Raw genomic sequence first — 144,179 nt, 5'->3', positions numbered from 1 at the left:
CAACTTTAAATGGTGCTATTAGAAGGTTAAACAAAACAGGGTCTCAGTTTTTAATCTGGCATATGTGAAGACATCATTTGCCAGGTTTTCTAACATTAACAAATTACTTTGGGGTGTACTGTTCATACTGCACTTTCTTTTAGCATTTTTGGGTTTAATTTCACAGGCTCATGACAACCGTCACGTCTAATTACACATCCTAAGCTTGCTCAGTCCTTTGCTGTTAATGATCAGTTAAGAACATGAAATCTTTTAGTATTGCTCAAATTAATCCACAAGAAGTGCATGGTGTGTGAGTGCTTTGTGAGCGGGATTTACCTGGAGGAGCATTTATATTATGACCACAACACCAGTCGAGTCAAGAGTACATTCAGGTCAGAGGAATCCACCGCTCACTGACACCACATTGCATTGTTTCTGAATAATACAATATATAATAATACAGTTTTAAATTTTCATCAGCAGAGGTTACATGTTTATTGCACATAAATGTCAGGAGATGAAACTGGAGAATGAGGTCATCACCTTTAATACAAAATACATGGAAGTGATATAAATCTATGCCTGGATATTTGCAAGCAGGAACATGTTTTTTTTAAGAATGCAATCTTTTTTCTTTTCAATGTTTCATGCAGTAGCTGAAATCCAGCCAATGTATTGTTACGCTGTACTCTCACTTAAACAGCCAAGATTGTAAATCAAAGATTAGCAACAATTTTAGAAAACCTTTCCAGGGTGATATATCATTTAAGCAGTTCACAGTTGTATTAATGATGTTTAGAGATATGATGATTAGCGAGGGAGAACTCTGGCTCGCAAAAAGTTCCTCTGCTCATCGGGGACCTCAGATCTATTAGTTTACCAGCATTACTAAAAGCTGTCGCTTGCCTATTCATCCATTTCCATGTAGATCCAAATAAACATGGCATTGCTCGGTCTGCCAGGTGGATCTGGGGCTTGCCACATCCTGTCCTCTGTTCCCTTTCCTGTATTAATAGCTCCTCAGGAGAGTCAGAGAGGTCTGTATGTCAGGTTTTATCTCCAGAGAAGAACAGGGGGAAAACTAAATGAAGCCTGAACTTGAGAACAGCCCCATCTAAGCTTCTCAAGGGAATGCTCGGAGCACATTAAGGGAAACATCAGTAATGTGCAAAACAAATGGAGGGATGTAAAAACCCCCAAAGACTTCCCCCCCAGCTATGTTGAGCTGCTCCCATAAATCTCAGGACCTCTGTGCACATTGTTGTATCCAGTCTAGGGGAGTGAAAGAAAGGCAGAGCCAGGTTTCTTCAATATGGAGACAGTGTAAATGTCAGAAGGAGGCTTTTCATTTCAGTGCTTAGCTCTGAATGTGGGGTGCTTGTTGTCTCCTTGCCAAAGGCTTTTTCAAACTTGATGCGCTAAACAGTTAGTGGAAAAGTTAAAGCAATTATCCATCAATGATGTCCGGAGAGTATTTCTCCTGCCTTCAATGACAGTCTGTTTGTAACTACATGATTTGGATAAAGACTAATGGCGTGTGAGTAAAGCAGAGGAGCAATGGGATTATACTAATAAAGATGTATTATGGCTGAGAACAAAAGGCCTTGGCAAGGTATCCGACCACTGGGGCTTGTGGGCTGTTTGTGGATAGGCTAGGTGGGCGGAACCACTAAGCTGTACGTTTTCCCTGATGAAATGCAGGCATCCTTTGTAGTGATTGCAGATTATACTCTAAACACAGTGAATGATGAAAAGGCAACTGTGCGGAAGTTTTATTATCAGATCCTCTTAATTTCTACTACAACAACAGGGATCTTTTTGGCCATGGGGACTGAAAAAATTGGCTTGTTTTTCAGTCCACCAAAGCATTGGAACCACAGTTTAAATTACTTTTAGTGGTATTTTGTAGAGAATTTGAGGCATAACAAAGTTATAGCCAACTTATTTGTTGACTCCCCAACTTTCACATACTGTTTGTGGTCTTTTTATACACCTGGCTTATGGACCTGGACAAGAGGTAATCAAGCTTTTGAGGGTGTGGTGCCAGACCTGTGGAAGGCTCCTTCTGCACCTCTAAGTTTGCTGGTTGTTGACTAAAGTCCACTAAAGACATCTGTTTAGTTTAGCATTTGAGTAAGATGTTTCCCCCACTTCTGCTTTTATGCAATATACACTTTATTGTCTTAATTCATTTACTTCTTTAACACATTTACTGTCTCTGTTTTTGTTTCAAATGAAGAAAAAATATTTCTTTGTTTTGATGGTTTTTTTGTGTGTTTCTTTTTAAATTTGATATTGTTTTATCACTTACCGTCTTCATTAAAAATGTTTGCATTATCGAAATAACTTTTTGAGTCAAAGGGTGTGCAAAGGGCTAAGAGATAATGTGTTAACTGTTGGATGAATGGCCACCATCATAGTGTTTAAAGTTACCATAGACTTATAATCCAGCGCTATGAAGAAACCTTTTTACTGATTTAAGACATTTTAGTTCGGTAACAATAAAAAAAGGACACAGTGAGTAACCATACATAGCAAGGCAGGAAAGATATCAGTTTTGTAGGACCTAGTTTAACGGTCTACACCAGACATTTCCTGTTGCTACTTATGCGACTTGAACAATGACCATCACTGAACAATTAATCAATATTTGTAATATTTGACTGAATAACTTTTTTTGTCATATAGCAACATCTCATTTAGGAGTTAGAGAAACTCACCTGGCTGTTCTACTATATATATATTTTTTCTCACCGTCCTTTGTGATGTCATTTTGTTAACAGACACAGAGCTTTTAACTGTTTTAATCTTTTGAAGGTCAAAACCTTTCTAAACAATAGTATTCATAGCCTCTTCCATGACACCTGAGTTGACCTCGGGTACATCGTATTCCCAGAAATTATTTGTCAGATGTTTCTAAAACTTGATTGGAGTCCACATGTAGTAAAGTCGGTTAATTAGACACAATTTGGAAAGGCACACACCTGTCCAGACAAGGTGCCATACTTGAGGGCTTGGTTTGTGCTCTGACATGCACTGTCAAGTCCAAGGAAATGTCTGTAGACATCTGAGACACAATTGTCTTGAGACACAAATCTGGGGAAGGTTACAAAAAACTTTCTGCAGCACTAAATCTCCCAATAAGCACAACGGCCTCCCTCACTTGTAAATGTAATAAGTTTGGAACCAGCAAGACATTTTATAAAGCTGGCTGTCCAATCTCAGTTACCAGGGTAGAAGGGTCTTAGTCAGGGAGGTGACAATGAACTCGGTGGTCCCTCTGACAAAACTCAAGCATTACTGAGAGAGGAAAACTCTCACAATGTTCTGCAGCACTCCACTCCTCTCCTCTCCTCAGTAATATAGGCATGACTGCCCACGCTGAGTTTGCCAAAAGTCACCTGAAATATTTTCAGACTATGAGAAATAAAAATTCTCTGGTCTGATGGAACAAAGTTTGAACTCTTTGGCCTGAATACCAAGCGTCCTATCTGGAGGAAACCAGGAACTCCTCATCACCTGGCCAAGACCATTCCTGCATGGCGGTGGCAACATTGCTGTAGGGATGTTTTTCAACAACAGGAACTGAGAGAGTAGTCAGAGTTGAGGGAAAGATGAACACAGCAATGTACAGAGACATCCAGTGAACTCTTGACCTCTGACTGGTGAGAAGGGTCATCTGCCACAAGAGGACAAAAACCTGAGCCCAGGGATAGCTCAGTAGGTAAAGTGGTCGCCCCATGATCGGAAGGTCGCCGGTTCGAATCCACTTAACGGCTACCCTGAGCAAGGTACCGTCCCTACACACTGCTCCCCGGGCGCCTGCTTAGTGGGCTGCCCACTGAGTGAATGGGTCAAATGCAGAGAAAAACAAGTAATTTCCCCATGGGGATCAATAAAGTATCCATTATTATTATTATTAATATAACAAAGGAGTGTTTAGGGACCCCTTTGTGAATTTCCTTGAGTGCCCAAGCCAGAACCCAGGCTTGAACCTTACTGAAAATCTTTGGAGAGATCTGAGATCTCCCCCTCCAACCTAATGGAGCTTGTGAGGTTCTGTAAAGAAGAACTGCCAAAATTAGGTGTGCCAAGCTTATAGCATCATACCAAAAAAGACTTGAGGCTGTAATTGGCTCCAAGTGAGCTTCAGAAAGTATTGAGCAAAAGCTGTGAATATTTATGTACATGTTATAGTTTTGTTTTTTTATTTTTAAAACATTTGTAAGAATTTCAGGCAAACTTTCTTTCTCGTTGTCATTATGAGCATTCTGTGTAGAATTAAAAGGTGAGAAATGAATTTAATCCATTTTGAAATGAGGCTGTAACATGATGAAATTTGGAAAAATATACTTTGCATACTTTGCACTGTACTCCATTTGCAGATTGCCTGTCTTACTGCACATTACTTCAACACCTTCAACACCATCCTTCCAGACCATCTCCGAGACAAGCTTTCCCAGATGAATGTGCCTGATCCCATCTGCCGGTGGATCACTGACTTCCTGACGGACAGGAAGCAGCATGTGAGGCTGGGAAAGAATGTCTCGGACTCCCGGACCATCAGCACCGGCTCCCCTCAGGGCTGTGTTCTTTCTCCTCTGCTCTTCTCCCTGTACACCAACTGCTGCACCTCCACCCACCAGTCTGTCAAGCTAATCAAGTTTGCAGATGACACCACCGTTATTGGACTCATCTCGGACGGGGACGAGTCTGCCTACAGGAGGGAGGTTGAACGTCTGGTGTCCTGGTGCAGCCACAACAACCTGGTGCTGAATGCCCAGAAGACAGTGGAGATTATTGTGGACTTCAGGAAGCACACAGCCCCACTCCCCCCCATCATCCTGACTGACACCCCCATCACCTCTGTGGACTCATTCCGCTTCCTGGGTACCACCATCACCCAGGACCTGAAGTGGGAGCCCACCATCACCTCCGTCATCAAGAAAGCCCAGCAGAGGATGTACTTCCTGAGGCAGCTGAAGAAATTCAACCTGCCAACACGGACGATGATGCAGTTCTACACTGCAATCATCGAGTCCATCCTCACCTCCTCCATCACCGTGTGGTACGCTGGAGCCACTATCAGGGACAAACAGAGACTGCAGCGTGTTGTGCGCTCTGCTGAGAAGGTGATTGGCTGCAGACTCCCATCTTTGCAGGACCTGTACACCTCCAGGACACTGCGGCGTGCAGCTCGGATCTCAGCTGACCCTTCTCACCCTGGACACAGTCTGTTTGACCTGCTCCCCTCAGGCAGGAGGCTCCGGTCCATTCGCACCAGAACCTCTCGCCATAAGAACAGTTTCTTCCCCTCTGCTGTTGGACACATGAACAATAACCATATGACTGTCCCCGCCACTAACACATGACCCTACGCTGTGTTCACTGTATCATTCCATGTTTGGCACTGATCACCACCTGCACTCATGTATATATCTTTCCACGTAGCACTCTTAATTCTTATCCCCACTTTTATTTTTTCCATGTCTATTTAAGTGTTATTTATGACACCATGTTTGCACTGAAGCACCGCAGCAATTTCCTAATGTTGTAAACCTGCTCAACATTTGGCAATAAACCCCATTCTGATTCTGATTCTGATTATCACCCATGCATTTGGACTGACATCTCCTGTTTTGTGTATCTCTATAAAGCTTCTTCTAGGGCATTTTTCATACCAAGTAATTTTTCTTGAAAATAGCAGACTTTGCATGTGGAGGGATGCACCTGCCTTCTTAACTGGAACACCTGACCCCAAGTAAGTCTTTTTGGAGTTTCACTCACTTTTAATGATTGCTTTGTGCTTTTAGACAACAGTACAGCTCTTTTGTTTAGTTAAATCTTGTTCATGCACTTGGATAAAGATCTTGATAATTAATAGAAGCAGAAATCCTGTAAGTCGAAATGGCCTCAAAACCTTTTCTTGGAACTGTAATATACATTATGGAAAATTTGGTAAAATGTTTGCAGAGCCATTTGTAAGCATGGCAATATGTTGATTATATCATTCACCTCACGGCACCACTGAGTCTAATTAAAGTCTCAGAGGGATTTTACCCTATGCTGTCTTTCTCATCCTGCTCTTCAAAGACCATAAAATCTGACAGTTTGGTAATATAAGGTACCATATTTTATTTTTGCTCTTTAACTAAAACAGCTAGCCAGCTTCAGGCCTGAAATGTGTGTTACTTTATTTCATTTGAAGTTGGTATGGTAGTTTAGATCATTTAAATCCAAACTTAAAGTGACATTTTCAACAGATAGTAATCTAGCATTTTCTTTAACTGTGTATGTTTTGCTTTCCAAAGAGTTTTATTAAGTTCATCTTCTGAGACTTGTTTGCTGTTTTAAGGTTGTAAACCCCTCACTACACATTTTCTCTCTCGTTTAAATACCCTCAAAGGTCAAACCTTCGTAGAAAAATAAGTCCAGTATTATAGAATGAAACCAAAGGCAACCACAGGTGCCTTGCAAAACGTTTGCAAGGTGATGGTGCAAAACTGTTTCATTGACATTAATGTGTTTGTTGGGGTGAAAACTTACAAACATACAGTACAGCACTTCAGAGTCACACTGCTAGCGATCGAAGAATTATGTAAATTTGATAAGCTGGACACATCCTGTCCTGTACAGGAGACATGGCACGGGATTGATTGACAATGTTCTATCAGGGCGCAGAACACAATGAGCTTAAAAAAAAAATCTGCAAAACAGCGAGGCCGCTAAAGGTGAACCGCGTTATAGCGAGGGACCACTGTACTGAGCATTCGTAAGTGTGGTACTTTTACATTTTTATAGTTATATAGCATATTTGAAATGAATAACAAAACTCAAACACAAAATAATATTTGACTTACTCTTATATTTGAACCCAGGGCCCTTGCCTGACACAATAAGTACAGGTGGGTGATATCTATCTATACACACACACACACACACACACACACACACACACACACACACACACACACACACACACACACACACACACACGACAGGTTGATATTCTTAGCCAACTAGTTAGCAGATTTCAAAAAGACACTATCATCCAAGATTGCAAGCAAAGAGAAAGAAAATCTTGGGAATCATAATTAGGTACCTTTGAATATCCAAATCAGCAGCAGTTAAAATGTCAAATGCTATTTATCAACTCACTAAAGGTAGCAGAGCAGTTTGCAGATTGGGTATGAATTACCATTCTCCCCCTTCCCCTCTAGCTGTTGCTCATACCGAATGGTCAGAGTGGCTTGCCTGGCCTCATTTGCTGGTTAATTGCATTTTATAGTTGAGCTAAAGACCTGTCATCTGTTTCTCTGGTTTCATTTATCTTACAAATAACCCAGAGACGGTGGGTTAAAGTACCTGTGCAGGCCAAATAAGCTCTTTTCCTGAATTTTCCAAAAGCCCTTTATTGCAGAGATCACACTTTATTTCATGTCCGTAATGAGAAAGAAATGCATTTTGGGAATTAATGCACTTGAAAATATTAGGGGAAAAATATGAAGAAAGGTATCTTTTTGTGAATTTTGGCTGTCAATCAAGAACGGCTGCAATAAGATTCCTTACATGAATTTTGTTCCAGCTTTGGAACTGTAAAAACATTAATAAGTTCCCCACCTAAAAACATGAACAGTATAAAAATATCTATTCTGCTGTAGCACACAGCATTGTGTTGCATCTTTTTTTCTTCAAGGTAGTGTGTATTCCCACTGTGAACGGTGTCCCCATTCCTTGTAATTATGCAAATGACACATTAATGAGGTGTAATTGTGAATTCATGAAACAGCGGGGATAAACTGTATAAAGATGCCATGTCTTAATAGTGGTAGTGGGACGCTTCATCATCGAAGGGCTGAATACGCTAATTGTTTACCCACCACTGCTACTTTAAGTAGCACATATTCATTTTGGGGGCATGAAGTCTAGTTATGAGTGTTTATACTACTTAATGAATGGTGTTGAGTGTTTATAGTGGCAAGGAACATTTACTACACAAACTATACATTTTAAAAGACACAGAGCCAGTGTAAAACAGCCCGAAGCAAAGGCTCAGCTTAGCCTTCACATCATTTCTTCTATTCTGCATGTGAGAAAATTAGTGCACTGTATAACTGCTTATTGCTGTCAGTGGCCTTTTTCAGTTGAAGTGAGTCAGCAGTTTCCCCAACAGAACAATATTTAAATGCATTGTGAATCTGTAGAAAATCGCTCTGAGCATTTTGAATGTGAACAATTTAGAATTTAAAGACTTCGAGAGGAACTGATGAACTGACTGAACTGGAGTCAATTATGTTTTCTTTAGAGGGCATTTCATAGCCAGCTTCTTTACACATTAACTACTCGGTATGCAGTTTATTAACACACAAATGCCTTCACTGATGATGCAGTATGTAGATTTATTTATAAAAATAATCTTAATGTCTGACTCTAGATTGAAACATTTATTGGATGCTTACAGGTGTTAAACACTGCAAATCTTACAGCCTCCTCGCTTTAGCGTTTCTTCATGAGGTTGTTAAAGTTTCACTTTGTAAATAATGTATAAACAGAATTTGACATATAATTATCTCCTAAAGCTGGTAATTTTCTCTGCCACTTTAAAGCTTCATTTATTTCAAATAAGTGAGTGGGACATGCGAACTATAGGCAGTATTAAAAAGATTTACATATCCACCACAATGGAACCTTGAAAACAAGTTATAAGTTAACAACAGATAGTTTGTTAGCAAGCTGCGTAGATAAGCTGTAAAGGTGCAATGCACTGAGACAGATACCTGCTAATTAGTGCTAAGTAATTGCGCAATAAAATACTAGAATTTTACTCAACAAACCTGAAACACAGTACTTCTAAATGCTTTGCAGCATTGTTAATTACATTCCCCCCCCCCAGATAACTGTATTAAGATGCTCCAAAAGGTAGCAACAATGCAAACATAGTGAAGAATTCCAGTTTAGCAAGTAGAGTTATAGGAGATGAAGCTACAGCTTCTTTTGTCGGCACAGTCGTCAATCAAAGCAGCCATAATTTTAGCAGCTTTCAGCCCTAAAATTATCTGAATGCATAAGAAATCATAAAACAAAAAAAAACAAAACCCCAAAACATAGTTTAAATAAATTTGCTGCATTTGCTGTCAAGGGGAAAAATATCAATAGAGGCATAATTTATTTATTTATTTTTGGGCCGCAAACATGCTTTTTAAATTCTGTTAAAATCGGCATTTAAAGATAGTAGACACCAGATAGTCACCAGAGATCCCAAACTTGCATAAAGAAAAACTTTGAGCAGACAGAAGTTTATCAGAAGAAGAGTGTGCATTGCTCTGACCAGGAGCATGACTGGTATTTTTCTGCCTCATTCACCAGGTTACACGCTTTGAATTTGTTCTCCAGGTAGTCAAATGTGGCGTTCTACTCTAACATCCTGAGGTATTAAAGAAGAGGATTCATCTGAAACTGTGGTGGATGCTGTTGGGTTATGCAGGGCTGGAACAAATTATTTTCGGCCACACAAACACAAACACTTCACTCTCTTTTTGCTCTTTAACTCCACGTGACTTCATCTTCTCCCACAAAATGAGATAAACAAATTTAAAACTAATAATTTTATGGACAGAGTGGCAGAGTTATATACACACACAAATTTTACTTTTTGTAGTATGACACATAAGAGCGAAAATATAGATGTTATAAATATAGTGACATGGGATTTCTATATACTTAGCAGCTGGCAGCATGATCCACCATCCCCAAAAACTGTACAAATATAGTTCAACAGTAAAAGGTGGATTAAAAAAGAAAGGGACTTATTATTTTATTATTAAAACTTTATTAGCAACAGTATTGTTCTCACCTTAACTCCTAAAATCTGGAAATATAGCAGTAGTGCTACAATGGATGCCAGGGAATATAATTACCAATTATCTTGTTTAGTTAGTCTTTCTTTAAGAATCGACACAAAAGAAAAGTTTCAGAGGTGCTTGTTAGTATTCAGACAGAGTTTAAAAGTGCCAATGAATCTGCTGAAAAACAGAAACTGCATCGCTTCTCTTTAGTTTAAGTGGAGCAAGTTATACTGCGGATGTCAATGGCAGTGAGTTAGAGAGTGGCAGAGAGGGCGTGCTTTTGCATTCGTGACACATACAGATGTCTGGAATCAACTGCACATGTCAGGGCTTTAATTAGTTTCAACACTAAATCGATGGGGACTGATTAATAAGACAGGGGCCAGTGCGAAGGTTGAGGCAGGTTATCGAAACAAGAGAGCTTGCTTAAGGAGAAAAACTAATTGTATGAATTATTGAGCAAGCTGTCCATTGTGAGCAATAGTGCAATTGGACTTTTGGAGAAATAATAATAAATAAATAATAAAACAAAATGTACCCACTGGACTTAAAATTTTCTTTAACTTAATTTACTGTGGTGGATGATTAAAGATTTCTTTATGACTTCTTAATTACATAATGAGAGGCCATCGAAGGACTGATTGATAGCTAGATCTAACCTATTTCATTCTATGAAATCATTATGTTCCTTTTTGCCTTTTTTTTTTTTTTTTTTAAATATTCTCATCTGGGCAGTCCAGACTCTAATTTAGGGGAGTAACTACCATCGCGGTTGCCAACTCATCATATTCTTCAACACCCTAATCGTAAATTAACTTTTATTCAACCCCGAAAAACCTTTTAAAAACCAGAAATTGTACTGAAAAGGCATTAATACAGACAATAAACATACATAAAGATGAGACAGATGTTCAGGGAGATACGGGAGCTACAAAATGAAAACCATGTGGACGTAGAAAGGAAAATAAGTGGTGATTAGTGCTTTAGCTGTATAATATAGATTTTCCCTCTTGCATTTATGAATCCAATTAATGGTTTCAGATTTATAATGAAAAGACATGTAATTAAAGCTGATTACTCATCATAGAAAATCTATAAAAATGTAACCCCTATCCATGACACGTGATTGTAAGCTGACATAAATTAGTTACTGGCAACTTTACATTACTTTCTGACTGATGGGTATGCATGATGACTTTTTCATATTAAATATTTAACTCCAGTCCAACTAGTGCCTATTTACTATATAGGTTGACTGTGAAAGCCAATCTCCAGTTTAACACAGAACTAGTCACTGTGCTGCTGCATTATGGGAAAAGAGAGAGGGACAGAGAGAGAGAAAGACATCTGTATGCATACTTGACAACAGTTTGAACCAAGCAGATGGAAGAAAGGGCTGCAGGGTCAGAGAAACAATGCGCCTCCTTTACTTGTTCTCTTATCATCTGTAGTTCTTAATTATGCTGCAGGTCTTTGCTCATTAGGATTTCAGTGGGCAGAAAAAGAGTTAAAAGGTGATTGACCATACTACTGCAGTGATACATAACATTTCTAGACACTGGAAAAAAAAAGTAGTCAAAGTGGTTGACTGATTATCTGGACATTCAGTCAAAGTCTAGAATGGCTGGTGGACCAAACATGGTCAAGGGCCGTCACACACACCGAAGTTAGGCTGGCACCCCAGATTGACTGGCTGGCAGCTGCTGGCCTAAATACTAATCAGAGGCCATGTGTACAACGCTGTTTTCACTGCAGCTCTGAGCTTCCCTACGATTTATCCAGCAGAGCTGTTAGAACACACAAATCTCTTGCACATATGCAACAGACATTTGTGTTCAGATTGCTCAGTTCAGTCCAGTGGTTATTGCTGGCTTCTTTTCTTCATTTGTTTTTTCTGTATTTCGGATGTTACTGTGATATGTATGCTGTAGCAGTCAGGGATAACTTTCAGTCTGCAACATGTAGAAAATATGTGAAAAGTGCTGACGGAAATTTGTCTGATTATGCTCCCCCCAAAGAAATGCCAAGACAAGTCAAGTTTATGTGTGTTTATGTGAACCAGGTTTAGGGTTTTTATACTTTCTAAGCACTTCATGATTTGTCCACCCTTATATAGTTCAAAACAGCTTTACTAAAAATTGATCAACACAAATAAATCTGATTTAAAAAAATTACATATATGTGAGAGATGTTCTACTGCATTGCATTAGATTCAAAGACATTCCCAGAGTGATTGGTAAGTAAATATAGCGAGCATTACAATGAAGAAAACCTTATGATGAATAAATTATAATAGTTATTGTCAATAAATAAATAAACGAGTAGTTTCAAAGGACTTCATCTATTCCAATGGGTGTATTAAGTATGGTAATACATGCACAGCAGGCTAGTGAAGGAGTCGGTATTGTAGCTTGACTTGAAAGAACCAAGCATCCTTGAAATCACTGACTTTCTTACGTTTGTGATACAAGTAGAGTGGTTGGTAATAATACAGTTATCCTGTCACAGTGTTACAATGTATGGTTTGACATGCTTGATTTTTTAATTTTTTTAATACATTTTTTAATATTTGTTTTAATATCTAAATATCTGTTTATCAGACACAAAAGATATATAAATTGTACTTAAATGTACATGTACTGTAACTACATGATCAAAACACTTTCTAATCCATTAAAAGCATTAAATGCTGCAATCAGAAATAGAAATGTAGGTCATGGCCTGTGAAATTATCCAGACTTTTGATTCAGAGCATAAGGTGATCAGCGCTGTTTTTACTGAGGAGCCAGTGACTTGAATACAATGGACTGTCATGATCCACTTTTCACTGTGTGTTTAAGCCAGGATAATCAAACCTACAGCTCGCAATACAATTTCATACAATACCAGTCAAAAGCTTGGACACACCTTTTTACTTTATTTTTACTACACTGTGGATACATACTGAACAGGTCAAATAAATGAAACAAGATATATGGACTTATGTAGCAAAGAAAAAAAATGATAAATAACTCTAAATATCTCTTCCTGGACTGCAGAATGAAGGCAAAAGGGCCAACAGAGCTCAGCATCTCTGCGAAGAATAGAGAATACCAAGAGTGTGCAAAGCACTAATCTAAGCAAAGGGTGGCTACTTTGGAAAGTTTCAAATATAAAAATAGTTTGCGTTATTTCATACTTTTTTGTTTACTACATAATTCAATATGTGTTCATTCATAGTTTTGATGCCCTCAGTGAGACTCTACGATGTAAATAGTCATGTAAATAAAGAAAAAACATTAAATGAGAAGGTGTGTCCAAATCTTTGAGTGGGGGTGTATAACAGTTATTAATGGTCTGTCGGTATGTGGAAGCCAGAACTTCAGCCCTGCTGACATCCATACAGGCAGGGGTGGGACTTTATTTTGATGAGCACACCCTGCCTCACAGGCCTGAATGTGCACTTGTAGCCATTTGTAACTGTTAACATGTTTGATCTACTGCTCACCGCAAACAAGCACAAACATAAATGTTGGATTTTTAATTGCATTTTCATATGTTTTACAGCTTATGGATAGACAGATAGAATTTATTTTGAACATGCAAATATAATTGAAATAACAAGAGAAAAAAAAACACTTAAAAATCATCAGGTTTTCATGTATATGTCTATGTCTACAGAATTTGTGTGCTCGAAAATGAGTAGGATGAAGTTTACACTTTTCCTGTTCCTACCCCCTTATTTCAAATTTCATTGTTTACAAATCCAGATTCAGAATTCAACATTATTTGATCCATATATGTTTAACTATGTACAAGTCTAACACATTGAACATACACAAATAAAACCATTTTCTGCACGTAAACCAAAACAACAACAAACTACATTTTTACATAAACGAAGCACGCAGTGTTTAACACTCACTTAATCTCTGAGCTTATTTTATATCTCTGTGAAAAACACCTTAATGAACACTTAAGCCTGGGGTTCTCTGTCCTTGGTCTATAAAAATGAGGACACAACGAGACAACTCAGTCACTGAGAGGAAGATTTCCTATATTCATGCAATTTATTATTTTTGAAAAATCATGTGAATTTTTTTATTGATGTACTTTTCTTGATTTCATGTGTAGAAGTGTCGCACACACGAGCTCCTCTGACTGTAATGCTGTGATATTTTACATTTGTCCTTACTACTGGCTTGCTGAACACAAGGATTCCTCTCAGGTCATGAGTATTTGGTCTTATTTGGAACAAGTTCTGAATGTTGTGGGGCAAAGATTTATTTGCTGCTTTGTACATTATTTGTGCAGTTCTGAGGTCAACCAAATCTTTAAATTTGAGAATATTTAATTTGATAAAACGTGGATTTGATGGTTCTCTTGAAGTAGCTTTATTTTTTATCCTTATTGCTCTTTTTTGCAAATTGTATATTGGATGGGTGTGTGTTTTATACGTGTTTCCCCACACTTCCTCACAGCATGTCATGTACGGCAGTATAATAGAACAATAGAGAGTATGTAATGACGTTTGATTTATGAGATCCTTAACCTTGTAGAGAATTGCCAGAGACTTTGATATTTTGCCTTTGATATGAGTAATGTGAGGAATCCAGGATAGTTTGTGATGTATTATCACACCAGGAATTTTATTTCAGATACTCTGTCTAATTCAGTGTTATTTATTGTCAGTTTACTATTGGAAGAATTTGTGCAATTCCCAGCTTTTCCTAGTGATAAAAACCCCCCTTATAGCTATCCATACTACACACAGTAATTATGCAATAAACGATTAACCTGTTGAACCCCAGTGCTCCCGGTTACGGGGGCAAGAGAGAGAATATCTGGTTTAATGGGATGTTTCTTCACTCCAGCAGCAAAAGAAGACCAAAGCTATGCTTCACGTTTGAAACATTGTGATGTATTCCCTTTGACTTTTGTTGTTTTGCTTCCATGATAAAATTGTATTTCCTGTACAGCTCTCTCTTTGTGTGCTTCAAGACCAGTTTCCCATCAAAAATCTCTATTTTCTCCATTATTCGCTTGTTTATTACACACCAGTCTACTGTTGTGTACAGTGTTGTTAGCCGCTGGTTTTTGGGTTGTTTTTTTTTTTTCCAAAAAATGACTTTTGTGAAAGTTTAAATATTTTTGGTCTGGAATAGCAAAAATTTGGCTTTCTTGTCAAATTGTGCCGATGTCTGTCATAAAACCTCTGTGACTTTGTGAAAAACAGAAATGTTTGTGTTTTTCACTTTCTACTATAGAAATCTCTATTTTTTTTACAACTACAATAAAAAGCAAAAAATACCAAACACAAACAACAAATTAAAAAACACAGGACAGTCTGGGTAATGAGCTACCAGGACCTTTTCTGTAATTTCACAATTTCTATTATTTTCTTACAATTTAAGTCCAAGGAGTTGTCCTGACAGACTTCTTTTTTTTGTTACAGCAGCTTTTTATTTATCATGTAGAAAAACAGTTAAATATTTAACTTCTCTACAGTTACAAAAGAGGAGTTTCACTGGTCCGGCCAGCTTAAGCTCAAAGTGGGCTGGATGTGACCCGCAGTGTAAAATTACTTTTTTTTGTTCTATCACTACTGTGTCAGTTCCCCTTTAAGCTTATTCTTGGATCTACTTTTTGCTGTTTAGTTACTAACTGTCACTTCTTGTTTTAATTTAATAGTTGTCTCATGTGCTTTATGTGTAGTTTGACTTCCCCTCCTGTTTCATTATCTTCATCTGTGTCTCATTACCCTGCTGTGTCCTATTTCCTGATTGCCCTTTTGTGTAGAAATAGTGCTGTCATCCACTCAGTCTTTGTCTCAGTGTCTGTTATCAACCCTGTGTGCCCCTGCATTTCCATGTTGGTTTCGCGGTGCATGCCTATATTCAGTGTTCGGTAATATTTGCCTATATTCAGCCTCATATTCAGTCTTTGGTAAAGACATATGAGGGTTTGTTGCACCTTATTGCACAAATGGGTTATTAATTATTTGCTCCTGGATTTTAAAGTAAAACCAACCTGCTGCCTCATTTACAAACTGATTGTCGCATTATGAATTGAGTTTAGTGAAATGTGTTTCTTAAAACACTTGCCAGAAAGCATGAAAAATAAGTGAATGGAAAACATGGGATTGATGGATTCTGTAGACACATGCCACAAGTCTGTTTTTCTTTGTTGCCAGTACTTTAAATATCTTAATATTCTCAATATATGGCACACCTGTTCATCTCATGAGGGCACACAGGTAGCACCGTGAATTTGTTTTATTTATTCATAATTTAATGTTAGCTGGTGTGCTCAAATAATTAGTTAAATCTATGGTTAAAGTGTGTGTGTGTGTGTGTGTGTGTGTGTGTGTGTGTGTGTGTGTGTGTGTGTGTGTGTGTGTGTGTGTGTGTGTGTGTACAAATGAGATAAGACTAATTGAGTTTTGTTCAGATTTTAGGTAACAGAAATTGAATCAGATCTTTTTATGAGCATGACAGAAAGATGAGAAACAGGAGGAGAAAGCAAAGTTGCCAAGGATGTGACGGACAGACGAGAGAGCAAAAGAGCTACAGGAGAGGTGAAGCAAGGGAGCGCATCAGATGGACAGATAAGACCAGAGTTAACACAGTTTGTCACAGTTCAAAAGAAGACCTGGTCACACAATAGAAGAAAAGGCCATGAGATCAGAGTTGGCCAGTTTTCTAGACTGAACAAAGTACTGGCAGCACAGAATCTGCCACATAACTACATATTAATGTCAAGCATCTTATTTTTTTCTTAGGGTTTCATACAGAGGTTAGAACTGTTGCTTCAAAGCAAAACTAGACACATTAGGTTAATTGGTGGCGTGTGAATAGCTGTCTGTCTCTGTATGTCAGCCCTGCCTGTCACCTGTCTCGGCAAAATCTGTGTTGTAGGCTATAGCCACAACAGGATCCTGACTAGATAAGCAGAGTGGATGAATAGATGGAAGTTTGGAAAGTTTGTGCATTAGTGAGCGCAAAGAACCAGTGGAATGCTATTGTTTTAGAATATTTAATTTGATCATGTAATCATTATCTCTCAGTTGTTTTGAGAATTCTTGGTGACATTTAATGTCATTTTTATGTTTTCAAGAAATAAATGTCAGTAGGTAGAGATTAAGGCAATGTTCTAGTTCAGTTTTTTATTTTATTTTAAATATTAATAAAATTATGTTCCTGTAAATGTGTGGTGTATTGGAGAACAGAAAATTTAAAAGTGAGAACAAATATTTGTAGAATTACAAGTACAAGTACAAATAAAGCTACTTTAACATAATTTGATATTAAAGTAACTTTAATATAACAAGGGTGTAATACTAACTTATGAAATTTACAATTACAATGATTTGCCTATTTACATTGTATCATGTATATTCTACTAAATCAAACATAATTTTGTCTTTTGGTAAACATAAATGTTCCTTGTTTTTAGCTGTGGGACAGCAGTTCACATCATTTCACTAGAAAACTTTATTTCAGTGTATCTCCCTGTCTTAGCATGGGATTCTTAATTAGACAGGGTTAACAAAAGAAGAGCAGCCACCAGGATTCACCCCTCTCTGGCATGTGACACCTTTGAAAGGATGTTCTAACTTGCCAGCCTAGTGGCCATCTCCTGTGATTAATGTGTATGTGCCGAGAGCTTCTTTTGGCAGGGTCTTGTCTGACATGTCTTGAAAGTTCAATTGTATTCATGGTAATCAGTGCTTAATTCAAATGAGAGCATTAGAATTGCAAATGCTAGTAGATGGTTTATAAGTTCAAGTACAGTGGGGTTAAAAAATATCTAGTGGGATCACATGGGTGTAAATGGAATAGAAGAAAGGAGTAGCAGAAATGTATATTGCACAATGGGGACGCATCAGAAATAGAATAGCATGAACTGGGGGACTATATTGTATCTAGGCAGAACAGCTGGTCGATTTTTCTCCGATTAAGCATAAATATTCTTTGATCAAAATGAACTCCCAGTCATGTCATCACAGTTCACTTGAAATGCTTGTGCAGATCAACCTGTTAGTACTTAACCACTTTGCAATGTCTCATTTCAAGCACTCTAAACTGTGATAGATAGAAATAGACAATTCCACTTCAGAATTGCCTGTTAATCACTTTGGCATTTTTCTCTCAATGTGCCAAATATTTCTTGGTGTTCAGAGTTTTCATTTGCATGCTAATGAAGGTGAAGGGCAGAAGCCACTAATTACAATCCAGTAAAGGCCTGCCTAATGGTCCACTAAAGACATAGCATGGCTGAGCCCATAATTCCATTATGCAAATGCATAGTCAGGAGTGGAAAACCCACAGTCATTGCAAACTGGATCGACTGTTGCTGGACTTCTTTGCACTTGGTCAGGATGTAAAACAATATACTTGTCTTTGCAGCTTGTGTGAATAATGGCTAAGGACATGTTGCTACAAAAACAAACAAACCCAACAGCAACTAAAAAAAGCAAACAAAAAATAAACACAAACACAAAATCCCACTCCCCCAAATATAGCAGCAGTCGTTTTCTGAAATGCTGTATTTGGATCAATGACTGTGAGTATACAATTGGCACAACTGATGTAATATTGTCCTATTCCACTAACACAAATGTCACGGTCAAAACAAAGAAGTCAAATGTAGAATGAACAAAATTAAGTCTATATTGTTTGATGAAAACTAAAACAAAAAAGTCTAACAAAGACACCTAAAATGAGCACGAGAAGCATGAGAAGCATGCATCCTACAATTACACAGGATTAAATAACAGAGGGGGGAGTAAACAATAAAAACACTGGGCAAGGAATCACAAAGGACACAAGCCAAAGACAACAAGAAAAAAACAATGTACATATTCTTGTATCTTTGATAATGTTTTGCAACTGTTGTTGTGATTTGGCGCTATATAAATAAAAATGAATTGAATTTGATATTATTATCTAAGACCCCGACTCTGCCTCCAAACTAACCCTCACCTTTAAGGAAGCAATACTTTGTCTGCCCAAATACCTCTATGCTCCCTTCCACTGAACACAAAAAGACACAAGTCCATCCACAAAAATTAAAAATCATATCTGATGCCAATTTTGGCCATTTTACTGGATTTCCCTTTCTCACTGCAGTCTTGTTACGGACCTCAAATGCACACAAAGAACAAACATCAGCTTCTGTCTGTGAAACTGACACGACTTTCTAAATCTGTGTTAAGTGCCACTGTGTTCGTGTTTTAGTGCCCACACCAATACAATCCTTCCTTAGTTGCTGAAAATGAAATTTTGACAAATTTCGATGTATTTTCTATGATCATGCTGCACAACGCATTTAAAATGCAAGGAAACTAAACATGCACATGTCAACTCAAACACAATCACAGAGAAAAGGTTTGGTTTTAATTGTTGGCAACTTCATGATATTGATGATGATATCATATTGCCACTCGAAATGAAATAAGGACTAAGATAATATTGGTTAGATAAAATTTCATATTCTCTAGATAAACCCCCAGTATCACCATTATTAAAAGCTACTGATGAAGAGATAATCTTAAAATGTTGGAAAATACTGAAAGTAGGCGATAACTGCATTTTCATGAATATCAGGGAATAATTCAGTAAGATCACGAACCTGCCAATTCAGTGTGGAACCTTTTTTGGTTTTCACAGCAATGGTGTGTAAAGTGAATGCCATGTTGTCTAATATTTACATAAAAACATTATTATACATCCATGTCTACATGCCTGACTTGTTGCCATGTGATTGGCTGATTAGGTATTTTTTGGAAAATGAGCAGTTGAACAGGTGTACCTAACAAAGTAGCCCATAAGTGTATGTAGATTACATGTAAATCTCCTCATTTTTTCTGCTTAATAGTAATTTTAAATCAAGGTTTGGCAAATTCGGATTGTGTCTAATCCACTTACCACCCACACTTCTTAGACTTCTGACAGTGACTTTTTCCCCTTTCAGAAATGTTCCAACCATTGCTGCCAAGATGCTGTATTGTCACCAGCAAGTCAGGTAAGCATCAGAGCAGTTTTCCCATCCTAGGAATTCAGATAAGATCAGAGAATGCTTCATTTGTAAAGAGGCTTTGGGGTGCAAAGGTGTCAGCCTTGGTGGATTAATTTTAAAGCTGAGGCAATTTGCACTTGTAATTGGTAATGAAGGAGACATTTGCTTGCACTTTTCAGGGCTTGTTTGCACCACAACCTGATTTGCATAATTTTATTAGGGAAATAAGCAAAGAAGATGTGACTGAGTTGCCAACATGTGCACAACTTGTCCCTGTGAATCGCTGGTTAGACCAATGAAAAGAATCAATACTGATTTTTGTATAAGGCTTGACACTTTGTTGAACACTGTGCTATCAGCACAGTATACATGTGTTTATGCTGGACACCCAATAATCTTACTGTGATCCATGCAGAAAGACAGATACATAAAAAGACCAACGTCCCTTTAGCAGTTCTGTCATTGAGAAATAGTCAAGTGTCTCACTGATTTGCAGCAACCTGTCAATGATCACAGAATCCCTGGGGGAAATACAGCAGCACAGCAGGTGACAGTCATTTAAAATGCTGGCTTGGCTCTGAATCCCTACATCAAAGACGAAGAAATGGGACTAATCTCTATTCAGGTCTTGCTTGTGGCATTCTCTGAGCAGTTATAGAAGGATCACATGGGCCCTTCATACTCCCTTAATCTGTTTTACAAGCCAAAATTATAGTTAAAAACATTCAAAACAACAGTCTGCTGCATGGGCATTCTGCCCACAATGTAAAAATACCATGGAGTTCCAGCCTATATAAAAATATGTGGCAACAGTACTATAATAGAGTACTTATGTTTTCCTCAAGGAGGGATGCAGGGAGCCCTGGCAATTTGTGACCAGGTGCTGTGGTAATCCACAGGAAACAAAACAGCAAATTACATCATAACTAAAAATAGACTGCATCAGGGAGGTTTGTGGCCATACTGGTTGGGGGAATTAGTGCAGTTACAGTATGTCCTGGGTTACAGAAATTGTAGAAGCAACAAGAACTCTGACAGCTATATGTATATATATATAATGGGTAATGACTTGCCTTTAGAGCCAATCTCAAGTGGCCTTTTGGCACTTCTCTACTGGCATCTCTTGGAGCTTACCACCTGACTGGATTGGGCTGCTGCAGTAATGACTTACTGGTTTGTTATACAGGGATTCCACTGTACCAGATCAAACAGACAGCAAGAGAGACTGCAAGCCTAAATAAATGAGTAAAAACACGTTTTTGATGTCAAGTATCTGGTAATTGTTTAGTTGGCTGTGGTTAGAACCCTGACAACTCTAGCCCAAGCTACTGCCACATATTTAACATGGTATATATTTATATTGTGGGTAACTTTTGATTGACTTGAATACAAAGTGGTGAAAGGGCAGCAAGGATAGGTGGTGTCTGACATTTTAGTACATCACACTAACATCTGCGTACAGAATTCCTCTTCAGAGCAGCCTGTTGACAAGTAAATACACCTGGAAGCACCAATGGAAACTGTGACTGTACTTAACTTTCTAACCTTAGTATGGACTAAAATAGCATAATACGTGGAATAGTAATTATGGCTGGAATCACCAGGGGAGAGATGACTGAGTAGCTAAAGCCAAAAGTCTAAGACCCTGGACATCTGCTTTGAAAGACAAAAGAAAAAATTAAAACTTTTCTTTCCAGTCCATATGGCCAATTAGAAGAGAAATCCTTAGTGAATTTGGCCTTAATTATTTCTCTACCTCTTACAATGAATGGAATCATTTTACCGTAAAGGACTTCTAATCAAGGAAAAAATGTCATATTACAACTACTCGTGGAAATTGTGTAGGAAAGTTTTCAACCACAGATGTGCTTAAGAACACCTTGCTATAGGCAGGTTTAGGAAAAAAACACAAATCCACTTATTGTGAAAGCATCTGTTGGAATGTATTATGACTGAATAAACTCACTGTCAAATGCATCCCCTTTGGGTAGTTTACAAAGCAGCCTCTTGATGTGAATAAATGATTCTGGTTACCACGATTGAAATCTGTAGAAGAGAAAGGCCTGCAGCCAGCATGCATTTAGTTATTCCTCTATATAACAAGCCAGTGACTTGCTGTAGCTCCTCCGGGACTGTACCATATCAAACACTTCCAAACACTACACACAGGTATGCCTGCTCATAGGTTTATGAAGCCATAAGCCTGATATTCATAGATTACAAGCATTCTTTCTTATCCACACTAGCTCTTATGAATTTCATTTTGCTATGGTCTTTATTAGCTTATCAGCACTTATTTAGTGTGAAATGCAAAAGCGCCCAGAGAGCTGAGTTTTATGTTACCAACTGTGCAAACTGAAAGTCTCATACATTTGCCAATTGTTTTGAAGAATCTGAGTTAGAATTAAAATGACTTTTAAATGTATTGCTTTCCAAATCTTTTCTGTGAAGAACCCCAATAGGAACTACATTTCTTCAACCCATGAAGAAAACTGCTCCCCCTGTCCTGTTATTAGACTGTAATGAAGATTTTGTCTTTAATTAAATGCAATTTTACCAATACTGCCAGCTGTTTTCCGCTTTCTGTTAAGTCTTTCAATGCCTTCACGAGATTTCTATCCAAGTGTGCTCTTTTCTTTCACAAGTCCTGCTAGTGTCCTTGAATGAGAGCTGCTTGTATGAATGAGCCATGTCATTTAGGAGATAAAGACTGAGAGGAGAGACATTTAACCTCCCGCTCCTCTCGTCTTTTTGCAATCTAACCTCACGCGCTGTAGGTCTCAACTTGCTCAGTCTGAAATGTAATGCTCTGTGCATAGCAATGGCCCCGTCTTCAGATGCTTTTGGCCTATGCAATCCCTCTCAGTCATTCTTCATTACACAAGAGATGGAGAGGCTCATCCTATGCCATATTGCTCTGACTCCTTTACCAGCAACGGTATTTAGATGGTCTCATTTCTCTCGCTTTCACTCTGCCTTTCATCATGAAAAGGTGTTCTAGCTTGGAACACACATCTAAGCCCTTTTATTTTTGTTCTTGTAGTAATCAGCTGAAAAAAAAAAAAGAAGAACCTGTGTGTGCAAGTGTGTGGTTGCATGGGGTCAAACCATGGCAAGATGTTTATTCAAGGGATATGATACCATTCAATGTTTCCCTTTTGCTCAACAAATCACAGGAAAAGATCAGCAAAAATGTGTTTATCTCCCAAAACTCTCTGTTTTTACAGCTATTTACTGCAAGACGGGGTATGTGTTTTTGACTCAAATTAAACTACTGTGTCTATGTTTATAGTAATGCACTGGCACATCACACACTGTAATTGCATGGCTTATTTGTGTGTTTTTGAGTACAATGGCCAATATGAAAGACTGTATCAAAGACTATAGTTAAATGAATATTTAGGTCATTAGCTATGCTATCATATGCTATCACTCCACGCTTCACATTCATTGTTTCTCATGGCTGTTCACTCTGGTAGCACTATATTTCCAATGACAAAATGTTAAGTCATCCACTCCCCATTTGCATAAAGTGCAAAACTTGCAGATGTTGATCTAACCTAAAGCCAGATTCAGCAACAGCATGCCACATCTCATGCCTCAAATGTTCTCTAAAATACTGCAGTTACAAGAAAACATGGAATATTGGTTTTGATTTGAAATCAAGGAGCAAACAGTCTGTATGAGGTTTGTCCACACAGGTGCAGCTCATAGGAGACGGAGAGAACCTGTCACTCATTTATCTTTACTTTCTAATGGCTTGTCTATCAAGAGTCCAATACTGGGAAGTGAGGTCATATCTTCGAGGAAGAAGGAAAAAAAAAGCAGACTTTATATAAAAATGGACAAAGCCATCATGATTTATTTTATGTTTTCTGGTTAGTGTTAGCATTTTGGTCATGTAAACATTTTGGAGTCCATGTTTAGGCCAAAGAGTGAAGTGCTAAGTTTTAAGTTTTGAGCTTCAGGTCAGTGACTTGTATCTGGTACAGTAACCATCAAAACAACTACACGCACAACTTTAAGGCCCAGATTATAATCTGTTGTTGGACATGAATTATGGATGAGTTGTCATTCATAAAAGACTGCTTAATTAGATTTACATCACTCTAATCCATCCAGTAAAAATCTACCAAATCAAACATGCAGAAGTGTGGAGAAAGAAAGAGAACATGCAAACTTGAACCAGGATCTTCTTTCCTGTGAGGCAAGAGTGCTAACCCTTGTGCCACCATGTTTACTAGGTGCTGTTTTTCTCATACCCTAAGTGTACCTTAAAACGTGAGAAGAAGCAGCAGCTCCTTGAATAGCAAGTTAAGGGATCACCCAAGTAGCAATGATAATCCGAAAAAAAAAAATGCATTAAATTTCATGAGAATACAATAATGGGATATTTCAGTATACCAACCAACCTATACTGTCACCCGAAGAATAATGCTGCTATGGTGACAAAAAAGAAATTAAAAGGGCTGGCATTTACAATAAGAAAACAAGGACAATAACATTAGCTTTGTCATTTAACTATAGCTATTCATTGTAAACTGTACAAGCCTATTTTTAAAAGAGCAGGGATGCTGTGCAAAATATAAATAAAACGGAACGTGATAATTTGTAACTCATGTAACTGTCTTGGCTGTTTAATTTTACTCAGAAGATGGTGCTTTCTTTGAAAGACACTTGTTTGTACAGAAATTTAAACTGCTCATGCACTTTGATGTTTTTGTTGAGCAGGAGTCAGAAATGTTACAGAGAATCCATGACCACCCATGCTGATATAAAAACAGACATTTCTAATACCGTTTCAAACACCAAAGTGTTCTGTGCAACTTTAGTTTCTATGACTATGACAACTCCAAACAGAGACAACTTTAAATAGAAAAGCACCAATGAATGGAGCGATTCCATGTGAAAGGAAAAAGTGGGTGTTTTGCTGTGATTTGAGACAGCTGTCTTAGGACGTTTTCTGAGATTTCTGTTTTATTTCAGTTTCTCAGCCCCAAATTGTCACCTGAGGTGGAATTAGATGAATTCAAGTGTAATCGGCGATTCAATTTTCAACATAATCTTCTCACAAGCCCTTGAACAAAATGTGAAAATAAAATGCTGGTGACAACCCCTCATACATTTATGCAATAGATCAAATATTAGGGTATTACAACAAGTTGACACATGTGCCGCAACCTCCCTGAAGTCACAACACAATATTCATCTCTTACAGCTATAAATGGATCTGCAAAGTGTCTGTTATTGTTTGATAAGTCCCACCATGAAGAGATTTAGGTGCGCTGTCTGACACTGAAGTTGGATTAGGGTTGAACTTGTGCTGGAGTGACTAAATTGCATATCACTTTTTAGCCTGAAACAGTTGAAAAGCTGCAAAAACAAACAAACGAACACCAACGTCATGCTCCAGAGCTTTTCACTCAAAATTAACCGCACCTTTTCACATGACCGTCCTCCATCCATATGCATTTTTAAAGTGTGACAGCTGGATTGCAGTTGTTTTAGCTTGCTCAGTTGGACGACTGCTATTTGGAACAGCTTTTTTTTTTCTTTTTTTCTCGTTATTCTGGTGCTGGCAGTCAGTGCTGCCTGGTTTGATAAATAACCCTAAAGCGCTTTCCACCCACTACCCCAATCCAAGAATATGTGCATTTCTGCAGTCCCTTGCTTGCATTTGATAAGACAGTAAGTGGTGAATATTCCTCCCAGTGATGAAGACCATCAGCCCGCTGTGGCTGGTTTTAGGATCAGATACAAAGAGGCCAGTGGGAGTTCAGTGGCAGATGGTTTTAAACAAGAACTGGGTGGTAAGCTTTGATTGACAGCTCCTCAGTGCCACCCTCCCCTACAGCTTCTAGTTCTCAGTGATGGCTTAATGGTGTCAACAGGAGAGATAGGGTCCTGACTCTTTTATCTGGACAAAATCTTAGACCCATCACCTTCTCTGTTTGCAGTAATTGCAGGAGCAGTGTGGAATCTGTGGGGGGAAAAAGGCAAAGTAAAAGCCAAATCAAAAGGCTCAGCTTCAATCCACTTGACCGAGTGGGTCAACGGAAATAAATGACTTTCCTTTGACCGCCTGTACATCCATCTCTTCAGTGTCACCACTGTCAAGGACACTGGGGCCTGTCTCTGCTGCACTCCTGCGCTGATAAAATGAAAACAGACTGGTTGTTAAGAAAAATGCAGTTGGTATTTTGTGTCTGTCACCTCTCTTATCAATGAGGAAGAATCTATCTATAACACGCCGCACTCTCATCACCTCCAGCTGTTGATTACACCAGAGAATAATGCATAAAAGAATGTGCCAGATGTGTGAACACACAAACACACACCCCAAAAGAAAAAAAAAGTGGGATTCCTCCACATGTAGGATCTGTGTTGGCACATCTGTTACTTTCAAGTTCAAGGATCCTTTAGTGTGAACGTGTGTGTCCACAGACAGTGTGGATCCACTTCACTCCCCACCTGAGAAATAGAAGGAAGCAAGAGGTATTGGCATGGGCAGACATGGCAAGTGGCAAAGCAGATGGCTCTCTGCTTACGATCGTTTCCTCTCCCATAATGCTTCAGGAGCGCAGCGCACGGAGCACATATTACGCTCTGTCTCCCCATGGGAAGAAAGTAGCTAGAGGGTGCTCATTTTTAAGGAACGAACAAGCCCAAGCGCTGTGCAGAAGCCCTAATTGTTTTCTAGATACCCAGTTCCACTTGTATTTTTTTGAAGCATTTAAAAAAGACACATCAGAAAAAGCAACATTTGCATGTAGTGTTGATGCAGCAGATGATACCTTTCCTTCCTGTTAAGCCACCTACCTCGTTAGCCACCTTGCAGCCGGTGCCAATGAACTGGACGACAAATCCAATTGGAGCTTTTCATGATGTTCCCCTTCTTCCTGGCTCCCCCAGTACTCTATTCTTTTCATTGGCTGCCCAGGCACCAGATGGAGCCCGTCGTCTCTGCTCCACCCCGGGGCTCTTTCTCTCCGTTTGCGTAGGTAGAGCGAGACCTGTTTACACTGCTGCAGCCAACACACACACAGGGGTACTTTACCTCTTTCTTTTCATCTCTTTTAAATGCTCTCTTGGTCATATAGTGATCTGTTCTAATTGTTCTGAAATCATGGGAAGGTTATTACAGCCACTTACTTTAATAAAGGCGCATTTTTCTTTATTATTACTTGCTGTTTTATGACACTCTTCTTGAATGCAGCAAATACTCCCTTCTTGTTTGTGTTCATCATAATGCCTCAGAAATTTCCATCCAAGGTTACCTGGAGCTCGATGACAGAAAAGCTGCAAAACAGAACATTGTTCATTAAAACTGACAGAAAGCTGTGCATTTGCTTTGTGCTTCCTACAGCAACAACTCCACAAATAGCAGATGGTGGTCATCTGGTTTGAAAATGTGAAATCATTTGCTGCCCTACTTCTGCTGGATGCTACAGAATATCAGAGAAATTGCTTGTCTTGATTCATACCCACATTTAATATTAAATAACATAAAACAACATGCAATATATAGAGACTACTTGGATGTCAGATATGAACACGCAAAGGAGGCTAAAGTATTTAAAAAAAAATAAACCCACACAGTGCAATCTGGATCTTTTCAGATGCTCATCTGGCAGTCTGGCACTCCCTTTCACTGTCTGTAGATGGCAGAGAAGAACACTAATCTGAGTTTTGGCCATTATCACACAGCTTATAACTGAACGCAGCTGATTCAATCGCATTCAAAATGCTGGAAATTATAATAAAATGACGAAATTTCTTCAATCTAAGCAGGTACGATCTGAAAAAGATAAACCCCATAAGGATTTCCACCCTCATTTAAAGCTTCCATCATTCAGTGTAATAGGTAAAAGCCAAAGTACTGCTGAGGACAGCAACCTGCCATCCATCACTATTTTACCAACACTTGTATGATTACACAAGCTGTCATTGACTAACATAAATCAAGAACTAAACCCTCGAGGTTATAGAATAAATCAGCAAACATTAGCAAGGCCTCTCCATTTTTCAGATAATGAAGACAGGTTTATAATCATCTCACATTCAACCCAATATAAAACCCCATGGTAAATAAACCATCGTTTTTCATGCACTCACTCACTAACTTACTTCATGATGTGCCTGAGCTCTAAATAATCGTTCTATGTGTACACATCGATATATTTCACCACAGACAGGTCAAAAGGCATTATCCATGCCTTCTGCTGCAGCTAAGAAGAGTAGCTGCTGCAGGTGTTTGTCTGTGTGAGTGGGTGTGCACGGCACATCTGTGTAGGTGCAAGCCTACATGTGTCTGTGTGTGAAATGTAACAGCTTTGACTGGCACAGCACTGCAGCGTTGTAATTGGCTTTTGGAGAGAGGTAAACAGGACTGCAGCCACGTGGAGGGCAGCTGAAGATTGACCTTCAGAAAAGCGAACGAAAAGAACGGACCGGTGGCTGCCTTGGGCACTGTGTTGCTGTAGCTGTCATCTGACTGCAGCTTTGACACGGTTCCTGTTATTTTTATTTTTTTTTAGGCAGTGGGAACGCATAGAAGGGTTATGATAATCAGATCGAGCTTTCAATATCCCCATTACTCATACAGAACACCTTGTAAAGAGGACACCTTCCTCGAGGATGACTGAGTTCCTCGTGTGATCAGGGTCATCCATGTTTCTCCCTCTGATAAGGCTGGGCAGCGGTAGTGTCTCTTGGCTGCGGCGGTGCACTTTGGCGCTGGAAGTGTGATTACTACATATCTGCAGAGGTGAAAGCAAGACACCCACTGAGAGCTTCTAAAAGGTGTCGAAGGGAGGGTGATGGTGTTGTATGAGCTTTCAGCCAGGGAATTTTGCCTTCCTAACCAAGGGGAGAGACCTCACTCTCTGTGGCTGCTGGCACACGGATGATGACAGGCTATTTGTTGAACTAATTACTCAGTGCATATTATAATGTGGCTTTATGTGCATCTGTGTTATAAATCAAAATGTTTGGCTTTGCAAACTCTGGAATATTTAAACAGATATCGAGTTGGATTATGTAGTTTTACACCCTCTCTTGTTCTTTCTCATACAAATACACACGGTCCTCCCTCCTTCGCCATCTGCTTGTATATACAGTATTAATGGGAGCCAATAATGGCCCTATGCTTGGTTTACAGTGGCAGTTTGTGATGGATGGTAGAGAGTTTAATTGGGAATAACGAGGCTGTTATTGGGACATCATTCGCTTACCAGGTGGGTGAAATGGGCACACGCTCCAAGTGCACTCGCTATTGCAGTGGTTCTCATACAAAAGATAAAAGCACAGTATAAAGTGTTGTTACTGAAAAGGTGGCGTTATCACAGTTAAAAAATGTTGCCATCTACATCACCCCTTTTCATTCCTGTCCTGGACAGAAATTTGTGATAAATACAAAGAGCAGTGTAGTACGCTTGATTAGCTTCAGCTAAGATGGCCGGTCCTGTACACTGATGACTTTGTTCCACTCAATCTTAATTAGGAAGTGGAGATGCTTCCGCAGGTTTGATGAGGTCAAAGTCATTCATTTTCCAGCTCAGCGGGGACCTTTCTCACGTCTCCCTTTTGTATTGACACTAGGGGATAATCATATCGGTGACCTCTCTCTCGCTCAACTATACCTCTGCCTCTTGCCGAGCAACACAGCGGCTGGTCTCGCCTGAGCTGCGAGGGAATCAACGCCCTCCTCTACTTCTGCTGAAGAGAGACGGAGAGAATCAATCCACTTCAAGGCTTCTAATGAAAGAAAGGGGAGAGTCAGAGTAAGGGTGTGTTGCCTAATACCGCTGCTGGCAGATAAAGGTGTTGGTTACAGCAACAATTAACCTGCATCTGTTTTCGTTACCGACACATCAGCCATGACATGCTGATTTCCGGGGTAATAAATGGCGGCTGATCGAGCACAGGCAGACCCGTGAAGGAAGAGTTGCAGCCCAAAACACTGAGCCTACATATTATACAGTAGCTAACTTTTCCTTGTGGCTGAAATTGAAATACAGGCAAAGGGAAAAGAGAGTTCGTCTTAGCTAAAAGAAAAAGTGAATTAATAGCAGACCATATACACTTAGCATATAATTGTGTAGCATGTGATTTTCCACACTGTAGTGTCGTCTCATGAAATAATATTTGACTGTGCTAGCCATATGACACTGCCCATTATCAATATTGTAACTTGTATTAATGGTTTAATGGCATCTCACAGTATTACAGACACACTGACGTTATTCCTCTACATTCCCTAGATCGTACAATAATGCAAGCCCAATCATGTCTGAGAGCAAGAGCATCATGTCAGTCTCCTGCTACAATTTAGTACCTGATAAGGGAGCTACTTCAGTAACTTCCAACAAGGCAAAACAATTTCTGCTAATGGTGGAAACAGCAAATGTTTTTCACCCAAGGGATAAAAACAGAAAATAAAAGCAGCTGGTGATGAGAGACTCAAAACTAAACAAATGACTCAACTGAGCATTTTTGGAGTACTCACTACGTCATATGTCAGGAAGAGGAAACGGTGCAATGAAGTTACTGATGCTGTCACATGGCACTAAAAAGGACCTGTTGTTAGAAAGCTCAACCCAAGATACAACATTCCAGGTGGAAAACATTTTCAATTCCAGTTTGATTCTGTGATACTATTGTACAGCTTTTGTACGCAGCTGTTGTGCAGTTTACAAGGTGAAGTGACTAAAGCATTAAGCAGTTATGTTATACTTTTACTTAAAATGTTCAGAGAAAACACTACCAGGCTTACTGTTGTGATTACATTTGTCATATGCTTTGTCACCATATTGTACTGTGCATTGCTGGAGTTCCTGGCATCTTATTGCAGGTCAGATTTTGAATTAGGTAGTCTGTCATCAGTGACAGTAGCTAATATAAAAGAAGGATGGAAAATGTCCTTAGTTTACTTGCACTTATAAAAACATGCTGACTGAACTGACAGATATAATAGTTTTTGTTCTACATGGTCATAAATATCCATCCATTCTGTTCCGCTTATCTGGGTTGGAGGGGTGCTGGAGGCTGTCTCAGCTAACATACACCCTGGACGGGTCACTAGCCTGTGGCAGGGCTAACAGAGAGACAGACAGCCATTCGCTCTCACATTCATATCTATGGGCAATTTGGAATCACCAATTAATCTAACCCCAATAAGTGCATGTGTTTGGACTCTGGGAGGAAGAAACCTACACAAATACATTAAGAACGTGCAAATCCTACACAGAAAGACCCTGGCCAAACACCCCTGGAGTCAAACTCAGGATCTTTTTTCTGTGAGGCAACAGTGCTACCTCCCGTACTACCCATCAATATCACAAATTTCCTTAAAGTGATATATTTTAAGGCTATGTTGCCCACCCCTACTAGCTTTTGTGTTTTGTGAAGAAAATGATCTCTAACCAGACAATACACTGCATAAATTAACATAACAAGTAAACTCTAAACAATGTCACATCAGGTAATGTGTGATGCTGATGACGTGACCTTCTACTGTTGAAAATTGTTTGGCGGTCTTTCCCTTTTTGCAATGAAACCCAGATGGTGGCTATTGAAGGTGAGCCGCGTGCAGCATTCCACACTCAACTTTTTACTCTTGACAAGTACACTGACTTCTAATATAACACCAAATACCAACATGCAAATACCAAATGAGATTATGGTAGAAAGTGACTTGAGACACAGCATATGTGTTTGACATTTCTTTTAGTTAGTCATTTGTTCAGATGTTGCTGTTCTGTGTCAACTACTTACTGTCCTAAGATGAGTAGGAAATGATGGTTTTTGAGTCTCAATAACACAGCTGGATGTCTATGAAAGAGAAATATCTACAGAGAACTAAATGTACTGCATATTGAACCCCACAACACTGATTTGCCAGTTATTTAATCTTTGCATTGTATAGACCTAACCGTAAAAGACATTTTTAGACCATGGCATCGTTTTTTTTCTTGTTTTTCTTGTGAGTTTGCCTCTGCACACTGCTGCAGCTGATTTTAAATCAGCAATCAAGATGTGGATGAATTGCAGATTTTAGGCTTTAATTCATGGGTTTTAACAAAAATATTGCATTAAGTGTTTAGACAACAGAGGCTTAACGGTAACTGAACAACTGACAAGCATCTTGTTGGCTATGTGTGACCTGTCCTCTCATTATCAAGAAAACTCGACTTGTGACTGCAGGTAGTGAGCATGAACTTTGAGAATGATTTTTATTCAGTAGCATATGTATGATGTTTAGAACAAAACTGAGTACGTCAGTTTTTCTTCATAAACCAGAAGAATTTTTTGTGTGCATTCATGTTTTTGCACATAACAGTGAATGTGATGCAGTGACAACATTGTTTCATGTACACAGCTCTGTCTTTGAACAGAGAAGCCCACCTTCTGTCCAAGGGACAGCTAATCAGAAGAAGGTGTTTGTGAACTGAGGGGCTGCATTAAGTATGATATAAATAAGAGTTATTTTGATCAGATATTCATGCACATCTACTAGAGCCTGAAAATAAAAATATGGCATTAGAAGTGGGCATATTAGCCCCACTTTAAGGGTAAAATCACTGGTCCAGTGTGGAACTGGAAATGTAATCTATTAATTTAACCAGTAGCTTGTATGCAACCACATCCTTCCTCTTAACATGGATTTCTTGCTCTGTCAATTTGAAAACAGTACAGCTCCATCCATGAACATCAATGAATCAACATAATTTTGTGGCAAGATACAATTTTGTGGGTGTCTAATATTTTAGCAGCTGCATTTAGACTAGCTGGCAGACAATGAACACGGTCCAACAGCTTACATTCTATGTGTATTCTAAAATCTACAATGACACTTTATTTGGAGGCCAGTTTGGACATGCAGTGTCTGGTTAAATTTTGCGGTGTTTTACTTCCTTTAGCCTACAAATAAACTAACCTGTAAATTTTCTTTCAGCTTTTAACAATGTCTTATTGAACCTCTTTTTTCCTATTTCTTTAGCAATGTCTCAGCAAAATCTATACTGAAGTACACCATAGCTTTCTTTTATGATGACCTGTGTAGTTATGATCTTTCAAATCTTTACTGTGATGATACCATATAAGAGAAATTCATTTTGATAAGACTCCAATATGTAGTTTAGTCAGATGTGATAGGTAGGCTTTCAACAACTAATGCCACCATACCAGTTTCTATTTCTATCAAAGCTATAACCCCTTCTCTCAGTGGCAGGCACAGACCTGAAGACTATTTTGTCCCTTTAAGAACTGATGTGTACAGGCAACACTCAGGAGCTTACTCTTGATGCTTTTTGTCCAGTTTGGTGCAAGAACAGGCAAGTCTCCTGAAAAGCACTTCAAGCAACCTGTTGTCCAGGCTGTGTAGGTTGGAGAAACTTGCTGGAGCTTATCACAATAAAGGCATAACAAAGAGTGCATACTGAAAGTACACTGCAAACAACTGCAGGGTGTTTTGAGATAGCATTGTCTAAGGAACTAGATCTTGGCTGCAAGACGCTGCATTGCTTGATAGGCATATTCTCTCTTAGTTTTCCTCTTTTTTTTACTGTGTTGCTATTTTTGCCTTGTCTTTGTACAGGGATTTGTATTGGATCCAGCTAATAGGTGAACTGGAGATATTATAGGATTTGCTAATGTTTGTTGCAGGCTTATTGAGCCGTCTCGCACCTTTTTTTTATCTTGTATTCCTACCAGAAAACCTGGCGGTGTAATGGTGGCAGATCCACTTCTACTGAATGTAGTGGTGTGATGTGTTAATGGTGTGTACTTTTATGTCAGTTGCTAATGTTTGGTTTTGCTGTGGAAAGGTCACAGCACACGTGTAAGCAAATAGGTGAGTCCTTGTTTGTTACATATTGTGTATGTGTTTTTATTGTTTTTAAATTACCCTAAAACTGATTCAAATGATTTCAAAAACAAAAACAAAAATACAGCAGCATATGGTTTTGAATGTGAGTACTTACAATAATGACCTATTTGATTTGTCTCTTTCTTTTATTTGACAGTCAAAGTAACATGCTCTCTTGAAAAGAGAGCAATTTGTGGGAAGTGGTTTCTTTAACCACACAAACGCTTGCTGTACACACTATTAAGCCTCACAGTGGCTTTTCTCTCTCTCTTTTACACACACACACACACACACACACACACACACACACACACACACACACACACACACACACACACACACACCACTGCAGTTCTATATCTCTATCTTGCATTACCAAAAGACACTCCTGGGCAGACGTCTCCCCCAGAGGCTAGTCTGTGCAGAGGGACGACTTGATGGAGTGCTGCAAGTTGGCAGAAGGACAGGCCGCACGGCCAGGGGGACTTGGACTGTGACATATTACCTTTGGAGAGTAGCAGCAGGGCCACTCACAAGAAACCTATTAGCAGAAGTATCTGTAGCTAGTACATACACAGCTCAGGTGTATGTAAAAACTAACACTGTAGAACTTCTGGCAGCATCCTTAAACATAAACACACACTGAATATTCACAACCATCAATTACTTTGTACACAAAGACTGATATGAAATTGCGCACAATAATACCACCAAGCACTGTGTTAAAAATGTAACATTTCTCAGTTTTCCGAGAAATGACTACAAGCAAAATTGGGAATTTACACATATTTATTGAATGGGCTAATTCACTGAAGCAGTAGGTTAGCCCAGAGGCCATGTTTTATCATTGGGGATCGACTGCAGCTGCTCGGCGTAGCAGATCACCCTGACACCTTTGAGAGAGACAGAAAAAAAAGGGACGGCAGAGTGGAGCACAAAAACAAGAACAAATGGGTGTACAACAAGCAGGCACTTATAGACATACAGTCAGGTGAGCGTTTGGAGTGTGTACTTATATTATCACAAATGTTTCAAACAATGTTCGATGGCAGAGAAATCCACTATTTTTTTTTTTTATCTTCCACCTGTCAATGACATTATCGACTTAACTTGTAAGGTGATCTTACAAGTAAATTTATCCCATGTAAATACAGTAGCTTTACACTGCTGTGTACTACTGATCTGGATTCAGGTTGCAGAGGGAGCAGTCTGAGCAGAGAGAAGTACAGATTTCCCTCACCCTGGCAACATTTGGGGGGACAATAGCAGCTAGCAGAGCGATCTAATCTCTTAAGTCCTGCATCTGTCCCAGGGCCTCCTCTCTGTAGGACATGCCCAAACCACTTCGTCTAGGAGCTGTTCAGAAGGCATCCTACTCAGATGCTTAAACACCTCAACTGGCTCCTTTTGATGGGAAGGAGTAGCGGCTCTAATTTGAGTCTGTCTTGAATGACCAAGCTCCTCACCCGATCTCTAAGGAAGAACCCAGCCACCCTCTGAAGGTTACTCATTTCCACTGCTTGTATCTGCAGCCTCATTCTTTTCATCACTACTCAGATAAGGGCTGGACATAACTGGTTGACAGTTTTGGTGCAGTGTCTGCATCACTGCCAACACATCCGTCTGTGAAACTCATGCTGCACTTTCCCTCTTGGTGGGTTGTTGTCTTCACCTGGGGTAGTAACTTGGCAGTTTTCCAGCTGAAAACCATGGTCTTGGACTTGGAATTGTTGCAAGCTGGAGATCGCCATCTGATGAAGCCAAATGAACCACAAAGTAGAGCCCCTCTCTTCTGTCCACAAAAATTATGAAGAGAATCAGTGACAATGGGCTCCCCTGGCACAGTCCAACACACACTGCAGGTAATCTAAACTAAGCTAAGCTCTCAGTAGCTGTACATAAACCGAATGGCCCATAACAATGGGCCACACATACCATACACTCGAAGCACTCCCAACAGTGGTAGAATGCCTTGTCCAAGGCCACAAAACACATGTAGACTGGTTGGGCAAACTCCCACAAACAACAGTCGCTCCATTATTCTGAGACTAGATTCCTCCTGAACCTGAGGTTCGACTAACGGATGGACTCTCCTGTCCATTAGCATGGCATAGATTTTCCCAGCGAGGCTAAAGAATCCGATGCCCTTGTAGTTGTAGCACATCCTCTGGTCTGCCTTCTTAAACAGGGGAACCACCACCTCAGTCTGCCAGTCCAGAGACACCACCTCGGATCTCCCAGATTTCAATGTGTTTGTTCAAAGGGGGTCATTTCATGGTTGGGGCTTTCTCTGTATTACAGTAGAGTTACACCTTACAGTATAAAGCATTTTGAAGTGACTGCTGTTGTGATTTGGTCCTACGTCAATGGAACTGAATTGAACTGAAATTAACTGAACTGAATTGATAGTGAGTTGCACACCTCATACCCTCTGCTTCCATTACAGAAGTGGGATTGAGTGAGTTGGAAATGTTTTTTCCACTGCCTGATCCTCAGTTGTAGTAGGAGAAAAGGAAAAGGGCACCTTTTCCCCCTCCTGAATCATCTGACAGTTTGCCAGAATTGCTTTACAACCAGCTGAAAGACTTGTCCCATAGTCTCACGGAACTCCTCCCACACCCGAGTTTTTGCATCAGCCACTGCTAGAGCTGCGTTCCACTTGTGTGAGTATATGTCAGCTGCCTCTGGAATCTCACAAGCTAACCAAGCCAGATAAAACTCCTTCTTCACCTTGATTGATCATCTCTGGTATTCACCTTCTGGTTCTTGGATTACCGCCATGACAGTAGTTGATTTACTTGTAGTTTGAGTTGCCATTTTATGAGAGCTCAAAAGAACATAGGGACTACATTTGGGATTGGATCGTGCCATTTCTGTCCAACTCTGTTCTCCACTGCATTTAAGTATTCCAAAAAATTGTTTTTATAACTCTGCAGCTTTGAAGTTGTTTATGTGGATCTCACTGTCTGATGTGGCAGGTACATGAAAAACTCTGAAGAAAGACCGCTATCAGTAACAAAAAACAACACACAACACTTGTTTTTCTACCTACCTACTGATGTTCACTGTGAAGTTGTGTCTTTGTGGATGATCCAGTGATACAAATGTGAAATTACAGATAAAAACAGTCAAATTGCACCTTATATAAAAGGTACTTTTGTAATTTTGGAGAGGTTTGTGTGAACGCCATTTTAGGTTAGCTTAACTTAACCACCTTACAAGTGCTTCTTTAATCTTTGACAAAAGAATTATATACCGGTTTATTTCTTGGCTGGGTCCAGTAACTTCCTGGAGACTGTGCTACTGCATGCATTGACACATTTGGCTGCACATGGTTATCTGAGCTTATAACCACAATCTGCCAAGTCAACAACAGTATGGCTCCACTAATAATAGACAACAATCCTCGTATGTTGATTCCCCCAGTCTGCTAGTTTCTGGCTGTGACTAAGACCAGAGTCTGCTGTGTGAACTATACATATGTACATACATCTCTAGAACATCAAAGCAGATTAGCATGTGTTCATCTTACACTGTAAGGAATTAGACCCAGGGATTTTTGAATTATGTGAACTTCAAAATCACTGCAGTGATACGGTAATCCAAAATCCAAATAGGACTGCTTAGGAATGTGAATACAAATAGTGTGCTTGAAGTAATTATTACAGAGTCCAATGCTGTTGTGCTTCTATACTTATATAGAATAGAGAGAAAAAAACATGTTTGGCTGCCCTCATGTGGATTTGACAACAGCAATGGATTACCATAAATTTGTTTTATAGGAACATATTTAGAGTCGAAGAATGTAAAAAAGAGATTATTACAATCTCTGGGTGTTGGGATTTCTCATGTCACTGTTTCTTTCTTTTTTTCTAGAGAGATATGAAGAAGGAATGGAAGTGTCAGGGAGGGCAGAAAAAGGATTCTCTGCTGAAGCAGACATTCTCTTTCTTGAATAGCAGACAATTTCACACAGACCACAAATGTGCCAAACATGGACAAGGCCACTGTCATGACAGCTTGTCTTCTTTATGTACTCCTATCTTAATATCATTTCAGAGCAGGTTTGTTACATCACCTATAGATTTAATTTAAAAACAAACTGTGTTTTTGGTGCAATCAACATTTTTGATTTATTCCATTAATAGGACTTTACCTCTATAAAATATATGATTGATAATACAGTCAAAATGTCCATAAAAATGTAACACCATTAACTTCACCCTTGTGCACAATAATATATTTATGAAAAAATAGGAGTTGGTTTGGTAAGATAAACAGCTGGTGTCACTGACTCTGTACTTCAGAAGAGGATGGCATGGCAGGATGATGTAAAAAAGTAAAGTCAAGAAAAAAACAAGCTCAAACCATTTTTCATTTCACTGGCAGAGTGAAAGCTTCATTTACGGTGCATCATGCTGAAATTGAAAATGTGCATAAAGAGAGATGGATGAATACACATCATGTAAGACATTTCCAAGACCATTAACTTTGATGTTAAATTCATGGTAAACCTTTCAATTCAGCTGGAAGTTTAGATGAGAAATCAAGGGAGCACCAAAACAGAATTCAAAAATCTAAATGATTAAACTTCTGAACTTAGTAGCGGTTTTATTACAACATTAACTCAGTAGCTCTGAATAAAGTAACGTACATAAGTGTTTCAATCACAGACACATTGAGTTACTGGCAAACCACTGTTAATAAGTTAGACAGATTTATTGTGTGCATTTCTAAACTTGAAGGAGCAAAACCCCACCCAAAACTGTTGCACACACTGATATGTGACAGTTTCAGGAGCATCCCTGTTGTTGCAACTATTACTGCTGTTCTGACGCTGCTACAACATTTATTGCTGACCTTTGGCAGCGCTCGAAGATTGGTGACAATCAGTGTTACCTTAGCCATGTCGAGCAAGCAAACACTGAACTTAACCCTGGTTTTCTTCACTTGGATTTGTGGCTCACTTATAATCAGGTGCAGTTGCACAGTCACTAAGCCTACACTGCTTTACAGAGGATTATATTCAGGCTGTGGAATTTTATGTCTAAAACCCCATTATTTGTTCAAAAACATTGCAAATATATGTCTTATTAACAGAACATTACAGAAGCATGCTATTAAATTCTTATCAGACAGCAGAGGAATTCAGCAGGGCACTGATGTTATGACAGTTCACACTGGTGATCGGAAATAGAATAAATGTTTGTTGCATTTTCAAGCTTCATGCCCAGTCTGTAACTAAAAGCAGGCTTTCTGTTTCTGTTCTATTCAGGTAGCTTACATCAGATCACTGTAGTTATCAATAATGAATGCAATGTGATGCATATTTAGTGTGCTGGAATTAATTCACAGGATTCCCAAGGGTGATTGATGCAATATACTGCATTTTGATCAGTGCAGCCCTCACAGCAAATGAGATGGACTCTGTGAATAAAAATGTTTCCACTTTCTCAATGAGATGACTTATTATAGGAGCAGAGAAATGTGTTCCTTGTGTGTTTAAATTCTTTATACAGTTTAGACTTGACCCAGGACAATTATTCTTACTCACCTGCTCCCAGCTTTTTTATTATTTTACTTACAGTACACTGTGACATTGAAACATCTTTAGTCTTTTACTTATAGCATTATTTATGGATGCAGTTTTTACCAAAAAAGCTTAGCATCCCCGTTGTATGCTACCTGCAAATTGCCACATGACACAAATACAAGGTTAGTGTCTAGCTTGAGAATGAACTGAGAGGCCATATTGGTTCACTATTTTGCATGCCCTTGATGGATATATCTTTTGATTGATAAGTGAGATTATTCTCATGGGACAGCTGTTTGGTTTCAGTCAATAACGAAAATTCAGAGAGGAATTGTACCGCTAAGAAATCTGACTTACCCAGTGAATGCCTTTGTATATGTTGGACTTGTAAGCATGTCATAATACTATAATAGGACTTACAGTGGGTATTAGCACGACTTTACAAACTAATCAAAGAATTACCCTTGAGTAACACAAAGTGAACAGTGTGCTTTGGTTTCTTCTGTTTATTAGAAAGGTGTGTAATGCAGCATCAATCCACGTCTGTGCGCAAACGATATGTCATTTTTGTCTCCTTCCACATGCATTCATCGTTGAGCTTTGCAACGTGTTTTTTTTTCTTTCTTTCTTTTCTTTTTTTTCCTTGAGGAAGCGGCTTGAAGCTGTCAGGGCCCGCTTTCCGATAACAACCTGGGGTGGAGAATGACACCTTGAGAGTGACAGATGAAAAGGAATCAAATTCTCCCTGGAGCCAACTGTATGGAACTGATACAGCCTTCCCCCCGTTTCTCTACCCGTAAACATTCCACAGCATTAACTTATTTAAATAGGGGGTCAAGCCTTATTTTAGACACAAGACCTGTCCCAAGGAGCAGAGCAGGAAGGGGAAATTGAATGGAAGTTGAGGAAAGAAAATTGAGTAATTGTCCTTCTGAATTAATGCCTTTTAATCTCTTCCTTAGCCGCTGAGCGATAATGAAAAAGTACGAAAAGGGCGCTGAGACTTGGCAAGGCGAGGTTTTGATTGTGCCTTTGCAATAACACCGACTTACTGACTTAATATGAGGGCAACCAAACTGAGACATATTCTGATGAGAGCCCTTAAGAAACCCCATTCAAGTGTCCCTTCCCACTTTATACATGTAGTCAGGAATCAGACGTGTAGTCAAAGAAGTGCCCAAAAACCACGCCGCATACACCCAGCATCATTCTGACACTTACCCTGAAGAACACTCAGGATGAACTTCATCTGTGATCCTTCAATTAAGTGCAAGAAGCACGTTGGTCTGGCTTTTATGAAGGTAGCTGACATTATAAGCAATGCGTGTTTTACTCCTTAAGGTTGAGTCCATGGAAAAGGTAAAGGTTGGGTGACTCACACACAGCTGCAGAGATTAGAGATTGCTCCCCCGGCACAAGCGTTTTCTGGGCATTCTGGGCTTCTTCCTCTGTCTATCACTTACCCTCTTATTTCTTCTGAGAGCGAGATCCCATGCTGTGCTGCAGATTGAAGACACTGCGTCTGGAAATCAACTGCTTGGCTAGGTAATTTGGCTAATGGACTAATCTCAGCTAAACTTTTGTAAATGAGGGTTTTATGAGGTGACTCTGAGAAAGAAACATTTCACCAATGTCATGGATGATAAACATGCAATTGAGCAATCACATTGAGATGAAAGCTGTACTGGAGCTGTAGGAGAATGGAACTCGGTGTCCTTGTATCTCTCTATGGTAATAATGACTAGATCTGTTATACAGATATGCATCTCAATTTGATTTTGAGACCCAGTAAATCATAGAAATGACTGAATGTTGTTTTAGTTCTAGTGAAGAAGGGCACTTAAAACTTCCAAACTTTGTTACGACATCTTCATTGAGAAGAACATTTCATTTCCAGTTATAATAAATTCCATTACCATTTTCTTACTAATCCCCCCTGAAGGAAATAAATAATTTCACTTCATTTTAATGAATTTGCTTTAAAGTTTTTATTCTGTAGTTGCAAGTGGACTAAAAACATTTGTTATTTAGCAGTTTTTTTTGTGTTACTCATGCAACTTTAGTGCCTTGTACACTGGTACTGTGGGGATTTTTGGGAATAACATTCTGCACACTTTGTCACTCTCTGCACTGCAAAAAGCATCTGCATAATATAAAAAATACATAAAAATCAGTGAGTACCTTTGGTCATTAGTCCTTTCTCTGCCTATGGAAAGCTGCTTCATCATGCAGGAGCTTTATGAATGGCCCACATTTGCAGAAATGAAATGATTAGGTTTTTGAGAATTTAAATCAAAGATAAAAATGCAAATATCACAAAGCACAGAGCTCGGCTCTCATCTAATGATTTAAAAGCTCCAGCTTCGATAAAGCCTTTATTACATCTACAGAAAGGTTACTTTTCTTATTTACTGTGTTCTTAGTAATAGTCACTCATCTCTCTGAAAATGTATGGAAGGCATATTGCATTTGGATTTTTTTAATGAATCCCATCAACTAATCATGGCCAGACAAGTGAGACTGGAGAGATGCCTCCAATTTTAATTTAGCATGGGAACATTATTGAATTTAATGCAAATATCATTAAATTCAGAGCCTTTATGCAAGCTGTATTCTTCATATCTGTATTTTTAGCATTACGGCTTTTATGCCGCTTTACAAAACCTTAAAACACAACAGGCACAGGAAATTTATAGCTCTTCTGTCACATGCTGTAACTCTTTATTTTTGTCCTTCATCCCCTAGCTCAGAAAGCAATTTCTGGCAATAGTGCAAACTTTGAAGCCAACATGGCCACTGAATGAACTGACAGACAGACAATATGTCGGTTCTGATTAGGACTAAGAGGTGGTGTGATAGAGGAGGACGGGGCCAGTGAGGTCTGCCACGCCGTCTCCACTCATACTGCTTGAAGGAACTCCAAATTGTCTCACCCTGGAGGTCAAAAGCACTCTGGATGCAAAGCTCTCTCTCTGCACACACATGCGTGCACAAACACACACACATAGATGCACACACTTCTTGTTTGCCTGCTGACTGTGGATATTGCAGATCCGTGTCCGGTCCTTCAGCGATGGGTCGGTGATTGGCAGGTAAATGGCTGCTCTGTTTACAACATGGCCGTCAGATCCAAGCCCACACTGTCCTTGACCTAAAGCTCTACCTGAGCTGCATAAATTTGGATTAAACCTTCTTCCCATCAAAGGTACCCGGAGGACCTGACCCTTTTGATTTCCATTGCAACAATAACCCTGCACATGCACACTGGGACAAACAGCACAGTCCTAAATGAGAGTAAAACGTAATATATTTCCATCGTGGTGCTTGCTACAGTTTGTCCTCTTAAGGAATTTATTCAGTCGTTCCCTTTAATAACAATCAGTTATGGCCTTTACTTATAGCTATTTAAAGTTGTGATATTCTACCTATTCACAGTCTAATGTATATGTTTTATTTAAACTTAATTTTCTTTGTTGCTTATACAGGGAGTGCAGAATTATTAGGCAAATGAGTATTTTGTCCACATCATCCTCTTCATGCATGTTGTCTTGCTCCAAGCTTTATAGGCTCGAAAGCCTACTACCAATTAAGCATATTAGGTGATGTGCATCTCTGTAATGAGAAGGGGTGTGGTCTAATGACATCAACACCCTATATCAGGTGTGCATAATTATTAGGCAACGTCCTTTCCTTTGGCAAAATGGGTCAAAAGAAGGACTTGACAGGCTCAGAAAAGTCAAAAATAGTGAGATATCTTGCAGAGGGATGCAGCAGTCACAAAATTGCAAAGCTTCTGAAGCGTGATCATCGAACAATCAAGCGTTTCATTCAAAATAGTCAACAGGGTCGCAAGAAGCGTGTGGAAAAACCAAGGCGCAAAATAACTGCCCATGAACTGAGAAAAGTCAAGCGTGCAGCTGCCAAGATGCCACTTGCCACCAGTTTGGCCATATTTCAGAGCTGCAACATCACTGGAGTGCCCAAAAGCACAAGGTGTGCAATACTCAGAGACATGGCCAAGGTAAGAAAGGCTGAAAGACGACCACCACTGAACAAGACACACAAGCTGAAACGTCAAGACTGGGCCAAGAAATATCTCAAGACTGGTTTTTCTAAGGTTTTATGGACTGATGAAATGAGAGTGAGTCTTGATGGGCCAGATGGATGGGCCCGTGGCTGGATTGGTAAAGGGCAGAGAGCTCCAGTCCGACTCAGACGCCAGCAAGGTGGAGGTGGAGTACTGGTTTGGGCTGGTATCATCAAAGATGAGCTTGTGGGGCCTTTTCGGGTTGAGGATGGAGTCAAGCTCAACTCCCAGTCCTACTGCCAGTTTCTGGAAGACACCTTCTTCAAGCAGTGGTACAGGAAGAAGACTGCATCCTTCAAGAAAAACATGATTTTCATGCAGGACAATGCTCCATCACACGCGTCCAAGTACTCCACAGCGTGGCTGGCAAGAAAGGGTATAAAAGAAGAGAAACTAATGACATGGCCTCCTTGTTCACCTGATCTGAACCCCATTGAGAACCTGTGGTCCATCATCAAATGTGAGATTTACAAGGAGGGAAAACAGTACACCTCTCTGAACAGTGTCTGGGAGGCTGTGGTTGCTGCTGCACGCAATGTTGATGGTGAACAGATCAAAACACTGACAGAATCCATGGATGGCAGGCTTTTGAGTGTCCTTGCAAAGAAAGGTGGCTATTGGTCGCTGATTGGTTTTTGTTTTGTTTTTGAATGTCAGAAATGTATATTTGTGAATGTGGAGATGTTATATTGGTTTCACTGGTAAAAATAAATAATTGAAATGGGTATATATTTGTTTTTTGTTAAGTTGCCTAATAATTATGCACAGTAATAGTCACCTGCACACACAGATATCCCCCTAAAATAGCTCAAACTACAAACAAACTAAAAACTACTTCCAAAAACATTCAGCTTTGATATTAATGAGTTTTTGGGTTCATTGAGAACATGGTTGTTGTTCAATGATAAAATTATTCCTCAAAAATACAACTTGCCTAATAATTCTGCACTCCCTGTATATTTTGTCTGTGAGCACTACCTTAATACATATAATTCATTTGACAGCATGGCACAACAAGCTTGTGTTTGTATTAGATACTCCCTAGAGTTTGATTTGAGCTTTTAAGATTAGCCACAGGCTGTTTATGTTGGGAAATTTGCTTTTTTCAGACTTGATGCTGTGTATGTCCCATCTAGGTGCCTCCTGCAAGTTAAAATTCCTATGCCGTCCAATGGGCTGAAAAAGGGAGGGGGCCAATAGACTGACAGCCTGAAAAAAGGTGCCCAGAGGAGGCCTCAGCATGTATGTGTGTGTGTGTGTAAATCATTGTGCCAGTGGACACTGTGTATATGTGTGTTTGAGAAGTTTTTTTTAAAAGTTTTTTTCTCCTGCAGGTGGTGCTCTGATGGCAACTGGAATGAGGTCTACCCCTACTCACCTCCCTTCCCAGCACTATGTGGTTGCCTCCAGCGAAGGTCTATATGTTTTGTGCTGCCATTTTTACCCCTTGTGAAAACACATTTACACACATACGCATACAACATTTATAAGCACATGTCTCCACTGGCACATGGCTGGCTCCTACCTGGCTCAGCTCCTCCATTACCCCTACATCCTGCGCCCCGCCCTCCCCTCAGCAGGATAACACCTGCGGTTAAGGTCATTGCCCTGCCTGCCAGCCTCCTCTGCTGCATTAAAGCTTCACTCTGTCTTTTCTACTCAGCGTACTGCTTTTTGATCATTTGTTTGCATCACACAATGCATTTTTACAGCACAGGCAGATTATCTTATCTATATCAGTCCTGCCCTCAGGGAACCTCACCATGCTCTGATCTGTCAATGATGGAACCATCTGTAAAAAGTACATATTGTATGTCTCTCAACTCTGAAAAAGTAACTATAACATTACCATTGGTGCAGCCAGAATTGCTATATACAATAGAGTATATTCTAGGATGAGGGAAGTCTATCAAGAGAACTAACTAAGAGAAATAACTTTGCTTTTTTCCCCAATCGTGCTTACCTCCAAGCCACACTAACAGTGAACCAGTCGGATCCCTCAGATTTGATGTTTCAGAAAATCTTCATTGATGCATTTCCCTTTTTATTAGTCTGGCAGTCAGTGTGTGGTAGACGGTAGACACCAATAAGAAATAAGACTGAAATTGAGCCCTCCAGAATTCCCATATCTGAGCCTGTTGAATTCTCCCTATTTTAATTGTGACTATGCAAAGATACAGTGGAGCAGTCAAGTATTATATTAGACCCCCTTTTAGTATTTACATGTCATTCATGATTCCAGGCTCAGCTGAGCTATTATTAAAAAAACGTGGAGCAGATTTTAATTGACATGTTTCATTAATATGCTCCTTTGTAACTTGAGTAGAGGTAGCCAGCAAATGCAGAAGGAAAAGGGGTATGACATGAAGCAAGAGCCTGGGAGGTCAACTGTGAATGTTGCAATTACATATTATGCACCTTAGTCTTTAAGCTGCTGGACACAAAAAAGATTCAGTGAGAGATTAAGTGAGTTATGATCCCAATTTTCTTTACATTACTAAAATTATGTAAGCAGATACTCCTCGCTATGCACCACTAAATGCCCTGACAGCTATTTTTAATTGCTTTGATATTAACGAAAACTAAAATCAGGAGTTATATTCTTTGGTCTATGATTACCAACTACAGTTATTTGTTTTGGGCATCACTGATAATAAGATACCAGAAAAGTGCAAATTCCTATCTTGGTAAAAAACAAACAAACCCAAAAACCTGAGGTTCTCATACTCAGCTGTGCTAATATTACTACCCCAGTCTACCCCCTTACAGCTTGAAATGCTATTTCTTCTGAATGTAGTTCATTAAACTGCAGCAAAGTTAGATTTTGTTGTGTAGTAAAGGGAGAAAAATGACTATAGGGACTCAATAGTTTGCTTTACATACTGGATGCATCCTGTGTGGACTCTGTATGTTTTCTGTGTCTTTGTTCAGAGTTGTCTTTTTATGCCCTCGTCTCCTCTCGGCTTGACCACTGAAATACTTGTTTAACTGGGCTTCCTGAAAAATCAATAAACAGGCTTTAACTGGAACAAAATACAGCTGTCAGAGTTCTAACCAACACCAGCATACAGAGCACTTTACATTAGTATCTCCACACTGGTTCCCTGTATCTTTCAGAATAGAATTGAAAATATTATTACCAGGTTATACAGCACTCTCTGGAAAAATAGATCTTGACCACAATGAAATGACTTAAAAACAAAAGAAAGGTTTAACAAGAAGAAGAAGAATGACAACACAAAATAATAGATGAAAACATATCATGGCTCAAGACAGAGAAAGCATTGGGAGACAGTAGAGCTAAAGGGGCTGGTTCTCTTGCACTGTTCTACTCTACCTGAGCACTCAAAGCACTTTTTAAATTCAATTTATTTAAAAAGTACAATGCAATTTACCTTAGTTCCAGTATGGAGCATGAAACTGATGTGCTGCACCTAATTTCCAACCCATTGTTCCTTGTTTTGTTCTTGCATTTCATTCATAATAATAATATAAATGATTATTGTTGTAATTTCTTTATTAATATCCATGACAACATATAGGTGTACAATATTTTCCAGTTTTACAATGATATGGCATCGTCACCTTGAATCTATAGATGTATTTTCTTTTCAAAATGCTATCTCCTGCATCTCAGTCGGTGAACATTATCCCTTATCAAAATTTAAACTGCATTTCAGTTCTATGATCCCACTTTACTGCTCTCTTCATAACCTTCTCTTCTTTTCATCCATTGTTCTTTTGAATAGTTTGAATAGTTTGGTCTAAAAAAAAAAGATATTGCCAGAATGACAACATAATACTTCCAACAAGGTGACTAGAATAATAGAGACCTAAAGTTTTTTTGATCAAATTTGAACTTAGAGGAACTGCTCAAGCAAAATTCCCACAGCCATTATTAAATGGGCATCACTGGAAAAACAACTAATGATGTATAATACCATTTAAATGTGTCTAACATGCATTAAAAATTTAAACACAACTTGCAGTTCAAAGTGTCTCAAAAGAACTATATATAAATATTCCTTCTTCTTACAAGGTATATTGCAATGTTACCTCTAAAATAAAATGCTTCAGGATGAACAGATGTCCAGCTCAACAGAATACCACAATACGTTCTGAGAAACAGAGCACATATTTTAATATATTGCACTCTATTTATTTTTTTAGTATGCTAAATATAAGGAATTAAAAGGGAATAAAACAAGAATAGTCTTTTAATAGTTTCACCAACTGCAAACTGGAAGATGAACTTCTCCAAACACACACCAATTGATCAAATATGTAATTAAAGAAATACAAAAAGGGGCTGTCATGCAATTAAAAATAATTATAAGGCATGGTTTTGTGTTCTTTGCAATTAATCACAAATTTCTTTATTTTTTATTGTTTGAAATTTTATGTGTTGTGAGTATATATTAAGAAAAGTGTCCATTTTTCTGCACCTATAAAACATTCACCTTCAGGACTGGATCTCTTCTTCATTTGAACCATCAGCATTTAATTCTTCAGCAGCTAAGATTTCCATGTGATGTCAAGAGGTCCAGTTCTTTAGCTAGTTTTGCCAACATGTATCTTAGAGATTTTGGGTCTTGTGGGTAACTTAAAAGATTTTGAGCTGCTGGATGTGATCCAGATTATGTTGTGAAGCACTTTATAATCCACTGACCTGCATTCATAACATTTATTTTCTTGCATTGTTTTGAATACTAGTTAGCCTTCCTCATCACATATTACCAGTGATGTAGGTTTTCTTTTAAATGTTTACTATAGCTAATAAAAATAAAAAAAAAACACCCAGCACGCCCCTGCGGGCGGTTTATCCTTCAAGCTCGGGTCCTCTACCAGAGGCCTGGGAGCTTGAGGGTCCTGCGCAGTATCTTAGCTAAGATACAGCTAAGATAATATATATATATATATATATATATATATATATATATATATATATATATATATATTTATAATGCTGTCTTACCAGCTTGGGCTCGAATTCAGTATACATCAGTAACATTGAAATTTCATTATTTTGTTTATTTCAGCAAAATTATAAACTAAAGTCTTGCAAACCTCCAATTCTACTCTAATAAAAATGGACAGAAAGAGTTATTTTTTGAGATGCAGTGAAGATTCCAGTTTTAACTAAAACACCGGTGTGTTACAGGTGTTTATTCCTGCTGTGATCTGAAAATACCAGCAGTGAGCTTTTTTTTATCAGAGGACATTTTGAGAGTATGGGCTTGTTCTTAATGCATCTCTGTAGAGATGCATTTGTCAGAGTGTGTGGGTAGAAAACTTTGTGTCTGTTTAAGTACTGATGAATACCTTATTGTTTTCCCTTGCAGTAAAAAAAAAATCTCTCCACATGTCTGCATCTGAATCCTTACCTTTCTGTCTACCCATCGTGTGCTTCGTCTCTACACCGCATGCCTTCATATATGAAATTAATGTGTGATAGGAATTGCTGGACCTCCTGCTTGGTAAAAGCATTTTTCATTCTCGAGTCCAGACTAAAGGAGCACATTGTATTTTAGGCATGTTACCTGACCAGCACAGTCCTAAAACCCTCTAATTTACATTTAGAGTGAATGCCATACTGTCAGTGAGGCTCCATTCCACTTGGGCAAAGCCCCTCACAGGCTCTCGTCTGCTACTTTGTACAACACAGAGAGTAAAATAATAGTTGTAGCAATGGGGAGGAATGAGACACACTAATTTAGTGTTAAGGTAAAAGTCTTTACTAGAATAAGAAGCATAATTTGGAAAGCGGGATGGAAAAGAATAAATCTCACCGTGTCGAAAGTGGCAAAGTGGAATTTTTTCCTTATGAATTTTAAACAAGGAACTAGAAGAATTCATATACTTAACGTATTCGAGAACTTCTTTTCACTCAAGAACCCCTCGAATGGAGCCTCATAGAAAGTATTTGAGGACGTTTACTGCAGTTTCGCCATTTATCTGAAACTTGCTCACCTGTTCGACTGCATGTGCGTGAGTAAACCAAAGGAAAGGCAGACCCATCAAAGCGTGCTGTGTGAGGCTACAACTATACTTCAAGGCCAAGTATACTCAATCAGAAATAGTACCACCTGTTTAATTTTGGAATTTGTTGGTAAATGGCCTGCATTTGTATAGCGCTTTTCTAGTCCATAGGACCCCAAAGCGCTTTACACTACATTCAGTCATTCACCCGTTCACACACTGGCAATAGCAAGCTACATTGTAGCCACAGCTGCCCTGGGGCGCACTGACAGAGGCGAGGCTGCCGGACACAGGCGCCACCGGGCCCTCTGACCACCACCAGTAGGCAAACACGGGGTTAGTATCTTGCCCAAGGATATTTGGAGGCAGCCTGGGATCGAACCACCGACCTTCTGATTAGTGGCTGACCTGCTCTGCCACCTGAGCTACAGCCACCCTACTGGGCTATGTCTGACAAATCTTACAACTCTGTGATAACTCAACATTTACGCCTAACGGTTTATTGGATTCTTTGTTATGACAGCGTTGTCAAGTTAGGGTGAATGCTTACATTTCCTTTCAGTATTAGTATTAACCACTGAGAATAGCTGTCAAAGAAATGGAAATCAAGTTGCGGTAAAAACAAAGCAGTGGGCAATTCAAAATTGTGACCCAATAATAATCGAAGTGGAAGTTTAGGTTTTCATAGTTTATTGTAATGAGCCAAGACACACTACCCCAGATAATTCAATCAAAACCATAAGAGTTAACCTTACAGTGGTTTATAGCAGAAAACTGTAGAGGCCGCTACATGAAACACCTGACAAAATGAACAAAAGTATTACATCAATCTTGTGCTTTTGTGAATCTAATAAAAATGTGATTTTTAAAATGTATCTATTTATTAAATTTTTGCACCACTAAACATCCTAAAGTGGTCGTTCCTAAAGTGAGATTAGAGAGTTAACAAAACTATAAGAGTTAATGAGACTGTTACAGATTATTTGACTTCATAACTTTGGTGCCAACAGATAAAAAACAAATAAACAGTGTCTCAATTAAGATAGCCAGGATATGGCACAAGTCCATTAATGAGAATGCAGAGGCGCAGCAAAACAGTCTAACAACAGCATCTGAAACTTATTTTTCAGTATGTGCCCTCAGGTGAGTTTAATAACTCATCTTTAAATCACACCTCATAATTGGTTGAATATTACTGTTGATATTTTCCTACCTTCTGGGAAAGCTGCTGCTGCTGTTTGTGTGCCTGTTTCCCAAACCACCTGTGACCAATGACCTGGCGTCACCAGAAGCTGAAACGATATTATATTCTTTTTGTTTGTGGATCACTGAGTAATGTAACTTTTATTAGTTGTGTTTCTTGGGGTTGCAGTGATGCGACAGAGGACCAAGGGTGCTCTGTCTTTGCAGGAAGCACTAATTATCCCTCTAAGAGATAATAACTGTATTTATCGTCTGAGGTGTTCATTTTCTGAAGGGTTATTTATCAAATACCATGCGGGATTAGAAAATCAATTCCGAGTGTCACAAATTAATTTGCAGCCATCATCTCACTCGTTCCCATGAGACAGCAGGCAGCAGAAACACCTTACTAATGTCGAGAATGCTGTGGCATTGATTTATTTTTCCATATCTTCCATATCTAATGAAGAATGCTTGTGCGAGCAGTGACAGAAGAATCACCCTGTACCTGTGTGCAATCGGTGCTGCCGTAATAGTTTATCACTCAGTCAGCTTTAGGGGACACGCAGATGATTATTAACATGTTGTCTCCCATCAAGCACATTCCAAAGTTGAAGCAGGTTGAGCAATGAATTACAGCCAGAATGTTTATATGTTTGCAGCCAAGTACAGTGTGAATGTTTTCCCTCGTAATGCTCCTCATTAGATTAATCTGATGCGATATTCTGGCATTTTCCACTGAATCACAGCCAAATGAATTCTGACTCGCACCACAGCTTTTCTGTCATATGACTGAATCCTCCAAGGTTCAGTTAATGTCTTTGCAGTCATAAAATTCAGCAAGCTAGCAGTTGGTTCCTTTCTGTTGTGGCTTGTATGGTTTCCATAGATAATTTAATTAGAGGAATAAAAAACAATATATTAAATATACACATCCATCTAAACCAAAGCTTTAAAATTTGATGGCATATTAAATTATGTGTATACTAAAATTACTTGGCGAAAAACTTGATGTTTTACTATAATTAATAATAGTATAAACTCAGCTTTTTCCTGATGCATAATCATCATGAATACATTTTTCATCAGATGTGTCCCTTACTTATATGTGTGATTTTAAACGTGTATTGATCCCTATATAAAATAGCTTTGTCTTACTTACTTACCACTTTAACACAGTTAAACATGCTTCCATTTCCCTCGGATTGATATTATCTAGCCCTCAAACATTATTGAATTTGTTTGTGGTCGCATCTGTTTGTTGCCTGCAGAGCAAACATCAAAATGTGTTCTATGTGTTTGTCGTTTCTGATTCGTAGATAAAAGAGACCCCCCCCAGTCCAGAGTTGAATGGATAATCTGTTTATATTACTGCTCGAGGCAGTTTCTTTGAATTAGTGCTTTACTTAATAAACACAGCCAAGTTGGGGGGGGGGGGGTTTGAAGTGCTGCTTTCTTCCTTTACTATGTTAGTGAGTTGAAAAGACAACATCACTCAAATGATCGCTCGAAGAATGGATTCACAGAGGGAATGAGCCCCTTTAAATCAAAAGAAAATTTGAATTTAGCAGAGAATGTATGCTGGAAAACTAACGGCAATCACAGAACTGTACACAGCTGACAACTGAGCAACAAACAAAAACACTGCATTTATAAAACTAGTAGCATTTTGCTAGTTTTTCCACAAAGAATGGCTCTTTTGAGTGAGCGTTTGACAGATGCCCTCTTTTCTAAGCCACTGGCATAGCTACAGCTTGCAGGCTTCATCTATCCGATAGCACAGCCATGCCAAGACTCTGGCATATAGCCTCACACTGCATCTGAGATAGCCTTTGTGATTTTTCAGTTTATGTGACATGAATATGAAATATCATGTACACCCAACAGAGGACAGCTGAATAGGATGTAAGGTTGTCTTGCTTGTACAGGGATAACAACAGACCAGTGGGAAACTATGCGTATTTTTAAATTTGAGGTCCCACTGCTGGCTTTTCCTGTCAAAGCCAGAAGAGAAAAGTGCTATCCAACTACTCACCCCCCTCTAAAGCACACATACACACACGTGTGTGTCGGAGAAAGAGCTGTGCAGCTTTCAGAGCTCAGCATGAGAGCATTTGATATTCATAGAAGGGAAGAGGAGGAGAAAGTGAAACAACAGTGGGGGCACTGCCTTACGCGTGATATTACATTGTAATTATGATTTGGATGCAGACACTGTGAAAGCACTGAGGGCGAACTGCAAATGGACAAAAATGTATGCACACATACACACACAGACACAAACTTTGGAACACATACAGCGCAAAAGGTGCAGTAATGGCACATACTCTTTGGGTGGAACCACTCGAAACTTCAAACTGCCCATGTCCACATCATTGGAGGAGTAATGTGGAGCGGGTGCAGTACGTTGCATTTGGCACTTGTTTTTGAAAGCAAGGAGATGAGGTCCGTGAGCGAGCTCCATATAACCATCGACAGAGCTGTTCTGATTGGTTTGTTTACCATCAATATTTGCAGATGTCAATCTGGACGCCTTTGAGAAAATGGATTTTTTCAGCATGAAGTAGAATGTTCAGAGAAATCGTTGGTGTTAGGACGGCATGAATCTAAGATTAAGAAAAAAATTGTTTCATATATATTTATTGTGTGTGTGTGTGCATATAATATACACATGTATGTGTGTATGTGTGATGTAGATACGTGCTGGCAGACAGACAGGCAGGCAGGAAAGACAAACAGAGAGAGAGAGATTATAAGCTACCCAATAATATCCTGAATGAGTTCTCTCAAAAATGATTGATTTGGAGTATTTTGTGTTGCACGCTGGAAGCAGGCCAGCAAATTTTCAAATTTGATTTACAAAACCCATTTTCAAATAAAAACAAAGAGGGAGACAGGTAGCAGAAGAAGAAGCCACAGCTGAAAAGAGAGATTTTGCATCATAGTATACAAAAGAAACAAACATATATGTAAAAATTGCAAATACACTAAGATAAAAATATATCTTAGTGCATTTGCAATTGTATTAGTAAAGGTTTAGAGGAGAAAGAGAGAAAGAAGGTGCTGTCAGGCTCCTATGCTGGCACATCTACGCTGCCTCTTTTATCAAAGATAAGTAGTATTGATTTACTTTGAGGCTGTAAAAAGTATTCGTCTTAAGAGCTGACATTTAATAATCTCCACCTAATCCATGTTTTGCTGGGAGCCTCTTGAGATGCTGGTGAGTCCTCTATTGTTCTGTTTTCTTCTGCACCTACTATATACATAATGATGGAGGCTGATGTTTCAACTCTCCACTGGCTCCTTGCTATACATGCCAAAGATGTGAGATTCAGTGTTTAGCAAATGAAAGGTAAAGGAATCCAGCAACCATTGGGTAAACTGACTCGGTGTGGATTGATAGGATGCTTTTATTTATGTGTGTGTGTTTATCTGTTAAAGTAAAGGTGCCATTGCATTGCAAATCAAATCAATCGATCGATCGACCGGCCGGCCGACCGACCGACCAACCAATCAATCAATCAAAAAAACTAATCAATCAATCAAACAAACTGTAGCAGCTTAAACACCAAGTTAAACAGAAATTAAACAACACTAAAGCATATACTCGCACAGCATGTACAAAAATGTATAAAAGCAAAAATAAATAAATGAAAAAATAAATATGCAGGTTTAAAGAAACAAAAAACTTAACCACATTTTTTCTCCATTCTCATAACTGTCACAAACCAACACCTTTATGGGGTGCTGAGATATTTTTCATTCACATATTCACACAGCTGAAAGGGGTCACCTACTAAACAACTGTTTGAATTCCCCCGAAAAAGAATAGACTGGTATTGTTTTTTTTTCCGGGGAGATCAGGTTGGTTTCAAACCCCCCACACCATTTCAGTGGGAATCAAATCTGTCTTTGACTAGGCCAGAAGTCAGCAACCTTTAACACCCAAAGAGCCATTTGGACCCGGTTTCTACGCAAAGGAAAACACTGGAAGCCAGAAATACTTTTTGACATCTAAAATGAAGATAACACTGTATATATTGTTTTTTTGCCTTTATGCTTTGTGTGAACAACTAAAGTGTGTTGCATATGAAATCCATGAAGTGCTACAGAGAAAACTACATTTTATTTATGTAATGAACACATTTTGAACTCTTAAAGAAATATTCTGCATGAAGCTTCTTCAGTTCTAGGGTCAAATGGTGGAGAGTCCTTCACGGATGAGAGGTGAAACGTCTTCAAGCAACGTAAAGAAGTCCAGATGCTTTTCTTTCCAAACTCCTTAGACTACGATGACCTGGATGACTGAGAACCTTCATAGACATGGAGGTAGTGGAGTGTTCTTGAATTACATGCCAAATGACCACTGTCTTTTTTAACAGTTGTTGATTCTACCTCTGCTGCTCTTGTGCCGCTATCAGTGGCACACAACACAAACACTATCTCTTCCAAAAACACACAGATGAAAGCTACAATATAATGTAATTTTGGGCAGTTTGATTGTTTTACTTTTTTTATTTGAATTTGATCGAGTGCCAATCGGTGTAATCAAAATACACTATACTTTATACTGAATGCAGCTTCTTGTATTCACTCAACTATGTGTAACAATCTTTCCAGCAGCTTATGCTATTTCAGATTTCACTCTCACTTCAACGTGTACAGATCCTCTGCACTCTGTCTTGGTAAAAACTATGATTTTGTGATTTTCAGCACTGGCATTAGCTGCTTATTATGCTTCACCAGAGAAGGATCTTGTAAACTCTTGATATTTCATTTCTATCATTGAAAATACTCTAAAGAATAATTATTTGCTAGAAGTTATCAGCACATCTCAAAGTGTTTTTAAACAATATTATTTCAAAGAAACTTCAGCATGTCTGCAAGAGAACAACTGGACATATATGGAGTAAAATAAATCATCATATTTTGTAAAAAAACAAATGAAAAAAGAAAAGAAAAAGAAATCCCGACTGCCTAATAGCCTCAATCCTTAGACTTATTTAAAGTCTTTGAATCTACCCTGCTGATGCTCTCCCAGGCATTCACTGCAGACACCTTCAGCTCCTGTTTGTTGTGGCTTCATTCTTTCTTTAGACTGGTCTTTAGAAAGTGGAAGTGGAGCTTAGCTGGCTCATGATAGTCCACCTTCACCGTGAAAAGCTCTTCAGTTGCTTTGGCTGTAAATTCAGGACCATAGTCCTCTAACACACCTAAATGCCTAGATCCACATTCATAAAGCATTCTTGACTCACTGTGTAATCAGAGAGATGCTTCTCTTTGTGAAGCAAATACCTGTGCATCTCAGTCTAAAGCATGTTAGTAGTGAAAATTTGTCATTTTCACTGCTTATGTTAGAAAAGAAAAACACTCTTGATTTTGGTTAACCAACTTCTAACAGCTGTGGTATCCTCTTTACTCCAACTATGATTCACTTTAAAAGGTAAACCCAAAGTTTTCAGTCAGATCGGAGTTTAAAGAAATCATTTTAAAGAATAGCATGACATACTGTAATCTACAAGGTAGAAATGATAGATGGCAGGTAGTCCAATTACTTTTAAAACTTTGCAAACTGGACAGCTCTTACAAGACATAAACCTTTAATTCAATGTGATACTTTGACTTTTTATTTCATACGTAGTCTTTCATTTTTATATGTAATGTGCTTGACATGTAAAGTTAAACATAGAAACAGACACGGAATCCAATTATCTTGTATCACTGGGAATGCTGTCAGGGTTAGACAGATTTTCTTCAGCTGTTTTTTCTTGCATATAAATCAGTTTTCTGCTACTGTTAACATTTAAACATTTCAAACAATACTGAATGTTTATCTTATTTATTGATGATATTTTGACTTTGAATTTTAGATTAAACTAAAGTCTAAAGTAAAGCCAGAATTCAAGACAAAACTATAAATGTAAAGCAAGCATCACGTTGATCAGCAAAGAATGAAAGACGGAAAAAGCTCTGCAGTCCTGCGATCCTGCTGTCATCTGACCCCAGATGATAAAGGCTGAACGAGGTGTGTTTCCTTTTAGATTTGCAGACATGTCACGAGAAATGGAACATCAAAATCAAACAGGTTCAGAGAGCTTGCACGCTGATACATTTGCCCCCATATCGTGTGTACTAATGAGGTCATTAACATTTCGATCACATTTCATTTCATGTCATGATTAAAATACAAATGGATCAAACTTGATTGATTTCTTGTTAATAAATTCACCACAGAGGCCAATCTAACAGCTTGATTTTGCAGCTTGAAAACCTTGCAGTTTTCCATGCTCTGGTGTCTGAATTTGGTGAAAAAAATACATTGTTGTGTTTGATAAGCAAACTAACACTATCATACAGATTGTCACTGCAAGCGGACATAAAAAAGATTGCTGCTTTCATTGAGATAGTGCCTCCTCTCCACCAACATGAAACTGTAAAAGAGTCCAAAGTGTTCTTCATTGTGTGTTTGTGCACAATAGGGCACAACTGAAAGGCTCAACGAATGGTTTCTCGGTGGGGACTGTAAATTTCGAGCCCAACTTCTGTCCATTAGCGAAGCTATGCTTTTTCCCAGCTGCCCCGGCTGCCCGGAGTCTCAGTGGAGGTGCTCTGAAACACAACACACCAAATGAGATGTGACTTGTGCTGCCATACTGTTCTATTTATACTGAATGGGACGACATTGAGGAAGAGATGCAAAAAAGCGCTCACCTGCTGCTTGATGAGGTCTGGTGGCTCTCCAAGCCCAAGGAGGAGGCTGTGTAATTTTCACCGTCACATCTAAGGGTGTAAGGGAGACCTCACCCCCCTCAGTCCCTCCCTTCTCTGCTCAGCCAGCATCACCCACCTTCCTCCCAAAGGCAAAGAAAAACAGCAGATAATTACCTGGTGTGAAATTTCCTCACAGTTAGGGTACCCACCATGATGTGGGGGTGTTACAGAACTCATATTTGACTGTGGTTTTGAGGACATGCAACAAGGCTACTGTGTTGATGTGGGTGTTGAAGGTGCCCTCCTTGGGGTAATCGAGTAATTCAAAATTTTCCTTTTTTCTTTCCATTTTCAAAACAATAGCCCAGATTATGTTTTGACTCTGAACCGAAGTTAAAACAATACAACGTTTAATTTCAAGATCACAAGAATGAACTAATTTGTTATTTTTATTTTAATTGTATTTTCTTTTTCAAACTGCTGATTCATTTAAGACTGAAGGAAGGCTGGTTTTTTTCCATTGTTTTTATCAGTGTAAAAACAACCTAACCAGCACTAGCAATTTTTTTTTTTTTTGCCATCACTTTCCATGAAGTATCATTGTCTGTGGTTGTCAGTGTGTGAATAAACTATTCCTATCATATAATTTCTCAGATTTTCTTTTCTGTCCAGGTTTCCTCTTGCTTTCGTTCCAGTCAAATGTCCATTATATAAATAATAAAAATAGTGATTATTGTTATTTGTTAATTTTTTTTTACTAAAACATATACCATCTGGGTTTTTTCTTTTTCTTTCTGTCTTTTTTGTTATAGAGCTTAGACACCTTTTACCAATAAATAGTTTTGTAAAACTTGATAAAGTTAATGTTCCTGTTAAATGTCATGACCATGTATTCTCTGAAACATCTGTGTACAAATAAGACTAGAAATTCAAATTCAAATTTGACATAATATACCTGAAATAATTTCAGTGGCAAACTATGTGGTAGGATTTAAAATAGACACCTGAGTAATGCTGGAACACCTGCAATAATAAAATGTTTCAAACACTGAGAGCTTCATTATGAATTCATTATGTGGCCTTAATTTTAAAACAATGGGAGATTACAATGATTTGACAAAAAAAAAAATAGATAAACTAAAGTATCCACTGACATTGACATTAACTTCAGAAAGCAGCAGTCAAAAAGAACCACAGCCATTTGGGATGTGATCACACCAGCTGCAGAGCCTTTTAACATGTTGTCGTTGCAACCCTTGAGACTGATTTGTGAGTTGAACTACATACCTGTGAAGATTTGTCTCTACATCTTGCACTGTTGTGATACTTTTGTGATAAAATCTGTCCATAGACAGAAAGAGAGACAGAAAGACAGGTAATTTATCAAAGCTATATCAAAGTTCTCTTTAACTGCCTTTGTGGTAGTTCTTGCTAGAGTATGAGTCTTCAGAAGAACAGTTTAACACAGTGGCACACACAGACACACAGACACAGATCAGCAGTGCTTGGCAGTAGAAATGTTAGCTATTGAAAAAGTCAATAATGGGGTTTTGAGTCCATTTCCATGTATATGTGGTTGCTTTCTCATACATAGTGTCAAATACTTGCGTACACTCATCATTGGACACAAGGTGTCCAATGATGAGTGGACGCGTTGTGTCTTTTTTTACTTTTGCTTTCACTGGATGGTTAGTTTTAGGCCCCAAATACTAATGAAATAAGTCACCCTGAATCTTTCCTTAGTTATGCTGCAATGGGCTGCTGGGAGATTCCCATGATGCACTGAGTGTTTCTTCTTCAGTCTCATTTCTCGCTCACTATGTGTTAATAGGCCTCTCTGCATTAAATCATACTTGTTATTTATCTCTGGCTCTCATCCACAGCATGTGCTTTATCCTGTCTTCCTTCTCACTCCCCAGATGGCCCCGCCCCTCCCTGAGCCTGGTTCTATCGGAGGTTTCTTCCTGTGAAAAGGGAGTTTTTCCTTCCCGCTGTTGCCAGAGCGCTTGCTCATAGGGGATCATATGATTGTTGGGTTTTTCTCTGTATGTATTATTGTAGGGTCTACCTTACAATATAAAGTGCCTTGAGGCAACTTTATATATAAAATTGAATTGAATTAAAATGAATTCCAAGAAAACAACAAATACATAGGATAAAAAAAAAAATCAATTTGCGCTTCCTCCCCAATAGATAACATGAATACTTTGAGTAGCCTATGGATTATTAAAATAGAAATCTTCTTATTGCTACTCCTTTGTTTCCTCAGTTTATTTCCTTTGCTTGCTACAGATTGGTTAAGTAGCTTGATTAGCGTGTCTTATTGTTAAGAATCAGAGTAAAGAATTCCATTAAACTGGCTTTTTAACGGATTCTTCGGTGTCTACTTCACAGAAGTAAAATACACGCAGTTCTTGATATGCTTCACTTCACCTTTTTGTGAAAAGAATATTTTACATTTCTGTGTTAAAATTAGTTTACAAAGCTGCTCTAGCAGGGATTCTCTACTGCCATGAATTATTGATTTCAGTGGGAATTTTCTCTCCATGCCATGAAGCATTATGAATATGTGAAGCACTTGTCAGACGATGGTAAACTCCTCCTCCCGCATGTGAAAAATCAGCAAAGGTTCCATCACTCAGACCTCATTTAGCCCATGCCCCTGTTAGCTTCAATAAATGCCAGAAATGGGAAGGAAGGGGAAAGAAGTGAAAGGGGGGAGTGCTGTTTAAGAGTGGGTCTGCAGTAGGATTAATGATCAGAGCTGCAAACTTGGCTTTTGCTTGCATCAGGTAATCAATGGCGTTGAGCGAGGCAGACGTGCCGGCCGGCGGAGAGGCTCGTCGAGCGCTGCAGGAGCCGAGACTAACCTCCTCTCATTTCTCAACAAGACAGAGAGCACCTCGCTGCCAAGCAGACAAGGTGAAACACTGTGGGGACCCGAGTTGAATGGCAAGGGCTTTTATGCAGTTTAATGATTTTATTAATCTGATGAGTCAAATGCTTGTGTCTCAAGCCCCTGTAATATGTCATTTGTCTTAAGTGGCTGTTTTCACCAACTGGTTTTGCCCTTGACTGGGATTAGGTAGATATTAGAAATAGTGAACAAACAGGAAAATAATAAATGATACTTCAAGGTTGGTGCAGAAATAAAAAAAAACTGCTTTGTTACAAAGAAAACAGAACTGTGAAACAGCAGCACTTTTTTCTAAAAAAAGGATAGGGGTTATCCAGTAAAACTGAAGTACATTTATAAATACGCCAGCTCTGTTCTGCCTTCAGTGAGTTATTACAAAGCATTTTCTCTTCTGGGTTTCAAAGACGTAAGGCTTTGATTGACATGTTGGTTTGTTCCTGGTGTTTAATTGTATTTTCAAACATCTCTCCGGGATCATAAGGTTGACTAGTTGTTGTGTTTATCATGTTTTGCTGCTTTCTTGCTTCCTTTTGATCTGACTTTTTATGCTCTTGAATAAATGCCTGCTTTTATTTTGCAAATGCACATTGCTTTATAATTGAGGATGAAATGGGCCTGTGCCACTGTAAGGCTTTTTCCTTCATCATTAGTACCCACTGCCATTATGAGACACATCAAATCTGAAGGAAAGGGTCACCATGCTGACATTTTTAAGCTGCACGGTAATTCTTTTGAGAAATCTTTTAATGGAGTAAAATGTGCGATTATGTGATGACTTTTGTGTATGCAGTGTTTGTCTTTTATCTGGACATTTAGTGTTTAATAAAGCTTGACTGATTCATGGATTGAATCACTGTTGGATGTTACTGTAATATAAATCATGTTTTAGACTCCAGGAAAGACACAGTTGACTCCTGCTGTTATTTGAAACAAAGAACATGCATTAACCCTTGCCAAACATGAATGACTTGTGTATATAGGTCCTTCTGCAGGTTTGAGGGGTGCATGGACTGCCTCCAGCACGGATATATAGCCAGGAACTTTCAAGTCTAACACACCAAAGCTCTCAGACTTTATTTTTTTTGGATTTATGTGAATGACAGAATGACCTCTCCTTTCTACTCTACCAGCTTTTGTATTTTACCACATTAACTGTTAGCCATATAAACCACGGACACCCTTTGTATTAACTCAATCTATACTAAATTATGCTCGCTTATTACAATGCAGGTGTTTACTTTATAAAATGCAGATGTTATTTAATTATGGTCCATACTGTGACATTATGGTGCTTTAGTGATTTTTTCATAAAAATAAAGCACAGGCAGAAGCTGCTGGAGTCTTAATGTTGGTTTATAATGGAGCACTGTAACAAAAAATAATTTCCCCCAGGGATCAATAAAGTATTCTGATTCTGATAAGTTAATAGCTTTATGTAGCATATTGCTTATTCTAAGGATATTTGTGCCCTTTGCACTTATTTAGTCAGAAAAGTGTGCACAAATCTAACAGACATGTTTATGTTTGCAAATTACTTCAATATTTCAAGACACTGAACTTTAATATTTCACAATAGTAAACACATGTGAGTTTTGATCCACAGTCTCTTGAGATTGTGCCTTACATTGCAAGACAGCACAAAAGGTTCATTGCTGAGGCATAGTGGATCGATACAGAGTCATCAAACAAGACTGATTCACTACAGCTTTCTCGCTCACTATAATCTTTCGAATTGTTCATTTTCCCTCATTGCTTTCAAAGCTGCAATATAACATACTGGAAGGCTCCAATCTTAAAAATTGTCATTTTTACTCTTCATGTTGTTCAAGCTTTGTTAAATCTATAACTGTCAAGATTTGGCAGATGTATGCAGCCGGAGCAGATAAAGTCAGTCTAACAAAATCCTTTTAACCTTAACATGTTCTTATCATACAGCCAACTGTCTAAAAGGTGGGTCAGATTGGTGATGTAGCAGCCATTAGCTTGAGTGGGATGACCTTACAAAGGAAATCTGTCACAAACAAAGTTCTCTCAAGTATCCAGCCTCCAAAAACGCATGATCAATCGAGCTGACTCAAGTGTTTTTACGAGTGAGATTCTCAGTCAAGAATGTCAGTCTGTGATTATACCTCCATCTATCATTGTGATGGGACTAAGTATTGGCTCTTTGTGACAGACTCTGAGGAATAGGACTCGACTTCAAGACAGACTTCACAGACTCACTAGATCAGCAGTCTGGAGCATTCACGAGAGACGACAGGCGCTCAGCTTTTTCCTTATCCTCTCAACAACCACTTAATTTATAGTCCAGGGCTTCCTTTTCTTAGAGTTTTTTTGCTGCTGTTTCTGTCCATCTTTGCCTTGAACTTCCAGTTCTGAGAGGTGATAAAATTAAGAACTGGATTACCTGAAACTGTACAGATCGATACAGAAGCATTAAATGATCTCTGTGAGAGAGAACTTACACTATGTGTCAATGTACTTAAAAATTGATGGCATGAGATTTAAACTGTCTATATATATATATATGTGTGTGCACATACAAAAAAGGCACACAAAACTTACCTCAAAGTCTTCATGAATTTTCAATCCTTTTTGTTATTCTATGAAGCTACCTTTTTTCTTAACTTTGTCTTTCTCTGTGGAAGACCACAAAACAGCTTTCTGAAGAGGTGGGCAAGCCAATCCCCGTTGAAGAATTGATGCTCATCAAATAGACTGCTCTCAGTAGTCTATTTTTACAATTAGAAGTTAGTGAAGCTATTTATATCGGCAGCTGATGTCTATTTTCCTTTAATTTGTTGTAATTTGGAAGGAATCGACTTAATGCCTCGTCCAACAAGAACACATTTTACTGATATGGATTGTTTTAAGGCAAGCTTAATTGATGCTGAGTGTTGTAGCAGAATTCTCAATGAAAAAGCGATGAAACAACTGAAAGCTTGACAACCTACTTGGGTACCACTTTTCTTCTTCATGTTATTGGAGACTCTGACTTCAGAGACACAGCCTGTGCTTGGCTTTGGTTATTTTCTTGTCTTTTAAACTTGTTTCGATAAAACTAACAGTGGTCAGAGGTCAGAGGCCAGTACAGTGGCACAGCAACAAGGTTCCTGGTACAAATCCTGGCAGGGGTTTTGCATATTCTCCTTGGAACTGTGCAGGTTTCCTCTGTGTAGCCCCACAGTCTAGGTATATTGGTCATTGTTCAATCAGTAATTATTTATTACAGTAATTTATTAAAGTCAGTTTATATATCTGAATAGATCTGCAGGTCAAATTTGGTATAGATTCTTGCTATGAGGGCCTCGGTTGCCCTGGATTGAAACTGGCCCAAACCATACTATGAAAGCATGAAATGTGAACAGTAGTTAAGTGTCCAATCAGCCTTCACTGTCTGTCATTCCAGAGAGGTGTGTGCTTGTCAAATCACTATTTGCATGGTGACTTCATTTGAATAATAGTCAAGGAAAAAAGGCTGAATACTTCACTTTTGTCTGATTAAATTACATGTTTCACTGAATCTTAATTGCTTTTTTGTGAACCTGCTTATGTGATCTGATTTGCAATTTTCAGTGGGAATGGTATTGTATTACTTTAATATCAAGGAAAGTCAGACAGGGCAACAAGCTTTCCACAGTTTTGCTCTTGGACTTTTAATGGCATTAAATACAGTTCAAAGGATTCAAGGATTATTATTATCAAAAAAGACAAGTTAAATTATTCTCTCTTTTTTAAAGACATTAATGTGTTAGGTTTTTAAAAGTCAGGTTACCAAAACTGTGGGAAAAAATTGTATTATCCACTTCACTACAGACTACAAAAAGCTCTTTGCTTTTTTCACATACAGGAGACTAAATCCCAGGTGAAGGTCTATGAATATATGGGCACCTCTCCAGTGATCATCTGCTGTAAGATTGGCGCTTAAAATGCATAATCAGCTGTAATTAATCGAACAAAGTGATTAATCACATTTAGTTCCTTTTCTTTTTGCATGCAACCTGTCATAATCAATTATTTGTGGAATAAATTGTGACTCTGGAGATAGGGGTGGCAGAAGTGGAGCGGGGAGCCTGATGAAGACTGATGACAGCCCTAAACATGGGACATGACAGTAGGAACATGGTGGAGATTGAATCCGTAACCCTCCGAGCACATCATAAATTATCTCACTCAGAATAAAATGATTGATTTGCATCGCTTCTTGTTGCACCTGGAATTGCTGTCCTTCACAGGAACAAACCAGGTGGGTGAGGACTACATTCGCTATCATAAGCTATGAAAGAAAACACTAGATGTGTTATTTAAAGCCTGTCTGCAGAAATCCCTTTCTCTCTCTTTTTTTCATCCTTGAGGACATTAGGTAAACACGTCTAGACACAGGGAGCAGCCTGTCACAGAATATATGGACGTGCATGTAAGTCATAGAAACTTACAGATGCATATAGCTTCAGATTAACAACAGATTTACAGTGAGTTTCAGTCACAAACACTGAAAAAAAGTTTTGCACTCAGTAAAAGGCAAGTTCACAGAGTGATACTCTCCTGAAGTGACAGGTAGCTGATATGACACTAAAACTATAAGACTAATTAATAGCTAAATGAAATAAATGATGTGAACGTGTATTCTTTTCTTTGTAAAGAACATTCAAGCCAGTGTAATTATTGTAATGTATTATTTCTATGTTGCTTAACAAAAATGAACAAGTATGTGCAGCTATGTGAGGCACTTATACAGTATATGGATGCTAAAACTGTAACACTCCACCCTCTCGTCCAAGTATGGTCTAATATTAAAAATAAAAAAAGTGGTCAAGATGTAGAATGTAAAAATTAAATATTCAGCATTGCATTATATGGCAATGTGTAAGCCTCACTTGCTTGTATTTAAACATTGCTAGTTATTTTACTAATCTGTTACTGTAAAGTGGTCGTAATAGATGTGTTGTGTTTTTCACTAATGTTAATGATGGCCATAACTGTTCATTATGGGATCTAGAATACAGTGCACAATTTAGCCTGTGACATTGATCGCTTTTAATCAAGTCTTCATTTAGATGTTGTGATAAAAAATGACTTCTACCACAGGTGACATAAAAGATTTGAATTTTAACCACAAAGTAAAAGCAACAGTTTTTTTTGATTAGAGGTAAGAAGTTGTATCAATTATGTTTCATTGGAATTATGTTTAGTTAGTGATGCTCAACAGGCCCAATGGTGTACCGCGTCTCTCTTCCTGTGACAGCTGAGAGAGTCTCCAACAATGAACTGGACAAAGAGAAGAAAATAGATGGATATTCATGCTCACTTCGTAAATGCACATGTTATCGTGTTTGCTTAACGCTGTCTTGATTTTGGTAGTGCACAGTCCTTCATTCGATACTTTCAACTTCATAAAAGGAAAACACAAACACTCCTTGTCTCCAAGCAAGAGGAAATGAAGGTCTAGATAAGCCCAGACAGAAGCCTTGACTTGGCACAGCCATCATAGCAGGTCAACACTCAAGGCGCTACACAGTCAAGACTGTCATCTGGTATCAGTACCTGCGTCTCTCTCAAACACATCAAACAAGCTCTCACACTAACTGAGACCATCCAGACCATATCACACACACACACACACACACACACACACACACACACACACACACACACACACACACACACACACACACACACACACACACACACACACACACTGATCTATTGATACACATATACATAGACTATATGCACACACACACACAAAACTCACCAGGGCTACACAGAATTGTTGGGGCTAAAAAATCCAGGGGGTTGATGGGTAGTTATGGCAGGTGACAGAGTGTGCTTCACGCTCAGACAAATGGAGTCTGGCAGCTTCCCCTCAGAAAGACTTCAGGCTGTTTTTTCCCCCTTTTTCTTTTTTTTATTACTGCCTGACTGACTGCTTCTGCCTTTTACCAAACATCTATTGTTTACCTCTGTTCTGTTCAGTCTCACCTCAGATGACAAGCCATCCATAGAGGGCCACTTCCCTTTCATTCGCTCCCTCTTTTCTTCCTTTCTTTCATCTTCTCTGTTTCCTTCCTTTCCTTTTGCACTGTGGCTTTTCAAGCCTTTTTGCCACCGTAATAAATGAGTTTTAAACTGACATGTTGTCGGCCTTTCTCCCATGGAAGTTCACAGTTTTATAATTAGGTCTGGCAAACCTCACTGCAAACTTGGAGTAATAATCATATGACGGGGAATAATACCTGTCCGCTCAGCTAACTACAGCATGTGTTTAGATTGAGATTTTAAAAAAAAAAAAACTACCCGGGATATCGAACAGGAATGAGATACATTACAATAGTGACAGATGGCATTTGGATACAGAATAACTAAAGCATGCACTGATATTGTGAGCCTCTGAATATATATAAAAATCAATGTCACCTTACACATCCGACATTTGCTGTACATGAGCCAGCCTCTGCCTACATAAGATTTAGTCTGATTTCTCTCAAACCTGACATTAAAATACATCTCTGCTGTCCAGGCTGAAATTGCATTGATTTTTCTCTTGGTAAAATTAGATTGCCAGGCACATCACTTCCTCTCACAATATTTACATCCGAAATAAGTCTAGTGTCTGTAAGATCGCGCTATATGTTGTTATCCCTCACATTTCAAAGCAAGGAACATTTTGTCTTTCACTTTCTAATTGCATTAATGTAATCTATATGAGCTAAAAGCACAACTCGCTTTAATGACAAACTCTCTGATGAATTAATTAAGAAGTCTAGAAATGTGAGTCACATTTTCTAAAACCATTGCAAATTAAGACACTCATAAATTAGTGAAGAGAAGCCTTCTTTTCTGGTAACATCACATTAAATTCATGATAATGGGCACATGTGTGTGCTTTTTATGAGGATTTTGCCACACAGCTATAACTGAATACTAATCTGAATAGGAAAATAGATTCATGCTATTAAAATGTCATTTGATTTTGGATTGTGCCGAAGTCTCAATCATAGATGAAGAACGGGCTTCATTAGCATTTGCCCCCCTTTTTTATTTAGGGAAAATGCAGCAAATGTGGTGCAGCTCTTTCTTTCTTTCTTTCTTTCTTTCTTTCTTTCTTTCTTTCTTTCTTTCTTTCTTTCTTTCTTTCTTTCTTTCTTTCTAATAGTACAGACAGAACAATGATTGGGACATTACAATGTCACATTTTAATAAACTACAACTTTTGTGATAATCTTGACGCCTTTTTGAGATGTTTGTTGTTTTTCGGAATGCATTGGCTAGTTTGTTCATTCTGAGGTTAATGGGAAATTTTGGGGGTGCTTCCAATGTATGTATCTCTGGATGGTACAGAAGGAATATATAATTTGGGCTCGTTGTTTATGCATATGGACATACTTTAAAAGAAAAAAACAAAAACAAAACACTAACAACCAAATAACTTCCAGTATCAAAGATTTAGTCCCTTTGTCTTCTCTCTCTCTTCTCACTTTATTGAGATTATGTTTGAATGGGGCATAACTTAACCATTTGGCTGCACTGGATAGGCGTAGCAACAAACCATGAACCAGTAACATGGAATTTACTGGTACGATTATCATTTGCATTGGCTCACCTTAAAACTCACCAGATGTACTGTAAAGGATGTGCTGTTAATCTTTCAGATACAGAGGATATTCAGCGTTCTCATAGAGACTGAGTGTCAGTGGGGTGGAGCTGTTTTGGCAGTGCTTGGAGAACAAACAGCACATTAAGCCATGGAAGGTCATAACATTTGGGCTAATCATTGTAAAGGACCTTTGCCTGTAGCCTGATGTAATTTCTGATGACTTTTTTATGTTCTTCTTTCAGTTTCCAGATTCTTATTTGTCTCCATATTTATTTATTGAATTGAATTTACTGCATTGGCTCAGCAATCAGTCCAAAATATACTCTGTCTTTTGCCTTGTGGAAGCTGGGAAAGCCTCCAACTTTGAAAGTGGGATAAGTTGCCAAGATGGATGGATGGATTTTTCTTGGATCAATTATCAAGAGTTGATGAAGAACATGCCCATGCATTATAAAATAATAATAATGATAATAATAATAACCTTTTTTTATTTTAACTGTCATGAGCAGAGAACAGGCTTAAATCATACAGTGTGTCCCTTTTAAGTTGTGTACATGCATGTTTAATAAATAGCTCATGAAATTTAAATGTGACAAATTACTGTGCATTTAGACCTGATGTCCACTTATGAGAGTGTACCTACTCTTAGAAAGCATAAGCGATAAAGTAAAAGATTGATTGTTGCTTTGAAACAAATGCCCTTATCAGTATTTCATTCTAAAATATTAGACTTAAAATAGCTGCACTGAGTTATTAGACCTGGGGTTTCATACAGCACAGGGGATATTAGGTGCACATAGATTCTGTAACCATTCCCAAGTTTGGGATTTTGAGCCTCCATCAGAGATTATCTGGATCCCATAGCAGGCTTATGACAGATTAGTCAGTAGATTGATTGATTTAATTTACTGGCTGTAGATGAATCTGTCTTACACATACAGGTGCTTCAGTGTGACCAAATCTCTGTCTCTGGTTCTAACAGAGGCAAAAATACATTTAGAAGGCAGTGCAGCAATACATTATTAAGTCCTGTGATGGTCATTGAACATAATGTCACTGAACTTTGACAAGTTTATTGATTCATAGTAAGCCTTTGTACAAACAAGCCATTGTTTGGGTTGTCAGCATATCAATACATGTAAGCAAGTGATTTTATTGGCATCCCCTGACATTCTTGATCTTGTAGTTTCACTTTCACCCACAAATCCTTCTAACAGCAAAGTCATCCTTATGAGAAATACTGTGAACATTTGTGTCTGTTTAGCTTCTGTTATAACCGAAGTGTATTTCTTCTATTATTGACCAATGCTGATTGGAACTGGCAGTGCTTGTGGCAAATGGCTTGTCATGCTTGACTGTTTGTTAGAGTGGAGGGAATCAGTCACATTAATGATTCTGGTAAGCTATAAGCCATTGTCTGTCAATCAACCAATCACAGCCTGCAATCTGACAGCACATTTTTCTGCTCCGGGGTGGTAAAATAATGAATATTTAAACTTACATTAATGGATTTCTTAACCACTTGGGGAACCGCAACAAGCTGAAAACATAGTACTGACATGTTATCACCTCTTTAGGGTTGTAAAGCAGATTCGAAACAACATTAATATTTACTTGGCATGCATTGCACCTGCACGTCATTGTGTCTGATTTAAAGGAACAGTTAAACTGTAATGTGCACATTGTATTTGATCTCTTATTTCAGTAAGAGCTCACAAGGAAAAAAATATTACTATTATTAGACTTTAAATTGGTCAGAGGTTACAAATAATAACAAAGAGGTAAAGGTGAGATGAAAAATAGACAACTGTGGGGTAAGGCATCTGTGTCATGCTCAGTATAATGAATAGAATTATTGATGGGCAATGATCCATCACTAATTCCATTATTGATTGACCTGCACAAACTGCAGGTTTTGCTTTCTTTGGATTGTCATGTTGATCAGAAAAAATACCCACCAAATGATTTTTAGAAATATGTGCATACATTTTGGAGGAGGTCACTTGAAATAACTGAAATAACACATTTCATGTTTTCAGTATAAAAGGTAAGACAAAGTACTAACCAGGGAAATGCAGCAGGGTTCTTTGTAACTAAGAATGTCAAAATAATTTCAGGAGTTAATTGGAACTGAAACGAGGATACACTATTGATCACCTTATTCCCAAAATGCATTAAACAGACTGTGAGTGTGTATGATAGTTAGAAAGCATCCATCTTAAAGGTGTTGAATAAAGTGGTAGAAAAGAGTGCCTGTACCTTGTAGTAAAAGGACTCTTAAGTGCTCATTTAGAGTAGAAAAGCACTATAGCAGTAAAAGTACATTTGACCTTATTTGTAATAGTAGTAAATGTGTTTGTCTGGCTGCAGTGTGATCCTGGGCAGGTGCCTGCTATTGGAGAGGGGTTGGAAGGAGAAATGTGATACCGTGACTGAAACAATGCACTGAAGAAGACTAAACTGCTCCACAAAGTTCAGAGCTTATCAGTGACAGTTTTTTGTGGCACTTCTCATGTGAATACATCATTGTTTTTTTTATTCATGGTTCATGTAAAATTGATTAGTGCAACTATCTTGGACAACTTTTCTTGAGTTGCTGTAGTCCCAGATGGACCTCAGCTTTTGATCATCAGCTTACTGTAGTCTTACTTTGTTTTTTCATACTTTGTTGAAAAATATTTCTTCATTGCTTTGTTTGGACTAGTGCCAGGTCTGCCTGCTGACTATAGACGAGTATTTTAAGACTTTACCCAGGCTGTCTTAGCAGAAGCACACCATTTTTGTAAGTCTTCTGAGAAAACATCATAGACCACTGGCTATCACTTTTCTTAGTAAGGTGAAAATGAACCTTACCCATATATGAACATTGTATATAAGGATTTTGGACTAAAACCCCTTGAGTATACTGATCACAGACCATGGGACTTGGAAAATGATATAGACCGTGAAAACAATTTCTATACCCATAAGCATGATCAAAAATGTGAGTATTATACAAATGAGCAGTTTAATCAAAATATAATAATGGATAATGTAATAGCAATCATACATTTTAATAGTAGAAGCCTCAACTCAAATCATTCAAAAAATCCTGGACTGTCTAGCACAGTTTTCTAAGAAATTCACTGTCATTGCAGTTTCAGAGATTTGGTTAGATGGGAATCAAAACTTAGTGAAGATTGGTGGTATTGCATCAAAAAAAAAATAAAAAAGGGACGGGGTGTTGCCTTGTATACTGATAATAATTACAAATGTAGAATCATGAGTGAATTGTCACTAGCACTGGATAACATAATGGAGTGCATAACTATTGAAATAGAAGCTGAAAAGTCAAAGAATCTGCAAATCAACTGTATCTACAGGACCCCTGGATCTTGTATAAAAATGTTCACAGAGGAAATGCTGAAGATGTACAATCCCGTTAACAACAAGAACATGAAATTTATTTGTGGTGATTTCAATATAGATTTGTTGAATCCAACTGTGAACAGTGCCATCACTGATTTCATCCATACAATGTACAGCATTAGTCTTTATCCCTTAATCTGCCGTCCAACAAGAATAACCTCACATAGTGCTACACTTATCAATAATATTTTCACTAATGTTGCTGACATGAATGTTGTAAGTGGATTAACAATAAATGACAAGTTCACAAATTCACAAGTTGTGAATTGATTTATCAGTTAACTTAGACCTAAACTTCTGGTCTCAGATTTGCTTAAAAACCTTTCATCTAATTAGAAATCCCAGTCTTCAATTAATTCAATACAAAATATTACATAGAGTGCACTATACAGGTCATCGGATGTTCAAGATGGGCTTTACGTCTACCAACAACTGCTCACACTGCCAAACCAATTCACCGGACAATTACATCCACGCTCTTTGGTTCTGTCCACCAGTTCAGAAGTTTTGGCGCGAGATATGTGAAGACTTATCAAAGTGTCTGAAATGTAACATTCCAACTTCCCCCTTAGTGTGTTTGTTGGGCAGCTTAGATAATGTCACTTCAGAAAAGAATATCGCCCATATGGTTTTCACTGCCCTATGCATAGCCAAGAAAATAGTCCTCATGAACTGGAAAAATAAAAATAATCTTAATTCTAACCAATATAGAAATTATCTATTAGATTACATTAGTCTTGATACAGCCTCTGCCACCACATCAGATCAATTGCTCTGGGCTCCTTTGATCAGCTCCATCACCTAGTGGGGGTGGGGGGTCATAGTTTGGTCCCGCCTTCACTGTTGTGATTGGTGTGGGGGTAGGGACAGGCTTAGGGCGTCGGGGGGTTCCCCGGAGGCATCTTCCTTGGGGGGCTCAACCCGGGGTAGCGGTCATGTCCGGTTAGGGGCTCTGTTGGCTCTCCGGTGACTGTTTCCCCGCGGCTGCGTGCAGCGGGGCTAGGGGAGGGTCTGTGCTGACGGACGTGGGTTACTGACCTGGTAGCCTGGCTGCCCCTGGGTGGGTCCGGGATGGGCGTGAGGTTCTGGGGGCGCTCCGTCTCTGGGCTGGGACCCGGACCGGGCCTCGGGGGCTTGGGTCCTGGTTGGTGTGTTGCCGGGGTTGTGGGCGGGTGGGTGCATGGGGGCCCAGCCCTGGAGCAGGGTGCCGCCGGTGCGTCGAGGAGGAGGCTACCCCCCCCGCTGTCCCCTTCTGGCTGCCTCTGCCTCAATTTTATCCCACAACTTAGACATTCACATTACTCACACTCTCATTACACATACATAATAATAATAATAATAATAATAATAATAATAATAATACTTTATTGATCCCCATGGGGAAATTACTTGTTTTTCTCTGCATTTGACCCATTCACTCAGTGAAGCAGTGGGCAGCCCACTAAGCAGGCGCCCGGGGAGCAGTGTGTAGGGACGGTACCTTGCTCAGGGGTACCTCAGGGTAGCCGTTAAGTGGATTCGAACCGCCGACCTTCCGATCATGGGGCGACCACTTTACCTACTGAGCTATCCCTGCCCCATACATACATATAGGATATACATATAGGATACATATATATACATATAGGATCTTGGGGGTGGGCACGATACACGGAGTCCAAAGTACCATCAGGGTGTACACCCCACCCCTGGCATCGTTGCCCACCTCTCAATTTTAAATACACGTAGACATTGAGTGCTAGCAGGAGGGACCATGCGCTTACCTGCTGCTCTCTGGCAGGTAGCTCCAAGCCCTCCTGGGTTTTAAATGCACCTTAGAACACATATGCATCAACATTACAATGAGCGGGTGGAGGGAGGTTCGGAGTCTTCTCTCACCCCCGTTCTCTGCGACCTGCTGGAGCAGGGGGGCTAGGACTAGGAGGAGGAGTTGGCCGTCCGACTGCGGTCTGGAGTGTGGAGCCTTCCTGCTGCTGCGGAGTCGGGGCGGTCTGCCTCCCCCCACCGCAGGGAAAAGGGAAACACCACCTGGGTCTGGGTGCAGTTCCCCCCTCCAGGGGCGGGGGCACCTAGACCCGGTTTGTAGAGTACGCTTGGGGAGTGTGATCGTGTGTACAACGTCTCTTTATGTCTGTCTCCACGTTGGTTGAGTGTGGAGTAAGTGCATATGAGAGCATGAGGGTGGGAATGGATGTTTGTATCTGTGTGTGCCTGTATGTCTGTGTCTATATGTCAGGTTGGGTGTCAGGCGCCACCTCTCTGGGGACATCTCAGGCCCTCCAAGGTTTGGAGGCCTATCTCCCCCTACCACCACTTCCCCTGCCAGTGGCAGACCCCCTCAGACATCGGTGCGTTGGTGGTTCTTTGTGTCCGGGGATGGGCGTCCAGGTACACACCGGCTCACTCCTTGGCGGCCGCTTATCGGGGCCTGGAGCCTGGGGCTCGCTCGGGCCACTTCGGAGGTGGGGTGACCCCGGCCTCTCGGCCTGGGGCTCGGTCACTCAGGCGCAGCTGGCTGCCGGCGGAGCTCACGGGCGCGTCACTGCAACTCCCCCTGGCTTCTGCTCCGCGGCTGCTGAGTGAGCCCTCATCTGGGACTCTCCTCAGCTCTTTCCGGGACAGTGGCGCAGCTGCCCCTCTGTTGGTCTTCCTTGGTCTCTTGTGTTCTGGGGGCCTCTGGATGTCCGGAGTTTTGATCTCCTCCACACCTGCTTCACGCCCTGGAGGACGGGGCTGTGGCCCCCCCACACCCTCTAGCAGATTATTACATGAAGGAACCTTTTAAAAAAACAAAAAACAAGCGCGTCCATGCTCACAGGTGTACACACGGGTGATCACACCCACAAACTACACCCTTTTTGGCTCCTACCTCAAAGCACACTGTGTTCTGTTGATCTCATGTGCTGCACAATAATGTTTAACATTTAGTATTTACTGTCATATTCCCATATATCATTGTGATGTTGTTTATTCTATTACTCTTGTTCTCTTCTGCTTGCTTTCTTTTTTCTTTCTCAGCAGGTGATCCAGGTGATTGATATATGCATTTTTTTTCTCTGCCCGTTCTGTTGGTTTTTGTCTTTTGCCCTTCTCAGCTGTTTCTCTTTCCCTCTTTCTTTCTCCCCTTCTTTCCCCCAGTCAAGTCTGTCCCGTATTCAGTAAGTGAAAATAAAATAAACAATAAAAGGTGAATCAAATGGACCATTACGGCAAGGCTGGGATGGTCAGTTTGGTAAAGTAAATCCGTTGGGCATCTTTCTTTGCCTTTAGACAACAATTCTGATGGCAAAAGAGCCAAACGGGACAGGCGAGAAAAAAAAAAAAAGAAAATCTGTGGCGGGAGTTGAAAGTCCGTGTTGCTCGGCGACAGCCCCAAAACATCACTGCTCTCGAGAAGATCTGCATGGAGGAATGGGCCAAAATACCAGCTACTGTGTGTGCAAACCTGGTAAAGACCTATAGTAAACGTTTGACCTCTGTTATTGCCAACAAAGGTTATGTTACAAAGTATTGAGTTGTATTTTTGTTATTGACCAAATACTTATTTTCCACCCTGATTTACGAATAAATTCTTTACAAATCCTACCATGTGGATTCATGGATTTTTTTTTCACATTCTGTGTCTCACAGTTGAAGTGTACCTCTGGTGCAAATTACTGACCTCTGTCATCATTTTAAGTGGGGGAACTTGCACAATCGGTGGCTGACTAAATACTTTTTTGCCCCACTGTAAGCTTATTTAATCCCACCCCTTTTCCACTATCTAGTATCAATAGACTACAGAAATACCTCCTTGCAATTACATTATATGTCATGTGTATTTTTCTTTTTCAATATATATACATATGTTTCTATCTATCCATACACACTTATATACACATACGCACATATACACATTTTCAATAACCCCATTAACACCTCAAGGATACACAACCTACAAATATATATATATATATATATATATACCCATACCAACATACCCGTGCACCTGCAAACACATGAAAATATTAGACAAGAACACCCTATCAAATCTCTACCTTTTCCCTGTACCCTGTAAAAACCATATCCTTAAACCGCTTTTTAAACTGCGCCATGCTCGGACATTGCTTCATATCTTTACTTAGTCTGTTCCACAGCTTCACTCCACACACAGAGATGCAAAAACTTTTTAATGTTGTACTGATACGAGGATGTTTTAAATTTAATTCCCCCTCAAATTGTATCGCCGTTCCCTTTTAGAAAACATTTTTAGAATATTGTCAGGAAGCAGGTTATTTATTGCTTTATATATAATTTGTGCTGTTAGAAAATGAACCAGATCTGTGAATTTTAGAATTTTTGATTTTAAGAATAGTGGATTTGTATGATCTCTGTAACCAGTTTTATGGATTATCCTTATGGCCCTTTTTTGTAATATAAAGATTGATGATAGCGAACATTTGTAAGTATTGCCCCAAACCTCTGCACAGTAATTCAAATACGGTGCAATCAGGGAACAATAGAGAATGTGGAGTGATTTGTGGTCCAGAATGTGTTTTACTTTACTCAAGATTGAGACACTTCTTGAAATTTTGTTATGTATATGAATTCTATGAGACTTCCAGTTTAATTTATCATCTATAATCACACCAAGAAACTTATGTTCAAGTACTCTTTCAATTTCCACACCATCTACATGAATCTGCACTTGTGCATTTCTAAGGGAATTTCCAAATAAGATTATTTTAGTTTTACTTAGATTTAGCGATAGTTTGTTCCTGTTTAACCATTTTTTAATTTTGCACATTTCTGAAGTAATTGTATCCAGCAGCTCCTTTAGATTCCCCCCAGAACAAAAAATATTTGTGTCATCTGCAAATAAAACTAATTTTAATATATCAGATGCCTTACAAATATCATTTATATAAATAATAAATAATTTTGGACCCAGTACAGAGCCTTGTGGAACACCACAAGCAATGTCCAAGCATGATGAGGAATGGACACCCAGCTTCACAAATTGTTTCCTGTCACTTAAATAATTTTTCACCCATTGCAGTACAACCCCCCTGATCCAGTACCGTTCCAGTTTATTAATTAATATGTCATGATTGATTGTGTCGAATGCTTTCTTGAGATCCAGAAATACTCCAGCTGCATACTGTTTCTGATCTATAGCATTTGTAATCTCCTCAAATTGATTCGATTAATGCCAGAGATGTTGATCTTTTTGATCTGAATCCATATTGACTGTCAGAGAGTAATTTATATTTATCTAAGAATTTGTCTAATCGTTTATTAAACAGGTTTTCTAGGATTTTGGAGAATTGTGGTAGTAAAGAAACAGGCCTGTAATTTGTGAAGTGGCGTCTATCCCCAGTTTTATACAGCGGCACAACTGTAGCTATTTTCATTTTGTTTGGCACTTTCCCCGTCTGAAATGATAAGTTGCAAATATATGTTAGAGGTCCTACAATTCCTTCAATGACCTTCTTGATGATTTTCATGTCAATATCATTACAATCAGTAGATGTTTTATATTTACACATGTGTACAATGTCAATTATTTCTTTTTCCTCCACTGATGTGAGCAACATTGAGTTAGGGTTCCTATCAATCAGGTTTTCACTACAGTCTACTGATGGCAGTGACTCAGGAATTTGTTCTGCCAGTTTTGGTCCAATATTTACAAAATAATGTTTTAGGAATTCCCTATAGAGTGTATAGATGAAGAGGAAATTATGGATGTAGTTACATCCTTTAACTCAAATGACTCAAAATCAAATGACTGTGATGGCATTGCTATGGACTTAATTAAAGATATTATTGGATGTATTATGAAACCATTTACCTACATTTGTAATCTGTCATTACAAAGTGGTTTATTTCCTGATAAGATGAAAGTTACATTGGTAGTTCCAATATATAAAGCTGGAGATAAACATCGGCCCATCTCTCTACTACCGCAGTTCTCTAAGATACAGGAAAAAATATTTTACAATATATTATATAACTATATCACAAAAAACAATGTACTATATGAACAGTAGTATGGATTTAAACCCAAAAGGACCACAACACATGCCTTAATGGAGTTTATAGATACAGTAACAACTGCTATTGAAAACAAAGAATATGGTGTCTGAGTTTTTTAGATTTAAAGAAAACATTTGATACAATTGATCACAACCTTTTACTTAAACTATGTACGTATGGGGTCAGAGGGGTGGCATTATCATGGGTTAACAGTTACCTTAAAAACCTTAAAAACCCCCCAAATAAATGCCATAAAGTCAGAATTGAAACCCATTGTGTGTGGGGTTCCCCAAGGATCAGTTTTAGGGCCGCTGCTTTTCATATTGTACATTAATGAGATATGTGCAATTTCAATGTCTTTGAAAATACTATTATTTGCGGATGATACAAACTTACTGTGCTGTGGAAGTAACTTGGAAAAACTTCTGAATGAACAAGAAAATGAATTAAATAATCTGAAGACCTGGTTTGACCATAATAAATTAACGTTGAACCTGAGTAAAACAAAATTCATAATATTTGACAATCACACATATTCTACCAATAGTAAACTGACAATAAATAACACTGAATTATAATGGATTGGATTTATATAGTGCTTTTCAAGGCACCCAAAGCACTTTACAATGCCACTATTCATTCACTCTCGCATTCACACACTGGTGGAGGCAAGCCACAGCTGCCCTGGGGCAGACTGACAGAAGCGAGGCTGCCATATCGGGCCATCGGCCCCTCTGGCCAACACCAGTAGGTGGTAGGGTAAAGTGTCTTGCCCAAGGACACAACGACCAGGACAGAGAGCCCGGGGATCGAACTGGTGACCTTCCGGTTACAGATGTGCTTCCCAACCCCCTGAGCCACGGTCGCCCCAAGTATTAGACAGAATATCTGAAATAAAATTTCTTGGTGTGATAATACAACACAAACTATCCTGGATTCCCCACATTACTCATATCAAAGGCAAAATATCAAAGTCTCTGGCAATTCTCTACAAGGTTAAGGATCTCATAAATCAGAATCAGAATCGTGTTTATTGGCCAAGTATATGTGCAGACACATACAGGGAATTAGGTTCCGGTAGATGGTGGCTCTCAAGCACAGTAATGTAAATCACACACACACACACACACACACACACACACACACACACACACACACACACACACACACACACACACACACACACACAGACACACACACACATGTCTATATATACATTACACATACATACACAAAGCTGTGTAAATCAACTATAAATAACGAATCTAAACTTATATACATAAAATACAGAAATGAATGAGGTGGAATGAGTACTACAAAATGTACATAAGGTGCAGCTGCAGTCTGGCAGTGACAGGTCAACTGTTTAGGAGGGAGATGGCGAGGGGAAAGAAACTGTTCCTGTGTCGGGTGGTCCTGGTCTGCAGGCTTCTGTACCGTCTGCCAGAGGGCAGCAGATCAAAAAGTCTGTGTCCAGGGTGTGAGGGGTCTGTGATGATTTTCCCTGCCCGTTTCCTGGTTCTTGAGAGGTACAGATCCTGGATGGAGGGCAGGGGGGTGCCGATGATCCTTTCTGCTGCCCGTACAGTCCGCTGCAGTCTGCTCCTGTCCTGTTTAGTGGCTGCTCCATACCAGATTGTGATGGAGGAGCACAGGACAGACTCAATGACCGCAGTGTAGAAATGGATCAGCAGCTCCTGTGGGAGACTGTACTTCCCCAGTTGTCTCAGGAAGTACATCCTCTGCTGGGTCTTTTTGAGGATGGAGTTGATGTTGGTCTCCCACTTCAGGTCCTGGGAGATGGTTGTACCCAGGAACTTGAAGGTCTTCACAGTTGACACAGGGCTGTCTGATATGGTGAGGGGGAGCAGAGTTGAGGGATGTCTCCTGAAGTCCACTGTCATCTCTACAGTCTTAAGAGTGTTCAGCTCCAGATTGTGCTGACTGCACCAGAGTACCAGCCACTCAACTTCCTGCCGGTATGCAGACTCATCACCATCCTGAATGAGGCCAATGACAGTGGTGTCATCTGCAAACTTTAGGAGTTTGACAGCCGAGTTCTTGGAGGTGCAGTCGTTAGTGTAGAGGGAGAACAGTAGTGGTGAGAGGACACATCCTTGAGGGGCACCAATACGGAGGGACCGGGTTTCAGAGGTGATCTTCCCCAGCCTCACTTGTTGCTTTCTGTCTGTCAGGAAGCTGGTGATCCACTGACAGGTAGCTGGTGACACGCTGAGCTGGGAGAGTTTGGAGGAAAGAAGTTCAGGCACAATGGTGTTAAAAGCCAAACTAAAGTCCACAAACAGGACCCTGTCATAAGTTCCCGGGCGGTCAAGGTGTTGCAGGATGTAATGCAGCCTGATGTTTACTGCATCATCCACCGACCTGTTTGCCCGGTAGGCAAACTGCAGAGGGTCCAGCTGGTGGCCTGTAATGTCTTTCAGATGGGCTAACACCAGTCGTTCGAAGGATTTCATGACCACAGACGTCAAGGCGACAGGTCTGTAGCCATTCAGTCCTGTGATGGTGGGTTTCTTGGGAACAGGGATGATGGTGGAGCGTTTGAAGCAGGAGGGAACTTCACACAGCTCCAGGGATCTGTTGAAGATGCGAGTAAAGATGGGAGCCAGCTGTTCAGCACAGGTTTTGAGGCAGGAGGGTGAGACGCCGTCTGGTCCGGGGGCTTTCCTGGGCTTCTGTTTCTGAAATAGTCGGCTCACATCCTGAGTGTGTATTCTGAGTTTCAGGGAGGAGGAAAGGGGGTTGAGAGGTGTGGTGGAGGTCATTGAGTCTGGATTGGAGAGGGTGGTGGTGGTCATTGAGTCTGGATTGGGGAGGGTGGGGGTGGTCGTTGAGTCTTGATTGGGGAGGGCGGTGGTGGTCGTTAGGTCTGGATTGGGGAGGGTGGTCGTTGAGGCTGGATTGGGGAGGGGGAGGGTGAAGGGGGGAGAGGTGGAAGGTGTGTTGGGGGTCAATGTCTGAAGCAATGTCCCTGGGGAGGGGAGGGTGAGGCGTGGGAGTCTGTCCGTCTCAAACCTGCAATAGAAAGTGTTTAACTCGTTGGCCAGGTATTTGTTTGCTTCAATAGTGGGTGGGGGGCGTCTGTAGCTGGTGATTTCCTGCAGGCCCCTCCACACTGACGCTGGGTCGTTGGCTGAGAGCCGTTCTTCCAGCTTCTGGGAGTAGATGCTTTTAGCTGCTTTGATCTCCTTGGTCAGTGTGTTCCTGGCTTGCTTGTACAGGGCCCTGTCACCACTTCTGTAGGCGTCCTCCTTGGCCTTACAAAGATGTTGGAGTTTAGGAGTGAACCATGGTTTATTATTGTTGTATGTGCAAAAGGTCTTTGTTGGCACACACACGTCTTCACAGAATCAAACGTCATTGTCTATTGTTCTATTATACTGCCGTACATGACATGCTGTGAGAAAGTGTGGGGAAACACGTATAAAACACACACCCATTCAATATACACTCTGCAAAAAAGAGCAATAAGGATAATAAATAAAGCTACTTCAAGAAAACCATCAAATCCACTTTTTATCAAATTAAATATTCTCAAATTTAAAGATTTGGTTGACCTCAGAACTGCACAAATAATGTACAAAGCAGCAAATAAATCTTTGCCCCACAACATTCAGAACTTGTTCCAAATAAGACCAAATACTCATGACCTGAGAGGAATCCTTGTGTTCAGCAAGCCAGTAGTAAGGACAAATGTAAAATATCACAGCATTACAGTCAGAGGAGCTCGTGTGTGCGACACTTCTACACATGAAATCAAGAAAAGTACATCAATAAAAAAATTCACATGATTTTTCAAAAATAATAAATTGCATGAATATAGGAAATCTTCCTCTCATTGACTGAGTTGTCTCGTTGTGTCCTCATTTTTATAGATCAAGGACAGAGAACCCCAGGCTTAAGTGTTCATTAAGGTGTTTTTCACAGAGATATAAAATAAGCTCAGAGATTAAGCGAGTGTTAAACACTGCGTGCTACGTTTATGTAAAAATGTAGTTTGTTGTTGTTTTGGTTTACGTGCAGAAAATGGTTTTATTTGTGTTTGTTCAATGTGTTAGACTTGTACATAGTTAAACATATATGGATCAAATAATGTTGAATTCTGAATCTGGATTTGTAAACAATGAAATTTGAAATAAGGGGGTAGGAACAGGAAAAGTGTAAACTTCATCCTACTCATTTTCGAGCACACAAATTCTGTAGACATAGACATATACATGAAAACCTGATGATTTTTAAGTGTTGTTTTTGTTCTCTTGTTATTTCAATTATATTTGCGTATTTGAAATAAAAATCTATCTATCTATCTATCTATCTATCTATCTATCTATCTATCTATCTATCTATCTATCTATCTATCTATCTATCTATCTATCTATCTATCTATCTATCTATCTATCTATCTATCTATCTATCTATCTAAATAGAGGCATTTTCCAATAAAATTGAAGGCAAGATCATTTTTAAGGTATAGATTCATATGTTTGAACACAACATGCCATTACTCAAATGCAAACTAGTGTGTCTGGCCATGAGACAATAAAACCTGCTGCTGGAAACATAAAAACAAACAAACATAAAAGTATAGAGTTTTAACAGATATCATGCTGGATTACATAACTTCATCATTCATGACTTATAACATTCATTTACAATGACCAGCGAGCAGTGTGAGAGTCAGGGATCAAACATGAGTTTAATACATTACGCTTCTTGGAAGCTTTCTTTTTTAGGTTTATTGCTTTGTTTAGTCCTTGGCCACATAACAGTACATAAATGCTTTCCAGACAGTTAGATGATAAAAATATAGATTCACTCAAGCAAGTGGATAGTCATCACATTCTCATCCCAGAGTGTCACACTGCTTTTCTGCCACATCGAGACATCGATAAGATACACACAAAGTTATCTTCTTATCGTCTTCTACTTTGTGCTCAAAAGTCTTTTTGGCATGTCAGGCAGTAACAAAGGTTCTTCCGTTCTTCAGTCTGAGGCCAGTTTTAGGAATGCTGGTTCAGCTGTGAATTGAGGTTCTATGCTACCAAAGTCAATGGTATCTTAGGTGATCCTCCTTTGCATTCTCCCTCAGGTGTACAGTGTAGACTCAGACTCACAGTGTAGACCCAGTACAAAACTGGACCCAAGTGTGGGACGAAGTGCGGAGGCAGGATAGTTGAACTAAAGTAGTGGTTTTATTTATCACAAGGAAAACAAGGAGAGACAAACCTAGGAATTTGGCATGGCATGATATACAATGGGCTTGGTGGGGGGAATGCTAGTGTGGGGCAGGAACAAAACCTAGAACCTTGGCTTAACACACAATATAGTACAGGGCAGGTGATCCTAGTACAGCAACCAGAGGCATTTTACTTAAACAGAGGCTGATGCGGTGCTCGCTGATCTTACTAGAGGGAGAGAGAGAGGAAAGGAGTTAGTGGGTGCATGGGTTGGTGCTGGAGCAATAGTGATTGCTGGAATGGAATGGCTTACTTGGGCAGGAGGCTGAGGCTCAGACGTGGAAGGCAGAGGTCCGAGGGGATGGCAGAAGGGCAGGCAGGTGGTGTGGTTGATGATGCTCTTAGCCTAGCTGAGAATCCTGCATGGGTTTGTGTCCAGAATCTAGCAGGTGAACCTACTAAAGCTACAGGATTAGGTTAATGCAACCTTTGGTTTTCTTTGCTCTTTGTGTTGTTATGTGATTTAAAATATTCTGCGAAGGTCAGGTTGAAAGAGGTGTCTTACAGGTAAACAGAGGCAGGTTCATTAATATCACTTAATATGCACATAAAAACAGGTCAAATCAGCCAAATCTCTATGGGAACCTTTGTTATCCACATCTGTGACTTAACTTTAGCTGTTATATATGTGCACACTGAAAAACACACATACAGACACAGATTTAAAATTTTCATTTGCTTTCTAATGAAAATTATGTAAAATACACTGGAAGAAAACAGTTTAAAAAGTAGTGTTATTCAAAATGTTACTGTATTATTTAGCCACAAAAAGCAGTTTTTACATCTTGTTGTTTTCAGGTGATATTGAGCAATAGTTATCTGGAGATCTTAAAAAGTTGGAGAGGTAAAGAAAAACAAATGAACAGTCAAAGTCAGAAAAAAAAATCTTAAGCCATTCTTAAAGAAGAAAAACCAAGCGAAAAAGATGAGGTATGCCAAATTACAAAGTACTGTATTGAAAATTAGTGGGAAAACAAGAAAAGACTGTATAATTTCATGCTGTTATTATTCATTGTTCTGGAGTGATGAATCCAAATTTGAAATATGTGGTTTACATCATTGCCAGTATGTTCCTAAGAGGTCAGGAGGTAACAGCTTAACTTCCCAGCATTACAATCCTTCCAAACATACAGCCAATGCAGTAAAAACAAAAGCTGATAAGAAAAACACACAATGAAACATTTTCATGGATTGACCCCTCCAGAGAAAAACACTCTAAACATTATTAAAACAAGGAATGAAAGATAGGCAGCCAACATGAAAAGAAGCGCTTTGGTGTCATTTAAGCCCAGAGAACTGTTCCTGAAGACTATTGAAAGAAATTACAAAAACGCCTGAGTTCATGTTGTGGTGAAGGATAAATGTGGCCATACAAGATATGGAATTTCACTTGAAATTCCATGTATTTACATGTAAGACTGCACAAGTTTCAACCAATTGCTGTGCCTATGTTCCATTTTCCTTACAAATTATATAGAAATTTGTGGTGACTAAAGGCTTTTGTACAGTAGTGTAGAAACTGAATGGCAAAATCTTCTTTTTAAGAAAACAAATGAATCACACAGTTTGTCTGTGAAGGTTCTCAGTCATCCAGGTTATCGTAGTCAAAGGAGCTTGCAAAGAAGCTTCTTCAGTTCTTAGAACTGAAGAAGCTTCTCGGATGAGAGGTGAAACGTCTTCAAGCAACTTAAAGAAGTCCAGACGCAAGCTCCTTTGACAATCACGCAGTTTCTTTTTTTCAAATTACCAGCAAAAGTTGTAATTTTGAGTGTTTGTCACTGTTGTTTACTATTATTGTTGCTATTATTATATTTTTAAAAAGTATCTCAAATGCAGACTCACATCTGTATTTAACTAGTTTAATGCTCAGATGTAGAATGTCTTTTCTATGTTGCATTCTGAGCATTCAAAGAAAGGGGCATCGTGTTCTACTTCAACTTTAGCTTGTCACTGAGCAACACTGTTGGCAGTTGATGTAGGGACAGGGGCATGAAACATTATCATTACATATTTTTCCTGTCAGCAAAAAATAAGTAATGATAATGTTTGGTTTTTCTTTTTTTCGTTCTTTGGAGGTGCTATTTCTCATTGAATCGTATTTTTTTTTCTTTTAACTGTAAAACTGGTACAAGATTGGACATATTCTGGAAAGAAAGGGAGCCTAGCTACTCTGTTTTTTGCTACAGAGAAACCTTGGAATCACAAATCACAAGGAAAGTGCTGCTACATCAAATGTGAGGTGTCAAATGGTTGGCTCATTTACCTTTTCCTATTTATAACACCCTAGTGATTTCCCAACAAGTCCACAGTGACAGTGCGCCAAAGCTGTATCTTGTCTACCTGGCTGGCCAATTGCACATCCAAGCAAGCCACCTGCTGACAGTAGAAATGTTTCTAAACTGAGGCCTTTTCATCCCAGGGACAGCTAGAGACTGTCCTCTGTATACATATATAAATAAATAAATATATATATACACATTTTTCCCTCATTTGGATTACTGTGACTCTGTTCCTCTCTGCAGTTTCTGAAAAATGTTTCTTCCCCCTTACAACTCCTCCAAAATGCTGCAGCAATGCTTGAAGGAGAAATGATCTCCACTGCAGCTACCTGTGAGTTTCAGAATTGATTTTTTAAGATTCTACTTTCATGGCTCAGCTGGCTATGTCCTGTGGCTATCACAATCCTTGAAGTCCTGTGCAAGCTAGAGCACAGTTTGAGATCCTCGGGCTTGGTCCTTCTGATTGTTCCAAGGTCTTGATTGAAAAGAATAACTTTTGATTTTCTTTAAACTAAATATGTCAGTAGTATAGAAAAAGGTCTGATGTTCATATCCTGTCGGAAACACGTATACAAGTGCAGCTGAAAATATTTGGCTTCAAAATAGGAGTGGCCCTGGACACTGTTAATCCTTACTTCTGTGTATATCTTCAAGAGTGTAGGGAAATTTGGTTATAGAGGCTCATTAAAATTCTTGCCAGCTATTTTGGACAAAACAAGCTTTCTTCAGCTCTTTTGTTCCGTTAGTCATTCAGAAATAGTGCATTAATTTCACTTTCAGTGTTGAACACTGCACTGAACCAGAGGTCCACATAAGGTCAGAGCAAAGCAAGACTTGTCCAGAGATAACATTTTGTCCTCTGCCCAGGTGGATAGAGAATTTTTCCTTAAAATCAAGTTTTTTACTTCTTCATTACATTTATGTGATTTTTTAAATGTACATGGAAGTTTTTTGTTTCTGCATCAAGCATGGAAAAGGTCACCTTAAGCCAAAAGGAAGAAACATTTTCTTGATATTCCTGATCTGCTTTTAATTCGTCATTGACGTCCAGTGTTCCTGTAACACTGTCAACAAATGCACTCTCATACAACACTAAACAGGTGACACAAAGGGGATACTCCAGACAGACTGTAGAAGGACACTCTGTTGGGGGCTCATAACTCTTGCTTTCATATGACCTGCTGGGTGTTGCTTTTCAGGTCATTTGTCCACACTAAGTAACCAAGTTACTTATGTTCCAAACATGTGACCCTATTGTGCACACGTAAAACAGGATTACAAACTTTATTTATGTAATCTAGGAATCATCAAGTTACAAGACTTACAAAACAAAACCACATTACAAACAAGTAAGTACAAAAATAGAGGTTAATGTCAATTGCAGTTGCAGTGAACAAATGCAGCACATGGTTAGTTTATCTTTGCTAAGGTGATATTAACTGTACTACATCTTTCCGGCACTAGACTTGGCTTAAAATGTGATTATTTAATTAATGTTGTGGAGTCATCTCTGCACAATCAAAATGAGTTCATAGACTCAGAACCAGTTTTAACAGCATCTAGCCTCCTCTCTGCATCCAGTTCCATCAGCTGTGCTCTGAATTAATAGCAGTGTTGCAGCAGTAGCACAATCAAAGTGCTGATGATAAAAGCAGATATATCTTAGCTGATCACATTTCAGCCTCCATCAGTACTTTAAAACAGATTTTGACAGGACAAAGAAGCCAGCCTGTTAAAGTACTGGCATAAAACCAAGCAGTCCTACTTATGATTATTACAAAAAAAGTAACTCAACATGTAATTTTAGTTAAGAAAGTTCAAAGTTTTAAATTACTACCTAGAAACCTAAATCTACCCCACATCAATCTATTGCCAGTGTGATCTGAGCATTTAATAGAGTTTAAGTATATAGCAAAGGCTATTGGCTTTAGAGCTTGATTTATTTGCTAATGTTTAACCATTCCTGTATGTTATAGTATGAATGTGCAATGAGGTACATTTCTATTAATTAAGCTATTAAATATTCATTTTAATTTGCCACATTTTGCTACAATACATCACTCATGTTAAGTGCAAGCTCTGAGAAGCAATCAGCATGAAGGAAACATCATAATAATATTGTTGGTTGACTGTAGGGAGTGTGGTTTAGGAATGCATCATCCAAGATGACTTAAGGACTGTTTTATCCCGACATAATACTCTTAGATACGATTTATCTACTTATCGGTTAATCCCATCACATTTATTGACTGAGGGTTACAGTGGGCTAACGAGATTCCAACACAAACACAGACATGCAAAGAACCATAAATGCACACTCGCACACAGACAAACAAAAGTCTCTTATTCTGTCATCTTATTGCATAGGTTCCTTGGAGCGAACTGAATTCCCACGTGGCTCGATTGTATCCCTGCAGCGAAAGGGGAGCAGGGAGCTTTTATCGGCCACTGTTGCTGGTGACAATTAATGTCACTGATGTGATGTGTTCCAGCTCTCGGGCGGGGACACGGAGGAAGGATGGGGTAGAGGTGAGTATAGCCCGGATCTATAGACTGAGAGGAGGTGGCGGTGGTGGCAAAGGGATGCATGCCTGTTGGCTGAGAAACTGTGGAACAATGCCAAGTTCTCCATTAGGGAGCCCTGCAAGGTCACTCCAGTATTCAGTCGTTGTGCCAAGCGACCCAAGCTCTTTGCTCTGTCCTATCGGGAGGGTGAAGTGGAGAGGGGGTGGGAGACGGGGAGAGCAACAGATAGTGAGAGACACAGGGCGAGCAAGGGAGCAGGAAGAAGTGTGGGCCAGAGTCCAACCCATCTGGGATGCGCTCCACAGACAGTCGGTGCCAGAGGTCACTGACAAAGCCGACCCCATCTTTGTAGAATGTCTGAAGGTTCCCTGCGAGAAAATGAGTTTTAGGAGGGAATAAAAAATGCCAGCAGACTGTTCAAGATCCTTAATCAGAGCAAAGGTCCACAAGAAAACAAGGGTGTTGACTCGCAGAAATACTAATGTTCCCCCTCCTTGCAAGAGTTTTTATGGCACCTTGCCAAAAGAGGGGTGAGACGGGGTGCGGCTGGTGGCATTATAAAAAGACGGGACAGTAACTCTTTTGCCCTTGAGAGAGAAAAACGAGTAAAATGCTTAGTTTTATTTCTTTTCTCTTCTTCAGCTTCTGTGCCGACAGAATGTTAACTTTTGTTCCTGCGGGAAGACTGATTTCTGCTTGCTAATATGCCGAGTGCTTTTCAAATTAAGAAGCGAGGGAGGACCACTTCACAATAAACACTGTTTTTGTTTACCACTTTAAAGTACCACTTGGTTGTCGCTTATGGTGTAGATTGTCTTGTGAAGAAGCCTGCGCAGTGCAATAGAAGTCTGAAGTCTGTTTAGAGAAAACTGACTGGAGCTCATTAAGGGTATACATATATATATATATATATAATGTGTGTGTGTGTGTGTGTGTGTGTGTGTGTGTGTGTGTGTGTGTGTGTGTGTGTGTGTGTGTGTGTGTGTGTGTGTGTGTGTGTGTGTACATGTGTGGATGTGTGAGACTATGTGAGGTATTATGTACCTGTATGCATGAGGGTTTTTCAGTCTAGCATTCATCCTGGCTGCTCTCCCCCTCAGCAATACTGGCTTTAGAGCTTTTAAATTGTAATGTGATAGGGTTCACCTGCAAAGCTACCACAATGAATTATTAAGCTCTCCACTATGGATGAGTGAGTCTCATTATAGCTCCCCTCAGTACTGCAGGAAGATAAGCATGGCTGATTATTCCTGGGTTCCCTTTTGCCTTTGCTTTCTAGAGTGCCTGGAAAAGGAAGAATTCGGCAGTACAGCTGGAGTGAGATAAGATTTCGAATGTGTATTCAGATGTTCTTTCACGCTCTGGGAACTGGATGCAGTAGAAAAGGTATGGCGGCATGGTTCGACATCTCTCTCTCTCTATTTCTCTCTCTCGCTCTCACACACACACGCTCTCGCTCCCTCTCCGTCTCTCTCTCTCTCTCGCGCTTTATCCCCAAGCCAACAGTACAGGCTGTATGGTGATAACTTTTCAAAGTGAACAAAGGCATCAAAAGGATGGAGGAGACCCGGGGATTATTTAAATACTAGGTGCATTAGAAGCCCCGGTGTGCTTTCCATCCCTTAAGTCATCAACAAAACCTGCTCCACTTTTCTCACTCTGGCTGAGGAACATGTATACTACTGACAAAAGAAAAGAAAGACGAGGATAAAGAAGACGCTCTGGCAACCTGGCTTAAAAGTATTATGTTGTGTTATGCTTGCGAATAACAGTGAAAAGACACTCTGTCCATGTCACGATAAGATAAGTGATGATAACTGGGTACATTTGCAGAATACTGATGTCTACGGAAGCAAAAAGTTTTTATTTCCAGATTTTACTTTTAATGAAGTTGGTCTAAGCTAAACAACTAACTAAAAATGTGAACGTGTAAACAAATCTGTCGTCTCGCTTGATTTTCTGTTCTATGCGGCCATGAGACAGCTGCAGCATAGACTGCAAGTGGTGTCCCTCCACAAAGCTCAAAGTGCAAAACATTTTTTTTTAAATTGTGCAAATGCCAGTAAAGGCTGAACAGAGCTTTCAAGTTTCCTATCAGCCTTTGATCAACTGATATCATAACCTGTCACCATATAGCAGGCAGGCTTTCATTGGTTTGGCATGTTTTCTGCCCCTGGTGCTTCGATGAGTGGCGTATCATTAGTGCTGGCTGTCATCACTGTACCCCAAGTCAGCACTACAGACTCAGATTCATTTGGTAACAACGCATGCATTTTGAAGCGGCAGACAGAAAAGTAGTACTGTCAAAGCAAAACCTTTACAAATTGAGTAAAATGTGCAACCTCTGTCCTGATTAACTGCATAAAATGGATCACTACAGACACAACTTTTGTTTTACTTTGTGAAAAGCTGCTATGATGTAGATAACAGGCTGCTAAGTGTAGTGATGCCTGCACAACACAACCAAAATGAATTTTAGCCAGATGAGCAAATTCAGTGTAGCAGAACATTTACACAAAGAAATCGACATCTGAGTTTAGCATAATTATCTTAAAACTAAAAAAACAAGATTATCAAAGAGTTTAGTAAATTTCACCTCAGGTGACTGTTATCTGTTTCTAATTATGTTTAAAGGTGTAATAAAACTGTTGAAATGAAAGATAAATGACTTGTTTTCAGAAGCAAGCAACTCAATACAGCACCTCAAAAGGCATTAACGGCAGTAATACTCTTCACTCCTCAATCGATGCTGAGCAAAATTAATATTGGAGAGTAAATCTTTCATTTTCTTGATTGATTACCACCATTAAGAGCATTGATCAGCAGCAAGAAGAAAAAACAGTAAGTGGGTGGGGGAGCAGCTTGTAGCTTTTTATCTGCCTCAGACAACATTAAAGAGGAAAACAGAGGCTCATCCTCTCCTCACAGCTCTGTCTGGAACATAGATGTCAGAGAGAAATTTGCAACCATCAAGGGAATGTTTTTGTTCTGACCTCCTCTAGCTAAATGAACGCTTGTCCTTGATCATGGGAAATGGATGCATAAAATGTATATAAAAAGGAGAGATGCGTGCAAAGTCTTCAAGGTTAATTTACTCTTAACTCTTATTAAGTGTTCGTCTGTTGGGGCTTCATTAGGGTGACATGCTAGTTGTGGCTGAGGACGAGATTAACCTTGCACGGGAGGGGCAGGCGGGCTTTCTTTTTCCATCTTCCATCTATCCTCATACTGGCTCTATCGCCGTGGGGAGGCTGACGCACGTGCTCAGTAAACATCTGTAGTGCATGAGGCATCTGGCATAACAAGGACAAGAAGGTAGCAACAGCAGCACCGAGGCAATGCGGACTCAGTGTTGCTAGCACAGATTAATGTAATAAGCTGGTGAATAAAAACACCAACCTCACGTTAAATGTCACTCTCACCTTTCAAAAAAGTAAAAACAAACAAACAAACAAAATCACGGAGTTCACGGAGTTCACGGGCTCGTCACTCGCAACTCCCCCTGGCTTCTGCTCCGCGGCTGCTAAATGACCCCTCATCTGGGGCCCTCCTCAGCTCTTTCTGGGATAGTGACAGAAAGAGCTGCCCCTCCGTTGGTCTTCCTTGGTCTCTTGTGTTCTGGGGGCCTCTGTATGTCTGGAGCCTGGATCTCCTCCATACCTGCTTCATGCCCTGGAGGACGGGGCTGTGGCTCCCCACACCCTCTAGCAGATCATTACATGAAGGAACCTTTTAAATACAAGCGCGCTCATGCTCACAGGTGTACACCCATGTGTACACCTGTGAACACCTGTGCTCACACAAACAAACTACACCCATTGTGGCTCCTACCTCAAAGCACACTGTGCGCTGTCGATCTTACGTGCTGCACAATACTATTCCATATTTAGTATTTACTGTTATATTCACATAGATCATCGCAATGATGTTGTTTATTATATTGCTCTCTTTTTTTTGCTTGTTTTCTCTTTTTTCTTTCTCAACAGGTGATCCAGGTGATTGATAGATGTATTTTTTTGTCTGTTTGTTTTGTTGGTTTTTGTTTTTTGCCCTTTATCACCGCTCCTCTTCACCGCTGTTTTTCTTTCCCTTTCTTTCTCCCCTTTCTTTCTCCCCAGTCAAGTCTGTCCCGTCTTTAGTAAGTTAAAATAAAATAAACAAACAAAAATCACACATACAAATATGCTCACCTGAAACTTTATTCGGTAAACCTGTTCAGCTGATTATTAATACAAATATCTAATCAGCCAATGACATGTCAGCAACTCCACATTTAGACATTAGACATTTCGAGCATTTAGACATGGCTAAAAGTTCAAACAAAGTATCAGAATCAGGACGAAAACTTTGATTCAAAAAACTCCTGACATTTTTCTGCACAACAGTAAGTCAAATAACCACTTGTTACAACCCAGATACGCAGAAGAGAATCTGAATACACAACATGGCCAACTTGAAGCAGACGCGATGCACTGACAGAACACCACACTGAGTGCCACTCCTGCCAGCTAAGATCGAAAATGGACAGTTTTCATCAAAAATAGCAGCTTGGAAATATGTTTCCTGTTTCCAGTGAGTCTCGATTTTTGCTGTGACGTTCGGACAGTGAGAGAATTTTGCACAAACAACATGAAAGCATGGATCCATCCTGCCACTGCCTCAGCTCAGGCTGGTGGCAGTGGTGCAGTAGTGGAAGATATTTTCATGGCACACTTTCAACCCCTTAGTAGCAAATGAGGATCATTTAAATGCCAGGTCCCCATTTCCATCCCTTTTGTGACCACAGCATACCCATCGTGTGATGGCTGCTTCCAGCAGGACAGCACACCATGTCACAAAGCTCAGATCATCTCAAACTGGTGTTTTGAACTTGACAGTGAGTTCACTGTGCTCAAATGGCCACCAGAGTCACCAGATCTCAATCCAGCACATTTGGGATCTGGTAGAATGGGATATTTCCATCATGGCTCCAACAATGTAACCAAAAAATTTGCAGCAACTGTGTGATGTCATCAAGTCACTATGAATCAAAATCTCTGAGGAATATTTGCAGCACTTTGCTGAATCTATACCATGAAGAATTAAGGCAGTTCAATTATATACTAGGACAGTTCACTTAATAAAGCACAGCTAACTGTTCATTGATCTGTCCCAAATTATTTATCCTAAAGGGAGATAGAGTCATTTTTAAAGGCAATACACTTAAATTATTATTTTTATAATCCGATAAAACTTATTCCTTAGAATTAGTCACCTCTTATAACCTCACTGACACTGTCACTGAGTGTGACAGGAATGCAGTATAAAATATATTTCATTTAAATAATTGAGTCCAAACCTTGCAAACTAAATACAAAACATTCCCCAAAACAAACAAACAAACAAAAAACAACTGGAATAATTAACTGTAGAAATGGATTAAGAACAAACGGCTGACCTCGACTGAGGCACTTGCTGAGACCGAGACCGAGTGGAGGTTGGCACTCAAAGAATGGTAATTAGAAATTAATGAGAGAATTTCAAGATCCAAATAGACAATCGTCTACTTCATAGTATCATAACTAGACAATATATGAGCCACTCATGCTGTTTGTTTTTTTCACTGACCCACAAAGTAGAATTTAACACCGTTCTGTAACATACTTACAGGCGATTGTGGCTCAAGAGTTGGGAGTTCGCCTTGTAATCGGAAGGTTGCCGGTTCGAGCCCCGGCTTGGACAGACTTGGTCGTTGTGTCCTTGGGCAAGACACTTCACCCGTTGCCTACTGGTGGTGGTCAGAGGGCCCGGTGGCGCCAGTGTCTGTCAGTGCGCCCCAGGGTGGCTGTGGCTACAATGTAGCTGCCATCACCAGTGTGTGAATGGGTGGATGACTGGATGTGTAAAGCGCTTTGGGGTCCTTAGGGACTAGTAAAGCGCTATATAAATACAGGCCATTTACTTTATATTCTTCTTCTTGACTTAGGCTTTGAGGTCTAAGCCAGTGACAAAATTGGAAAGTCTTTTTTATTTTTTCTCAGAAATATAGAGAGTTAATTATTAACTTCAGTTAGTTCACTGTTGTTGTTTTGTATCAAATCTGAGTTATGATTTTATACGTGCAGTTTTGTCCCAATCCCAGTGAAGCTTATGACCCTGTCCTTTCATTTCCGTATGGGCTTGGTCGTGTTAACATGAAATAGTTTCCAGAGTATAGGGGGGGGGATTCCATCTTAGGACTTTTGTTAAAGCCTTGTTTTCCTAGACACAGCAGTTTAAAAGCATGTCCCTGCAAAAGTGTAAATGTACGTAACAAGAAAGGAAATAAAATGCATAGAAAAACCAGCAAAATGTAATAACAATAATATTTTACCTTTCAGTTTGATCCTATCACAGTATGAAAGGTTTAATTCAGTTCATATTTAGTGATTAATATTATTATTTTTTTAGTTAAATGATAACAGTGGAATTTCTTTAAAGTTACAAAAGACAACTATATTTTTTTTCAGCTCAAATAATTCAACCATTTTCCAGTTTTTGTGACTAATCATGGTAATATTCACAAAATATTTGTGAAAATGATTTTTTTGCCAAAATCGAGCAGCCTTATCTGAAAGCTTTTAAGCTGTTTAAAAGAATCCCTGGTAAACCTGTGCACAGTAATGAAAGTTATTCAGTGGGTAATCTAGCTAATTACATTTGCTGATGAGCAATTAGTGTAATAATGTAATTACCTTTTCATTATGGTATAAAATATAATGAGTGAAAAATTAGATATTTTGAGCAACTTGTCCAACAAATGTTGTTGCGGAGGACCAGCAAGAGCCTCGCAGTGTTTTAAATGAGCTGAAAACTCTCAACTGGTTCCAGGTGTGACTGTTTTTCTGGCTATATGTGCCTCCTGCCCTGTGTATGTTGGGGAAGTAGATGAAAATAATGAACGGATAATGTGCTCACTAACGGTCACGAGCGCTGTCTCATCATCTGCTGGTCTGATAAAACCCAAAGCAAAAAAAAAAGATAGACCCACACAGAGCAGCACCTGAAAGTTTAGACTGTTTCATAAAAACTACCTGACATGAGCAGTAATCTCCATTACCAATATTTGTATTCATCTGAATGTTTAGGGCATTGTTGCCTCATTTTGTAAACAGAAATGTGTTTATGGGTTGTTATTCCTTCAAGACTAATTAAATCTACCAGCAGACAAGCTTGACATTAAACACTTTCCACAATAGAAAAAAACAAACATTATCAGCACATAGTCATGACCTTTCCAGTGTTTGTTTTTCTCAGAGCTGTAACATAATTGTTGAATCTCTCAAGTTTTCTAGGACTTTGAGAAAGCTGGACATGCTGCAGTAAACCGACCGGTTAAAGAGTAGATGATATTTTTTAGAAAATCTTAAATTTACTAGATTTGTGTCTAGATTTCATTTAAGTTTACAAAAGCCTATTAAAAGGTTATTAAAATAAAAAATAAATAAATAAAAACAATCTGACCTTCAAAATTTCCAAAATTTTACATAGTCTTTCACCGTTGTTTGAAATGAATAAAATGAACCATCCGCAGTTTTTGAGACCTGGCATCAATCCAGATGCGGGGTGCCAAAAACAACACCCAACCCAGGCAAAGGTGCTGATGCTTCAAAGTGTCAAGCTAAATTCTCACTAATGTAGTTTGAGGTTATGGCTTGGTTTCAGAGTAGGTCACAATTAGATTAGCGAAATCCTGCCTTTGTTTATCACCATGAACTCCTAGTTTGCACCGTGCCTACTGTACGAGTGGCACATACTGTATCTGAGAAAAACGAGATTCTGCAACCTTCCCCATCATCAGTCTTTCTGCGCCTACATTCTGCAGGAATATGATCTGCATTTTACTGTAATAAAGATATAATTGACCTGTGCACAGCAGGAGATGCAAAGAAATGGGATTGATGTCCCACAAAGAAAATTTTCCTCCTTTTGGGTGAGGGTGGTGGTGCTTCTGACTCAGGCTAAATACTTATTCATCCCTTCTATCCCACACCCCACCACAGACCCTGCCGTTCTCTATTCCCACCTCCTGATTTTCATGTCACCATCAATTATTTTCCTCTGCGCTCTTCTGGAAATAAGAAAAATCTCAGCTGCAAGAGACTGAACACACAGTCAGACGTGCAGAAGGCATCCCAGTCTAAAAAAATGATTGCTTTCTGCAAGGCAACGACTTGCTGTGCACACTTTTCAGTTAATGTGTTTTTCAGTTCATGTTGACTGTTACTGCCCATTTTTTAGAAATATTTTACTTTTAATTGCATAAAATAATCTGTCTTTATTTTTTACAATTTTATTGTTCATCTTAATGAAGTTGTTTATTGTTGCTTTTTGTCTGTATTACTGCCCTAAGTCTCATCCTTTACTTTTCACTGAGGAGGTGAGATGTCGTCTTACTCAAATAAAATGGGAACCTGAAATGATAGCGTTACCATAATAGTTGAAAATTGTTTGCTTCAAAGAGCTCTGGCCATGCATCCACTAATGGCATCTGTGGAAATCCATAAATAAAGAATACACAGAATGTACAAGATGTGTTTAATATGGTTATTGTTTTTACACCACTAGAGGAAAAATGTAAATGCAATTACTTTGTCATTAAATGCTTATGTGGCATATCATTTATGTTTTCACCCTTGCACACCCACAGCTGTGCCCTTAAACAATAATTTGTATTTGCAGAACAGTGTAGGATGACAATAATCTAATTGCTTAATCTAATGCTGAGTGCCTGTGCATGTTTAAACTGTGATTATATGAGAAAGCTTTAATTGAGGGAAACCTGGATGCTGAGAACACAGTGGTGCTGTGCTGGACACAGACATCTGTTGGACTGTATAAGTACAAATATGAGAACTCTGAATACCAAAATGTTCAAGTTTCTTACTTACTTACTAGAAACTTTGTTAGGAAACCAAGTCATACATTCTGTTCTTGAACTACTTGTATTTATAGAACAGAGTACTAACTGCTTTTAACACAATGTAGGAGTTAAAATATGGTATTGAACTATAGTTTTATTATTTTCTGTAGCAAGAAATAATAAACATTTAAAGTCAGATGCTCGTTATGTAAAGATCTATCACGAAAAAAAAGAATACTGAAAAATAATAATGAAAAAAGTTATGGAACACCTGTTTAAAGTGGATAAATGCTGGGATTAAAAACTGACAAAGCACTTTTATGGTTTAAACAGCATATGCTTGTTTAATTCAGAGTGCGCCAGCCACATTTGTATGCATCTATAGCCTACTGCACACAATCTTGCATGTATTGATGCTGCGATCGGGCTAGACTGTGGGTGCCTCTTAATGGAATTAATGGTCTCTTCTACTGTTTACCTTTCAACAAATCTAATTTAATCTATGCGTGCTTACAGGTGTGAAAAACCTAACTACAATGTCATCCAGTGTTAAAGACATACTTTTCTTTCTTATTGTCATTTAAAATGTCTAGCGTTTAATAAATAATTATCTGAATCTTACACCCAAAGTTTTAATCTGATGTAAAATGTATAGAAGTCCATTACTGTATATATTAACTATTAAGTCTAATATACCCTAGTAAGCTATAGTACTTTTTCCTTTGGGAAGGTACCATCTGTGCAGTCTGCAGTTCTGTTGAAGAAAGATGTTGAATCTATTTAATTATTCTTGAAAAATAATTGATTTCTGTGCATTTTTTTTCACACTGCATTAAATTAAAGTTGATTACGTCAATTAAGCATCATGAGGTGGGGGGTGGTTCCCTTTTTTTAATTTATTTTTTTCTGGGAGTTTGCAACCCGATTAGTTAGGTTGCTTACTCTTTAAAATACCAGAATAGGGAGGATGGAGTAGGTTTAAGTTTATTAAATTGATCAGTTTTGCTGAACTATGAAATATTTTGGGTGCAGTATATTTTTTACATACAGGCATAACAGAATAGCTTTAGTGTTTTTTGTTTTTTAACTTGAGTATGAACTTATACAAAATGCAGCAAGATATAAAAAAAAACAGTTTTATTGATTAAAAAACACACTATATCGGATTCATATCGGTATCGGCAGATATCCAAATTTATGATATCGGTATCGGACATAAAAAAGTGGAATCGTGCCATCTCTAATTTTTATGTAAAATAATTTAAAAGTGAAGAGCTATAACCCAACCTGTTTCAAAGATTCATTTGTGAAGACTTTGTGAAGAGAGAATTAATTAATTAATTAACCTTACACAAGGTCTGTCACGAAATCATTCCTGTTTTGCTGGAATAATATCTTTAGCTAGATAGCTAAAAGTGATCAATGATGTCTCCACTTCAGTGGCATCCATTAACAGGTAACAGAGCACTTCTGTCATTAATAAAAAATCAAACGTTATTACCTTAGGTAAGACGATAGAGCTGCTTCTCTCCGAGAATTTATGGTCAGTTAGGAAACTAATAAATACAAACCCACATCATCATTCCCTCACTATTTTCTCCTGTTTTTCATTTATGAAAGCAAACTGAGAAATCTCACCTTCCTTATAAAGGCCTTCCTCTATTCAAATACATTTAAAGAGGAAATAGATTTCCTTCCTTCAATCTGAAGGCAATTTATATTTGAATTTTAAGGTATTGTCCTTATTTATGATATTCCATAATGGTGTCATGCTTCTGATCATTTCCATTTGAAACAGGATGCTGTGGCAAGATTTTAATTCAAGAAAGGCTGTTCAAAATTGAACAGGTGGCACCAGAACCAATACAGACAGTGACTCAGTACTTTGCTTATAATCCTAAGCTTACAAAAGAAGAAAAAGAAGACAATAAAAAGAGAGAGTGAAAAAAAACAAACCAGAAAACTCAGACACGTGCTCCATACCATCATACACGTTGTTGTTCTTAGTTTCTTGGTGTCTGTGTTGGGATAAACCATGAAAGTAATCAACATTGTTTTTTAGGTTTCTAAAATAAACAGAAGTGTAAAGAATGGAAATATAAATCACATAAGTTCGATGCACAGTGAGACATAGGATTGCAGCAAACACGATTTGAATCTTATTAGTCATCTCAAAATAATTTAAAAAACCCAAAACAGTGAAGGTGAGAATTCTCCAATGAGGGAATATGTGTCACACAGCTGTGGGTAGTGCGACTGCACAAAGCACACACTTACAACAAGTGACTCACTCCCATAACACAGGTGCCACTTTAATCATTAATATGCATATGGCAAGTGATTAAATGTACAGCAGATAAAATGTGACACATCATAATGAATGGAAATTTTAAAGCATGTATTCAAGTTCAATTAATCATTTAAGATGATCACACTGTCAGGTTTATCAGACTGTTGCATGGAAACCAGAATAAAGAAAAGCGAAGATGGTGAAATAGCACATTTTTAACACACCTGGCCAGGTATTGTAGATCTGTGTTGGTGATTACATCATAATTTAAACATATAAAAAAGTGCAACAAAAGGTTTGCCAAGAATAAAATTAATGAATAAATGGCAGGGCAACACGGGGGAGCATTGTTGTCTCACAGCAAAAAGGTCCTGGGTTGAAATCCACCATCTGGCCTGGGTCTGACTGTGTGCTGTCTATGTTCTCCCTCTGTCTGTATGGGTTCTGTCCGGGTACTCTGGGAATGGATGTCTGTTTCTCTCTGGCCCTGCGACAGGCTGGTGACCTCTCCCCCTGTGGCAACTAGCATAGGCTCCAGTCCCCCTGTGACCGTGAATTGCATAAGCAGAAGAAAATAAATAAACAGATGGAATAAATGCCCCACAAAACAAAACAATTGACTTTTATATCCATAGTGTAGCCCTAAATGTATCAATTTGCTGACCTGGGGACATGACACAGAGGACTGGTACCTCCCAAAATTGTACTGCAGTTTTGGCATTGATTTCACCAAGGTTGGAGAGGAAACAACCTGGATTTGTAGTGTGTGGTAATTAGGTTGTCTCAAATTTTGTCTTTGAGACGTTGTCTTTACAATTTTCACTTGACTTCTACTATACGTAACATTTCCCATTTCCCATCTGTTGGACACCAGTGTTTTGATTCATTCATGTAAATCTTTTTGCACCTTCCTTAAACCTGTTCTAACTACCACATGAGTGTTCTTTAATTAAGGTGGGGAATTTAGATAATATCAAAGGAGCAGTCCATCACATAACATTACTCTTTATAGACTCTCCTGTGATTACCAAACCTTTCTAGTCCTCTGTGTTTTCCCTCTGTGACAAACCACACCCATCTGGAATTTAATTAAGAAAAAAGGCAATGGGAAATTGTATTTCAGCCACGTACGCCTACCTGTTACATTTACTTGAAAGAGTGCATTAGATGTATTTTGTAATGCCACCTTTGTGACAAGGTGGGCTTGCTTAAGATGCAAAAGGCCTGAATGTCACATTTGTTCATTGATTTTTGAATCTCACAGAAGAAAAACGTTGTGTCTGGTGGTGGAGAATAGGGGCAGGATGGGTATGACTGTCATTTGACCTAGGAAGTCTATTTTAGATATGTGTGATATCAGCTTTCAACAGATGAGTATCTGTTGAATAAAAAAGGTCACGGGCAAACTCGCATTTAAGATTGAATGTGCACTCGGAGCGCAAACAAACCCAAAACAAACTCAGCATTGCAACTCAGCGTGTACATTTTTGAGAAAAGAAGAGATCAATCAATCTCAAACATCAATATCCGTTTGCATCCCTTTAGCCGCACACGTTTTCCAACTAATGAAATCTGTGCATGGCTCCCCTGTTATCGATTTCAGAGAGGCCCTAATTTGCCGCTTGAGATCAGGCAGCTCTCTTACTCTCCTCTCTCTCTCTCTCTTCTATCTCTTAGACTTTCCTCGCGCTCTCTTCCTCACCACTTTTCTCCTTTCCTCACTCTTATGCAAGCACGCACACTCACACACATTTTGGTATGTGTAACAGTCATGCCTTGGGCAGCATATTGAGCAGTGGCTGCAGTAGAAGGGAAATCCTGTAGGGCAAACTGTTTAGAGCAATATCTGAAGTCGTTAGATATGATTAATAATGTGCTGAGAGGAGCCATAAGCTATCAAACAGCTCATCAGAAGCACATATCACCTGGTAACTACAGACTCACATTTTCAAATACATTTATATCTGCCATTTTGGACTGAAGATGCTTATCAAAAGTGCTTTACAACACTGTGAGTGCATGAACTTTTAGCGTGGGAGGCTTAAAAATGAATTTTTAAAAACAGGTCTCTCTCGTGTATGGCTTAAAATATAAAAATGTTAAATGCTTTCATGTTATTTTAATCCGCAGATCTGTCCTGGTGCCATACACTTAAAATCGATTAGCAATGGTAATTGATAGACACCGATAGATAAAAGCATTAAAAAGAGCCTGATTGTAGGAAAACACATACTTTTGCTATGCTGCCATGTTGTGGGAGTCTTTTATGGAGAATGAGGGAGACAAATTAAACTGAGAAGACTAATTGATTGCTTATTTATGAATGATGCTATGTTTTCTCACACAGTCTACAAAGACTTTATCTATCTATCTATCTATCTATCTATATAAGATAGATAGATAGATAGATAGACAGATAGATAGATAGATAGATAGATAGATAGATAGATAGATAGATAGATAGATAGATAGATAGATAGATAGATAGATAGATAGATAGATAGATAGATCCGGAAATAGCATGAGACAACTGTAGTGTGCTAGAGGATCACTGTAGAGAGCACTGTTGACTTTAATTAAGGTGGTATTAAAAGCATTACGGGTGTAAGTTTAAGTCCTTAAAAGACAGCTAAATAGTACAGTGACATCAGGGAGTGCCAGATGCTCACTAAATATTCCTTGGAAGCAGACCCCCTGCCTGCACTGCAGTGGGTGGTCTCCAAATAAGACACTGAATGCAAATTGAACCAAGACAAGTGCAATATCTGTGCAATGTGTCATCTTTTGGCTAGGGCTGGTTTGCAAACACACTGTGGATCGTGGCCAGCCCTTTGAAGCTCACGCATGTCAGTGACTCTGTCATGACAGTTGAAGCTTTAAGTTAGACAATAAAAAGACTGTTTTCCCTAACATTTTCACTTTAATCTTTACTATTATTTCGATTGAATTTTAACTAGCAACATGACATTTTTCAGTAACAAGCAACAATTAACATGTCATCTCCCAAAAATGCTGTGGTATGTTTGGAGCCAACTCTACAAAACCACTGTGAGTAACAAACTGCCAGCAGACTTTATAATCAGCACGGTACTGTGGGCAGTTTTTTTTTTTTTTTTTTTTTTTTTTTTTTTTACCACTGAAGCTACAAAACATTATTTAATGTTTAAACAGAGTTTTATTTTGTGTGTGTGTACCCTGAGCCTACATAAAATAAACAACTTTTGGAGATTTACACTGACTGCTCTTGGTTTATAGGGAATATATACAGACAGTTAATTATAAATCTAACATCCAATTCTTGAGTAAAATAACTGGATTTTTAATGAGTAAATGCTCTATTATTTATTAACACTGAATTGAGTATAGACTGAACACAACAGAATTAATATTTTAAATATGTCTATGTATACCAAGCTCTTTTTATAGTGCAGTATACACCTTGCAAAAGGTTTATGGTATGGAACGACACATTATCTGAAAATCCATAATGACTTGTCTGTTATCATAGCTTCTATTTGCTTAATCGTTTTTCAAGTTCATGGTGGGACTAGAGCTGATCCCAGCTGTCACAGAGCAAGAGGGAAGGTATACCCTGGACAGGTTACCAGTCTATCACAGGGCTAACACATACGTTTACAGTCACAACTGCTGCCAATCTAGACTCACCAATTAACCCAACGTGCATATCTTTGGAGTGTACCTCGAAAGAACCTATGCAGACGCAATGAGAACATGCAAACTCCATACAGGTCGAAGCCAGCAAGTGGATTTGAACACAAAACCTTCTGCTTCAAGGCACCAGTACTAATCACTGAACTTCATTTCTAAATCAGGCTATAGGTAATCAGGTAATTGCAATTCCATATGTTTTTTATGCTTCAAGTAAAGCCTCTAAACAATCCAAAAGTGCCAAAAAGATGTTAGCCAGAAAAACAAAACCACTATAGACTTTGTCAGAGGAACTGAAGAATCAGAGTTTGCACCTCAGTGTATCTGTAATGGATCCCTTGGTGCCTCCAGTGGCTTGTTTCTGACTGTCATCCCCATTCCCAGTCCTTTGCATGAGTGTGTGTGTGTGCATGTGTGACACACCTGTGTTCCATCAGCTCATCTTCCACTCGGGTTTTTAGGTACTGCTTCAGCCACCCAATCTTCACCAGATTCCCATCTCTCTCTTTCTTTGCCACTAATACAGGCATCCATATGTCATTCGATTCAACTCACTTACCAGAACCCATCTACATCCTCTCCAGTGTGACAGCCTGTCCTCTCATGGGGTCTATTCCAAGTATTCAGTTTGGATAGGGAAATTAACCCGTGAGACACTACATGAAGTTACTTGACCTGAGGATTGCCTCGCCTGCCTAATATATTCTTGTTTTTGTAATAAAACCCCTGAAACATGCTCTGTCTTGAAACCTATTAGCTTTTAGTGAAAATTATAGCAGTGTCACTCAAATAAACACCATAGAATGTTACCCACTGTTACCTAGCAAAGGTACCCACTGTTAAAATGGAAACATTGGTTAAAGCTGCTTTCTTGTTACATTCAGCTGTCAAAATCAGCAGGATTAGTTCCAGTATATGTGCATGTGGATTAAAAGGTGAGCAGGCAGATCTAAAACAAAACAAACGTACAGCAGCTGTATTATTATTGTAATTTCTCAATGAACTTTGTTAGATTAAAAACTCACACTGTTAAATAAGCAAACCATATGAAGGAAAAAAAAATCATTTTAGCACACTTATTAGATAATAACTCCCCGATCTCCATTAGCGAGTTCTTACTTTATATGCTATTTTGACTAGCACTATGGTAAAGACAGGTTGTTCCGCAGCTTATTACTTTCCAGGAACTGTTAGACTTTTTTTCTGCCTTGCACAAAAGTTCATCTGGTTTCCTGTGTTACAGCTCACATGTAAATGCAATAATTTATATATAACTGAGCCATAGAGTAGACCCATGGCTTTGTATTCTTGTTTAGAGCATAAAACCAATTCTCATAGAATTCAATTTCATTTAAATCCACACAAAGAAATCTGGACAATAGAAGCTAATTTGGTCTTAATGGAAAACCGTTCACTTCCTTTCCCTCTCACCGTCTTTGTCACTCTGTGTGTTATTTTCTCCTCGCACCTCTCACTTTCTTTGTGTCTTTCTCTTGGGTGTTTTGTCAACATTGTTGTTACTGTAACTGCCATTTTGCTCTATTAGTTGTTTTCCTACAGTGTTCATACTCCCCTATTTTGCAGAGCTCAAGTGCTATTAAAGGAAATGAACACTCACAGCGCAGTGTGTTCCTTTATAAAACACTCTGAATTGTTTTGAAAGTGGAAGACGAGTATGACTCAGTCTGGAGTGTGATGCATTTCTCTTCTGACACACACAACATGGGGGAGGAGAAAAAGTGGCAGACCTCCTAAAAGTCAGAGAACAGAGAAAATCGTGTTGGGGAAAAATAACTATTGGCCTCCAGTGCACTGTACATTTTGGTGGGTCAGGTGTTAATGATGTGTTAATTCATTGCCCAACATTTGCTTGCTGTTCTCTAAAAATTACCATCATTGTGAACAAGCACGGTTGCACGTCTGTTGTGTGAAGATAGGAGTATTGGAACATGTAGGTGTGGTGTGTGTGGGAGAGTGCAACAGCAGGCAGCGACAGACGGTTGAACCTTTGGTGTAAGACTACATCAGCCCTGATGGCTGGTCCTCTGGCTCAGGGCAATCTGACATTTCATGAGATATGCTTGAAACAGCTGGATTTTATTTTTTGTTTGTTTAAGTAAAGCAGGTGAACAACTAAATTGTCATCTTTTACAGCAAAATGTCCCTGTTTCTGGTAATAGTGAATGCACCAAACCTTGGCCTTCACTTACACTGTCAGACTTGCTCCGATCATGATTTGGTGCATTTGTTGAAACATCTTCATCACTCGAGACTTTATGATGGCTTCACTGCCAGCGATTTTCTTCTTTTTAAGTGAGATTTATCACTACAGTGCACATTGCTGACATGCCCGCTGCCACTGTAGTGTGGTGCCACATAAGACCACAAACATAATCACACTGCTTCTTTCCAACAAGATGAAACACTGTCAGCTCCGCAGAGTGCTGTAACAGACTGACTAACAGGACAACATCTGGCAAAGTTGAGTCAGATGATCTTTTTTCTCACCTCATGGAGCTCTGGCTTCTTAAAAAAGTGAGTTCTGCCTCTGATTATTCAAACATGTCTAAGCCTCTTGTCTCAGTGTGCATCTTTTAGTATTTCTCAAAAGTGGCCTTTATCACAGATAGGGAGTCAAACTGGCCACTGAATGTAGGCAAGAATGGAACTTATTTTCACTGGCTTAAAAAACTGTTTGGTAAAGGAGGCAATTGGCTCTTTGTGTTTCATCACTTCAGCCCAGCCTGCACCCTGACACTTCACAGTATAGCTCTCCCATAGTTTTTGACAACCAATTTTCGCCTATCACATTTCATGTTACTCTGTATTAAAGAATCCTAGCGGCCACCGGGATGGTGATGTGGTATGCACTTCAGTAAATTGCCTTTGTTGACAACACCTTGCATATACATTCTAAAGGCCCTAAAACCTATTTTCACAATCAGCGTGTTACAATTTGTCAGAATTAGAAATGTTCAGGTTATCAAATGATAATGATCTGGTTCTTTGTGTTTGTGTAGTTACTTTTCTCAGAAGTAGCAGGGATTAGCTGGACAAAGGAGATGTCATTTTTCTTGTGGTACCAATTGAAATTAAAATGTGAACATTTTATTAAAAAGGTAATGAGATCTGGTAGATTGCAGACCACTTCAGTGAGTTCTGATCATATCACACTATACAGTACTTTTTCCTGAAGTTGTACTTTTGCCGCAGTTCACTTAGTTGTGAGTATATATATGATATGAAGCCACTGTTTTCATTGCCTAATAAATTCAACACAATTCCATTTTCAACATGGTAGTAACCGTTTCAGGGACACCTTTTTCTGTTTTAACATCATCACAGATCCATGCTCACTGGGAGATAAAGAAAATATTCCCAAGTTTGATGTGGCTGAAAAGCAGACAGGCCTCCAAAAAGTCTTGACCTCAACTGCATCAAAGACCTTCAGAATAAACTGGAACTTAGTGAGTCAGAACTTATCACTCAAGATCAGTGGGTGACCTTACTAAAGTTGCTGAATGTAGAAGAACTGTACCGGTATATTCAGATATGGAGGCATAAGGTTCAAATTCACCTCTGGGCAGGGGCATTTACTGTAATCTGCTGAAAAATAGGTGCAGATACATATCAGTGCCCATTTTGCAGAGAAAACTTGCAACCAATCATGCTACATTCTTTCATATATTCCATGGTGTTTAATATATGCATGAACATTTTTGTACTTTAACTTTATACTTCATAAAATGAACCAAGCCTGGGGACCCTGAAGAAAAATGTCACTTCTCTTCCAGCTTTTTCACAACCATAACTCCGGAGCTTCCTTCATGGATAGGTTTAAAATGGAGAGTACAGTTAAAACCCTAGCAGCTAGCTAAACAGGCACAGATAACTACAAATATGAAAGGAACAGACCAAAGAACATCATTAAACTTCGACAATAGCAAATAAAACTGTCTGACTATGACAATTCAGAAAGTTACGATCTGGAAAATATCCAGAAAAAAAATATTACACAATTAAATATTGTAAATGTTGTATTTAAAGATGTATTATATATTATATCTTGTTGTCCATATACCTGTGGAACAATGTTTATATACCAGTGTTTTGCATTCGTGTGCAGCAGCTCTATATCCTACAGGTTGCATCTTGTATTTGTGATGATGCGGACACAAGTCCAGGCCTTTGTGCTCCTACATCTGCTACTGTAGTTACACCTCTGCTTTCTGCCTTTGTGGTGTCACATGACATAGGTGAGTTCCAGATGAGAAGACTTGGAAACAGGATAGTGCACCTGGCCAACAGAGAATGTGAAGAGAATATGTAAATGAGCGGCAGAGGTTATTTGGTATTTGTGAGATGAATGAAATTCTCCCCTCTCTTTTCCTCATTTCCCCTCTCACATTTGTATGACTAGACTAGTTAAGTCCCTGTCACTCAAGCTGCCAAGGTCCATGGGGCACCAGAGCGAGAAGCAGAGTAATATGAGAAAAAGTGAGAGAGAAAGAGAGGGAGAGAAGGTGAGAGAAATTGGGCCAGGGATGATTGCAAATTGTCTGTCTAATGGCTGCCACCCAGGAAGCCATTTCAGGTGACTTGTTATCCGTCATGAGAGAGGCAGACCTGCCAGGATCCCTCTTCTCACTCTCTTTCTCAGTGGGCCACCATTGCCTAAGAGCTTTAGGCTATCACCAGTGACCTCACATCTTAAAACTCCTCTGTCTCCAATTTTAGATGCCTTTTCTCTTCTCTTCTCGTCTCCCTCTCTATGGCTTTCTCTGTGTCTCTCCCTCTCCCACTTTGCCTTGTCCTCCCTGCAGTGCGTCTCTCTGGCTTCTGCTCAGCAGCTGTTGTTTAGTGATAGATCAGTGAAGCAAAAAATGATGCCGAGTATAAAAAATAGATCTTAAAGCAAAGCACAGCCTCCCTTTTCTGACTACCTATTGTTCTGCATTAGCAGCAAGACTTTAGGGATTCATTCAGAGGTAATCATTTGTTACTCAGGGGCACGGTGTCTTTCAAGCACCAATGATGAAGTCACCTCTGAAAGGGCCACAGATGAGCGAGAAATCATTTGCTGTCTAACCACAGTGGCTAACCATTGATTGGTGATCCTGCAATGAGAAAACTTAACATCTAAAAGTAATTTTTTAAGGCTTTTAATCTCTTCCTGAAAGTCAGTTTTGGTGTTTCTTTTTTATTACAACAATTTATATGGTTTTAAAGATTCAATATAGCTATATGCTGTTACCATGGCAAAAAAACACTCACCCCTCCACTGCTTCAGATTGACATGAGAGAGGAAATTGACATGCAAACCAAGTGTGCTGAAAGTTAATCTGTATGTGCACCATATCACGTGGATCAGAGCTTGGAGGCAGCTAGCATTAAAAGGAACCTGTCAAGCTAAGTGTGCTTCTCAACCTTTCTGCCATTACTCTGACATGTTTTGTGACCCGTGAATTGAAGTCTTGTCAAGACCTAGTCATTTTACCAGCTCTCAACACGGACGGGAGGACTCCCAGTAAATGTGCTTCTCCTAAAACAATATTTTCGGCCTTCTCTGCACGGCAGGTGGCACTGATTGGCTCCTGCACATATCCCTCACTTGTCATTAGTCCCAGTGATGGCTCAAGAACTGTCCAGGGACATCTGGCTTTAGCCACTGGTCCTGCCAATAACCAAGTGTTGAAGCATGAAGCAAGTAGTCAGTCAACTTGCATGTCAACATAATCAGCTGATCTATCTCTCTCTGTAGTGCTCTTATTAATTGTGCTTTAGTGATCAGAATGTAGTCATACATTGTGTGTCTGGATTTTTAGACTGGATTTAAACTTCAGCCCATTTTACACCAGCAACTGTTTCTGTCTCTAACAAACTGATCACGTGCTAAGTGACAATAGAAGTTGGAAATTTGTACTGTATATTCAGGTGACCACTGAATAGCTGTGTCAGGCAAGATAATGGAAATGTTCTGATGGTTATTGTATAATTTTTTTCTTGTAGTTTCTGCAATATGCATCTGTGAAGTTATTAACTTACTTCAGAAGTAAGTTAATATTACTAAGTAAGTAAGTTAAAACTGATATGTAGTTTGAATATTATGAAATTAACACAATTCTAATAGTAGCTTATAATATTTTTGTCGGTCCACAATTTTCAGTGTACACCTGAAAATGCAGAGCTAATATAGCCATACCTATGGCCAAGTTAGAATCACTAAGTAACCTAAAAACATTTCTTTGGATTGTGTGGAGAAAGCAGAGTACAGAAGAACTCACTCAGGCATGAGGAAAACATGCAGAGAACATGCATTTTGTGAAAAGTGCTTTTACACTTTTCACAACCAATTTTACCTCAAAAGAAAATCAAACTTTTTGTGTAATGAAGACCATACTACATGTTATACAAATAATAATGTTACAATTATCAAGCATCATGGAAACTTTGAAAGTCTCTCATATCAGGATTATTCTCTTATTTTGTAATCTTATTGTGATTACATTTACCATATATGTGCAGATATTTGGATGCAAACATTTGCACAGTCTCGCATAAAACTCCTATAAACATCTGTTCGTCCTAGCTATGACTAAAAGCAAATTAAAAGCAAACTCTCAAAACAAAATTCAGGTAGAATAAAAAAAAAAGACTTCAAACCCTACATTCCACAAAGCTATTGATGCATCAGATGGAGACAACACCACATAATCAGTCGTCACCTAAAGATCTTTTTCAAGCCAGCCATTCTGTGTCAGCTCTCTAAAGATAGTTGGATAGCATGTTTTGATGCTTCTGGCTCTCTGGGCGACTGTCCTGTGGAGCCTGATTGCCTTACAGCCCCCGCTCTGTGGAGAAAATGAGGTTGTGGTAGGCTACTCGGGCCTCTCTAAGGCACAGAGCCATTGCAGTCGAAGTGGAGCCCTGACCCCCAGCAGATTTCTAATGGATTTTAGGCGTCACAGGCAAACACACAGCTGGACTCCAAACAAACTCATCAGAGCACCCCAGGTTTGTGGCTCCCCCATCGACCCACGCACCCACCCACACATACATCTCCCACACACTTTTTGTACTTGTGACAAGCAGTCACTGTCTGAGAAACTGGGATCCACTGCAACTACTTCTACTTCTGAACAATATTAAAACTGTACTAAATTTACTTAATTTCAATAAAAAAAATCAACTATTGTGCTTTTCTGAGTATTTCTTCCTTTTTTCTTCTTAATGAATTCCCTGGGAGTAACCACAAATTGATTTCCGTGTTTTATGACTTACTTTTCCAGGGTTTCCCTCTTTTTCTGTCTCTTCTGTCCCTGTGTGGATGCTCATTTGTGTGCAGCCTTATTTTTGTGAAATCCTGTTATATTAAGTCACATCACACAATAGTTTATTTCAACTTACAAAGTCAGAAAACAGGAAGGTGACCAACTAAAAATCACGTAATAATGAAAGGAACAATCAGTCTCAATTTTTCATATTGTGATTTAAAATGATGAGCAAATACGCTAATAACATTCAATATTCAAATATATAACACATGCACATCTCTCCGAGTATCCTGAATGGAATGACACAAAAAACCCTGCATTGTCACTGTTCGATGAAGTAGGTGATCCAGTGTTTTTGGGACTTTGCCATACATGGGAAAGTCATGAGTGCATGTCCCTGGCAAAGTGGTTCTTGCCTTGGCAAGGTCTTAGCTTTTGTCTCATGGAAGTCATGGGTATTGATTCACGCTTGAGGTGTCCCTCTGTGGAGATTGGCTTGCTGCGCTAGCATTATCTTGGGTGGCAGTGTATTCATAGTGTAGTGAACAATGGAGCTGAGGGACGAGGCAGCTAAATTGTTCTGAATGACTTTCATAAGCAGAGGCCTGTGGGTTGTAGGAGAGAGCAGACAATAAACTTTAGAGGATATTGAGGGCAAGGGGACCTCTTCATACTCAAACTTCTTCCAAGTTACTTTCTAGTACAGCAGCTTACTATGGTGTTTTATTTTAGCAGATTAAAATGCCTTTCTGGGAATTGTTACATGCTGATTCAGGATAGCTCGATGTTGAAAAGAGACAAATGATCTTGTTAGTGCGCAAAAAATACTGTCCATCAATCAAAGAAATGTTGGTCCAGGGGAAAAAAATAAAATAAAATAAAATATTATGTGGGGTCTCAGATGGAAAGTGGACAGTTAAAAGACACATTTAACTTGTTCTATAATGATTTCACATCATTATTTGAATGTTGTCCTGCAGGGAAAAGTTTTTACTGGCTTGTTTAACTGAAATGCTGGATAGTTTTTAAATCAGATACAAAATTACCACATACTTTTGTATAGCAAAACAACAAGTAGCGTAAGGCACTGCATGTAATTACACTTCTCAAAACTATGTCATACCAGGATATCAGTGGTGTGCCATTGAAACTAACATTAGTAACAACTTATATAAGGTTTGTTGCCAAGCTAAAAAATATATTAAAAATAATGTATTAATGATGCTCTGTTGCTGTTGTGCTATAGTTTTTTTTTTCTCCTCCAGGGTTCAAAACAAGTCACATGACTGAAACTGTTAAATATCTTAATCCATATCTGAGAACTTTCTATGCTTTTGTCATCTATATTTTTTTAACAACTGTCTATCTGATCTTTTCAAACATGCTGTTCAGAAAGTTTGGGGGAATTTCTGATCATTTGGCTTCAACCACACGTGCCTTTACTAGGGGTGCAACGATACACAAAATTCACGGTTCGGTTCGGTTCGATACTTTGGTGTCACGGTTTGATATTTTTTCGATACAAAAAAAATGTTCATGCCTTTTTAATTTGTCATTTATTAAAATTATAAATATATATTTTAACTCAAAAGTACAGTTTTTAAATTTAACCCTAACCCTTGTGCGCGTTTTTTATTTTGACAGCGAATGCGCACCTGCGGACCACTTATGTGCAGCCCTGGTTATTTAGCTCGTCATATTGCAGCCACAGAAATTATTTTGTCCATGAAACCATAAAGCTGCACTTTCTTTTTGCCTTATAGTCTGATTTGTCATAACTTCTCTGTTTTGTGGTAAGCTTTTCTTTGGCTGTCACTTCTTCACCCTGACCTGTCTTATTTGGCTCAGCAGAACTGAAATATAAATCCTGCTGCTTTTACACACGCACTCACATAAGCTCAGCGATTCTCTGCGCGATCAACCTCTCACATGTTTAAGCTGCGGGAGATTTCACTTGTCATGTTTGCATAGTAAGCTAACGATTAATAAGATGATGTCAGAGGAATTGGTGCACAAATTATCATCACTCACAGATCAGTGCTGTCATTGCAAAGTGAAAGCAAAAAAACAAGCGCAAATTCAAACGCGATTTCAATATGTCACATATTGACAGTGGCTCACCGATGCCAATGACATAATTACCCAGCTACATTTCTGAAAGAATGCAAAAGCATTGACATATATTTTTCCTTCCTACAATAGCCCGACGGGCAGGGTAGCCCGTCTGAAAAAAATCGCTAGCCCCAGGACGTCGGGCTAGCGATTTTGCGAGCCCTGTATCTGATTGAGGAATCACTCATCTTTGGAAAAGAGAGTTTATTACAGAGAAATAGCTCTTTCCAAAATAAAAGCTATACTATCCGCTTCTTCTGGGCTATATTCTCAGCAGCATAAGGAGAATCATGTGCTAACAGCTGTCTAAATGACTCGGCTAAAGTTAGTAGCATGCTTGTTGTTTTTGTCTTTGCACTAGGATGATGTCGGCGTAAATGTGCAGTCATATTCGTTGTGTTCCCACTAGTGCTTTCAGGTTAATCTCGTTGAAATGATCTTAACGCCACAACACGGCAAATCTCCGTTAACGAGCTACCGCCGATCGCCCCGTGCATGGGGCTAGACGGCCAACACGTTAACGAGCTAACTGCGCTAACACACTAGTTCCCACCCATGTAATTGAGCATTGCATGGCACATCCAACATACTATTTTACTTTAGTCCATGACTCGCTTACCTTCAGGGTCATACGTCACATGAAAACCAAAATAATTCCAAACGCCAGATCTGAATGAGGGTGGGGGAGGTCCATGTTGCAAGGAGAGCTTAACTTCTGTCTTGCTAGCTTGCCCTGCGCTCTTCCTTCGGACTATGCTGTCTGTGTTGAGCGCTCAGTGGATCTACTCCTAGGCGGAGTAGTCGAACGCAGATTCACTGAGCGCTCAACACAGACAGCATCGTCAGAAGGAAAGTTGATAAAATAAATTACAAATGTTGTATTGTTCGATACATATGCGTACCGAACCGAAAGCACTGTATCGAACGGTTCAATATCGATACGAATATCGTTGCACCCCTAGCCTTTACAGTGGCTGCTACAACTAAATGCCAAACACACAACCTCAAACTCCCACAAATATTGGCGGACAAGTGAAATGTATTTTTTTTTTGTTTTTATCTTTAATTTCTGTCACGTGCACGCACCCCCCCCCCCCCCCACACACACACACACACCCACATTTAGTGATTGAATCCTCATATATGTACTCTTTTTTTAAAACGACAATTTTATAACCACCATTTAATGAATTTGTGACTTCGAAACATCTCCATAATAGTAAATAAACAAATGGCAACAGTTTAAGGGCTGACTTTAAAACTTTTTTTAAATGGATTTTTGAGGGGGAAAAATACAGCACGCTTAATTAAGACATCAAAACTTTACAAAAACGTAACCTTCTGTGTAATATGCTTTGCTGAGTTGCTTCTGGTGATGATAACACCATCTTGATTAAACCAAGAACTGCCTTTATCTAAATCACTGCTGAAGTTTCAAACCTTCATCAGTGTATCAGTAAGACAGTTTCCTCCTTTTCCCTCCACATTTTATTATTTTAACTTGTACAATAAGTAAAATCAATGGAGCTTGACTTAGCTTCAAGTGTCTTGGCTTCTATTATTTCCCCAGTCGTAAGCCTCATACACTCATTATTTGAAGTCATTGCACGAGATTAATTTTGTCTTCTTTCCTCCTCCATAACCTAAACTGACCTTCTGGCAAGCCCAACACGACATCCAGAGAATGATGATGACACTAAAGACACTATTCCTCACAGATGATATTCCAGTGATTTCCATCTTATTAACATGTCTTCATCTCTGGAACATAGCTTGTAGGCTGCCCACGGCAAGAAGATATCTGAATAAATCCAGCCCACATGCAAAAGAAAAAAAAGTTTTAAAAAGTCAAAAGTGCTGTTTTAGATAACAGCATGGTTACATAATTACAAATTAAATATTAAGCCATCCATCTTCCATCTGTCAGCTGGTATGTGTTAAAAGTAGTATATGTTATGAAGGAAACAATGCTAAATTCACATGTTGTTAGTTATAACTGGACTTCATTTTAACACAATACAAATAATGTATTAATTACTTAAAAAAACATATACATCTGCATGATACTAACACAAGTATTTTAAATCTTACAGTTAAAAAGAAGTGAGAAAATGCAAAAGCAGAATCACCATAGAAACAGATGAACAGCTCAAGGTGAGCTTTTCTCAAAACACAGCAAGAGAAACAATACTTTGTGGAGGTGGCGAGCCAAGGCACATTCTGAAACATATGCATGCTTACCATATATCTCAGCTGACTGAACCCACTAGTTCAAGGTTTATGCTTCTGGACTAAGTCTCCCTTGCTGTAGGTTAAAACACTAATCCATAATGAAGTCTTTGTGCACTGTAATAAAGTACCTGAGTTGAGCTCTGGAAATGTGGAAATCATTTGTGTTAGCTTAGAACCTTTTGTGATTTGAGATGTTGTATCCACCAAATTTGTTTGCACTTTCTGTTCATAGCCCAAAGCAACAGATTTCAAAGTGCCTGCAGAGCACAGATAAAACCATGTAAAAACAGTGCTTTCATAGCGTATAAAAATAATGGTTCTAATTGAAATGCTTGTTATGCTCTTGTCAAATCAGATAAGTATTTTAGTTCTCTTTTACAATGGTACAAATTACAAAGATAAAATCAAACTGCAGCTAACAGTTTCTACATAATTATTTATTGACTATTAGAAACATGTAGAACATAATAAATAATAAACCTTAAATACTTCTAGTTTTATCCTTTTTTCTTTTCTTTTACGGCAATTTAATTTGTGTTTGTGCCACACTTTTTTTATTAAGCACACAATGACCTTAACAGCAGCTACTTAGCTGGCTGGTCGTTTGTGAAGTATAATCACACTCCTGCTTTTAATAAATAATATTAGTATAACTTATTAGATCAAAGGAGCAACCTTATGTGATATCACTTCTTACAATGAACTGGTTCAGTTTAGGATTTTACTCTGGAAAGTCTTCAACAAGATTGTCAGCTCACATTCAACATATTCATAACCGTAAAGGAGAATGCCTTCAATTTTGCAGAAACTATTCTTAAATGCATTAAAAGACAGTTCCAGTGAAAATACTCGGAAGTGACTATTTTCAAATTCATTTGGGGTAAACTGATCAATAAAAGTACAGTTCTGTGCAAAGTTTCTCGAGTCACCATGTACGGTATATAAGGCAAAAGAAAGAGTTTGTATAATTCTAACGAGCTTGTTAGAAGAAGTCACTATTTGGTATGATCACCTTTATCCTTCAACTCTCTTAGGCAAGCGTTCTTATAATTTCTCTCAGTAATCTTCAGGAACAGTTCTGCAAGCTTCTTGAAGGATACCTCAAAGCTCTTCTTTTGATGTTGGCTGATCATCCATCATTATTACGATAATGTTGGCGTCTTTTCTTTAGGGAGGTTAATCCATGGCTGATAGTGTTCCATTGTGTGATTTTCTATACATGTATAATTTTACTGCACTGATAGTGTGTTTGTCACTCTCACTCTCTTGCCATTGATTTTCAGTCCAGGTCTTGTGTAATTTGCCAAACCTTATGCTATTCTGCCCAGTTTCCTTCCTTAAGAATGAATTCTTGACAGCAACTCTTTTCTGAGACCATTTCTGATAAGGAACAGTGAACAGTAGATGGATGAACTGAAGAGCAAGTTGCATGTCTCGGGTTTATTTTGTTCAGATTTCTCAAGGACATCACTTTCAGATGCCATTCATCTGGTGTACATAGTTTTTTTCGGCCTGCCACTCTTTTGTCCGTCATTTATTCCCTTTCCTCAAAATATTAAGTACACACTGCACAACATGTCAAGCTATAGCAAGAGCTAATATCTCTTTGGGATTCACTTTGTTGCTACAAAAAATACATTTTATGCCTGTCAAACTGTGTTATTTTTCCTCTATATTCAACTAAAGAAAAGGGAACAAATTATGTGTTTTTGCAACAGGCTATCATTAATAAGATAACATTGGGTATTTGCTCTGTTAACTGTAGAAAGGACACTGGTTCAGTTCCTTGTGTTAGATGCCTCTCTGATGCCTGACTGATTCTTTGTTGAAGTGCAACTGAGTGAAAAAGCAGCCATTGTCCAAAGAAAAACCTGGTGTACTATTGCTTAAGACGCTCTTTAAAACAATACAGGAAAGAAGGGCTCCTTGAAGGGGTTTTAGGACTGCACTGCACTGTACTGTATTCAAACTGCTCTGACCTTTCCATCGTTTCAAATTCATTTGGTTGCATTTCATTAGGTGCATTGCCTTTCCACATACTAAATAAATAAACACACAAAAACAAATAACTATAATATCCAACTAGTTAAATGCAGGAATTAAAGATTTGGTTTGGTTTTTGTTACAAAGCTCCAGTAAAAGGTTTTGTTGGCGGAGGTATTTCTGTATGTATTTGATCACCCATTGATCACCCATTGATCCCAGGGAAAATTCCAGATTCTCTTCAACTCACATTAACACATATAAACATATTCTAACAGAAATAATTTGCTACACCAAGCTACAAAATACAAAAAATAAATGAAAACATTGAAACATATGTGGCATGAGTTTTGCAAATGATAGTCTAGGCTTCTAACCACAATACAATAAAGCAGAGCAGTGGTGAACTTCCTCAGCGTGTGATTGCGGATGTATATTTATGAAGATATTATTGCTCTAACTGCTAAGTTAATTAAAAGTAGTGCTAGTAGGCTGAAGGTGATTGAAGCTATGCCAACTACCATAGGGTACACCCTGGACAGGTTGCTGGACCACCTTAGCACCTTTACCTTATTTTATTTTAGTGAAGTTGGTGCGTCTCCATGCATGACATCCAGGAGGTAAAATATTGCACTTCTTTAGGGCGTCTACACATTTAAATAGGACGCTTCTGTTCGAAAAACCATCAAACATTTCATAGATTTACAGTTTTTCTCGATTGCTAAAAAACATTTCTTGAAACTACGCCTCATATCCTCACAACAGTAAACACAAATCCATAACATCTCACTCAATTTCCCAAACATCCTATTTCCAGGTCAAAATGAAGCTCTACACCCAAAACTATTCACTCCTGCTGAAAAACCAAACTTTGCCCTCAGACATCAAACACAAGCCCTCAAAAACACACACACTACAACAGAGTTTTGCACACTGGTACAATTAATTCAAAACAATAGTTCCAAAACAATTAGGTTGCTTATGGTTCTCCCCTTCAAAACCCTTGTCACATGATAAACACAAAAGACGCAACCAATGTATGTACAGTGGCACATTGTCATTCATGTACTATACAGTACAACACACACCAGAAACATTATCCCACCTCAGCATCTTGTCTTTGGTCTGGGTCAGGCCAGAGAATCTCATCCACATCACAGGCTATATTGGCCCCAGCCAGGCAGTGGGGGTAAAATCCTCTTGCATGCCTGATCCACCCCTGGCATGCATCTACTGATATGTCTAGGCAGGCCTCTTCCATGGCCTGAAGGAGGTGAACACGGACATAAGGTTCTCGGTCATACACTTTCCACCGACATGCCGAAAATAACTCCTCTATCGGGTTTAGAAAGGGAGAGTATGCAGGCAGAAAGATATTAGAAAACCTTGGGTTATTGGTAAACCAGTCACGAACCAGAGCAGCGCGATGGAAGCTGACGTTATCCCACACAACAACGTAGTGAGGCTGCTCTGGCTGTGCTGGTTCCCTGTAGTCCAGCTGGAACATATGTTGTCTTAAACCATCAAGAAAAGCAAGGAGAAGCATAGTGTTATAGGGTCCTAGTACGGCATGGCGGTGGAGTACCCCTCGTTGGCTGATGGCTGCGCACATAGTGACATTCCCCCCACGCTGACCAGGGACATTTACAATAGCCTGATGGCCAATTATGTTCCTCCCCCTTTTCCTTCTTTTGGTCAGGTTAAAACCTGCCTCATCCACAAAGATTATTTCATGGGGAACAGGCCGTCCTTCAATCTCAAAGATTCTCTGCAAAACACATAACACAGTAGAGTCAATCGGTACCCTGAACCACAGTTCAAGAGTGCTGAAATGGCAGCATAAACTGCCATGCTGTGATGGTACACAATACTTTATACAGTATCAAAACTCATACCTGAACATATTCCACACGTTGGTTTTTCACTCTGTCAGAGTTTCGTTCGAAAGGGACTCGGTATGCCTGTTTCATCCGGAATTGATTCTTTCGGAGGATGCGGTCAATTGTGGAGAGGCTGATGGCATTTATGCCTCGAAAAAGATGATCATCCTCAATCACTCTCCTTTGAATCTCTTGCAGGCGGATTACATTATTTGCAATTACCATGTTTACAAGTTCCCTCTCTTGCTCCTCCGACAAAAGCCTTAACCTGCCTCCGCCAGGTGGTCGTCTCTGTGTCCTACAAAAATAGAAGCACTCATTACTGTAACTGTCACACATTCATTTTACAGGCAACTAATGGAAACATACTGAAACTCAAGACACATAAGTTCAGTAACTTACACGTTACTGTACAAAGCAGTCTTACTGCAAGTACACCTACCTGTTTTCCTCCCTGAAGGTTCTGATGATGGAGACAACAGTGAAGCGACTCAAATTTGGTTGTACTCGTTGCCCAGCCTCCCTCATAGTCATCCCATGGACAAGGACATGGTCAACTAAAGTGGCTCGAATTTCATCCGAGACTGACTGTCTTCTTGCCCTTGCTCTTCCCCTTCCTTGTCGCCGTTGTTCTCCACCTCCACCTCCTTCACCACGTCCTCCTCCTCCTCCACCTCTCCCTCCTCCTCCACCACCTTCCTGTTGTCCTAGACCACCTCCTCCTCGTCTTCCACCACGTCCTCCTCTTTCACCACGTCCTCCTCTTTCACCATGTCCTCTTCCTCCACCATGTCCTCCTCCTTCAACACGTCCTCTTTCTCCACCACGTCCTCTTCCTTTGCATCTCTTTGGATCCATTGTTTCAAACCTCAATGAGCTGACTTTGGCCCTTTTATCTATCCATCGCAGGTTCTGATTGGTGTGTGCTAAATTTTGACTCCTAGTGTTTCCACCTGGTTAATTGTGTGCTAATTGAGCTCAAGCTATGCTGACTTAAGTTAACATTATTGCATGCTAGTACTTTCTAAATGACTACATGGTGTAAGCACTGAAAAATGTAGGGATTTGTGTGTAGAGTTTTGCAGTAACAGTTCACCAAATTTGAGTCATGTGTCAAAGCAGGGAATAGTGTTTATAGTTCAGGGAAATGGGTGAGCTTTTTGAACAATAGCGTTACGGTTTTGAAATTTTAGTTTAGAGGCCTGGTTATAGTGTTTAGGCAATCGAGAAAAACTGTAATATGAACATAGAACATCCAAGTGCCCTAAAAGTCCCACACTTAGCCACTAGCTACCGGACTTGGTCACCATCTATCAACTACTGTATCTATCCTATATGTACAATCTATAAGATGCATATCTATGTTTAAGTACTGCATGAATTTTTTTGAAATCCCAATGACAGCTGTGAGTGTCTCTGACTATTACAGGAGAACTAATCTGGCCTCAAAGCTGGCCTTTTGTAGTGAAACCTTCGACATCACGTCTCCTTTTAGAGGAATCTTGATGTTTTAGTTTAGTTTTAAAATGGAGTGAAGAATATTCAGCTATGCAGACACTGAGATGAGAGACACTGAATGTGGCCAGCATTAATGTATAAATGTCTGTTTTTAAAGATACTGGGGTTTTAAAAAATAGTTTCAGGAGTTTTGTGTCTTTTTTTTTCTTTGTATGATATTTGTATGCTTTCATCAATATTATATTATTATTTAACAGTAATTTACCCCACTATCACACCCCTTTCTCCCTAATAATGGCTGACTGGATTCAGTAACTTCTGAAATGTCACTGCTGTTAATTCTTTTTGACATATTGCTTGAAAGAGTCTGTCTCATTAATGTCATTTAAGTACACATGAAAAATAGTCTGTTATTAAATTAGGCTTCTTAGGTAAGTTCTTAACGTATATAGCTTTGCTCTGTTTTGTTTTGGGCTTTTTTGTTGTTCTGTTTGTTTGTTTTTGTTTTTTCTGAGCTGTTTTCCGTTTGTTTGCTTTTTTTCTCGTTGCACAGAAACAAGTTCTACATCGAGAGACCTGAAAAATCCCGAACCCATCAAGTGAACTTTGATTCACATGACTTTATCTTAAGATTTAATGTCACTCCACTGGTCTGTCATGTGACACTATCATTTGAGGAAAGAACTTCCAGTAATGTTCCTGTGGTCCACTCTTTTTTTATTGCTCTAAAATCTGCAGCTGAATTTAATATTTTATGATCCTCTTTTTAAATCAATAAAGGCCTTGGCCCTAGTTTATCTGTTGAGAAGCAATTCAGTCCCTGTACACAGATGCATTCATAGATGTATAAAAGTAAAAGTAGTAACCACAAAGGGACCAGTGTACTGTATGAAATATGACAAACTGTCAATTGAAGGTATAATTAAAACTGATTGTTACGATGTTTTTTTTGTGATTATAAAAAAATGTCTTATCATAGTGCCATATAATCACGTTTAATATATTCTTTTTTTTTTTAATAACCAAGATGTGCTGTCCTTCTGGTTTAACTATTTTTTTTTTTTATTAACTACTGTGGAATTTCTGCTTTTTTTTAAACATGATCCCATATTTTCCGAGGCTCAAAAGCAATTGAACAAACTTGCATAATTTTAAATATAATTATAAGATTGTAAATCCATCTAATCCCACATACATTCATCCATCCAATTTAAGGTTGCTGGGGCCTATCCCACACAGAGCGAGTGGTGGGGTACCTGCTGGACAGGTCGCCGGCCTGTTGCAGGGTCAATTTATTTATTTATTTAATTAGTTAGTTATTGCCAGTGATCAAGGACAGCCTGAAATGTAGAACCCATGGACATCACCAAATGTGTTTCCCCCTGCCAGGCCTTTAGATCAACTACCTTTAGTTGCTGCTTGTTTCTGCATGTCCTAGGCTTCAGTTTGTCTTCAGTAATGGAAAATTATGCTTTGTTGGTTTGAGATGAAAGGAATTATTTGCCAATGATGAATCTTCTTCTTCTTCTTTTTTTTTACCTTGAGAAACTCTTGGGTTGGTTTTACAGTATGCTCTGGGTAATAATGTATTTGAGCTATGGTGATGGTGGCTTCCTTCACTTGCACAGACATCTATTTCCAAGTTCAAGCCTTGGAACCAATTTGATATATATTATAGGTTTAGTGTGTCAGAAATCAAGGTAACTGGTTCATTATCCAATTCGTTTTATTTTGGACCCTTTAAAATGTATAAAAATGCCCGTCAATCATCAACATGCAATGCCCTGTTAAACCCCTTGAAATAAAATGCCTGTACTGCATGCAACAGTTACATCTTGATTATTTGCAAGTTTGCATCTATTATATGGAGCCAAAAACTTAGGGGCCTAGCTTAATGTGCATTTGAGTTAGTAACATCGATCTTTTCAAGTCAGTTAAAATAATGTAGATGTGTTATCAATTCAATGTTTATTTTTAAGTGATTCTTATGGATCAGTAAAACTTATGGCAGTGACATTTTTAAAATCAATATATCACTGTCAAATCACACTGCTCATTGTATCTTAGCATAATTACTCTGAACAAATGAGCCTATGGTTGACTAGCGTCTTTCTCTCAAGACGTCTTTTTGTCTTATGAGTCGATCTTTGTGGTTTGTGTTATATTTAATTCAAAATCATGTTTTTTTTAATTAAATCTATGCTTTAGGAATATTCTTGTGTTTATCTAATGTCGCATACTCTGGAAAAAAACAATATGGAGAGAAATGAAAAAAAGTATCTCCCACAATTAATTAAACTAAATGGTAAAACCCAATCAATAAAATGCTCAGTATTAATTTACTTAATTCATTGTTCTACAATATCCAGTCTGGGAACACAGCATCCAACTTTAGCAACTATTATCATTTCATCACACCTTGAATTTAATACTAGGAAAAAGTGATGGCATTTTTTTCCTAACTCCGACCTTCTGAGCCTTAAAAAAAAAAAAAAAAAAAAAAAAAAAAAAAAATATATATATATATATATATATATATATATATATATTTTTTTTTTTTTTTTTTTAAACATTTTGCCTTAACTAAATATCACAAGATTGTGTCCCTAACAGCTTAAAAACTGTAATGAAAATAAAGCACTGATTAAAATTTTTTTTGTGTGAATGTTAAAAATATAGTTAGCCTTCTCATGAATGGAAACTGAATGTCAAAACATCTTATTCTCTGGGTTTCTGTTTGCAGTATTCATGTAGTCTGAGTTCTTCTGGCCAGGCAAACTGCTGCTAATTCAAACTACATGCATGGATGCATGGTACTTCTAGCTGTCCTGTCAAACAGTGTCAAGCAAAACACCCTGTCCAATTTCATATTTAAACATCTAAAACTATTTGAGTTTAGTTCACTTGCCAAGCACTACTATCTAAAACCTATTATCTGCTAAGTAAAAGCAGCATTGATGCCATTATTTGGAAAAATTCAGACCAATGCGACTGTGCAGTTTGTTCAGTTGTCTGCCCATTATTTTCTTTTTTACCAAAGAGGAAATGTTTTTTCCTTGATCCTCTTTTAATATACTTAAAACAGATATGAAAGCCTTGATTGTTTTTGCTATTATGACATCTAATTTGTTCTTTTGTAAGATTATTATTCACTCAAAAGCTTTGAAATTGATCAACTCTGATTTTTGTATGTTAAAAAAATATTATTTGTACCAACTTTTATTTGAAGCTTTCATTTTTGTGTGTTTGTTTTTACGCTCTACAGCTGTGGGGGAATTAAATCTGTCTAATAGCTCTTTTATAAACAAGAATTCATTAAAAATTTAAATATGGAAACTTTCCTCAGGGTCTTGACTTTCTAGGTGAACAACATTTGACTATATTTGACATATTTTTTCAGTGAGCCTGGGGTTAGACTGCTTTTTTTCTCCTTGGCAGGTGTTTACACATGCAGATGTGCAGCCTTTACTAAACACATTCAAATATCAAAGGCTCTGTAACTCCTCAATGCATAATTAATGATAAGAATACAGTAGCTGTAATGGGTGTGTGGAGGTGTAGATCAGGCAGCCTTCACCAAAGCTACATGAAAGTTACATTAACATCATAGCAAGTAAAGATATGCTCCATGCTTAAGTGTAATTCCATATGTTTGTTTGTTTTTTCTTTTTCTTTTTTTTAAAGTTTAGCAGGTTAGGTTTATGTTCCGGCAACCTTGTGTCACGATACAGTCTCTGTATCACATGAAAACAATTCCAAACCCATCTTATGTGTTAATAATAGTTGGATCTGTTCCCACCGGTAATTCATTAGGCATATTTTAAGGTTCTCTTCTCATGTTCTCTATTACTATAGATAAATACAAATGAAAGTGACTTAATAATGTCTATTAGAACACATTAAAATATATCATCATATATATACACATATAGACAAGAATTTAGTACAAATGGGTAGCTTGGCATGATGTCATTGCTGCTGTAAAAATGCAATGCAATTTACCCTACAACTAAAGCTGTATAAATACAATTAAAGATGATTGGAAGTACCCGTTACAGTCATTCAGCTAATGAGTGATATGACCTGATACTATTTACTGTACTTGTCAGCGACACTGTTAATGGTGTATTGCAGCTAAATACTGCTTCATAGCATCCAAGTGCATTAGACATAGAGAATAGACAATTTCAAGTTCACTTTTACTTTCATAGCAAGAAAAAGTTTCTCTAATGGCTGACTACTGCTATTGAAACAAATGGCCCAGATAAGATTGAACAGCTAAAAAAGTACAAGTACAGTATATATATATATATATATATATATATATATATATATATATATATATATATATATAATATAATATAATATAATATATTCAGAGGACATCATTAATGTAAAATAACTTTTCTAAGAAATGATTGACAGTGAAATATATGGAGAACTGTTTGATAAAAGATGAATCATTACTGCAGAGCTGATAGGGTGGCTGGCTTTGCAGAGCAATACGGGAACCTTGGATGAAATGAGCAAAGAGTCCAGAGTGTGGAGAACTAATCCAAGCAAATGAAACCCAGAGCAGAGCAGATGAATCGGACAGGTTTAAGGCCTGAGGAACAGAACTAAGAAGGGCTGTGGATTCATGCTTAATTCATTCATGCAAACATACTTCTGTGAAGTCCTCCAAAATCCTAACTGCAGAGTGCTAGACATGGATGACGATGTGCATCAGTCAGATGCTTTTTTGTTTAACAGGTGAGCTGGAAAAGGGAAGAGAGCGACTGTGGAGTTCATTAGCAATGGGATAAATGTAAAAAGAAAAAAAATAGCATCTACAGTGGAGTCTTTTCATTGTTGTTCACACTTGGTTTCACTTCAGCTCTTTGTATATGTTGTGTTCTCATGCGGTGTGTTGGAACACTGACTAAACACTTAGTTAAACACCAAACATCACGCCCTGGCTGATGTTTGATTATTAGTATTGAAATATGTTTTAATCAGGTTGGTACAGTTGTCGCTTGGTTAGGACATCTTAGTTGCACTGCCATGCAGCATGTGACAATTAAAAGCCACACTTTAGCTTTTAGCAGTAGCTCATGGTCCTAGTTAAATTTACCCTTCATTTTAATTTGTTGTTGTACAGTTATTTTATTTTTAACTTTAATTTTTATATTTTATTCCTTCCTGGCTAAATTTACCCCTCATTTTAATTTTCATATTTATTTCCTATACCATTCATAGTCTTTTTTTCTTTAGGTCACGAGCAGTTGTCTAAGCATTTCACTGCATATCGTACTGTGTATGACTGTGTATGTATTGTATTGTATTGTATCTTTATTTATTTCAGACATAATAAAACAAACAACCAAAAAACAAAAAAAACAATATATACTCGTCTACATGTACTTTCGTTTACGGATACGAATATATGTGTAGATATACACACACACACGTATTTGTACAGACAAGCAAAAAAGAAATATAATAAAATAAAACACATTCGTCTAACATGAAATATGTGAAAATGTATGTGAAAAATAAAATTAGAATTTGATTTGAATTTGAATTTGGTCAAAGTAGTCATCCATTTTACCTGAATTCTTGAATCTCTCCCATCCTAATTATCTCCCTCCACCTATTTTTTTTTTATCAAGTTAATTTTGCCTCTGTGTCGTCCTCACTCTGTTGTTGAGACTGCTGTATCTCTCCACAGCTGGTGCTAGCTACAGCAGCCTCCTGTGATTGTGAGGGCTTTATATTTATTGTTGCTGGTACTACTATTGACGGTGCAGCTGCTGCAGCAGCACCAACAGCCAACATGGTGGTTAATTTGACACATTTGCTGCATCTATTTCTGCTTTGTTCTTCTTTTTCTCTCTCAGCGTTTCAGCTCCACCTTTTTGCCATGTCTTTTACACTAAACTCTGTTCAACAAGGTGCAAGAGTAAGTTTCCAGAGACAACAAGGAAGGGCCCCATTGTGTTAAGAGATTTGATTGGGTGTTACAGTGACAATAAGGAAAATGAACAAACTGCTGTGAGTGCTTGTGTGCTGGTGCGCAGAGGCCCTTCAACTGACCTATTGGCCCAAAAGTATGTCGTCCCACTGGGCAAATACCTGATATGCAGATTACCAGTCCACCCTTGATCCAGGACAGGCAGTCCATTGGTGCCTTGAAGACAGGGGGAGAAAATGCTTTATAATATATCAGTCCAGTACATTTCATAAGTTTTTAACTGGGCTGAGATATGTTGGCCAGAGCATATAATTCACACAATATTTATAATCAAACCATTCAGTGACTCCTCAAAGTTTGTAGATAGGGGCATTTCAGTAAGGAATGGATGTTTTATAGGAATATGATTCTTTTGTGTTCATTTACAGAGACCCTTCACACTAAAGGGATGAGTGGAAAATAAAATAAAATAAAACACCATGATAATAATGCACATATCCATCAGATCCACTCACTGAACTAACTCCTACTTGAGAATTAACATAACTGTTCATAATAAGAGCAAATCAAATCAGAATATGTTATTAATCCTCAAGGACATTATGTGGTTACAGTTACTCCAAGACAATAAGAACATTAACAGACTGAACTAAATTAAATAATGCAATATATTAAAAGTTACAAGATATAAGAAATAGTAATGTATAATATATACAAATAGCTCAATTATAAATATCCAGAATATTACAGAGGTTAAATATATACGACTGACATGTTGGCCTAAACTGCAAACTGTAATGCACTGTGTACTGTGCATTAGATGATGGAGTTGTACAGTATATGTACAATGAGTAGTAAATGAGTATATTAAAAGAATGAAACAAGTATTTCCCCCTCCTTAACCCTGAAATCTGCACAGACACACAGGCACAATATGAAGTGACACAAAAACATTATCAAAGAGATTATTACAGTCATCATGTGCATGTTAATCCACTTGTATATGCTGTGTTAAGCCATGGTGGCTACACACTCTGGGTAGGACAGGAGCCATTCATAATTGATACCCAATGTTTACTGCAAGCCCAGGTGTGTTGCAGGAAATAACCACTGACCCAATTACAGCTTGCATCCAGCATGCTTTGGTTAATTTGTGTAAAAGCCATAATTGCTCTTGGTTTTATAATTCATGAACAAGGGCGTGCGGCACTGGCAGAGCACCAGCGCCTATTACTCAACCACCCATGAGTGTGTCCTTAGACTTCCTCTACACAGACAAATAGTAAACATTTGCTATTGTGTGTTTGTGTGTACACACACACACACACACATTGGGACACACACAAAACAACAAACACAAAGCCTGCAAATGCACTTGGGCTAAATGGTTGCAGATGTTAATATTATGCGTGTGAAAGATTATGAACTTGAACTTGGTGAGTTGCCACTGGGAGATACTAAATTGCTTTGACTGTTGTTTTTTTCCCACAGGTGCTGCTGCCATTAGACAAGATTGGCAGCTGGTTGGGAGTCAACATGCTCACTGTTAACAGCACTGCCCATAAAAAGGAACGGCAGCACATGCTTGAGTCTGTCTATAGTTCCAGGATGGCACAGATCAAATTCACACTCACTATTTATTAGTGTTTCTTTTTTCCCTGGTTTCCCCCATTCTTCTTGATTCACTAATGTCCTACCATATCTACATATTAAAAAAAAAAAAAACAACATCATGAATTTCAACAGTAAAAGAAAGGTTGAAGTGATCATTATTCATGTCCACAATAAGGCAATAAGCTATTATGGCCATACCGGGTTGATATTATAAAGAGCCGCATGATGTAAACAAACTCACAACTCAATTTGTCCATTAAAAACATAAGAAAAAAAACTGTTAACTAATTTCTGTTTCCTTAATGAGCTATGGTTAGTGTTATTTTTAGTGGCTACATTGCATAGTTACAATCATAAGTTCAAAGGTATTCATCATCATCAGATGGCACACATCAGTATGAGTGTATGTTGTTGTACTAATTTTTAGGTGGTGCAGGTTAGAATGCTACAGTTGCCAGCACCGTTCTTCGATACTGCCTTGCTTGGATGCCTTGCACTAGAATAAAACTGTCCATCCAGTTAATTTGTATTTCATAGTAAACAATGTTTTGCAAACTGCTGTAATATATTTAGCATTTCAAAGTACACCTGGAAATCTAGTTAAAATGCCAGTATGACACTGTGTGGAGTTTGATTTTTTTTTAACTTTCGTGGTTATTTGGTAATGACGTCGCTACTTGGAATTGCATCATATACTTCTATAGACATCAGCATGATGCTCATCTAATTTGCCTTGGTGCAAAAGCAGAAATAAACAGATAACTTAAAATGGCAGTACAGTATAGCATACCCTAATGCCTTTTTGTGATGGTATTAACTAAGCAGAAAATCTGTCAAATAGCCAAGAATTACAGCATTCATGGATAATTTAAAAAGGGTAAGAAAGAGTGACGAATCACAGATGAATCTTGTTTCCAGGATGGTCATCTTGTCATTCCTTCTAGAAGTATTCCCCACAAAACATCTGCAGCAAAAGTTTTAATGCATTTTTCAGATTGACTTTTGAGCTTCCTTTGGCAGTGTCCACTTCTAGAAACATAAGTAGAACAGAGAACATCAGTATTGTGGTTTTCTTATGTGATATACCTTCATGCATGTGTGCGTTTTTCCCCAAAAATCAGTGTGAATATATTTTAAAAGTATCTTTCTGGGTATTCTTTTACCACGTTCTGCTGTCTGCCTTTAATGTTTTCTGTGATCTAAAGGATTTTAGATCACTGCCACAATGAGACTTTTCTGGGACATTTGGACAGAATAGGCAATCACTGCTCACGTGGTTTTAGCTAGGTCGGGGGCTGATTATACATGGTATATCACAGTAAAAAAGCATGCACATGAAAATGATGAGGACAATAGTGGATGGAGGGTTGCGGAAGGAGAGGGAGGCTGAGGGAGAAATGTAGAGGAAATGTAAAAAGGATTTTAAAGACTCATTTGTCTGGCTCCTTAATGAGAGGAAGCGGAACAAAGACCCCGGCTAATATTCCGAGGGGTCTAATTAAAATTAGGTGTGATCCGATAGAGAAAGGAGCCACAGAGGTGATTTTAGTCACAGCCCAAAAGAGACCAGCTAATTAGGGAGAGTGATGGCCTTTACTTGGAAACCACTTGAGAGTCACAGGGCACACACATTGTCCACGTCCCACTCGCATGGCATGGAGCTTGCTGCCATACTCTTTGCTACAGCTGGGAGATAAAAAGGAGGACATCATGTGGGATGAGACAAGAACACTGGGCAAGAACAGGGTCGTACAGTCAGAGGAGGGATGTGGACTGTGACTGGACAACCCAGTAAAAATGAATTCCATTCCTGCATTTCTCACTCCCTCTCTCTCACACATGTACTTACTTGATTCCTGTTCTCCTTGGCCTTATTTGTGCAAGAGGGTGGGGGATTTTGACTCAAACTAGAATGTGTCCCCTGGCTGCTTGAAGAGGGTCTCACCCTTTTACCAGCTACATTACACAGAAACAACACTGATTCCTAAAATAAATTAATCAGAGTCATCTCGCCAAATTCCAGGGTAATTTCATTGCAGTCCTTGATCGGGATCCTCTCCAAGCTGTGGAGCCATGTCACTCTCATTGATGAAGAAACATCAATAGCTATTTGTCAATGTGAGCATTATGTATATGAGCCATCAGGTTCTCTTTGATTTTCCCCAACGGCTTGTACATGTTCATTTTACCTTTGACATTGAAGGAATACTGTCTTGTTGTTCTTTATGACACTGTGATAGCGCTTGCCCTAATCTTAATTGATGGCACTGTGGCTCATCTGCTAAAAGCAGCCTATATTTATCTGCTCGGACTATATATGCGCACTAATAGCAATTGCTTTCTGCCGCCTGTCCTTGGGAAGCTGCCAGGAAGACTGTGAGAGGGCAAGGAGTATCATCCTAATGTCTCAGCGCTGTAGTGCACTCAATCATCCTGTTACTAATAAAGACACAAAAAGGCCACACGGGTACAAGCGCACATTCACAAGAGGTTAAAAAATGTATCGTTCAGTTAAGAACCACAGACAGAGATGATGGGAATGAGTGAAAGACCTCGGCTCCACCTGAGACTCAAAGCATCTCTCTGCTTGCAGAAGCATTTTCACCAAATATGACCAATTGCTTTTCATACTACAGGCATGGAATTGTTAGAAGAAGTAATGCAAACATTCTTGTGTCTGTAAATAGAGCCATCAGCTTTGTTTAAAATAATAACTGACGTGGTGTGTTGGTAAATTACAGACCCACAGACCAGACTGCTACCTTGTTTGGCTCATCATAGGATATAAAAACACTTAAGAGTTTAAAATGCTGTAATTACCAAGCACATCTGAGGCAACCAAATAAAGACACATCAATCTTTCCTGTCATGCATTTTATAAGACTAAACTCTGGCCTGTCTAGCAAGCAGCAAACTGTTGAATAGTCTACCTCAGAATTTTATTTTATTTTTTTTGCGTAAAAAAATTTAAAATATTTAAGTGTGATAAAAAACAACAACTGATAAATCAATTATGCTACTTAAATAAAAGACGTAACAATAGAAACAGCAATAAAATTAGCAACAAAATGCTAACTCGTTAGCGAAAAAAACAAAAAAATGTATCTCTGTTCAGGTCAAAGAATATTTTTACTTTGTCCAAACAATGATCCATAGTCAAGTCTTTTCATCTTTTCAGCCCTTGTGGAGCATCAGTGGAGTGGTCAAGGTAAGGTGAATTTAATGCATAATAAGCTTTCATCTGCACCAAAGTGGGAACTATGAGTACAGAGTATTTGCTGATAGGACTTGTAGCTTTGATGCACAAACATTCAAGTTAAACTAGAAGTTAATCTTTTTTTTATCATTTGGGGGCTCGAATGTATTCAGCAGAGACAGGTTTAGCAAACAAAAGAAAACTTTGATAAAATATGTAGAGTAGATGGCATAACTGAAAGGGTTGGATAGTTTAGCCTGAGCATTTAACAGATGTCCAGTTTTTTTTGTAACCAAAAGGAAAAAAAAAAGAGCAACACACAAGGAAGAAAACAGGTGGAGGGTAAACAGACAGACTGGGAGAGACAGGAGAGCGTAAAAACGAATGTGCTAATGTGCTAATGTGCTACCAGAACACTGATGAAACTAACTGTAGCAGGGAAAGCAATTATGAAGGCTAAAAAATAAAGACAAAAAACAACCAAAAAAAGAAAAGGTTATAAAATAGAACAGGAAGGAACACAAAAAGCACAACCAGGTGACATACACAAGGAAACACAATAAACAAACAACTATGAAAAAATCCGATGCAGGAAGCAGGAAAGTGGCATGAATACAATATCATCTTTCAATTTGGCAAAATTGTTAAAAAAAATGTTAGAAAAATTTACAAAATAAAACAGTGAACTAAAACTTGATATTAAACTCTTAATAAAGCCGAGGAAACTTTCACATTGTTTCTGAATTTCCATTTGTCTGTTTTTGTTTAACGATTAAAAGGTAAGAAAGTTAAAAAAAACACACCTGGCAATACCGCAGACCTTCCCAACACATTTTCCCTTCACTATTAAGTTATTTATTATCTTCAATAAATTGTCACTTCAAATCTGCAACAATTTGGTATTTGTTTAAAGGCTCACATTACTGTGTTACACTAAAACCGCTCAAATGGGACCTGATGTGCCCAATGGCAGAGATCTGACAGGCTGCGGGTGCCACAGCAGGTTTACAAAGACCTCCAATGAGAAATTGATCTGACAACCATTCAAGGGTAAATCATTTCCACAAGTTAATTACTTTGGAAGAGAAAAAAAAAAATACCACGGCTGAAAGTCTGAGGCATCTGTGCAGAGTGCAAGAGCCAGGTCTGTACCGAGGGAACACCACTACTTACCAACTGATGGATCACACAAACTGCTCAGTGTCTGCTGCTGTTTATTGATTAATCTAACTTTGCATAAGAACCCCAAAATCTGGAGGATACAACATTCATGGCCATTTCGTATTCATATAAAGAAATGATGAAAGTCAAAACTCATTTTTCTTTTTTGAATTTTTCCCATCTGTGTATTAAGCAGCATTATGTTTATTAATAAACTACTTGTTATTGATAGAAGACTAAACAAAATCATTATTATTTTTTTCCGCCCTATTCGATGTCTTTGCTTTTTAGTCGGCCAATTTACACATCGTCTCTGATTAGATTTGTGCATTTTATTAAAACCATGGGTGAACTCCAATCTCCTCTAAGTGACTTTAATCTGCTCATATTAGTCGATTTGTGCCATGTGTGAGTATAATGCTGCGAGAAGGGATGCATTTTTATGGATAAGTAGTCAATAACATCACCATATTACTGCCATAGTGCTCCTTGGCTGGGGTCCAACCTGTTAATACTATTACAACAATACTGGTAAAAGGCCTGTTGGCTTCACAAATTGAGCCACTGTAGGCTCGCTGGGATCTGATTGGATTTCCTCCAGTCCTGCGGCTGGGAACATGTGTTTCTGCGATCCCCAGAGCAGCTGTCAGTTTTCTGACGGCGATGTTTCTTTCCACCGGGGGAAAGAAAGAACAGAGAGAGAGAGAGACAGAGACAGAGAGAAGCACCCGTGGCTATTTACAAAACATTCATTGTTTTATCTGCACGAGGCAGTCAGAGGCCTTCCCAGTCCTCAACACCTCTCATTAATCAGTGACAAAGCCTTATTTAAGTGCTTGTTGTTTTGACCTATTCATGACTGACGTTGACATTTAAGAAATACCAGCAAAGAGCGCCGCGGTATCGGCAGGGTGGATGTGGAGGGAGGGTCTGCACGTAGCATTTTAGTGGGAAGCATAGCCATTAATATGTTTCTGCTCAGAAGAAGTTGTCAGCATGGCGACAGCCCCCTTCTCAGACTCATCAGTCAGCGGGTGAAGGGAGTTCACTCCGGGTTGATGAGCTCAATGGGTGATCACCTTTTGTAATGAGAACGACAGAGAGATAGCAAGGAGAGCAAAGCAGAGACAGCCAGACAGGGTGAATCACCTGTTTGGAGAGATAAAAGAAAAAATAGACAAGCTTAAAAAGAGACTAAATGAGAGGTGTGAAGAGGAGAGTGAGTAATCTGTTCAAAAACACACAGGAAGAAAAGTAATAGAAGAGTGAGAAAGCCGAACTGTTGCAGACAGGATGACATGGGGGCGGTGATGATGGCTATAATTATTTTGGTGATGATGTCGATGAGGTCGATATTCCAAAGGCAGCGGAGAAGTGGAAGTCCACGATGGATTCGGTTGACAAAAGGTCAGCCTCTCACAACTTCCCTTACTGACTTCTGTATGGCAGCACATCAGTCAGCATAGCTTCATCATTAACACGTTCCCTGTCAAGGCTTTATCACAGGTCAAGTTCAATGGCGCTCCTGGCAAATAAAAGTGCTTCATAACTCAGCTGCTTTATAAGCATGACTGGATGATTGACAGTGGCGTAAGTGATGAGGTGACAGCAGAGATAGATGGAAAGAAAAGCAGAAAGAATTGGGAGAGAGAGGCAGACAGGCTAATAGCACAGTAACCTATACACCTAAAGAAAGCTCATCCAAAAGCAACCTAAAAACACACTAATGCAAAGATGTGAGTACATGTGGAACAGGTGCATGTTACCATGCTGGTCATGCTGTTCACAAAACCTGGAGGTATGTGAGAAGAAAATGATGAATGTGGCTTTTGCACATCTTGTATGTAATGGTTTACTTATTAGAATTAAATAGTGTAAAATTATAATTTATGTATACAACATCTTAATAACAAAATGTAATAATGTTACCCATCCTAACTCAGTCTCTCCAACTAGGTGAGGAGTAAAACGTAGGAGATGTAACTATTTTATGTATAGATATTTAGATATTTGCATGTTTGTCGACTGGCTGTTAGGTTTTAATTCTTGCCATCCTGGTTTTAATAAGTCCTTTCTAACAGTGGAGTGTGAATTTAAACCGTACTGCCATGCTGGAGTCTTATGTCATTATCATTCTCTGCATTTTCCTTAGTGAGTTCCACTTCCTCTTGTTTTATGTTTGTTTTCCTTATCTGTCTTAGGACTTCTCTGGTCATGTGGTAAACGTGTCATCTTCATCTCCTCTCCAATTATTGTGCACACCTGTGGTTCATCAGTACATTACCATGGTGTATATCTACTCCAGGTCTTTTGGAGTAGATATACACTAGTAGATATAACAAAGTAGTTAAAGATTTGTGCTTTGTTTTGTAGGACTGTACTCTCTCTGTGTTATGCTCTCCTATAACGCAACTCTTTTGTGATTTCTCCAGCCATCTAATTGTCTTTTCACCCAGTCAGGTTTGCATTCTCCAGCTCTAACCCTTCCCCCAGCCATCTTTGCCTGCATGCTTCAAAGACCCATCTTATTCAGCCCAATGACTTGGTTACACACAATAAGGCTACTTTTAAATCGCTGCCAACCAGAATCTGTGTCCCAGTTTTGGTCAAAAATTCTTGTTGAATGTAACACTCTGGACATACACTTGGATAAACTCTTGAATCCTATTTTTTTCTATTGTTTTCAATTGTTGATTGTGGAAGAACTTTAATTTGCAAACAGCTTCAGGAAAGAAGTAAGCCACAAAAAGAACAACAGACTTATATTTCACAAGGAATAAAATAATACACATTTATAACTATGCGGTTGTGCTTTATACCATGATAGACTTTTGATTTAGAACAATACAAGTGAGGTGTTAAGTTCCTTAAATGTTGATTATATTTGTACACCAGTACAAATATAATGCAGTAGGTCACCAGGGAACACAAAAGTGATACATTACAGTAAAGTGTTCAATTTCTGGTGTTGGAAACATACTTAAAATAACTAATTACCTGGTTTACTATTGCAGATATAAGCTGATATTTACAGCACATTCCTGTATTTCATTGTGGGTTTGTTTCCATTAGGTTAGTCTGTATGTGCAGAAAAAAAGAGACAGAATCTAAACTGAAAAGTACAGATACAATTAGTCACAGCACACTGGCACATAACAGTATGTGAGAGCTTTTTTGTCTTCTCTCAAGTTTTTTTCCCCCCCTTATCTGCAGAGACCCTTCTGTGCTGCTGTTAAAGCTCTTTCCACCTACATGTGCATAGTACACAGAGTCCTTTTACTTAGAGCTGGTTAAAACGCTTCTCTATGGAAAAGTAGAGTTTCACAAACCTATGCAGAAAATAAAGACGGGAAAAGAAAGTGTTTCAAAACGGGTCAGGGCCACAATAACTCTGTTATTAGTCTTGACTCAATCACAGACATAACTTCAAGTATGCATGATAATTTTTTGATGTATGGTCTGCTCAAACAACAAGGCCTTTTCCTTGTTACACAAACTCATATAGCAATACCAATGCAAATGCCATGCCAAATGTCCAGACAATACATTTCTCAGCATACCGTCTGGATATTCAGGAAAATAAAGCTGATAAATGGACTCCATGATGACAGACAGATTGCTTCCGATAGGAAGCAAAGAGCTGGTATGTTTTGTTTCTATTCTAATTTTTACCATTTCTGGTCAAATATCATGCTTCACAACTTTCGTAGAATGATGAAAGTAGTAGTAAAAAATAAAATAAATAAATAAATACCCACGCTAATCACTTCATCCTCAGCTGAAATATTACCGACGTAATGCACCTTAGCTGAACCTTTCTGACCAACCCCAACCCCGATTCTATCCCATCCAAAAAACCCACTATTTTTCTGCTAAACCAATAATCCAGCGCCCTCCCCGGCGGGTCCACTCCTTTTAGTTTTTCCCACGGATCACTACATCCCACATGTTGGTATTTGGAAACCTTGCTTGTCATCCCAGACCTATCAGAACAAGTCAAGTCTTTCTGCTAGAAGTGAATATTAAAGATGTGGGATACATTGGGTGGGGTTGGGGGCTTCAGGAGCAGTGGGGGGTGGGCAGAAATAGTGCTACAAAAAGCAGAGACAGACAGGGAGAAGGAGAGAGAGCGAGAGAGAAGGCCCTGGCAGCATCAAGCAGGGCCGAGTCTCAAGATTCAAAGGGGGATTTTCACATTATGATTCTGCAACAGTGTATTGCATACTTCAAAGACCTTATTACAACGGCCTATTAGCATTCATGCTGCCATTCACATCACAAGTCCAACACCTGCATGGGAAACAGGGGCAAGATTTGCGGTGAGAAGAACTAGCTGAGGATCACAATGCTAGGGCAGAGGACTTGGGGAAATGGATACTTTCAGAGTGAGCAGTCACATGAAATGAATTCTAATTAATATCATTGTCTGAATGCTGAAGTGATGATGGCAGGGAAGGGCAAAAACCTCAAAAGAACCTTGCTTTAACCTTTCAACATGTTGTTAGTTTGTTTTTCAGAGTATTTAAATTGAGCTCATCTTCATGTTTCACATTGTTCGTTATTGCTTACAATCAAATAAATAACTAAACACGTAAATATAAATGCATTTGTCATGCATTATTATTACCAGTAGAATCACTCTGCGTATCGCGCATTCATATCAGTTATTGCAACATTATAGCTACTTGGAGTCTTTTTAATAGGGTTATGCCATTCCAGTGCATTAGACTGGATAATGACATGCCCACTCCATGCGAAATACTGTTTCATGTGCTTTGGCTTGTTCAGTTTTGCCAATTTAAAATGACCCTAGCCTGCACAGAATGGATCACTAGCAATCAAAAGTAACAAAATAATAGCTGAAAAACAGACTTCATTGTAACAAGACTGTTAAATACCAAACTGGAACGCAATATTAACTCAATTAAAGCTTCAGTCTTTTCAAAAACTATTAAACTACATCAGGGAGACATACAGTTGAGCTGCCTGGCATTTTCCTTCATTATCATGAAGACACACACATACTAGTTTATTTGAACTTACTACAAATGTGCCACTTTACTTCATTTGTCATATTTTGTTTGTTACAGTGACTGGAGCCTTTTTTTAAAAACAACAGATCTCTTGTCAGTTGAAAACTATTGAACATTCAACATTGAAGTCTATCGGTATCGTACGGTCTCGTACAAAAGGTCTGGATCCGCAACGATTTATGGTTGTTGTTTTTTTTTCGTTTTTTGACATAAAATTAAATACAGGTTGCTAAGAACTTTCGTGACTTTTTGCACAGTCCTTTACTCACAAATTCATTTTCCGTTGCAAGGTTTTTATTTTTTTTTATTTTTCATTACTTAATCAGTGACTTTTCAGTGAGTTTTTTGTGGTTCCTAGAAGATCAAAATTCGTCTGACAAAGCAATAAAAAGCACAAAATAAAATAAAATACAAAATGACATCATCTAGTTCTTTTTCTGGAAAAAAAAGTTTACTTCCCTTTTCACAATTTTAAAGAAAATATTTTGGATCAACACCAAAGAGAATGAATGAATGATTGCCCACAATCCACCTCTCAACAAAAAAGGGGGACATCTGCTATCCAAATATGGTTGGGTAATTTTTGCATATTCTTAATGACAACTAAGTGATAATCATTAATGATCACATTCTTCCATCTTGGTTCTTAATCTATTTGAATATTTATTCAGTTAAATCTCAACCACTTTCTTATTTTATTACATTGTTTAAAATACGACTTTGGATGCTGTTTAGTAGCTCACAATATGAACTTAATTATAGCTGAGTGACTTCATCATAATACACTTTGAATTGCATTCAGCATAAATACGGAGTCCTGTTGTGGAATAGGATCTGATCATCTTGATCAGAATAGGTTTATTTTTAAACTGCTGCCTTGGGTTTGCTTGTGCCTCTATAAGGTATTTAGGTTTGTCAAGCACAACCCTAAAGAACAGTCACTTTGTGTATCTAATCAGTTCTCACTCCAACTTGTCACATACTAATGCGTGCACAGGACCCAGAGGCAACACATTTGAACACACTGGGTATGCCTTTAGCTTCATTTTTCAGTTCGCAGGGTAGGCAAATAGACTTGAATAGCTCCCACAATGTCTAAAATAGATGCCACGAGACAGGAGGCAAATGTGCTCGGCTGGTGTTGTCACTTTGGCTCGATGTATATCTGTGTTACCAAGGAAGTAGTGAAAAAGCTTGCCTTGTAATATGTGTTTTGTATAGTGAGAGGGTGTATTTTCACCCAAACTGTGATCTTTTCATAGGCTTAGCCATGTAGATAGGGTACCTGATAACAACGCTCAAATAAAAGATTTATATAGAAGCTGCGTAACTACTTGAAGAATATTTTGGTGATTAATAAAGAAATGTAAACATGACACGATCATGTGCTCTGTAACATTAAATTATTAAGTTAAATTACTGTTGATTAAGGTTCACATTCATGTTTTACAGAGCCCCGCAGGGGACATGGGAGAGAAAAAAATTAAGATGGACTTTTGCGAGAAGTTAAATTCCAACAATGGTGGCAGCTACTTAGTTGTAATATTACTCTTTCTGGGTCACAAAATACACTTTTAAGATATTTTGAGGCGTGAATGTAGTTGTGTAAACGTCAGATATCTGCTCGGTTTACAAGACATCACATATTTGCAAAAGTGGTCCGACGTTTTCGGAGATCTGACACCCACCATCTTGAAGGGAGGTCGAGACCTACTACAGCCGGGAGGAACAACGCTCACTCGGCACATTGTGCCTCGACCTCCCGGTTGGCTTCGAGCTGCCGGCCTCCGAAGAATGCGGCTAAAACTTTTGCGAGATCTCGCACAAGTTTTGCGAGATCCCGAGTTTGTTTTACGAGATCTCGCAAAAGTCAGTCTTAATTTTTTTTCTCCCATGTCCCTTGCGGGGCTCCGTAATGTTTAAATATTTTTCAGTGCCCATTATTATTTTAACAGCTCAGATCGCTGTCTTTAACATAAACACTAACCATTTTCTGGAAGATCTATGCTGATCGTAGTTACCAGAAGTTACATGTGTGTTTGGCCCCATCTCATCTTAAAAAATGTTAAAAATTTAGGGTAGAGGAAAAAATAGCAGACAGATATAGGACTGGGTACTGCTAGAGTTGGTATTATAACAGGTTACTTGCTCTCTGCACACTTTTTTGAGGTGGGGCAAATATAATCGCAACATTGTAGGCGTGAGACTCCTGAAGGTGAAATAAATTAATATTTCATCCAAAGCATTCCATCAAAAAACACAAACAGGTTGAATTGAAATTGATTAGGTTTGAAACATTTTTACTGATGCAATATTTTATCTACACCTTTGCTAAAGGGATTTGAATTTTCCGAAACTGGAGTTATACTACTTTTGAAAACCTGTTAGATCCAGGCATTGCCATCATTCTCAAACAGCTTGTGTTCATTTTTATTGGAAGTGATAAGAAAGCCCAGAAACACGATACTAGTCTTTTGAAAAGTAAAGTCACCGTATAGAAGTCAGTGTGATTCATTTTCACAGCAATTTGAGTGGAATCTTTGTTATGTTGGGTGTCTGTTCTTTAGTGCAACGCTGTCTGCTATTTATTTTGCTTTCACTTGTGTACATGTCAATGGATTATGTCTGTTTTCCACAAGCCTTGGGATACAGTTTATTCACTTAGGCTTGCTCTAACTGCCGATGAAGGGCTTTTGATTCAACTGCACTCTCTTGCTACACCCCACAAGCTGTTTGCTATGGTTCATTAGCTTTCTGTTGAGTTGACTGCTAACAGTTGATATTGTTGCAGGCTCTTCATTCCACAAATTTCCTGCCCACTAGCAGAGAATGATTGGAAAAAGAGAGTGCCTGCCATTAAAATGGGACAAATGTTGTATATAAAGTGCCAACAGAGCCAACAGTTCATCATTATGAGTGTTTTTAGTTTGGCTGATTGAGTATTCTGGTTTAAGATGGTCCAAGAATCACAGATGAAACAGTACTAACCAGATGTTAGCAAAAGAATAGCTCTTGAAACATTATTTTAAAATAAACAAGTGTACCCTTACTGTATAATTATAGAAGAATACCCTTGTTAGATGTGATAAGCCACAGATCTTGATAAGTCTATTAGGACTCTCTCTTTGTTTTTTGTTTTTTAAAGCTCCACTGGCAGTAAGATGCATTGATTAACCTAAGTACAATATAGCTATGGATACTATTTTAGGAAGAAGACACTGCTAGCAGTGCTATAAGATGTTATTGTAGGATAATTTGGATGTAACAAAGAAAACTGCCTTGACCTCTGTTATATTAGGCTTAATATTTTATGAAAATTAAAATATCAAACCAGCGTGCCTTTCTTAGTTGCCACAAAGGGTGAATAAGAATGTATTGCAGTGTATGTAAGCTCAAACTGCTGATTTAACAACAGGAAATACCCAGAATACAACACGTCACCTTGTGAACTGTGGTTAGGCAGCGGTATATGGACATCAGCGGCACCAGGAACAGATATCTGACCTGGCACCAGACGTAAACACACACAGGGAGGACAGTTGGATGGATCAATACGGTTGCTCGGAATAAGAAGTCCTGGGCTTTTAAAACAGATTGCACTCCTAAATGGATGTGAATGCCTGCTCAAATGCCTCCCAGTGTTAGTCAGCTTAGTTGGAATCAGAGCTCGGAGGGTGTTTTTTTGTGATTTTTTTTCTATGCCATTATCTCTGACTTGTATTAAATCCTAACTACTATACTGCCCCTCAGGTGCATTAATATTTGGGATAAACAGATAAAATTGTCTCATTTTACTAATATGAGTTTAAAAACAAAACAAAATTGGAGTTTTAATTTTTGTTTTTAAGCCAAATCTCTTTGTTTTTTTCAGCCAAGTCTTTTGTTTGAAACACATTATACCCCTATATGTATCTGGATTTAACTGACTGCAGTTCAGCTGTGTGTGAGTCAGTGATGGGAGAGGTTGGAGTATCAGTATCCCTTTTTTTTCTGCAATTCCTGTGATCAGTTTCTCTGCAGACTTAGGAGCATTCACCTTAAAAAGAGAAAAGACAAACACCAGTCACAGTAGAATGAAAAGAGAGAAAAAAAACTGTAAAGTTAAAACAGGATGTATTGCAAATGTTTTAATGAGTCTGCTCTTAATTAGTGCCACACGAAATCAATGGTTAGCCCAAATGCTTGTCATTAACAAACCAGCAGACAGCTAACCCGTGGGACCTGTGCTGAATAACTTTTTCTGTCACGTGCTGCAGCTGAGGACGAGAAGGAAAGTGGAATTGTTGGTAAGTGTGTGCATGCTTGCGCTTATGTGCCGAATGCCTGCTGAGTGAAGCAGAGCATTGATGTTTCTAATAGCTTGAGGTGACAGAAGAATAGTTGATGTATTTTAGCCAAAGACCTATAGTGAATTTCTGGTTCAAGCTGAAATTTGTGTATCTCTGATTTCTTTTTTACTATCCGGTTACAATTTATCCCTAAACAAAAGAACAATGGATCCTTTGTTTTTAACCTCAGGCTATATCAAATCAAACACACCTAAAAATGAGGTGAACTAACTTTAGTTGTTTCAAAAATACTTTAGCTCCAAAAATGTGTCACTTACACTTCAACACATCATTCAGAGCAGAGGTTCATTCATTCATCATTCATTCAGAGGTTCATGAATTACAGTTTTACTTGTTAATTGCTGAGTTACATTTTTGTCCATTTGTATTTTTCACAACTTCTGTCCAGCTTTGTCCTGGCTGTTAATTCTCATTTGACAGGAAATTTCACATTTTTTAATACTTAATGTCTGAAATAATTACATGATGTTAAATGCTCATTCACAGTGCTCCTGGGTCTTTTCCATGCTGTGTTGCAAATCCATAGAACGCAGTGATTTTAAGCAGCCTTTGAATATGTAATGCGTTCACACTGGGCAAGTCACAAAATGAAATATACACTATGCATACTGAATACAATACATTTCTGAGTATGCAGTTCGTGTACCTACTGTCTGAAAGGTTTTAGACAAAGAAAATCGGTTTTCCACAGCTGGAAAACAAATAAAATAAAATGTATGAAATGAGTGATGAATCAGTTAGTAAAAAGTCAATTACTGATTAATTGTAGTTGTTCCCGAAACACGTTCAATCAAAATAGATAACGATAGGTTAATGGAAAGCATACTGGGGGATACTGCTTTAATAAATAATGAAGTATCTGAGATGACATACAGACTACTCTTTTTTTTCCTGATGAAATCTGATTAAAGCAGCATACTGTTGCTGAGCAGTAATTTACTTTAGTATACAAAAAGTAACTAATCTAAAATAATTTGTTACTGTAAAAAAGAATGACATCACAGCATGCTTACAGAAACTGTGATATAATATTCAAACTGAACGACAGAAGATATTTGTTGTGCCTTAAATCAAAGCTCTTGAGACATGGAAAGCATCTTAACTTTTTTATTTAGGGATATTAAACCAGCAACGAAAACTGCATTACGCTATAGGAGCGCTTTGAAGATTAAACTTAACTGTCGTCTCATTCGACATTACAGTAGGTACTTCCATGCTCCGAGACAGCATAATATATTTTCATCAGGATATGTCAGCGTCAGTTGCAGGAGGAGTATGGCCTCTGTTTGTGATGGCTTTGACACGCTGAGTGTTTGATTGGAACACACAAGTTTTAAAAGGGGGACAGGACCTCTGACTTTGATGGATTTCCGGGCAATATTAGTCAGCGAGCATGTATCCCCCTAAGCTGTGGTGGAACTGATCGAGGTTGACCAAATAATCTGCCAATTCCCTCCCAAGAAATGCAGAGACGACAAAAAAAAACGTCTAAGTCTCTCAAGCTCTCATCCCCGAGAGCTGGATCAGCAGTTGTGTCAAAAACTCCCGTTAAGAGCACTACATTTCAACTTTAGAGAAGGTGGTGGGAGGACTTGCAATTTCATGGCTTCACTTTTAATCCGTGTTTAATCACACAATCATTTACGGTATCACAGAGTGAGTACTGATGGGGTGTGACAGTATCTTTAAAAGAATCGTGATCAAATGTCACAGCATCGGTATTGTTATGCAGCCTGAAATTAACTGTCACAACATTCCCTTAAACCTCTTATTTATTTCTCAGGTAATGAGTCAAAACGTGATAAGATTTCAGTGTTTGTCTGTTCGTGAGTCGTGTCAGGGGATGGCCTTGAAACTCCCAGCACTCTCTCATTCATCTCACTTCATAAAGCTTCAGGCTTCCGAGCCCCATAAGTGCTGGAATAGATTGTGTCAGTCTGTGTGTGTGTGTGTGTGTTTTCTTTTCTTTTTTTTCCAGGCAATATAGTCAGTATGGTTTATGAAGCTGAGGTCTCCCCAGGTCACATGAGAGCAGGACATGAAAGCCAAGCGCTCTGCCTCCACTTCACAAACAAGCTGTCCCTACTTCAAACGGGTGGCAAAGCTGCCCCACATTTCTTCTCTTTTCACTTCCAATAGCCAGCGCTGCTAATGGCCGGCGGCTCTCTCCATCTCCCCTTTCCACCTGGCAACAGGAATGTGCTCGCAGCCACGGCCAAAGGTAGCCTGAACCATGACAGCACATGGCAGAGCAAAGAGCATTTAATCCCAGCGCTGTGGACACCCACTTAAAAATTAGGGTTATTATTATTATTTCCTTATTTTTTGAGTGTTAAAAAATATTACAGGATGTTTTTTTTTCATGTTTTCTCACTCAATCATCTCTTTTTTCTCCCTGCTGATAAAGCACCGTATGCAACAAACCAGGTCAGAAGGCATTACACTAACAGAAAGTGAAGAGAGAGATTCAACTATAATTAAACCACTATTGATTTTTTTTTCTTTTTCACTCAGGCCCAAAATTGGTCATTCAGGTTTAAAAATAATGGAAAATAAAATCTGATAAGCCCTTGTTTTTCTATCTACTAATTCAGTACTTTTTACTGCATTTTCTATTCATCCTACCATTTTCCCATTACCTAGTGTCTCTCTCTCTCACCTTTTTTTTTGCATCTCAGGAATGTGTTTCATTTGGTCTTCAAACACATTTTCTTCATTTTCAAGGGAAATACACAAAAATGTCTCTGCGGAGAAAGGTGCCAAAAACATGTAGCATGGACCTGCACACGTATATACAGCACCCGACTGTTTCATGTAATACCTGGTTGTAAATTGTCCTTATATGAATTGACATTTAAGGCATATATTTCAGACTAGTGAAATCTTTGCTTATATGAAACTGAATTCCTAATTTTTCTCTTCTTCACACTGGGTTGAGTTATTTCACTGTCCTAATATTATCTTTGTTTACTTTATGTTGAGACTGCTAAATGTCATGCTGCCTCATTGTGCCATGTAGAGTTTAGTGTGGATAGAACATGAGAATAACACTTATTTTAACGGCTGTACATATGACATTATCTAATTCTATGCGGACCAGACATTTGTATTTTTGTTTTTTACTCCAGACTAACTAACACTACCAAATCTTCTTCTTTTTTTCCTGATTACAATTCCCCAGAAGAAACAAACAAGCACAGGAGAACAGGCTGTTTTTGCTCCTCTAGTCAACTGACAGTGTAGCTGGTCAGTGAGGACAGAAAGCACATTTGCCAGGTTCATCATTTTAAGAGTTAGTAAGTCACAATAGCAGGAAAATAGTAGAATTTTTAGAAGATAATGTGGCTGTTTGTACTTTCCCAGATTTCTTTTATTTTATTTTTATTTATTTTTATTATTATTTTTGAGTAAAAGACATTCAACTGTCATTAAACCATATTTTCTTGGATTTGTGACATTTGGGCCCGTAATCCTTAAACAGATTTCAAACTGATAACCCTGGATTATATACTCCTCCATAGCTAATAATCTAAATTATTAGCTAATGCACCTTCTTTCAGTGGTCTGTGTGTGTGAGAAAGAACAGGTAACATGTACCTAAAATATACTGTACTTGTTTGCCTTCACAACAGATTGACAGTTTGCTGCCTCACTAATGTGACACTGTCCACATCTATGTGTATGCAAAAACTATTTATGAATTGCTTTCTGCTCATTTTCCAGAGGAGCACACAGGCACCGTGTCTCCCCTGCTTGTCTGCAAGCCTAGTCATCTCCACTGACCCCCCCCTCACACCCAACTTCCCCACTTCAGCCCAGTGATTTGGACCCCTCCCTCCACCCCCACCTTGCTGCCAATTTGACTGGAACAGCGAGTGCGGGCTGGGCAGCCTTCCAGGAGCCTTTCTA

The sequence above is a fragment of the Astatotilapia calliptera genome, chromosome 1 (assembly GCF_900246225.1).
Source record: "Astatotilapia calliptera chromosome 1, fAstCal1.2, whole genome shotgun sequence".
Taxonomy (NCBI): domain Eukaryota; kingdom Metazoa; phylum Chordata; class Actinopteri; order Cichliformes; family Cichlidae; genus Astatotilapia; species Astatotilapia calliptera.
The sequence above is the reverse complement of the archived record's forward strand: the minus strand, read 5'-3'. Positions refer to the sequence as shown.